This window comes from Pteronotus mesoamericanus, unplaced genomic scaffold, assembly GCF_021234165.1.
Source record: "Pteronotus mesoamericanus isolate MK-2021 breed Mesoamerican mustached bat unplaced genomic scaffold, CSHL_Meso_final contig_52, whole genome shotgun sequence".
NCBI classification, from domain to species: domain Eukaryota; kingdom Metazoa; phylum Chordata; class Mammalia; order Chiroptera; family Mormoopidae; genus Pteronotus; species Pteronotus mesoamericanus.
In genome coordinates, this window is record NW_026555189.1 from 11,714,074 (window position 1) to 11,858,252 (window position 144,179).

The 144,179-nt window shown below is 39.9% G+C and overlaps 5 protein-coding genes across 6 annotated transcripts in view; 2 read left to right on the forward strand and 3 right to left on the reverse strand.

Moving 5' to 3' along the window:
• Positions 1 to 7,438: 7,438 nt before the first annotated feature.
• On the reverse strand, positions 7,439 to 90,680 carry SNTB2 (syntrophin beta 2). The gene is made up of 7 exons (XM_054579266.1): positions 90,077 to 90,680; positions 45,922 to 46,135; positions 38,762 to 38,972; positions 33,175 to 33,317; positions 21,754 to 21,950; positions 12,199 to 12,383; positions 7,439 to 10,390 (listed from the first exon to the last, which is right to left on the reverse strand). The coding sequence occupies exons 1-7, from the start codon at positions 90,654 to 90,656 to the stop codon at positions 10,298 to 10,300; spliced, it is 1,623 nt and encodes a 540-aa protein (XP_054435241.1). The 5' UTR covers positions 90,657 to 90,680; the 3' UTR covers positions 7,439 to 10,297.
• Positions 90,681 to 99,495: 8,815 nt separating this feature from the next.
• Positions 99,496 to 127,634, reverse strand: UTP4 (UTP4 small subunit processome component). Of its 2 annotated transcripts, none has more exons than XM_054579271.1 (17): positions 127,555 to 127,632; positions 126,171 to 126,331; positions 123,872 to 124,063; positions 122,614 to 122,698; positions 121,005 to 121,094; positions 117,443 to 117,654; positions 111,988 to 112,159; positions 111,782 to 111,873; positions 110,093 to 110,189; positions 109,241 to 109,305; positions 107,844 to 107,966; positions 107,302 to 107,458; positions 105,405 to 105,511; positions 104,286 to 104,381; positions 102,252 to 102,437; positions 100,673 to 100,783; positions 99,496 to 99,810 (listed from the first exon to the last, which is right to left on the reverse strand). In XM_054579271.1, the coding sequence occupies exons 2-17, from the start codon at positions 126,327 to 126,329 to the stop codon at positions 99,694 to 99,696; spliced, it is 2,061 nt and encodes a 686-aa protein (XP_054435246.1). In that variant the 5' UTR covers positions 126,330 to 126,331; positions 127,555 to 127,632; the 3' UTR covers positions 99,496 to 99,693. The 2 variants fall into 2 exon arrangements, 1 of the variants encoding a protein (XP_054435246.1); XR_008529613.1 differs by having other exon boundaries at positions 99,796 to 99,810; positions 100,673 to 100,736; positions 127,555 to 127,634.
• A 47-nt stretch (positions 127,635 to 127,681) lies between these two features.
• Positions 127,682 to 133,365, forward strand: CHTF8 (chromosome transmission fidelity factor 8). The gene is made up of 4 exons (XM_054579274.1): positions 127,682 to 127,745; positions 132,308 to 132,366; positions 132,629 to 132,746; positions 133,141 to 133,365. The coding sequence occupies exons 2-4, from the start codon at positions 132,344 to 132,346 to the stop codon at positions 133,363 to 133,365; spliced, it is 366 nt and encodes a 121-aa protein (XP_054435249.1). The 5' UTR covers positions 127,682 to 127,745; positions 132,308 to 132,343.
• DERPC (DERPC proline and glycine rich nuclear protein) lies at positions 133,362 to 135,183 on the forward strand. Its single transcript, XM_054579273.1, has one exon. It carries the CDS (start codon positions 133,362 to 133,364, stop codon positions 135,000 to 135,002), a length of 1,641 nt encoding a protein of 546 aa, XP_054435248.1. The 3' UTR covers positions 135,003 to 135,183.
• Positions 135,184 to 138,588: 3,405 nt separating this feature from the next.
• HAS3 (hyaluronan synthase 3) overlaps positions 138,589 to 144,179 on the reverse strand; it is an 8,707-nt gene continuing 3,116 nt past the window's right edge. The window contains exons 2-4 of the mRNA XM_054579272.1: positions 143,563 to 144,179; positions 140,315 to 140,416; positions 138,589 to 139,512 (exon numbers count right to left, since the gene is read on the reverse strand). The exon at positions 143,563 to 144,179 is cut by the window's right edge and continues 19 nt beyond it. Coding sequence (XP_054435247.1) covers positions 138,589 to 139,512; positions 140,315 to 140,416; positions 143,563 to 144,179 — 1,643 coding nt within the window. The remainder of the gene's footprint in view (positions 139,513 to 140,314; positions 140,417 to 143,562) is intronic.

A 144,179-nucleotide genomic window follows, 5' to 3' on the forward strand; every position in this document is an offset into this window, starting at 1 on the left:
GTTGAGCATGTTTGAAAAACCAATAGCAAGGATCTAGTAAAGATCAATGGGAATGGGATCAATGCATAGGTAGGACTGGCTTTAGACATTGTAGTAGAAGTAAATAGATGGCTACCTATGTCGGCCAGAGGGTAACAGGAAGTTGGGTGAGTACCTTCGGTGGCTTGTATTTTCTCCATGAATTGGAAGGAAAGAAAATATGCTGAGAGAGAATGTGGGAGGCTGGGGTTTGAGGAGAGTAAAGATGGTTTGAAATTTAAAGTGAACCAAAAGTGAGCAGTGTTAAGGGCAAAACTGGTTAAGATTGGCAACCTCTGCAAATGTATAGAGGTACGAATTTGCCTTGGATTTTTCTTCCCGATACTCAGCTATTTAGGTGCAGGGAGATGGCAGAATTCATCCAGGTGCCTGCTAGGGAGACTGTGCAGCAAGGGAGATCCACAGGTTTGGCGAGTGTGGAATCGGAGCCAGGTAAGGTTGGAAGTGCACAGGGAGGAGGGAAGAGTCGGTGTACCAACTGAGGACCCAGAGGTCGAAGGATAGTCACAGCGAGAACACGCTGGACAGGGATACTTCACATACTAATTTCAGAAATGGCTGTTTCAGCAAAAATGCGGCCCAGGGGGTGACCGTGGGAGCAGGAAGATGACGAGATGAAGTGATGGGGCCATTGTCGCACATGCGGAGGTCAAGAACCAAAAGGCCAAGGCTGAGCGTCCCTGTGGACTAAGTCAGGATAATGGCAGGAGTGGCAGGACAAGGCCTCCGGTGAGTCCGGCGAGATGGGGAGGCGCATGCCCTGTAAGTCGTGGCTTCTCAGCTTCTACCCTGAACACTCTGCTCTTTTAGATACTGACAGAGCTGAGTGGGGAAGCTTTTGTTTGCTTTTATGGCACCTGGCAGAGTCACTGTCCTTTTGTATCACGGAGGGGGCAGGGCAGGGTCTTCTGCAGGGGCCTGGCACACTCAATATCTGCTGGGAGAATTAATAATTAACTTATTCGGAATTAATAAATGAGCAAATGAAAGAGAGGGACTCTACCTGCTGGATGAGAGTGAGGCAGAGAACCTGAGAACATATTAACCCCACATATTAGGTGGGCTGTGGAAGTTGAAAGATGGAATTAAAATTAAAAAATTAGAAGAGGGCTATATTAGTTTGCTAGGGTTGCCATAACAAAACACTACAAGCAAGGTTGATTTAAACAATAGAATTGTATTTTCTCACAGTTCTGGAGACTGGAAGTCCAAGATCAAGGTGTTAGTGATGGTCTCCTGAGGCCTCTTGCCCTGGCTTGCACAAGGCCATGCTTTTGCTGTGTCCTCACAGGATCTCTGCTCTGTGTGCACACGCCCCAGTTGATATCTGTGTCCAAATTTCCTCTTCTTATAAGGACACCCGTCAGATTGGATTAGAGCCCATCGTAATGGACTCATTTCAACTGAATCACTTCTTTAAAGTCTCTGTCTCCAAATACAGTCACATTCTGAGGTGCTGGGAGGTAGGGCTCAACGTACGAATTTTGGCAGCACACAGTTTAGCCCCTAACGAGTGCTGGGTTTGTAATCCCCTGGCGGTATGCATCTCCTGCCTCCTCAGCTTTTTTGGACCTCTTGCTTAGCTTCTGTCTTTCACAAGCCTGCCCTCCAGACACTGGTCCTGCTTATGAGGTAGAGCTTCCCAGAGGAAGCTCCCCCTTCTAGAATAACCTCTGTCCTCAGCTGTGGCTGCTGCTGACAGGAATTGGGATCTCCTCCCCTCTCACTTAGTCATTGTTGACTTTCTCCTTGGAAAGCTTGAAAACAGACTCTGAGAACCTCTCAGTTCCGCAGAGGTGGCGCTATTGGTGGGGATGGGGGAGTAAGTTGAGGAAGGAAAGGGGGCATAAAGACACAAAATTTAAGTTTTGTGGGCTGGCACATGGGGCATGTTTAGGCTTGATGATTCTGAATCAGATCAGTATCTTAAAAGGTCTAACTTTCTCAGGAGAGCTGAAACCAGATTCTCAGCTCCTACACTTTAGGTAGAGTGTCGTTGACTTGCAAATGCACCGTTCCATTTTCTCTTTCCTGCACAGCGCTTTTCTAGACTGGATTCTGATGCTGAGAAGGTGGCACTTGTTGTTAACCCAGGCTTGGGCCAGTGAAGCAACTCTGCTTAGCCAATACAACATAGTAAAATCACACTCTACAAACTCCGGCATTCTAGGGCTCGTGCCAAGGAATGGGCTCCTAATAATTTGGTAAGGAACACCTTGGGTGGGGCCAAGAGCAGTGTGAAAAGCAAAAACCAGGTTTAGGTGAGTAACACCTTGGAGAGGTAGGGCTAGGGCAAAATTATGCTAAGAGATCACACAGAGTGAGTGACAGACTCTCAAGTAAATGGAGCACTGATGGTTCCTAATACGATTCCTGAGAAACCATGTCCCCTCTCACTCCTCTGTGTGACTCCAATTATGGTAAAGCTCAGAGCTTATGATTAAGCTCTCATCACACAGGTGAACGGGAATCAAAACTAAGCTTTTAAGGGTTTGAATTTACCCTAAATCTGCTTAAAAATAGCACTAGAAGAGACTGAGACATGACAACCAAACACATGTGGTACTGGATAGGGTCTTGTGCAAGAAAGGAAAACACTGTTGGGACGACTGGTACCACATGAATGGGGCCTGTGGACGGGTGGTACAATGCCTTGTACAATGTTGGTTTCCTCCCTGGGAGGGCTGTGTGGTGGCCACACAGGAGAGTCTCCTTGTGTTTGGGAGGCACATGCTAGAGAATTTAAGGCTGACAGAGCATCATATCAGGGGAAAAAAAAAAAAATGGGGCCAATGTGGTAAAATGTTAATAGCTGGGATTTTGGGTAAAGGGGATGTAGGAGTTCTTTGCATTGTTCTTAAAACTTTCCTGTAGGTTTGGGATTATTTTAACATTAAAAAAATGAAAAAAAATACAAGTCTAAAAGCAATTTTTTTAATTTACAGTATAAAGATTACAAAGGTATATATTTATGTATATATATAATACCCTTAAGTTACAAACTTTCATTGTAATATACAATGCTATACGTTGACGCCAACTCAAGGGAAAGTGTTGTCTATGCATTTGTATTTATAGAGCACACATACATAAAGCTTTCTCCTTTTTAAAATCAAGAACACAAATACTGCCCTGTTTTATGCCATAGGTTTTGATTTGGTAGTCTGGTGATGCCAGATTTGAAACTTAAATTTTAAACAACACTTAAAAAGAAGTCTCGTTTAAATACAGGGTTCTACAAAGAAAAAAAAAAACACCCCCAGAATATCACATACTTGTAATTCTTTGTAGAAGTATTATTCTAGCTTTCTAAGTCTTAATACTTAACAAAAATCAAAGTTGTGTGGGACAAAATACAAACAAATGGGTATAATCAGAGTTTGCACAGATTAGCCAAAATAGGTCTTCACAGGTAGTGGTTTCTTCTAAAAGACCTTGAGTCTGATACCAAAAGAGAAACAATTCTTTGGGTATCAAGGTCTTATCACACTGAACCCATCCAACGGATTGTAAACATAACACTGGAGTCCTATACTGGAGAAAAGCAAAAAATGAAACTGGATCTTACGGTAAGGGCAGATTCACTCTAAGTTATGGAGAGTATCATCAAGCTTGAGAACCGTGCGAAACCCAAACTTAGTTTTAATAATTTCCTCTCCCCCAGTTGCTATTGATTGACAAAACAGAGATGAAAAAAATACAACCCACACCCACTTGAACAGAACTGAGATAGAAGAAAAGCACTTCTTCCAACCTAGGAATAGACACTTAATGACAATACTTATGTGCTGGTTCCAATAATATGTAATCGTTAGCACCTGATTGTCAAAGGGTAGGTTTAAAGGAAAGACAAAGACACTGGAGGCATGACCTTATTTGTGTGCACAACTCAAGGACACGTGAAAACAAAGGGGAAGGTACCCATGAGAGTGTCTCCCTGTGCCATGCCAATCACTCGGCCCAGGCCCTTTCTGAGCCAGATGAAGGGTGTTACCTGAAAGGCTGACCCTAGTGATAAAAGAAAAGCAGCTGGAGAGAAAAGGGCCGTTACTGTATGAAAATTATGGACACATTCACACAATCTCTCATTTTCTTTAAGTGCTCTTTTTACTGAGTTCGAATGCCAGAGAGTCTGGAAAAAGTGGGATTTTACTAAGTTTTAAATATCTCCATTTTGGTCTCTCGATAAGAAGAAATACTCCATCTACCATGTGTAAGGACTTACAGCAAATGAGATCTTTAAAGGGTGTAAGTATGAAAATGAATGGGTCAGCACAATTTACAAATGGGGGCGGGTAGATGAAAATATACATTTAGTTTTGCTCTTTATAATTAAAAGAAGCATTTCTTTAAAAACTTCCCACTGATCCACTTTGGACAATAGAAAATTGTTACTGTAATTCAACTTCTATGGATATTCTGCAGTGTTCTTCCCAAACTAAAATCTTCATTTTGCATTAAAAAAAAATTATGCCTGATGAAAAGACCAGCCTACTTAAATGTGCTTGGAATTCTTTCCTGTTGGCATGACCAAAGAATGGGCATCCTTTCAGTCTGGCAGACCATCCATTTTGCCAAATGTGCAGAACTTCAGATGTACTTTGGTAAAAATGTGAAGTGGTTATTTACTTAACCTCGGACTGACAGATGGCATGGCGTGATTGAAAAGTATTGGGCTACGTGCTACTTGAGGCCAGGAACTTTCTTTTGGACCCTTCAGAGTGCCTGTGAAAACTGTAAATGCTCATTAGATGAAAGACTACAGAAATTAATACATCGTTAATTAGTCCTGCAATTTCAAAATTTCTCCAAGCCTCCAGAGAACCTTTTTTGTCTGTTCTTAAGAGACTTCTATCACTTTGAAAGAGGTGACAGAACAATCAGGGTCGTGGTGTGTATGTGACTGGGATAAAGTGGGATGCCAAAATTAAAGAAGCACTTGTGTCAATGGCACAGAGGTGACGATCACTACCAAACCAAGTGAGCTACTTGGAGGACTCAGAAGTTAGAAACCCATCAGGATACTCAACTTCACAATACAAGGATAGGCAAATGTAGGTTTCCAGTTCTAAGTACACAAAAGAGCGTTTATTCTTTTACTATTGTTTATTAATGATTGTATTATTTTCCATATGAACAAAGAGAAACCTACTTTTGTCCACCCCTGTATAACAAAGCACCAATAATTTCTCTACTATAGCCTTTTAGTTCCAACCAGTCTATTTTGGGGTAGTTCATGGGTTACAGTTCTTACAGATTTTTGTTGAATATAACAAGTTATTCATGGGAGAATAAGTAGTCATTTGCAAATAGCATATTTATGCATTATATCAAATGTATATTCACTTTAAAAACCAGAATATGCTTTGGTTCAGTCACCTGAAGTGGAAAGAATAAGTGGCAAAAGATTAAGTTCAAGTTTATCAGTTTTGAAACAATAGAAGAAATATTATCAAAATATTTTTTCTAGTTAATATATGGCAATCATTCTTCCAGTTGGCAGTTTAGTTAGTGTCAAAGAGACAAGGAAACAGATGTGCTGTATGTGCCTATTTATTGTACCTTACCCTAACCTGAAATTCGATCCTTTTATAGGATGAACTTCTATCACTTATCTGCCAGATGTTTTAGTTTTCCTAGAGAAAGGGTTTCAAATCAGCCACTTAAGCTGTCTATTACTAGTGTAAAATAAATTTCACTTAATGTCATTACACTATAGGAATAGCATATTGCTCAAGAAAACATAATCCTGATATAAAGCACAATTATTTTAGAACTGTCTATCATCAAACATCTATCAAGTGTGTATGTACCCAGCACAGTGAAAGATGTAGCTTAAAAAGGGAGGAGGAAGGGGGAAGGTTGCCGTCATTGATTTTTAAAGACAGTATATAGAAAGTCAAAATAATTCTAGATTTCCATGCCATTAAAATCGGGACATAGAGAGACGATGGTAGCAGATGGCAGAATCCTTTGCTTTCATCATCAGGAGCCACTTATAACAACTCAAATTTAACTGAAAGAAATTTCTAAACTCAAGGTAGAATATAGTATCACCTGCCCCATAACATACCTGATAAAGATATATAACCAATAGGACTACGGTCAACTTCACCTTAAAAGTTTAAGCATCCCAAATTTAAATAAGTCTCTTTTCTTACACAGATAGTCAGATCAGACCAGAACAATGTTTTGAGACCAAAGAGATCTGGCATTTTACTTCTTCAGTAGGGATTGAAAAAACATGACCTTTGGCTTTCTAACCAGCCATTTCATTCATGGTGTCAATAGTGGATGGCAGCGACATGGAAATGTCTGCTGGATATTTGGATGGTTTAAATATTATGTACAATCAATAGCTTATAACCAGTAAAAACAATAACATAATTCAGCGTAAATGTCCAAGATAAGATACAAAAAAGCAGAGAAAGTGCTTAAGTCTACAGGTCTTCCCTGAAAGCTTCAAAAATGTTTAACTCTTTAAGTAGGTAGGGCTTTTAAAAGAAGTTGCATAGCAGCTTACAAGACAATTTGCATTAAAAATATGGAGATTCTTCCATGTTTTTGAAAACATACAAATATATCCACATGCATATAAATTAAACAAGAAGACCTGGAGATTCTCATACACACACACAAAAATCCATCATAACCTTTTCTCAAAAGTGGTCACACTTTTGTCCATCAAAACAACTTATAGTAAAACTTGTTTTTCTGGGAGAAGCATAATCTTATCCAGATTCCACACAGCCTACTTTAAGAAAAAAATTTTGGTTTATTAGCTAAGTGCATTTAATCAGCTGAAAAAAAGCTTTGTTACCATTCTGCTTAGGAGAATAAGAAAACAATCAGTAACAACTTTAATCATTTGTTGGTTAGAGAGGTTTTTCCATTTATAAAAATATAAGAAATAAATAATTCAATCTCTCCTGCCATGCAATAATTTTCCATAACAAGGTTTCTGAGAGTATAGATGATAAAAACAGGCATGATCAGACTTTACCTAGCCTAAAAAGTGCTAACATGGCTTTAAAATAGGTGAATGACATTTAAAGTAATATTTTTGATTGCGTGTACATGTCCCAGTATTTAACCTGAAACTCTGTCTACTAGGTAGGTGAGTTTACAGTTACAAATATCTAATAAATAGTGTATAAACATACATTAAAGCATTTCTTCATATAAAATATCAGATATTAATTTCCAGGTAAGGTTCATTTGATGACTTCAGGGAAGGGCTTACCTTTTTCAGAAAAGTAATAACTGAGCCTTTTCTTTTACAGGCATCTGTGTGGAATATGGAGAAGACATCTAAGCCCAGGCCTCAGGGGCACAGGAAGTGATCCATTGGAATGAAGGGGACACTACTCTGCAATTCCTTTACATTCTACACATGGAAGCCCACAACATTCTAAACAATTTTCCTAATTCAAAATAAAAAAGAAATGAAAAATCAGCTGTTCTATAAAAGATGTGAAATATCAAAAATGCCAATTTTTAGTTATCATTTGAAAATAACTTGCCGTATTTGGCATCTAAATTACAAACTACAAATTGAGCCTTGAAGAACATGGGGACTAGGGTGCCCATTTCCCACACTGTCGAAAATCCACATATTAGTTTTTGACTCCCCCAAAACTTAACTACAATCGTTCCTTGGTATCCCCAAGGGATTGGTTCCAGGACCACCCATGGATACCAAACTCCACGGACGCTCAAGTCCTCTGTATGAAGTGGTGTAGAGCAATGGATATAGTCAGCCCTCCTCACATGCAGATCCCAACTGTGGAGTGGATCAAAAATACACACATATTTATCAAGGCTGCCTCATTCATAAAAAGTTCTTCATTTGCGGTTTGAAAACCCCGCAAACACACTTAGTGGAAGAACCACCCGGCCATCCATGATTGGAAAGCTGAGGAAGTGTGTTAAGCAGGCTTACAGGCTCCTGCTCTTAGGGGCGCTAGTGGTCACAGGAAACCTCTCCTACAATTTCATTTCACACCAAGACTCAGAACCCTATTCAATATTAAAAACCCTATGGACCTAGGGGCTATACATGACAGGTTAAGTCAGAGCAAAGGGGTTTGAAATGCACGCATGCCTTACCTCTCCTGCCCGCATTTTTAACACACCTTTCCCCCCCCAGATCTTCTTCATGTAACTTTTGAGCAGGTGGCTCAGAGTCTCCCCTGAAAATCTTTTCAGTGGCTTAGCCTTTCACACTAACACAGAAAACCTCAACTAAATGGCTTTGCTGCCAGTCCATGATTACATCGTTCATCTTCTCAGATTAATACTCACTGCAAAGAATGTCTTAAGCTCCCTTATCTGAGGGCATTATGCGTTCAAATTCTTCTTCCAGAAATCATAGCTGGACCTTGATGGTATTTTCTTCTTCCCTAACTTGTAAACTTACTCCAGATGGAACCAAACTTGGGTTTATGAATTTTCAAAACATAGAAAGCTCTTGAAGGACATATTCTAGTCTAGATTTTAATTTCCAGTTTTAAGTGGATCAGACAATTCACTTTTGGGACTGATGCTGGGGCAGAGCAGACATCCCTCCCCAGCCTCTGCACCTGGTTAATCTCACTGCACACAGGGAAGCTGTGAAGACAATGGGGTTACCATGTCTAACTAGGGCCTTCTGCTCATTGAGTCGGCTCTTTCACACGTCCCGCCTGTGTGTCAGTCTGCACTCAAACCAAACAGCTCCGCCCTCTGGAGTGCTCACACCCTCTTCCGGCACTCCTGATCCACCCAGAAAATGAGAACTAATCCCAGCCTTTTCTTCAGAAAACACAGAGGGCAGCAAAGTCAATATTACCTTTCTTTCAGTTCTAGGGGCTGTGCTAATCTTGACATTTTATATAGCTGTTATACTATTTTAAATGTTTTCAGATATACACACCTGCTTCATAATTAAAAATAGTAAGCCGAATATGTTCTCCTGTACCACAAAATCAGCAACCTTACTGTTTTTAGCAAAACCCAGGTAGCTGTTCCACGGTCTCATCACACTGCCCCCCTGCAGGGTGCATTACGAGGCCACACTGAGCCTTGGGTTAGCTGCCTGTTCATACCACTCTGCTGCCACAAAGTGAGAGGACCAGAGCCAGGACCAGGGTTCTACATGCGTGCACAGAGCCCAAAACAACCCGATATTTTGTTTGTGCTGCAAAGCTGACTTCACCCACAAAATCTACTCTTGAAACAAGCTTGCTCTCCAGGACTTATCTTCCTCAAAGATATCTGCCCATTAGGAAAGATACCACTAAGGAAACCTGCCTCAAAGGCTATTCTTCAGAACGAGAATAGATGATCTCTCTGGAATGGCAGTGATATCCAGTTATTCAGATAGTGACTAATAAAGCTCCACTAACCCTAACCAAAGGCACATTTGGTAAGCAATAAAAAATGGCTTAGGCTAAAATGAGGATTTTCTTTTAAAATAAATCTTACCACATCTCCTGGTTCCTACCAAAGATAAAATCAGAAAACCCTCAAATTAGTAAAACTTTTCTTTTAAAGCAGTGGTTTCCAACTTGCTTTTCAACTTGGTCACCAGCAGAAAGGGGGTGGAAGGCAAGGCAAATCAAATTTCACAGGTTCTAAGTCCTAAAGTTTGCACTTAGGAGTGGCAAAGCCTGTGATGCAGGGGGACGTGCTGGCCAGGGCGGGATGTAGTGAGAGCCGGGACAGACGGGAGGACGCTTTGGTGATGCAACTCGAGGGCCTCCTAGGGTGGAAGGAGTAAGCAAGTGAGGACAGTAAACTCCAAAACTTCAGCACAATATGTAACCTATCTGGAATGACCAAGAAGCATGGGTTGCTGCAAACTAGCACCTGGGAAGAGAGAGTCACCCAAAGCTAAGTATGAAATAAATCCTACAGGAAGAAAAAAAAAGAAAAACAACTTCTTAGATATTTGACTATGCCCAAAAAGAAAAACAATGAGCCACCCTTAACAGGAGAATTGAACAGAATTACTTAGAAATCACATTAGGAAACTAGACAATAAATCAACAGCTTCATCTTGGAGCTTATTAGAGTCCTAGAAATTCTGGCCAAGGTAGCTTGTGAAAGGCAGGCTCTTCTTTAAACATGGTTACCGGTCAGCAGTAATTTGCAGGTCCTTGTCAAGGCACTGTGCTGGAGAATAGAGAAAAGAGCTTTCTTTTTGTGCTTTTTAATTTTTTGGGGAGGTGGAAATATTTCTTGTGACATTCAAGGCTCTTTTCTGAATTTTTGCTGCTCACACAAGCAGTCCCATGCGTGTGACTTTGGCCGATAAGAACGTGTGCAACACAAATACAATCGGCTTCGGACAAGAGTGCAGGTCCATGGTCTGTGGAGAAAGGACATTATCAGTACCATATACGGATGCTTTAGAAAACAAAAACACAAAATAAACAAATTTAGATGTGATGATCTACTTTTTAAAAAGAAATTAGATAAAGAATGTGCCAGAGCTAAAGCAACTCTTGGTAACTGAAAGCCAGAAAAGAACGTGTTCTCTGAAGTTAGGTTACTACACGTTACAATTAAACACCAGTGTGAGGTTTCACATCCACAGTTAGGATCCACTTGGTGGTACACTGGGTTCCGCCATGCCTGGAAGAACTAAAATGGAGAGGATATAAAAGAAAGGAATATCCTATAGCGGGACTATTAATTGTAATTTACTGAGCAGGAACTACAGGAAGCTCAGCTGAAGTGTGACTGTGGTAGGATTTTTGACACCCCATGTAAGTTTATGGTGGAATGACAACTCTTGAGGCTACTAAGGAAGGCTAGTTGTTCTTTCCTAAGCACAGGCCTCTAATTTGGACACCCAGCACTGGAAGAGCAGGAGGCCTGGGGTCTGGCTGCATGCGTCGAGTGGTTCGCCAGTCACTGGCACTGACACCAGAGACCAGGGATAGGACCTAGCTTAATTGTGCCTTGTAAAGAAAAATAGAACTTTATGAAGAATGTAAGTTATACAGCACTAAATTCATCATTAAACTTTGTCTATATTAAATATAAAGCAGGGATTAAAAATATATAAATAGCCAGGGATAATCTAATACTTTGCTTGCTGTCAACTTATATTAATAGAAGTTATTTAACAGGAGCATTTAGTTCTCTCTAATGGTTCAGGCTTTTTTCAAAAAAAATCTTTTAAATTTGTTTTTAGAGAGGGGAAAGGAGGGAGAAAGAAGGAGGGTAACAATGCGTGAGAAAAACGTTGATTGGTTGTTTTGAACGTGCAACCCAGGCATGTGCTCTGACCAGGAATCGAACTGGCAACCTTTCGCTTTGTGGGACAACGCCCAACCAATTGAGCCACACAGGTCAGGGCTGCTTCAGGTTTTTGAAAAGCCCTGGTCAATGGCCTATCCATAGTCTAGTCTCCCAAAGGTTCATCATTTAAAATAAGATTTCTAGTCAGTTTTCTCATCTGTTGGTTGAACTACGTTATCTCTAAGATCTATTTTAGTTCTGAAATATCAAGATTCTGTTTTCAAATTCACATGTATTGTGACTATGTTGATGGGCATAAGATTTCACATGTAAGACTTGAACTATTGGCTCAATATTGATAAAAAATAAAAAGAAGAAAATACATTATTTTGTTCCTTTATCATAATTCATGATTTCTGAAGTATATTTGATACCCTCCTCTAGTTCTCTAAAGGGGAATCATGAATTTCCGTTGACATTTCCTTTAAGGGACAAGGAGGTAAAAAAGAAAATGATGGCTGTATGGACATACCTCCACATCTTTTTTCTTATTAGCAGGATTTCTGCAGCAACCAAGTCACTCTATCATTTTTAATTTTTATCCCAACAACTGCTTAACAGCAATTACTATAATTTTTTTTCTTATTTAGTATTTAATAATTTAATCTTATTTTTTTATAAAAGCCTATTTCTTAAAAGGGCTATTTTTTCTAAGATTCAAACAAAATGTTTTTAAAAAGGAAGTGACTTCCTAATATGGGGAAAAGAATATAAAAGAACCCAAACCCGTTGCATCTTGAAAACTGAAGAACAGTTTCCCAGAAAAAATGGAGTATCAGTCCATAGTATTTCCATACAAGAGGGAAAGAAGCAATAAATGAGACAGAGAATACCTATCAGAAATAACATGTTTCTCAGACACCCTCTTACCAGCTCCCCCTCGGGACCACCGAAGTCCAGGTACAGATTCCGGATGCCGTCGTCAGCAGACATCTTCAGTCGTTCAAAGGGGTAGCGGTACAGCACGCTGCCAGGAGCTCCATTTTCCCTGGAGATGATGAACCCATTTTCATAGTGGACAGTGAGTCTTACCTCTTGGCCATTTAATGTGCAGCCTGTTGAAGATAAGCAGAAACATTAATCAAGTTCCTACTTCGGTTCTCAAGTGGAAAAGGTAAGGTTTCTTCTGACTTCAAAAAAGGAAACAGAATCTTTTCTTGAGATTGTGTGGTAACTAACTTATTTGGAACCTCCTAAGGTGAGTTTTGCTCTGGTCACTCAAGCCAACATCTTGAGATAAGGAAGAAATTACCATAACTCTCCTTGACATCTGACCTGATTCAGTTCAGTTCAGTAAGTATCAATTAAACACTTGTGCTAGCAGTGGCCTGTGTGTGGTACTGGGGAAGGAAGACACAGTCCCTGCCATCAAAGACCTCATAAATAAATAGGCATAAACATGAAATCCTTAACTGTGTAAAGCAGAATGTATAGGACATGACCAAACACGAAACTGAATAAGGCCAAAGTCAAGGAAAGGTTTCCTGGAGGAGATGGGACTTCAGACAAGCCCTAACGAATAGATCGAACTTGACAGGCAGTGAGGAACACGGAAAGGCTTCAAGTGGGAAAGAAGAAGGAACAACCAAAGGAGAAGACAGAAGTGCCTTTCAGGGGCAGTAACGTGGTCTGGTTGGTATTTGGGAAGAGGATAAAAAATAATGCTTATCAAAGATAAAGGCTATAGTTAGTAGAAGTTGTACTGTTGGTTCTATCAGAGATTAAATTCAAAGGATACATTTGAATTGAGAGGACAAAAAAACCCTGGATCACCAAGCCTGGCAAATGTCATCACTAACAATTTGAATGCAGCTTTATTAATACAGGGTCTACATGTGAGAGGCCCTCTGAGATATGGGAACTGACCAGCCCTCTGGGAGCTGAACTTAAAATCACTTTACACGGAAAAAATGACTCCCAAACAAGCAAATGCTCACACTCAAACCGATTCTTTGACTGGATGTGCAAAAACATTCAATTGGTCAAGGCAGCTGGTGTGTATATGAAATAAGGAAAACGAGTTAACATAAATATTGGCAGTGTCCCTTCTCAGGACTCCAAGAAGAGAGTTTTGGTCAATGGACTCTGAATATTAGTTCCCTCCTGTAACCTATGTTATCTTGGGGAGGAACATGGATAAAATTAACTCCCTGTAGAAGTAAGCTAATGCAATAATCTCTAAATGAATGGCTGAAGGATTTGGAGAAAGAACAGACATATCCCAATCAAGGCAACCAGGGTACAGTTTTCAAGAGAATTTTACGTGGTTAACATCCCCAAAGGGTGTTGAGGTCTGAAGAGAAGAGAGAGGTCAGAAAAGAAGAGCTCAGAGAACAAGGATCTGCCCAGGCCCTTGCAGCACTGGCTGGTGAAGGCGTAGGGCAGGCAGGCGAGTATGTCTGCCTGCGGGTGTGTCACCAGCACGGCAAGATCTGCCATCACAGCTGGCAAAGGCAAGCCATTAACCCCTCAACAAGCTTGCCAGGTCAAAAAATTGCTTAAAATGTTCTGTTTAGGACTGCTTCGCCTCAGGAGGTAAAGAGAGGAAAGCAAATGCCAGTGTCTGTGTGTTACTTTAAAAATGTATATGAGGTATGTCCGGAAAGAATCCAGCCGTGCACTATGAAGAAGAGAGACATTTATTGAAGATACAAGAAACACTGTACATCTCAGTCCCTTTCAAAGTTGGCACTTTGGGACCTCACACAGTTCTCCCAATTGCCATCAGCTGCCCTATCATATTTTCCTGAATCTCATCAATGGTCTGAAATCTCTTCCCTTTCAAAGGTGCCTTTATTTAGTTTTGGGAAAATCAGAAGTTGCCAGATGCCAAATCTGGGTTGTAGGGGGGCTGAGTCATCTGAGTGATTTGATGTTTCACCAAAAAACCTGGCATGAGACGTGATGCATGAGCAGGCATCTGGTTGTGATGAAGCTGCCAATTGCCAGTTGCCCCTAGCTGAGGCCTTCTGAATCATCCCAATAATTTCCGCTGAGGAATGTTCAAGCTTAACGCAAAATTTGGTGCAGATTCATTGCCTTACTTGTTCAGTCATTTTGAATGCGATAGCCACACAATATACATGCTCACTCAGGGGGGGTGTCTACCACCCCCACTGACTAGTACAGTGAGGTCATCATTGTTCACACATACATGTTCCAGTTCACTCTCCTTTGCTGCCAGGTTACATCAATGTTGCATAAACTGTATTTGTTGTATTAATGGCTGGAGTTTTTTTGGACAAATCTCTATATTATTTATGATTATCTCAACCTTGAAAATGAGTAAGGAAAGGTCATACTGAGTATGTTTAGGTTTAGAATTGAGTTTTAGTTTAAAACTTACAACAAATACTGGACAATTTTGAATGAGTATGAACTGGCCATCAAACAGCTGAGGTGATGTTGATTAAGTACCTGACACCCCTCACCCTTAGGGGGGCTCAGGGGTAATAAACCAACGATAAATAAGCCTCTGACTCTGATTTAATAAGAGGAGGTGGGGAGAAAGCATTGTACACATGTACAGGTATGTGTGTATGTGTAGGGTAGACACCTGTGACAAATGGCCCTATCTTGATAGGGCAGGATCTGGGAGTAATTAGCAAAACTCTGAGCTGGTCCAGGCAACTTATTATAACCATCCTGATGTCTTGATGCAACTAAAATCCTTTCAGATGGCTATATAAATCCATTATCCACCTCAATTTATAGGTAAGTCAGTGAAAAATTTAATATACTGATTTTGCTTTACAAAGTTGTTATCAGAAATATAAAAAGATACAACAGCAACATTTAGGGACAATCATAGGATATCAGATGTTGAAGTTTAAAAGAGAAAAAACTACAGTTTTGTAGGTTAATCGATGGAAGGAGTTAAACATTCAGCACTTGGCAGTGGGTGCTTTGTGTCCCTTTTGTAGGGTACAATGCGGGTTGATGTTGGGCTGAGCTGAAGATAAGAGAAGCACCTTCATGAGCCTGTGCCCAGAATAATTAGAAAATACACATGAAGAGTAACTGTCCAGTGGAATTGTGAATTATGTTTTTCTTCACTGGTCTGTTTGTTCATTATTTCATTTATTCATATATTTTTAGATTCTCTGCTCTCACAGGGTGGCAGGGCAGAAAGATGGGCAATCACAACCAATCTATACTGGATTGATTTGAGCATTTATTACATGCCAGACATTGTGCTAGGTTCTGGGAGATACGGAGGTGAATAAAAGATGGTTTCTGTTCAGACGAGAGAGAGAGAGAGAGAGAGAGAAAGAAAAGGAAATATGCATACGGTAGAATGAAGTATTGTAACGGAAAGATGGACAAAAAACTCTGAGAGGATAGAGGAGAGGGGAGTAGATTAACCCTGGGGAATCGGAAAAACCTTAATAGAGCTGTTATTTCAGTTGAGTCTTAAATAATAATGAAAAGCATAACAGCAATAGCCACTTTGTTGAGTGTGTACAGCAAAATTAGGTAATCATAACCTTTTAACTCATCTAAAAATTAAAATAATAAGTTTTCAGGGCTTGGGAGAAATTTTATTATCAAATAATATGCAAAACAGACATTCTTATCTCTTGCCTCACATTCATCTCATCCCTGACACCTATTTGAATACACACCCACAAAATGGGGTAGGGGTTGAGGACAGGTGGTGATCAGGGATGGGGTGACGGTTGGGAGGGGAGCAGGCCTATGTGCAGACCAGCCACCTAAAACCAGGATCTTGAGTTTACCATATATACTCATCTGAGTGCCATCATTCTAAACAAAGTTCTCTGATGAGACCTTTCCTGCATCATGAATAACTGCACTTGACAATTCTGACTTTATGTCTAAGGTTCCAATTATTACACTCATTTATGCTTTTGGTAATAGCTCTATTGATATATATAACTCACATACGTTACAGTTCAGTAATATTATATTCTAAAATTCTTTACAGTGATGGTTTTGTTGTATGAGACTAACTGGTGCCTTCTGAAGCAAAAAAGAAAAAAATTTTCCTGTTATACAAGTAAGATATAACTTTAAAAATTCAAACAATATAAAAGTAGCTTGTAATTGTACTTGAAGTTAGGAATGGAGTGACAGGCAGGGAGGCCCAGGGCACAGGTTACTCCGGAGGAAAAGGCAGTGCCATTTCGGCAGCTAAGCTGTGGACAGGCAGCTCCACCCATCCTCTGCCCTCCCCGGTCCATCCCCCCTCCAGGCGAAGGTCAAGCCTCCCCGCAATTTGGATCCTGTTCACTCCCACCTTCTCAGAAACTGTATTAGACTGATTGTTCCTTTCTCCTCTTGCCATTTTCAGTATCTCCTTTTAAACCAGATGCCTCTATTAACTCTTAAAATGTTCTAGTCTCTCATTATTAAAAGAAATTCCTCTACTCACCTCCTCACCTTCCTCTTTCTACCAGTCTCTACCAGTCTACCTCTCTCCTCCTCTTCAGAGCAACACCTCTTGAAAGCGCTGTCTACACCCAGTTTCTCCACGTTTCACCTCCCCTTCTGTCCTCGGCCCTTTCCAGTCTGCCATCACACCACCAGGCGTCCCTCCCCACGTATCTCCACATTGCTAAATCCGACCTGCTTCTTCAATCCTCATCTTATTTGATACTTGTAGTACTCATTGTTGGCTGTCTACCCAGCTTCTATTTCTCCATTCTTCCTTTACTGCCAAACCCAAATTTTATTCAGGTTTCTACTTTCTCCTAATGTGTTTCAGGGAAGGGTGACCTCAACTTCAGGGGCAGACAGGCTGGCTTTCCGCTGGTGATTGGCATTGGTCCAGGGTGTGCAGCTGAACCAAACTGGCTCAGGTTGAAAAGAACTATGATTGGAAAAAGAAAACACACCACCACCCTCCTTTTACTCTGGTTCTCTCTCTTTTATGTAACCGAATACAGTTCTTTAATGTTTCATCTAGTTTGAGAGAGCATTATCTCTTAATTGCACGCTAAATCATCCCCTCTGGTACATTTAATGCTACTGGCCATTCCTCTCCTTGAAATACTCTTCCTTTGGCTTCGGTGACACTTACTGTCCTTACCCGCCCCAATTTTCCTTCTGCTCTGGATACAGCTTCACAATCTGCTAAATGGAAGGGACATTGGCTTTTTCAAGCCACGAGGATATTGTTGGTTGTAATGACATACATTAAAGATAACTTTCTAACCAGCTCCATTAATGGTAAAATAAAGATTTTAAAGCTAAGAGGAAAAACAAGCTCATTAAATGATAGTATATCTATTCATGTTAGAACAAGATGAATACTAATAAATACAACTTACATTTTCTACTTTGTGTATTTCTAAATGAGAGACTGCTGGTGGTTACCAGCGTATCATGAAGGACAAAGACCCCGATGTTACAGAAATCCTATCCTGCGCTGGCAGGGTAGCTCAGCTGGTTAGAATGTTGTACGGATTTGATCCCTGGTCAGGGCACATAGAAGAAGCAAACAATTTGAATGTATAAATGAGCAGAACAAATCAATGCTTCTCGCTTGCTCTCTTTTTCTAAAATCAATTAAAAAATGCTATCCTGTAAATCCTGTTTCTGCTGTTCTGGAGCCAGTTACTTGGAAGAAGGGCTCTGGGGGGCTTCAATGTTTCCAGCAAAACCCTTCAGCAGCTGCAGGACTGTGAGTGCTCCTCTGGGCATCAGAACAACCCAGAAGGGAGTAGGCTTCACAGGTTCAACCTGGTCTGACTGCTCAGTACTCTCTCAGAGAAAGACTGGGCTAGCGTGCTCCTTGCTGCACATGGGGAGAGCAGTCTGCCGTCATCACCAACAGGATAATCACACACGGGTTACAAAGAAGAACGTGACACTACGTTCATTTCTTACAGCTATTCGGTCAAAGACATAAGGTAAGATTTTGTTTATTTCTCTCATTACCAAACACAGCTTTGTGAATAATAAAATACTCAGTAAACATTTGATTTAATGAATTAAGAGAAACTGATGATGCTTACGTCCTCCAGGAGTTTAATTTGGCCATAAGGGTGAGTAACTGAGAGGGGTGAACGCAGGGGCTTTGGTCACTAGTTTTGAAGTCAGAAAGTCCCCAATTCAAGTCCGAGCCACACTAACCCCAGGTTCCTTCATCTTGAAAATACAGGTAATAAAATTTGCCATAAAGGGTTTTATGTTGGGGTTAGATAACATGTATCTCATTTATAACTTATCACAACCCCCTGATTTGTACCTATTGTTCTTTGTTTCTGTCCTTCCTACATCAAAGGCAGAGGCTGTGCCTACCTTATTTATCTTAGTATAGCCAGTAAAAGCCTAGTGAATACACTCAGTCAATATTTGCTGAGGAGATGAAAAAAAAGGGATTCAAGAGAATTTCTACAAAACTGAGAACAACATGGTTAGAGCAAACTCTTTATTTCCTCATATATGCCAATAGAAATACTTTTAAATGCCCACATTCCTTCTCCTCTTGCAGATTTTCTACATATTTATTAAGGCAACTCCTACCTATATCTATGACTTCTTAGTCTTCATATCACCAAAGTTATGGAAATATAAAATATCCTCATAAAGTTCTTGCATGATTTAAAAACTTGAATAGCTTGGGTAATTGGTATAATGAAATTAAGCCTTTAAAAGCATGCTTATTAAAGTTCAGACAACTATACATGTACATGTTTTTTCTTATTTTTCAATTCCTATGACAAATGGAAAGTGGTTTTATGGACCTGAGGGAGTTAAGTGCATTCTCTGCTTAGTCATCTTAAAGTTCACAATTTGCTAAAAGGAAGAAAGTCCTTGCATACCAAAAGGATCACTCATTAATTCTACTGTAACTGTAACCTAATACATGTTTAAAACTAAACGAATGTTATGAACATCATGTATTATATCCACTAGTCAAATCTTGTAGGTAGTCACTGAGATTTTTCAAAATCGATAAACTATAATCAAAACACATGAGAAAAGAAAACGGAGCTTAAGTGATTTGTTTTTGTTAATTACCTTTTTTTAGACCACAAATATCTGAATATGTGCCACAATTAGTTTTGTTTAGTTTTTTTTTAATGGTCACCTAAGGATATGTTTATTGATTTTAGAGAGACAGGAAGGGTTGGGGGGGGCGGAGAGAGAGAGAGAAACATCGATGTGAGAAACATCGACTGGTCGCCTCCTGCATGTGCCCCGACCAGGGATCAAACCCATGACCCAGGTACGTGCCCTGACTAGGGACTGAACCCACAACCTTTTGGTGTATGGAATAATGCTCCAACCAACTGAACCACCCAGCTAGGGCTATAGTCTTAAATGATCTTTTCTGGATCTCCCAACAATTTAACAGAAGGTGGTAACATGTATCTGAAGGACACACTTGTCTTATGTATGTGTGTGTGTATACACACATACGTGTATGTACACACTCAGCATACACATAAGACATAACGGACTGTGAACACACATGAATATATATGCACATATACATAAACACACACATTTTACAGAAACTCTGACTTTCATCAAAGCAGTTTACCTTCAGCCAGTTTAATATATCTGGCACAGCTTTAAATACAGAGTAAGTGATTAATAGGTATAGTACATCAGTATACCTAAGTTGTGAAAATGAAAGTATTAAAATCTTTAAAAGATTTTTAAAGTGTTAAAAATCCAGCTGGACTCTTTGTTTGGGAAGCATATCTCTCTGGATCCTCAAAGAAGACATGATGACCCCAGACATTTAAAATCTTTAAAAGATTTTATCTATTTATTTATTTTTAGAGAGAGGGTAAGGGAAGGAGGGAGAGAAACATCAATGTGTGGTTGCCTCTTGCAGGCCCCCAAACGGGGACCTGGCCTGCAACCCAAGCATGTGCCCTGACGGGGAATTGAACTGGCAACCCTTTGGTTCACAGGCCAGCACTCAATCTACTGAGCCACACCAGCCAGGGCTCAATTAATAATAAATAAATAAATAAAATCTTTAAAAAGATAAAGAAAATAAAAACATTCAATGTCAAGAACATGCTGGTCCTTATTCTCCCTCTCCTCAAGCCATCTGTATTTAAATAATTGTGAGCCAGGAACTAGATAGATTTTGATTTCCTGCAATGTGAAGTTTAGCTGCCCGACACCAAGAAACAACAGGAAACTAAAAAATGTTCAAACTTCAGCTGAACTCTTTGTTTGGGAAGCATATCTCTCTGGATCCTCAAAGACATGATGACCCCGGGGGCCAGTGAAGGGCCTGATGGGTGTGCCAGCCGATCTCTCCGGCTCCCCACAGGAACCCAGAGCATCGCAGACCTTCAAATTGAGGACTGGCCCACCCCAGAAAGTACATTCTGTGGTCAAGGTGAGAACCAGAGCCCCCTTAATGTGGTGACCCACCACTCTGTGGAGACAACAGGCAGGAGACAGACAAGCGGGAGAGTGTGGGTGCGGGGGCTTTGGTCAAAATCCACAGTGGGTTCTCACTAGTCATTGGTGTCATTGTTGGAATCATCACTGTGGCTGTGAGGCAAATATCAAGCAGGTCCTAAACAGATGAAGACAGTGCTGTCTGACAACATTAAATAACTGTCCTTGTGCCAATGTTAGATGATGGTCCATAGAAATGCTGCCTGTGTAGTTCCAAAGCCATGGAGCTCCCTCACATTCAAAAGGCAAGAGAAAGAAAGGTAAATCACAAGACTTCTGCTCTTGAAACATTTTTTTTTATATAAATTCTGTAAAGCTAGGTCTATAAAATAAAATCATAGATAAAAGGAGCAAAATTAAGTAAATCAACTTATAGTCAAGATATTTAAAATAATTCAAACTATATTAGAAAATGTGATATATATTAATTTTAACTACTCTGTTCTTATTAAAGTGAAAAACAATCTGGAAATATTAACATAACACACACAAATACACATATATGAAACCATACCCCATTTCGTATAGACTAGCCACAAGAGGGCGCTTCAAGAATGGAAAGAGATCAACAATTAATTCCTTTAGATGGAGGTACTGGGCACACATTTTCAAACTTTTGAAGAGAAACTCCTATTCCAAATTTTTAATTTTTCTATCACCATAAACTTTGCCATATACATTTATTTTAAGGGTATCTACCCGTATCTTAGATTCCAAATCTTAACTATAGGATCAATATATGTCGTACTTGGTAAATGAGCCCTTACATTATCATACAGACTTAAATGATGAACAGTAAAACTGCCACCTTGTACAAAGGGTTTTATGAATGTGTTCAGAGCCATGTACAAGGCTTAGAAAAACTTTGCTACTGAAACAAAAAAACCAGGCTTCTTCCCATCACGATCACTTTACACTGCCATATTTCAGAACATTTTTAAGCCTGGTACACATGACAATGGATTTCACTTTGTGTATAACAGTTCCATTTAATTACTATGAGAAATGAAATGCCATGGTCTATACCTAGAGAGACTTCTTTGATGAGCTCAGCAGCAGCATGGCAACCCTGAACAAGTATCCTGGTCCAGGTCGACAGATCCCGATGTGTCTCCACCCGGAAGAGATGCATCTCAATGCCCTGCCGAGAGCCTGTCCTGGTAGCAAACGTAAGGTCAGATCCAAGTGAGGGGGATCGACATCCAGAGCCAGAATGAACCAACCTGGGACCAGAAACAGAGCAAAGATTAAAAGTATTTACTGTACTGTCAGAGGAAAATGTCAGCAATTTATGCTGACTGATATGCAAAAAAATATTAAAACCATCAGCAGTGTTTGGAAAAGTACATTTCAAAATAAGATTAGTCTTTTAGGTAGATACTATTCTATTTTACCATAAAATGCCCCTTGGTATAATAGGCAGAACACTGTGCTGGTGGTTTAAGGTCCCAATTTTCCACTGTCATTTTTATGCTCCCAAGAGACTATGCATATCAATGAAATATTCAATTTTGGTTAGGAAATGATAAGCCCCCACATATGCATAGCCACCCTCATTATCAACCTCATTCACCATATTGGTTGGTACATTTTTTGCCAAGGATGAACCTACATTGACACATCACAATCACCCAAAGTCCATAGTTTATTTTAGGGTTTAATCTTGTTGTACATTCTATAGGTTTGGACAGATGTATCCATCATTATAGTATCATAGAGTATTTTCACTGCACCCAAAATTCTCTCTCCACTCTGCCTATTCATCTTCCCTCTTTCCCAGCAACCATTGATCTTTTTATTGTCTCCACAGTTTTGCTGTTTCCAAGATGTAATATTGTTGTAATCATACAGTTTAAAGCTTTGTCAGATAGGCTTCATTCACTTAGTAATATGCATTTAAGTGTTTTTTTTTTTCATGGCTTGATAGTTCATTTCTTTTTGCTCTGAATATTATTTCATTGTTGGAACAGCAGTTTATTTATCCATTCACCTAATGAATACATCGTGGTTACTTCCAAGTTTTGGCAAATATGCATAGAGCTGCTATAAACATTTTTGTGCAACTTTCTGTATAAACATGTTTTCAACTTCTTTGGGTAAACACCAAGGAGTGGAATAGTTGGATTATATCCCAAGAGTATGTTTGCAGGAAACCGTCCAACTGTCTTTCAAAGTAGTTGCAGCATTTTTGCATTCCCACCGCAATGTATGAGCTCTTGTTGCTTCACATCCTCCCCAGCATTTGGTATTGTCAGTGTCCTAGATGCTGGTATTTTAAGTCTATAGTGGTATCTCATGCTGTTTTAATTTGCATTTTCCTGATGACACAGATGTGGAGCATATTTTCATATTCTCATTTGACATCGCTATATCTTCTTTGGTGAGGTGTCTGTTAAGGTCCTTGGCCCATTTTTTAATTGAGGTTTGTTTTTTTTTTAATTGTTGAACTCTAAGAGTTCTGTGTATATTTTGAATAGTCCTTCATCAGATGTGTCTTTTGCAAATATTTCTCCTAGTCTACGGCTCATTTTCTAATTCTTTTATAATTATATTTTGCAGAGCAGAAATTTTTAATTTTATTTTTTAGGGGGAGAGAGAGTACCATTGATTTTCTACCTATTAGGTTACTCCACCTGTTTATGCATTCATTGGTTGATTCTTGTACATGCCCTCATCAGGGATTGAACCTGCGACCCTGGTGTATTGGGACAACACTCTAACTAACTGAGCTACCCAGCCAGGGCAGAAAATTTTAATTTTAATGGAGTCCAGCTTATCAATTATTTCTTTCATGGATAGCTTTGGTTTCCGTATCTTAAAAGGTCATCAACACACCCAAGGTCATACAGGTTTTTTTCCCATGTCATTTTCTGGGAGGTTTAGTTTTGCATTTTGAGTTAATTTTGTAAAGGGTGTGAGGTCTGTGTCTAGATTCTATTTTTTTTTTTTTGCATGTGGATGTCTAGTTGTTCCAGAACCGTTTGTTGAAGACACCATCTTTGCTCCATTGTATTGCCTTTGCTCCTTTGTCAAAGATCAGTTGACTGTATTTATAGGGGTCTAACTCTGGGCTCAGAGAGCCCAATCTATTCTTTCACCAAAAACACGTTTGTCTTGATTAGTGTAGTGTTATAGCAAGCCTTAAAGTTGGGTAATATCAGTCCAATTTTGTTCTTTTTCAATATTGTGTTGGCTCTTCTGGTCTTCTGCCTCTCCATAAAAACTTTTAGAATCAGTTTGTCAATATCCATAAAATAACTTGCTAGAATTTTTATTGAAATTACATTGAATCTATAGATCAATTTGGGAAGAATTGACATCGTGACAATATTATGGCTTCCTATCCATGAATATGGAAGTAGGACATCTTTCCATTTATTTAGTTCTTGTTTGATTTTATTCATCAGAGTTTTATACTTTCCCTCATACATATCTTGAATGTATTTTGTTAGATTTATACCTAAGTATTTCATTTTGGGGGAGTGCTAATGTAACTGGCATTGCGCTCCACCCCTACCCCCCGTATGATTTTATTTATTTATTTACTTTTTAGAGAGAGGCAAAGGGAGGGAGAAAGAGAAATATTGATGTGTAAGAGAAACATCAACAGGTTGTCTCTTGCACACCCCTAACTGGGGGCCTGGCCTGCAATCTAGGCATGTGCTCTGACCTAGAATTGAACCTGCAAGCTTTCAGTTTGCAGGCTGGCACTCAACCCCTTGAGCCACACCAGCCAGGGCATGTTTTTAATTTCAAATTCCATTTGTGCATGGTTAGTATATAGGAAAACAATTGATTTTTATATATTAACCTTGTATCTTACGAAGCTGCTATAATTATTTTTTAGTTCCAGGAGTTTTGGTCAATTCTTTTGGAATTTTTTTGCATAGATAAACACATCATCTGTAAACAAAGCGAGTTTTGTGTCCTCCTCCTCAATCTGCACACCTTTTATTTCCTTTCCTTGCTTTATTGTAGTAGCAAGGACTTTTGGTATAAATATAACGTTGAAAAGGAGTGGCAAGAGGGGACACCCTTGCCTTGTACCTGATCTGAGTGGGAAAACTTCATGTTTGTTACCACTAAGTATGATTGTTAGACGTAGATTTTTTTGTTGTTAATAGCTTTTATCAAGGTGAGAAAGTTCCCCTCTATTGCTGGTTTACTGAGGATTTTTATCATGAATGGGTGTTGGATTTTGTCAAATGCTTTTCTAAATCTCGATATTATTGTCTGAATTTCTTTAGTTTGTTCATATGATGAATTACATTAATTGATTTTCAAATGTTGAACAAGTCTTGCATATCTGAAATAAATCTCACTTGGTTGAGATATATAATTCTTTTATACTTTTTTGGATTTGATTTGCTAATATTTTGTTGAGGATTTTTACATCTATGTTTATGAGAGATCATGGTCTTTAGTCTTCTTTTCTTGTAATGTCTGTCTGGTTTTGGTATTAGGGTAATGCTGGCCTCATAGAATGAGTTGGGAAGTATTGCTTTCACTTTTATTGTCTGAAAAAGATTATAGGAAATTTCTTTCTTACATGTTTCATAGAATTCACCAGTGAACTCAGATGGGACTAGTGCTCTCTGGTTTGGAAAACTACACTTTTCGCAAAAATTAAGTAAAAATGAATCTTAGATCTAAACGCAAAATGCAAATGTATAAAGTTTCTAGGAGATATCTTACGAGAAAATCTAGGTAATCTAAAAAGATACACTAAAACATTCTAGGGATCTGTTGCCAAACAATATAGATAACAACATTACTATTGTACATTTAAAAATAATTAAGATGGTAAATACTGCTATGGGTTTTTTTTACCACAGTTTTTAAAAACCTTTGGAAATAACAGGAAAAAATGGACAAACGATCTGAACAGGCACCTCATCACAGAGGATATACAGGTGGCAATAAGCATATGAAAATATTTTTCCATTAAGTAAGTGGAAAAAAGTGCTCCTGCTTCCCAGAACAGGTTTGTCAGGGAAACATAAGATTTGTTTTTAGAAATATTAAGTCTAGGATAGGTATTAGGTATTAGATTTGTATCCAGAAGAACTAGAAACATATGTTGGCTTGTTCACAAAGTTCATAGTAGTATTATTCATAATAGCCAAAAAGTAGAAATAACTCAAGTGTCCATCAATTGATGAATGGGTAAACAAAATGTGGCATATCCATGCCCTGGATGGGTAGCTCAGCTGGTTAGAGCATCGTCCTGATATACCAAGGTTACGGGTTCAATCTCTGGTCAGGGCACATAAAAGAAGCAACCAGTGAATGCATGGATGGGTGCAGCAACAAAATTGATGTCTCTCTCTCTCTCTCTCTCTCAAATCAATAAACAAAAAAAAATTTTTTAAATGATGTATATCCAAACAATGGAATATCATCCGGCTATTAAAAAATCAAGTCATGATACCTACTAAAACATGGGTGAACCTTGAAGATACAGAGGGCTATAAAACACATGATTCCATTTATATGGAATAGGTAAATCCATAGACACAGAAAGTAAATTTGTGGTTGCTGAGGGCTGGAGGAGAGGAAAATGAGGAATGGCTGCTAAGGGGTAAAGAGTTTCTTTTGGGGGTGATTAAAGTGTCCTTATCTTGGTTGTGGTAATGGTTGCACAACTCTGTGAACATACTAAAAATCATTTTAAAAAAACCTTTCTTTAGGGTCATTAAACTGTTCAACATTTTGTTTCATGACGTTTAACATAGTTTAATTTATTCACTTCTTCCAAAAACATTTTCCCTATGTTTAAGAAGTTCTAAGTAGATCACTCTAACAGAACAAACATATTTCCTCACTTCTTAGAAATCCAGCAGACAATGTTTTCCATAAAGAATTTTTAAAAACTTGGCTGAGAAGTGTATACAGCAAAGAGAAATAAATAAATGGCTTGTTGGCTTCATTGTAGGCTGCATACCTATAATGCTTTTCTACAAATTTGTTGTTTCCTTCCTTCACTCCTCTAATAATAACCTGATCAAGAACACATCTAAGAGCAAATGGATGTATCTTTACATTTCCTTCAGTTGTCAGGAAGTTACTGTGGGTTCAGATAAAAGGCAAAAGTGTGTCTCTCAAAGAAAAGGCAATTTCTTCTAATCCACCAACTGGTTTAGCCAAGTTAATTACTATAGTTCTCAACCCTGGCCGTACACTAGAATCAGCTGGTGCATACTTTTTAAAAATGACTGATACCCTCTCTGCTTGGGTGGCTCAGTTGGTTGGAGTGTTATCCTGAGCACCAAAAGGTTTTAGGTTTGATCTAGGTTGGGGCACATACAGGAGACAACCAATCAATGTTTCTCTCTCACATTGATGTTTTTTTCTTTCTCTCTCTCTTTCCCCCTTCCTCTCTCTCTGAGATCAATGAAGCATATCCTCAGGTGAAGACTGAAAAAAATCTGAGGCCTAGCTCACATCCTCAAAAGTCAGATTTAACTAGTGTAGGGTGGGGCCCAGACCACCTTATTTTATTAAAATTTTCCAGATGGTTCAAATGTGTAGCGACAGTTGAGAAGCACTAAACTAGTAGCTTGCTAATTTCCTACACTCTTAAAAACTACTCAGTACTCTAAAATGCTTTCATTTATATTTACTGATATTTACTATTAGAAATTAAAACTGAGAAGTTTAAAAATATTAATTTACTTACAAATAAAAATCCCATTACATGTTAATGTGAATAATTTACTTTTATTAAAAAATTTTCCAATACAAAAATTTAATGCGAAGAGTGGCACTGTTTTAAATTTTTTATAAATCTCTTTAAATCTAGTTTGATGAAAGACAGGTGAATTCTTATATCTGCTTCTCCATTCTGTAGCAGTATGTTGTTGAAACATATGAAGAAACCCAGCTTTGCACAGTAGTATATAGTTAGAAAAGGGAAGTATTTTAATAGCCTTTTCAAATACTTGTGGATATCCTGTATACCAAACCAAATCTCAAGTGGTTTCTTAAATGTTAGTTGTAATGCAGAATCTGAAACCTTATCAATAAAGTTTTCATATCCTAATATATTAAAAACCCACTGATTTCTCTTATACTTTCAATGGATCTTTTCAATATGCCTGCATGGTTTTGTAACATCATGTATTGGTCACTCGGAAAATACTTTTCTCTGAGCTATGCAGACTTTCCAAATATTTAAAGCATCTTATTATATAATATCAAAAAGTCACATTTGCTAATACCACCACTAATCTCATCAGAAAATTCTTTAGGTATTGGGAAGCTATCAACTCACAGTGACAGACACAAGTTTCCCAGAATTCTAGTTTTTGTTTGAAAGCTAGAATTTTAAAATTGGCAACAAATTCTATCAGTGTTTTTCCTAAGTGACAAAATCATTTCGGTCATTTTAGAGAAAAATGTCTGACACATACCCAAGTCTGACTAACCATAGTTTGTCATCCAGTTGTTATTTCAAGTACAAAATGGTGTCCCATTAAAAAAAAACAAAACAAACAAAAGGAACAAACAGCTAGTTCAGCTCACAACTCAAACACACAAGTGCTTTTCTTTTAAGAAAACCATCACACTTCACAGAATATTTAAAAAATGAATTCTCAAGGATTGAGAGGGAATAAAACTAATAATTTTTACTGCTTCAACAAAGACATTTTGAGGTTACATTGGCTGCAAGTCCATTCAGTTCAGTGCCAGCTGCCTGGACTCATGCTAAGGCACCGGCAATTTTACCAGCCCTCAGTGCAAATGTCAACCGTGAAAAAAAGCCAGTTATATCTTCGTAAGAGCTTTAAACCCATAGATCCCCTGAAGAGGGGATCCCGAGAGGTCCATGAAAGTAGACTCTGAGAACCACCTTACCGAGCTGAATCCCAGGGAATCAACATTCCACTTAAATATTAGCTATTTCAGCAGGAGTTAAGTACATTTCAAAATTACTCCACATATGATCCAAGTAAGACAGAGCATGGGGAAAGTGACAGGGTGTAGCCTACCATATTCAGTTTGATTGTTAATCCCAAGTCAGACATTAAAAAATATAAAGTCTAGGAAAATTTTTCCTACAGATCTGATTATTATAATATTTGGCAGAGGGAAATCTAATGCAAACCAGCTGCCGAAGTCTTGCTCTGAGCAGTTGGTGAGCACACATCGCCAAAAGGCCCCCTTTGGTGGGGGAGGCCAGATGAGCTCATGCAAAGGCGTTTTAGCAGCTTTTGCCCCATGAGTCTCATGAGCACCCCACCTCTCTGTTCCACACTGTACGGCAGTCACACTTTCTGCGGATCTTTTTTCTCTTCTCCTCCAAGAAAGCTTATTGGGAACGATGACAAAATGCACATCTTGCAAAATCAATAGCCCCTTTAAAACCAAAGTGTTCTTCTACTCCATTATGTATTTGGCTTTAATCTCAAGAGGTGTGTAGGATAAAAATAAAATAAATAAAAATCTTCTTCATTTACCAGTTTCATGTTTTACTTAACTCTTCACCAGTCTGAAATATCAGCTGTTAAGTAAACACACACACACACACACACACACACACACACACACACACACACCCCCCACCCACCCACCCCCCTTGGTTTCAAAGAATCTGTAAAGGTGCAAGCCAATATAAATGATAACTCATGTTAATTTACGTCACCCTAACAATGTTCTTTGATCTTTGACTCTCTACTCTTGTGGGTAATCAAGTTCCTTAATTTTTTTTTCCTTCCCTATGTGTTTATACTATTTTTTTGGTCTCATCCACTCATAAGAACATGTTCCAAATTATTAGGAATAGAATTAGTAAAAAGTGAACATTCAGCCCTTTCTCATTACTCACAATCAGAAACCCCACACTAAAAAGACATAAGCACATCACTTTCTGGCCTTGCCTTTCTTTGCAGTGTACCTCCTGGACTGGTTCCATCCTCTGGTCTTTCTCAGTCACTGGCCATACTCTACCCACTCTGGGAGCCAGAGGATGATTAGGTCCCACTGAACTCGATCACATGGTCACGTGGAAAAATAAACTTCTCACTGGCCCATTATCTTTGCTCCTAATCCACTGGTACTTCCTGAACAAGGAGTTATATTAATTAAACTTAGTAAGTAACATTCAGGGAACTACAGGCCCCACCCATTAAATTAATGGCCATGATAAATTTGCATGTCTTGTTTGATCCAAATAATACAGTTGAATTCCTTTTTAATATGAAACTTTCACTACTTGTAAAAACTGTTGTAGAACTAAGCTCCTCTTTTAACAATGGCCAAATTAAACCAATTATACTTTGTACATAGAATTCTTCATTGACATATTTTCACTTACTAATAAATTACTATAATTTAAGCAGTTAACAAAACAATGTGTCAGGTACCACTGCAGGCATTTCATAAGGACTAATTCATTTAATACTCACACCCACCCTATCTCATTAGGGTCCATTAGGGTTTCATCAACAAATGAAAAATTTGTAGCACAGAAAGGTCAAGTAACATGCTCCCAATTACCTACTAAAAGTGGCAGAATATGGAGTCAAACTCAAGTTTACTATGGATTGGTCTTAGTTCCTTCCAGTAGATCACATTGTTTTTCAAAATTATAATGTCTTTGAGATATAACTCACATGCTATATACTTCACCCATTTAAAGTGTACAGTTTAGTGGATTTTAGTATATTCAGAGCTACACAACCATCACCACATTTAATTTTAGCAGATTTTTATTACTCCCAAAAGAAATCCAATATTCATTAGCAGTCATTCCTTATTCCTCCCATTCCTCACTCCCCAACTCCTGTCAATGACTAATCTTTCTCTATAGATCTACCTATCCTGGACATTTTACACAAATGGAATCATATAATATGTGGTCTTGTGTGTCTAGCTCCTTTCACTTAGCATAATGTTTTCAAGGTTCATCCTTGTTGCAGAGTTTATAAAAATCTCATTCTATTGCTGAACAATATTCTATTGTATGGATATACCATATTTTGTTTCTCCATTCATTAGTTGGTAGACACATGGTGGTTTCTACTGTTTGGATTTTCTGAATAATGGTGTCATAAACATACATGTGTAAGTTTTTGGGTTGACATAAGTTTTCATTTCTCTTGTGTATACATAGGAGTGGAATTGCTGGGTCTTATGGTAACTTTATGTTTACCCTTTTGAGGAGCTGCCAGGCTGATTTCCACACAGACTACACTGTTTTACATTCCTACCAGCAGTGTATGAGGGTTCCATTTTCTCCACATCCTAGACTACACTTGCTATTTTCTGTCTTTTTAATTACAGACATACTACTGCAGAGGAAGTGTATATCGCACTGTGATTTGATTTCGATTTGCATTTCCCCAATGGCTAATCATGTTGAGCATCTTTTTATGTGCTTATTAGCTATTTATATATCTCCTTGGCACAAATGTCTATTTTAGATCTTTTCCCATTTTCTAATTGGGTAATTTATCTTTTTATTATTGAGCTGTAAGAGTTCTTTATATTTTCTAGACACAAGTCCCAGAGTAGATATATGATTTGCAAATATTTTCTCCCATTCTGTGGGTTGTCTCTTTATTCTTTCTCTCTCTCTCTCTTTTTTTTTGCTGTTCATTTTTTTGATGGTGACATTTGAAATACAAAAGTTTTTAATTTTGATGAAGTCCAATTAATTTATTTTTTTCTCTTGGTTTGTGCTTTTGGTGTCATATCTAAGAAAGCTCTGCCTAAGCCAAGGTCATAAAGATCTATGCCTATATAAAACTAAGAGTTTTATAGTTTTAACTCAAATCTTCTTTGTATCTTTTCTGTAGCTCCAAATGAGTGTCACATTATCTGATAGCACAACCACAACCACTCTATTTCCTTCTTTAGTAACTTAGTGCTTTGGTGGTCTAGGCCCCATCTGGTCTATGGGCAGAAATTATTGGTTCATAGGACTGTAATTTCTAGTATTAAACAAAAGCTTACCTATAGGATGTCACACTTTTCTGCTCCATCTCTCCAGTGACACACAGTTAAGGGAATGTCTAAGGATAAAACCTCCCTCCTTGCATTTCATGATCATAACTAGAGAATAAACTTTTTCCATGAAATTTAAACTTAAGGGATCTCTACAGCCATATTCCTAAACTCTCTTTTAAAAATATAAATTTAATCCCTTCACTTATAACTACTGAGACATGTCCACGTTTTCATGGGATTCCTGTCATGCTCCTCATGTAACCATGACAGAGAACCTATAACTTAATAGAATGTAACTCGACTAAGATTTATTGAGGGCCTATAATATGCAAAGCATTAAGGAAAGTGCTAAGATGAGTAAGTTGTAGTTCTTGACCTCAAGAAGGTTGTAATTTAGTGGGGATTAAAAAAACAAACACAGAGATACTGATAGTTAGGGTGAATCCTCCTGTAGAACCCTTACGTCCTGATTAATGAGGAATGAGGGCGCACCGCCAAATTCTGAGGCTCAGCAAATTCCTTACCTCTATTCTGTGATCTAGATGCTCCAGCTCTACATTAGGCGTTTCAGAGAAACTCTTGAAAAGCTATGTAAAACTTATATTTTTATTTAAAAAATGATATATGTAAGGGAACTTGGCAAGTAGGAGGAAATCCTATATAACAGGAAAGTCTTCCCGTAAAGAGTACTCTTCCTCACATGAATCTTTTTTGCTCAAAGCAGGAGCTGCCACCTCCCCACAACCTCTGTTCCCTGGGGACATACCATCTGGTTTCATCATTTAGCTTTCCTGAATACTTTCCTGTGGGGCTAATGTGTAGTTTTTTAGTTACATCAAAATGCCATTCTTTTTTAAGCCCAAATAAAATGGAATGTAAATATGTCTTCTAGTTTAACACTAGATACCTAGTTTCAAGTTGTCTCTGTTCTTTGGACTTCTAACTCTCCACATCTAGCATGCTAAAAACATCCTGTTGCTTCAGGTCAAATCAATGTTTATGTGATGGAATCAAAAGTATGTGCTCTTATGCCAAAAAGAGAAATTGAAGAACATTTTGGCTGAATTTTGTGGTTTATCCACAGTACCACATTCTGGTTTAAATGATTTCATCACTCAGTGAAAAGGCTACCACAATGTCAGTGGTTTTCTAGTCACAGTCAATAAAGTAAAAGAAAAAAAAAACACTATTTGCTTATCTTCATGACTAAGCAAGTCTTGAAGAGAACAGTTAGAAAGCTGCTTCAACCACTTAATAAATGCACACAAAAATACTAATGATAGAAACCATTTATTCTGAGCTAGGAGATGCAAAGCAATCAATAAGGCTGTGAAAGAAAAGTTTTTGTCTAAGTCAACTATATCAGCTATGTAAATCCTATTTTAGGCACTAAGATAATAGAATTCACTTCAAAATTCTTTTTTTTTTTTTCACTCTAACCCTCTTTAGAAGATTTAGAGTAGGATAAATATTTTACTTCCTTGTCTTTTGTCTTACCTTGTGGCAACAAGAGGGTAGCTGTGACATGGTGATGCCCAGGCGTCCCTTGTCCATGGCATACAGTCATACAGCAGCAAGTCCTTCTCAGTCACAGCCATGAGAACTGGTCTCCACTGTTGTCTTCCACCATCTAGTTTTGCCTGTTACAATGGTGAAATCCAGAAAGCAGAACTAACACTAATGATATATAATTGTAAAAGTCCCCTCAGTGATGGTCTAACACAGTGGGTCTCCATTGTTTCCCCATCCATATATTCTAAACATCAGTATTTTTCAAATTTTTTAATAAGAAATACATTTTGCATTGTAACCTAATACACACATATATAAATAAATTAAGTAAAAAATTTCCAAAAACAATACAATCCTTATATTTTATGCAGTGTATGCTGATAATTTCTATTCTAGTTTTTTTTAAACACTGATGATCCACTATGTTGCATTTTGGAAAATAATGATATAAGCTACTGTCAAAGACTTCCCCATTATACTTTGGAAGTTTATGCTTCAGTATCAAATGTACCATTGCATTTACTTGCATAAGGCTCAGTTATCTCTGTGAAGGTTTGAAAATGTAGGAAAACAATGACTGTTTATCCATATTGTCAAGGATCCGAGGCCCAAAAGCAAAAGACTATGTTCAAGAAAAGCCCTGGTATCATCAAAACACTTGCCCTCATGAGATAAGATCTTTGAGCAGACAATGCTTAACAACAGCGTATTTAAACACTGATCCTTCAGTTCACTGCCAGTAAGGGATGGTTTCAATGAGAATCCAAATTGATGAATCACTTGTCCCTTAAAGAGGTGTCTCAGAGCCACTTTTTATTTTTTCCTCCTTAATGACTTCTGAAGGTAATTTGAACATGTTAGACCATCTTAAGAATACATCCTATAATCTGACAAGTGGCATAACTGGCTCTGTTCTAACACCTACCACTGGGACTCTCTTCTCCCAGTTAGAGCCACCTGCTGATTCCAGGAGTGGAAAATGAATTCCACCCAATGAAGTGACCCTTGTTCTAATGTGCACTGAAAGCACAAAATATATGAACTAACTTTGAGAATTCAAGCAAAATATTGTAGAATTAATTATACTTTTCTTATTAGTGAACTCAAGCTTTCTAAGACTCTATATTAGTCCATGGATAACTCTATAATATATGGAGGGAAAATACCATCTCTGAAGAGATTCTCTGAATTCTTACATTTTGGGTTCATAGGTAGCCCAGAGGTATTTCTAGTTAATCACACTATTAAGTCTTTGCCTCTGAGACTGTTTTGGATAATATTTCAATAGGGAAAATAATGCAATAGCTATCTTCACAAAGGATTAAAATGATAATCTGATTTTTAAAAATTAATTATCCCCTAAGTTGTAAGAAAGACATTTTGTAGCTTAGAGTACATGGATTTGGAAATCCTAAATTAAATTTATTTCTTCCCAAAGAATATATTTTAGGCTCCAAAGGAAAACTCCTAATGTCAAGAGAAGTAATATCCAATTTCAAGAGAGAAAACTTTTTGTTCAATTAAAAACTTTTTAAAAGTGTTTATTCTTTAGTTCCCTTGAGTCCTTAGTTTTTGGAGAGTATCTTTTCCATCTTCTACTTACCGCTGGGGGGAAAAAAAAATGAAACTTCAATTTAAGTCATTCTGTTTGCCCATTTGCCTTAACTTATAAAAATGCTGTTTGCTTTTACTGGAGTCAAATGCTGCCCACTACATACAGCATGTGTTTTTGGTTGTGGTATCAGTGGAAGCAGCCTTGGGGCTCCACTATTGAGGTTTTGGCCGGTGAAAAAAGGGACACTAAAGTCAGGGCTCTGGTTTGCTTGTGTTTCAACACTCATACATCCATATACACACATACACTCTGGCCAAATAAAGGCCTTCTCCAAATTTTATTTTCTAATAAATAGAGAGAAGAGCACCAAAGATGAAAAAACTCTAACAGTTATCACTCATTGCCTAAACCTCTTAATCTTATAAATCCTTTTTATCAACGAATATACTTCTATTCTTTATTTCTTTTTATAATAGAAAACAGAGAGAAATACTAAATAAACCATTTTACCAATCCAAATTTGAGTCTTTATACATTTAGGGAATTATCAGGGACAAAGTAAAAACTGTAAAAACAAACCTCTCTCTGGCTGTCTTGGCTCTTCTGATCTATACTCAAATGCTTAAAAAGATGGTGTTATAGATAATACATGTTCCCCCATTCACTGTAGTTAAAGAAAATTCCCTTTCAAGAATATAACCAACTAAAAGGTAAATTATCAGCCGCATAAAAATCAGTATCAATAGAGGGCAGAAGTCTCTATGCATGGGAAGAGATTATTTATCATTTACCAAATATCTGTATTATATAGGTGTTCCCTGTTTTAAACAAACTCAATTTATGACAGTGTGAAATAACAAAAGGAGAAATTATTTGAAGTTAAATAAATGATCCTTTCTTAATCTTTCTGTCCTAAATGACTATATTTTCTAAGTATAACTGAAACAGTTTCATTTATATGCAAGCTTTTCAGGAGATACATCTCTTGCCAAAAGAAATGCTTACCTACACTAAACAGGTTACATGATCTGAAATTATCTTGACCACTTTCGCACTCACAAAAAATCTCACAGTCAGAAAAGGCTTTGGCATTTACCTAGTCCAACCTTTCTCAGATACACACAATCATAATACCTCTGAGAAATGGTATCCAATCTTGCTTGAACACCCTATTCTGAGAGTAATATTTAATTTGGGTAATTCAAACAACTATTTCAAAAAAGTAAAAATCAAGAATATTTTAGAAAGTATCTTTAATTTAGTTAAGTGGTATTATTTTTAAAGTGGTTGAAATTTTCTTCCTAGTATTATTTCTCAACCTTGAAGTTGTGTTCTTAGACAAGATTTTAGTGGCTTGTTTGCTTGCTTTTTGTATGTATATACAGAGACCAAAAAAAATTACTGAACATCTAGTATATACAAAGCACAAGGCTAAATTCTCTGGTGGCAATAAAGATTTTGAAAAAAATGTGCTCCTCTCTTCCAAGAGCTCACAACTGAGTGGGGGAACACATAACACGGTCCATAAAAGACAGACTGTGATGAATTGGTGCCTTTATTTTTCTCCTTTCTACTTGTTTGTATGCAGCATAAAGCATATTAAGTTCACTTTAAAAGTCTGGCAACTCTTGCCCTGGATGGTGTGGCTCAGTGGATTGAGTGCTGGCCTGTGAATCGAAAGGGTCACCGGTTCAATTCCCATTCAGAGCACATGCCTGGGTTGCGGGCCAGGTCCCTAGTAGGGGGCGCACAAGAGGCAACCACACATTGGTGTTTCCCTTTTTTCCCCCTTTCTCTAAAAATAAATAAATAAAAATAAAAGCCTAGCAACTCTCATACATAGCACTAAATTAGTTCAATCCTGATGAAAGGCAGTCGGGCAGTATTTACCAACATTACAAATGCATATACCCTTTATGGTAGTTTAAAAATATCTCCACAAATTATTGTCCTGGCTGATATGGCGCGGCTGGTTAAGCATCATCCCACAAACCGAAAGGCTGTCTGTTCGATTCCTGGTCAGGGCACATGCCTAGGATGTGGGTGTGGTCCCCAGTCAGGGTACAAAGTGTTACTACTCACTAATAGAAACTTAAGAACCAAACATGTTCAGATACGTGGGCTCCCTTGTTATCTGATCTACCCAAACCCAGGAACCAAAGAGTTTGTACAGCACATGTGCAGAAGGAACAAACTACAAGGTTATTCACTGTAGCATCATTTATAATCGCAAAAGGTTACAACAACAAAATCGGGGGAGTGCCTATTTAACTACAACCACACATTGAAAACTAAACAGCAAAGAAGAATGTCCTCTGTTCAGTGATATGGAAAGATCTTCAGGATATACTGTTTAATGAAATAAGGAACAAAATATAAAATAGTGTGCATAATAGCATAATATGCTATCGTTTTTTATGAGAGAAAAAAGGATATATGTTCATATTTGCTTTTATTTTGCATAGAAAAACTGTAAAAAAATCACTAGAAAGGAATGAAATTGACCTCTCTGGGGAAAAGGGTTTGGAATTAAGTGGATGGGGGACAGGAAAGAGAGTAAGACTTTTCACCTCTTTTTACTCTGATTTTTGAATCATCTGACTATGTTACCTTTTTAAAATCATGAAGATTTCTAACACTGCTGAAAGCACAAAACAATTACCACTCAAATGAGTTTTCCAACTGGCGCATAAACAACAGAAACAGTGATAAACATAACTAAAAGACTGAAACTTTCATAAGTCGTAATTACTTATACCGTGATTTTTATTAGTCTCTTCTCTGCTTAATTATTCTAATTATGCCTCTTAGAAACGATCATCATACTAATTCTGTGTTGTAATTTATTGTAATTATTATTTGAAATGTTCATTAAATTTCAGAGTTGACAAAGAATTGATTAGTGGAGTCCAAAATGGTCCACAACACAATCGCTGAAAGCTACCAAACAAGATCGCCAGGACTCACGATAGATCTACCAAGTCAGAACTCTGCTGAGGTGGAAGGGTCGAGGGCAGACCTGGGAAACTGCACTTAAAACAGAAGAGAAACAAAACAAAACCTCGTTGGGCTGATACAGAAACATCCCTGTCCTTCTGCACACACATGAGGGAACCAGGACACCAAAAGGCGAAGGAACTTACAAAAAGATCTAAAATAGTGAAAAACAGAACTAGCTCTTGAACCTTCATCTCTGAACCCCAAGTCCAGTCTTCTTTTTCCAACTCCTTCTGGTCTAGCTGACAGTGAAGAACCCAAAAGAAAAAGTATGTATAATAACATTGCATAGAACTTCCAGTCTCCCTTACGTCAAACTTAGATTAAGTTCTTCCTTTCCCTTCAGCCAATGTCCACCTAGGTTTTCCTGTGTCTCTTCTCTTCATTTTTTAGTTGTGGAATACATTTGTCTAATGGCTTATAAAATATTTTATATATTTTATACTTTTCTCAGAGCGGAGGTGGGGAGATAAGCCTGCTGCCCCTGAAACTCTGTCAACAGACTAGCACAGCGGCTGGGAAATTATGTCCTGTGGGCCAAATGCAGCCCACTACCTGTTTTTGTAAGTAAAGTTTTATTGAAACACAGCAAAATCTATTCATTTTCATATTGTCTATGACTGCTCTTTTGCTACAGTGGCAGACTCAAATAGTTGTGACACTATCTGGCCCTTTGCAGAAACAGTTTGCTGATCCTGTTCTAAAATCATGAAAATTGTTCTCTGTTATTAAGAACAGAGATTGTAAATAAGAAACCTCTTTTTAGTTATGTTGTGATGATGATTATCATGATGGTCAGTTCTTCCGGTGGAGGTGATAATTAGCAACAAAGAGCTAAATGACAGGGAGGAGAAACAAAAGATCTGCATAACTAGATAACTATATGGTCAATATTATAGATATATGAAATCTGTAAGCTGGATATCCAGGACCTGACTTTATGATAAACATGAAATACCGGGGAACCATTCTGGCTCTGAATGGCAACTAGGTGAGACACTGCCCTACCTCCCAGCCTACCTGTTCTGCCAGCCAGGCAATGTGCTTGACCTCCTTGCTGCCTCCTGCTGTACTGGTTGCACCAAGCATGGCATTGAGTTCAGCCAACACCTGTGGGAGGAGAGCCATTATGTTGGTGTGGATAGCTACGAACCAGGAGTGTGCGGTAGCTGTATCCTTGCAGCGTAGGATCAACGTGTTCCTGCTATCGGGAGAATGTAGTTCTATCAATCTGTGTGGAAAGAGAAAAAGAAAAATGTGAGCTAGATCAGAAGTCATCAAACCTGTCAGGGTTTAACATACATGAGTGGAAATCTATTTTAATTTTACATTCCAGAATAGAGATACTTTCTCTTAATTTAAGAGGCTCCAATTCCAGAGAAAACCACATACAGAAACATAATCATCAGAAACAATAACTGTTGGGTCTCTTGTTTCAATGTGTTAATGTAATGACCTAAGACGAGGGAACCTGTTGTATGATCTATACACTTTGTCTTAATTTCCATGTCAAGGTAATGGAAAGCATGTTTGTTGACTCTCATAGGCACATTGTAAAGAGGGAATTGAGATTAAAAAATATATATATACTTGGGAAATACCTTATAAAACATCATCATAAGGTGTTGCTAGGTAAATAAAATCTACTGCCAAATATTCCACCGTGTAAAATAAAGAAAAGAGAAAATGGCTGAAGGATATGATTCTTTATGGCAGTTTACAACTGTTCTTTAGCGTCTGGGTAACATTATATGATTAAATCATATATTGAGTCATAGTAGAAAAACAGTCAATTTAAGAGATCTCCAGTTCTTTTTTTTAAAGAAAGTTTTTATTTTTATTCATTTTTAGAGAGAGGGAAAGGGAGGGAGAAAACAGAGGGAGAGAAACATCAATGTGTGCAGCTACACTGATCAGTTATCTCTCACATGCCCCCAATTGGGGACCTGGCCTGCGACCCAGGTATGTGCCTTGACTGGGAATCGAACCAGTAAACTTCCAGTTTGCAGGACAATGCTCAAGCAAGCCACGCCAGTAAGGGCTAAACGCACATTTATTGACTAGGTACTATATACCAGATACTGTGGTAGATACTGGTATTGGAGATACAGCAGTGAAAAAGATAGGGAAAAAAAAACAGTCTCTACCCTCACTGGGTCTAGAGTCTAATGGGGGAAGGAAGAAAATTAACAATTAATTAATACACAATTACAGGTTTTAAAAAGTGCTTCTGTTAAGAACTGTGATGACTGCTATGAAGCTCTGGTCTAAAAAGGCACTCCCAAGATGGCAGTAGCAAAGCAGAACTGCAAAGGAGGCCTCTGTACCTCTGGGGCACATCCCCCCAGCTGGTGTCATGCTCTGACACCGGTCATAAACATATCCACCTGGTGCCTATCTATGCATGCATTCACTTGCCCTCCCACTGGAGTTACCCATATAGCTACTTCGAAGATAAATATCAAGGAGCACAATTACTGGGTCATATGGTAAGACCACATTTAGCTTTATAAGAACTTGCCAAACTGTCTTCCAAAGTAGCCGTACCATTTGGCATTCTCACCAGCAATGAATACGATTCCTGTTGCTCTGATCTTTACCACTTTAATCGGTGTGTAGTGGTATCTGTTTTAATTTGCAATTCTTTAATGACCTACGATGTTGAGCACCATTCATATGCTTATTTGCCACCTGTATTTCTCTTTTGATAAGGTATCTGTTCAGATCTGTTGCCCACTTTTTAATTGGGTTAGTTTCTTATTGTTGAATTTTAAAAACTTTTTTGTTTATTTGGGTACAAGTCCCTTAGTCCTTTATCTCATATATGTTTTACAAAGATTTTCTCCCAGTCTGTGGCTTGTGTTTTCACTTTCTAACAGTGTGTGATGGTTAATTTTGTGTGTCATCCTTGACTGAAGGGTGCCTATATAGCTGTTTCACATTATTTCTGGGTGTGTCTGTGAGGGTGTTTCCAGAAGAGATTAGCATTTGAACCAGTAGACTAAATAAGGATGGCCCTCACCAGTTTGGGTGGGCACCATTCAATCCATTGAGGGCATGAGTAGAAGAGGTGGAGGAAGGGCAAGTTTGTTTTCTGCTTGAGTTGGGACATCCATCTTCTCCTATCCTTGCACATTGGCACTCATGGTTCTTGGACCTTTGAACTCAGACTCAATTACACCACTGGCTTTCCTGTTTCTCCAGCTTGCAGACAGCTGGTTGTGAGACTTCTTGGACTCCCTAATTGCACGGGCGAATTTCTATAGTTAATATTTCTTTCCTTCCTTCCTTCTTTCCTTCTTTCCTTCCTTCTTCCCTCCCTCCCTCCCTCCCTCCCCTCCCCTCCCCTCCCCTCCCCTCCCTCCCTCCCTCCCTCCCTCCCTCCCTCCCTTCCTTCCTTCCTTCTTTCCCTCTGTTCTGTTTCTCTGGAGAACCCTAATACATAGTATCTTTTACAGAGCAGAAGTTTTCAATTTTAATAAAAGTCAGCTTATCAATTTTTTTTCCTTTTTGTGTTGTGATTTTTGTGATGTATTTAAGAAGTCAGCAACAGCCTTTTAAAAAGATTTTTTTTAAGGGATTTTTAAAAAGCATAATCCCACAAGCCCAGGGAGAACAGAAGAGAAACTATAAAATTTTGGAAACTGGCAAGCAGACAGAGGAGTTAAATGACTTATCAGACATAAGAAAGGTGGGGAAAGTCAAATCCCAGCCAATCCATGTTGCAGAATCCCAAAGAGGTTGGGGAATTGGAGGCACTAGTTACCTCTGGAAGTGGGAGTAAAGCACACATTTATTAATAAATAAAGGGGCTGGCTGAACATTTGTGTCAGCATTCCCCATACCCAGAGACCAGTGACTACCCCACCCTCAAACCAGCAAAAGATTCAAACCCACACTCGTTCCACCCGACTGGGAGGAAGAACCAGTGATGTCCTTAATTCAGACTCTATATTGGCCTGACTGCTTGCTACAGAGGCTAATCATTCCCACCTGGTTACTTTGGCACTGTGACAGGCTTAACATCCTTTAAACACATGCTAAAAGTTCAACCATAAAACCATGACAAGAAATTTCTTTCACTCCTCCCCCTGGCCTACTTAGCACTACAGATAGGAATCAGTTCATCCTTCTCTAGGCACAAAATGCTCACCTTTTGAAAAGGCCTTTTCACCTCATACAGTTAGTTACTCACACAGTAGCCTCTCAGACACATCTTCTTCAACACAATCTAAATTCTGAAAATCCTAATGTTGAACACCCTAGATATTAATAACTGGAAGAATGGAAAATAAGTCTATTATTAAATAAAACTAAACCTGATTAACAAGGACCACTAGGCTGGAAAAAGATGAAAACAGGCAGTAGATTAGTCCCCATGCCAAGATTGTCAATTTTTCAGGAAAAGAGACATTTTGCTGTGTTTTTTAAAAGGGATTGTGAAATAAGCATATTAAATTAGAAGAAACAGAAAAGAAACTCCAAATTTCTGATTCTAGGGTCTAGAAGAATCTACCTTTGAAGAGAGAGCCCCCCTACACCTGATAAAGGGGACGAAGTATTTCCTAAAGCCTACTGCTGTTTTAAAAGAAAAATTCATATGAAAACTATTCTAACAAAAAATTTGGAGGCAGTCTGCCAGTAATTGTTTCGGTCCACAGGAGAGAGGCGGAAACAGCTATAGTGCAAAGAGTTCTGGCTTCTAGTCAAACCACTGAGGATTTCCTGAGAAATGCAATTCCATTTTGATCATATAAATCAAATCAATGTTTAGGTACACAGAAGCATAGGATTCTGTAAGTCTAGGCTTCTTATTTCTTCTGTTTAGTAAAGTCTTTGACATAACTTATGTGTTCAATTTAGTAATAACCATATTGTTTTATATGTCATAAGCCAGAATTTACCTTTTACATGGAAAATAGCCAATGTGAGGATGGACAAGACATTGTGAACCAGCTCAAAGGAAACAGATTTACATTTGTGAAAAGCAGTGTTTAAGAACACCTTGTCCTAAACTCCACACTGCCCACAGTGCTATTTGCTAAGGAATGGGCTCATGTTCTCTCACTGAACTTCACCATTATTTATTGAACTTTCACTCATCAGAATGAACTTTTTACAACTATTAGAAACATCTAGTGAGGTCTTGAGAACTCAAGGTGGGGGAAGACAGTAAACTTCCTCCTCCTCCTTATTTATTTGTTCTGGTGGTTAGCACTTTTTTTTTTTGCTTTGGATAGTGTATATTAAACTCAGTAAAAGTACTAAAACTGAAGAAAAGGATGCTTCCCTTTCATGTCAAATAAGTTTTTCATTTAGAAGGGAAAAGATGAACCACAGATTCCTACATGCCCAGCAGAATAGCTAATATTAGAGAGACTGACATCACAAACGTTGGCAAGGATGTCAAGCAACAGAAACTCTCCTGCATTGTTGGTAGGAATGTAAAATGGCACAACCACACTCAGAAAAAGTCTGGCAGTTTTTTAAAAAAACTAAACATATAGCCAACTACCCTTTGATCCAGCAATTCCACTCCTAAGAATTTACTTGAGAGGAATGAAAGTGTATACCCACAAATAGCGTTGTATAAAAATATTAATAAAAACTTTATTACTATTAGCTCCAAACTGGAAATAGCTCATGCGTCCATCAATATGAAAAGGGATAAAGAAAGTGTAATACATGCATACAACACAATACTACTCAGCAATAGAGAAAGAACTATGATACATGCAACAAGATGGATGAATTTTTTTTTTTTTAAGAGAGATAGAGGAAAGGAGGGAGAAAAAGAGGGAGAGAAACATCAATGTGAGAGAGAAATATTGATCTGTTGCCTCTCGTGTGTGCCACGACTGGGGACTGAACCCGCAACCCAGGCAGGTGCCTTGACTAGGAATCCAAGAGGCGACCTTTTGTATCATGGGATGATGCTCAACCAACTGAATCACATCAGTCAAGGCAGATGGACAAATCTTAAAAAACCGTATGTGGAGCAAAGAATTCAATCACAAAAGAATACACATGATATAATTACACTTATATGAAGTTTTAGGATAGTTAGAACTAATCTAATGACAGACATTCTAAACAGTAGTTGCCTTGGGAGATAGGAGAAAGAAATGATGGAGAAGGGTCACAAGAAAGCTTTCCAGGGTGATGATAATGTTCTATATCTTGACAGGGTTGGGTTATATAATTGTATGTATTTGTCAAAACTTATAATTTGCACCCTGGCTGCAAAGTGATTGCCTCAGTTGATAACATCATTCTCTGTACCAAAAGGTTGCAAGTTCCATCCCCAGTCAGTGCAGATACCTAAGTCGCAGGTTCAATCCCCAGTCAGGGAATGTATGGGAAGTAACTGATCATTGTTTCTCTCTCACATTGATATTTCTCTCTCTCCTCCTTTTCTCTCTCTCTAAAATCAAGAAGCATATCCTCAAGGGGGTGAGGATTAAAAAAACCTTAAGATTTGTGCATATTATTGTATGTAAACATTACCCCAAAAGGAAAAAAACTGTAATGGAACACTGAGCTCTAGTTATTTGAATGCATGCTTAAATATTTAGAGAGAAGTATATAATGTCTGCAATTCACTATGAAACGCATTAAAAAAACCAACCCTGGATTGATAGATAGACGAATGGGCTAATCTGTGATAAAACATGTATAGCAAAATATTAATGGTAGAATCTAGGTGATGAGGAAATGAACGTTGGTTATAAAATTCTTTCAACTTTGCCACTACATGTTTGAAGATTTTCACAATAAAATGTTAGGGGAAAAAAATGAAGAATGATGGGAAACCATATGCCTACCTTGGCTTAAAAACACATTCATAAGTATGTTCCAGATTAGGGAACATCTAAACCTATTTCTTACTCAGAGTTTTACAAGAGACTATGTGAAAGATAAAGATTTTCAAATAGAAACACAGTCAGTTATATAAAGCTGCAATTTGATAAGTGTCTTGGTGACATATATCCTCATGAAACTTATTTGTGCTGTTCCTAGATGAACTTTTTTTTTTTTTTTTTTGCATGGCATTAAATGTTGCAGCTATGTCACCTGCCATGACATTTCCTTTGACAGAGTGGAGATAAATTTAAGGATCAAAGAGCTCCAAGTGATTTTAGATGTTATCTTATTTATCCTTGAAGTAGTTCTAAAGAGTATAGTTGAGCAGTTATTATGATGTCCATTTTACAGACAGAAAAAACAAAACAAAACTGGAGGACAGAGAAATTTAGGAACTTTTTTAAGGTCACAAGGACACCAACAGCACCTAGAATATATTGAAAGCTCACTATGCCAATTTTGCAATCATTCTCTTATTTAATCCTTACATAACCTTTCATTTTATACAGGAGGAAACCAAGGCTTCTGGAAAACAAATAGCTTGGCCAAAGTTACAAAGACCGTCATCCTAATTTCTGTCTAATCAGACAACAGTTCTCAACATTTCTTTTCTGCCAAGACAGTATAGATGCTCACATTCCTGTGGGTAGAAGCTATGCATAATTTTCTCAGGTACCTGTAATTCCATTGCTTTTCTTTTTCTCTGGAATGCAAGTAAGAGTGATAAAGGAATAACCTTGACTCTCTTTGAATTTATATTTTACAAAAAGCTAATTATCTGCAAATTTTTTGTATTTCAAGTAAAAGTAGAGACAAATCACTTTGCAGCATTAAGATTGGGACTCCAGCCCTGACTGGCGTGGCTTAGTTGGCTGGGTGTTGTCCCATAAACTGAAAGGTTGCAGGTTTGATTCCCCATCAGGGCACATGCCTAGAATGCAGGTTCAGTCCCTGGTCAGGGAGCATATGAGAGGCAATTGATCAATGTTTCTCTCTCACACCAATGTTTCTCTCCCTCCCTTTCCCTTTCTCTAAAATCAGTAAGATTCTTTCTTTCTAACCCCATTTCACTCCCTAGGAGTACACACTATTAAATTTCTTGCATTTGTCCAAAATTTTTCTATATATGTACTGTACATATATATGTGAAGTAATTTAAACATGGAATGCCAAGAATTATTCTCTCATCTCAGACTGATGTTTTCCTCTGTGTAACTTACGCATATTATAGCATAATAATATGCATAAGTAATATTGCAGCATGTCTTTAAGTTTGCAAAGCTGTAAGTATGACGTTCTGCTCAGGTACAGCTCACCTGTTCTCCAGATCCGGCATGCTTAGGTTTCTAGCAGCAAAGCACATTTTGAGAGGAATGACTTTCCTGTCCTTGGTGCTGTTCTGGTGTTTTGGAGAACCAGAGTCATCACTGCCACTAAAGGTTGGTGACTGGGGAGCTGCACCTTCCCATGGCAGATCTGATACTAATGATGGCTTCTTGATATATGGTGTTACTTCTCGGATGAACTTGACTATGAACAAAAATCAAAGAAAAAGATTAGTATTTTTTGCTTCCTATAAAAAAATGACAACTAAAATACACACATTCATGAAATATCTGGCATGAAGGAAAAACAAAAAAACACTAAGTAAAAGAGCCAGCACACAGACTCTTAGGGTTGGAGGGTCCTTTAAGGGCACATAAGGCCAAATGAAATAGCATTGCTCTATTCTAAAAACTTCTGAGCTTGCATGTATTGTTCGGTCTGCTTAGGACACTCCTTTTTCCCTTCATCCGCCTGGTCAATTCTACTCAAGAGCCACCTCCTCAGCAGCCTTTTCCGCTCTCTCCAGGTTATTACCGTTACACCCCTGGAACAATCTCTTAGAAGAACTGTGGGTTGTAATCCTTTGCTAAAACTTCTGTCCCCCCCGGTTCTTGAGTTCCCCAATGCAGCAGCTATATTTAATTTCGGCATTCAATATCTAGAACAGTGTCTGTTCAGTAAATGTTTCAATAAATGTGTGAAGGAACAAATGAATAATTAAATTCTTGAATTGTCTCAGTAGTTGACCAGCCATGAATGAATCTCCTGGTGTAGATTCAATACCCCCAGAGATGGCACCATTTGCTTTAGATGAGCTGACATTTAGAAACCTTGAGACTTCTACTCATTGGTTTTCTGTCTCTTGAAGCCATATAGAACAATCTCTACACAAGAGAACACCTTCAAACATCTATAGACTGAGATTCTATCTTTCTCTTCTCTGGGCTAAGCTAAGTATCTCTAGTTCAATTGGATTCAATTCAATCAGCAAGATGAGCTACTTACCAAGTGTCAAGCAGTAGGCTAGACACTGTGAAACAAGAGTAAATGAGGCATGGACCCTGCCCTCAAGGAATGACCAGTCTCGTAAGGAAGACAGCTATGTAAACAGGTCATTACAGTTTTGAAAACAAGTACAAACAAGTACAAAAAGAAGTGTATTCAAAATACAGTATTTCCATTAATGGCAGCCCCAAATTAAAATGCAGCTTTTAGTAGATGGGAAACATTTTAAAGTTGAATTTTAGGAATCATATAAAATAATTCTTTTACCTCAGGCACGACTGGCAACTACTGTCATTGGAGGCATAGTGTTCTTGTTTCAAAAATTGGATAAACCAAAGATTATTAAAATCTTAAATAGCACTAAAAATGTAAATAAATAGTTGAATGTAAATGAGTCAGTCACCATTACTTCTGCTAACATCAGTATGTTATATCGTATTCTACCTCCTTTTCAAATTCCAAGTGGTAGGTCATTAGAGTAGATCACAGGGATTGAAAACTAGAAAGATATTATTATTATCAATGCGTATCAGTATAATAGCTAGCATTAACATTTTATAGCATTAGAAGCTTTACAAGTCTATGAAACTTTGCTAACAAATAGATTAGTAAATCTAAAAAATAATCAGCCCTGACACAATTGGTTGGGCATCATCCAGCAAAGCAAAAGGTCACCCATTTGATTCCTGGTCAGGACACATTCTTGGATTGCAGGTTTGGTCCCCAGTCAGGACACATACGAGAGGTGACAGACCAATATTTTTCTCTCACATTGATGTTTCTCTCCCTCTCGTTCTCCCTCCCTTCCCCTCTTTCTAAAAATAAATAACATCTTTAAAAAAAGTAAAAATAGAAAAATAATCAAATGTTTCTAAAAACATAGCTAATAACCATCTTTAAAAAGTTTCTTCTTTGAATAGGTAATACATGAACATAAAACAAAATTCAATGGTATAAAAGATTTTATAATAAAAATTCTAGGTTTCTAGCAACCCAATTCCCAACCCTGAGGGCAACCATTATATATATGGTCTTCTAGAGATATACTGGATATGCTAAGCATATATAAAACAGACACATGCATGAATATATGTATTTATACATTTCACACGGTGGCAGTATGTTCACTGTTCTGCACCTTGTATTTTTCATTCAAAAATATTAACAATGAAGGCTTTTTATAAGGCTGGTATTCTACAGTTCATTCTACAGCATGATGTGGTGGCAAAGAGGCCTCTGGAATCACCCTGACCTGGTTCAGACACTAACTGCGCTTGCTGCCTCAGAGCTATGTGACCTCCCTTGCCTGTTCTGAAGTCCTCATCTATAAAATGGGAGTTAACATTAAAAAAGTAAACATTCCAGGTATATATTGAACATCTGATAAATAGCTGGAGGCTTTCTTTTCATTCCCTAAATTAGAAAGTCAGAGAAGTTAAAATTTTTAAACAGCCATCAATGGAAGTAAACAAGATTTGCTGAAATTAAGCATAATGCTAGAAAATATAATAGATCATAAAAGCACCCTTTTTAAATTACGCCCGCATTTAGATAGAGTTTACATGTGTTCGTATATATGTGTGTGCTTTCTGTGCATAGTTATAATGCATGTATTTCTAGGCGGAGAGAGTTAAAGCTACCTAGTGCCTCAGGTCACCAAGGAGACTTTCTTCATCCTAGAAAAATGAGCAGGGTTGCAGCCAGTGTACCCCCAACTCAGGCATTTCACTACATGTTTTAGCTTTGTACTTTCGAGAAAGGATTAGATCACAAGAACTTTGGGAGAAATTCTGACAGTTTCCAGTCACTGCCATGGCAGGGGCTTGCTTTTTGAACTATTTAAGGCAGTATACCAACTACTGGGCTGCCAACTGGAGGAAATTAAAGACATCGTAAGTGACTAATCTTGAATATGATAGTGGTAAGAAAAGGACCCTTTATGATCTACTCAGAAGTTCATTCAATCCCACAGTAGCATCACAGAACTGATTACTGCACACATTACAATAAAAGACATACATAGATGGCCTACTGCATGGCTTTCAGAGAACGATGAGTTTCACCTGAGTTGATGACAATGGCCATACCCCCATCTAAACGGCCATCCCTAATGGCTGAAGAACTGTGAAGAGACATTTATTTCTAATTCACCCGAGAGCTGGGGAAGATGGCAAGTCAATGGTGCTGTTTTAGTTCTATACTTAGACCTTCTAAGTTGCTGTAGTGCTTCAACCTGGATACTTGGACTAATAAGCAAAGCCTCTATAGCCCCTCATGGCACTCAGGTCAACTCAGAACCCTCAATATACAGGGTCTGGCACAAATAATGCCCCTGTCTTATTACAAAATCTTTTACTAAAAAATCATAAAAAATTCTGAAACAACAATATCACTCTCAAGCACTCCCTATGACATTTTTAGTGAAGTATTCAAAATAAAACTATAAATTATTACACCCTACCAACCACACTCAAGCAGGCGTTACTTCTGCTGGACCCTGTATTTCAGAATTATTTCATTTTTCCTGATACAGATCATCTTCAAAATGTTTAATTAAACACTGATGTTTGCAGTGTATTAGGATTTAGGTGCTGAAGTAAATTTTCTTTCTTCTATGCGCTAATCACTCTTATTGAAAATGAAGGGGGCCCTGGCCAGGTAGCTCAGTTGGTTAGAACATCATCTTGATACACCACGACTGTGGGTTTGATCCCCAGTCAGGGCACATGCAAGAATCAACCAACAAATGTGTAAGTAAGTGGAACAACAAACTGATGTCTCTCTCTCTTTCTCTCTCTCTTTTTCTCTCCCTTCATCTCTCTAAAATAAATAAATAAAAAGAAAAAAAATAAGAGAGGGGCTTTCCCCTACGCTAAGAGCGTCATTGTAGCCCCTTTTCTTTAGAGTAATAAAAACACACATGTAGTAGACACCCACCTGGAAGGACGTCTGGAAGGATTTTCATCAAAATATCAATAATGCTCATATATAGGTGTCTTTTTTTTTCCTTCATGTTGTTCTGTATACTTGAAATTTTTATAAGTCCACACCATTTATACCAAGAAAAAACTTACTTAATAAATGAAGAAAACTTACTCTAAAACCTTGCTCAAACTTTACACATGGAACCACCTTAAAGTGAAATCTGGCTGAGCCTTCAAAAACCATAATGCACTGGATGGGATCAAAGAGCCAACTGATTCTTACTGAGTTCCATACTGTGAAGAATAGGGTTACGGGGCGGGGAGTCTATATTTTTTTAACTAGGTACACTGCTACCCTGGTTTGGAGCATTAGGCAGCAAATGATTTTAAATCGAATCTCACTTAAAAGTTTATCCAAGATACATCACAGTCAGACGTAGGCTATGGCTGTTAACTCAACTCTTCCAGTAAATCAATTACTTTCCCTTATAATCATCAACCTCTCATGTAATCATTATTTTCCTCTTTATCTCTAAAACTTATCTTTTTCTTAATCCCATCTGGTGACTTATTACTGAGTTTAAGTGAAACTAAATGGGTCAGACAATGTGCGGAGAGTGGTGCCATTATTTCCCCTGCTTGTGCAAGCAGGTTTGTTTCTGGGTTATCCTTAGGGAGGAGGAGCTGGCTTTTCATTTTGCTCACAAATTAGTTATGTTGACATCACTGTTAAGGTATTCCCCCAAGAGGTTTTTTCCTTAACTTCATCCCAAGCTCCTCCTCCAAATCAGGAATCTGATAGATGGCCACCAAAAACATTAGGGAGGAATTACTTTCAGTAAAAAGACATTTACACTCTCAACAAGCAGGTGTCTTTCAACTCAAGTCTCTTGCCATTTGAGGTTTGAGTAGACTGCAGTCTAGGTTTTGGCGATGTAAACTTGAATATGTTCGGAGTAACCTTGGTTTCTCTATACCATTCCATTTTAAAGTAACTTTAAACTGCATATTCACCAATTTGTTGAGCTCATGGTATGTGCCAGGAATTGTTTTAGAAACTTAGAATAATACATCTGTGGACAAAAAAATGCAAAAAAAAAAAAAAATGAATGTGATAAGCAAACTATATTCCAAAGAAACAATTTATGTTCACATAAAAGCCTGTACATGAATATTTTTGCAGTTCTATTCGTAAGTGCCCTAGAAACAGGAAACAACCCAAATGTCCTTCAGTGGGTGAATGGATAAACTATAGTATAGCCACAGCACAGAATACTAGACAATAAAAAGGAATGCACTACTGACACACTCAGTAACTGGGATAAATGTCAAGGGTGTTATGCTGAGTTAAAGAAGCCAGTGTGAAAATGTTACATACTGCATGATCCCATTATTGAAAAGACTAACTATGATGAGCAGATCAGTTGCTGCCAGGGGTTCGGGATGGGGAAGATGTGATTATTTTTTTTTTTGGAGCATGGGAATGTCCTATAACCTGACAGTGGAGATAGACATAAGAATTTATACATGTGTTAAAATTCACAGGACTGTATACCATTAGGGGAGGGGGGAACCAATTTTACTGCATGATAATTAAAAAATAAAAAAGTAAATTATGTAATATGTTAGAAGATAATAAGTTGCAGAAAAGGAAAAACAGTAAGATCAGGAGTGCTGGGGGGCGGGGAGGGGGGAGAGTTGGTAAATTTGCCATTCTAAATAAGGTTGCCTTATTAAGACAACATTTGAATGAGGACTTAAAGGGGGTAGGGGCCCTAGTCATGCAGATATCTGGGAGAAGCTTTCCTGACAGTAAGGGAAGCCAGTGTGACTAGGGCAGGGTAATGCATGGAAAGCACAGAAAATGGGGTCACAGAGGTAAAGGGTGTGGGGGGCAGATGGTGGAGGACCTTTTAGGTCAGCCTAAGGACTTGGGCTTTTATTTTGAAATGGAAAGGCACTGGGAGGTTTTAAGCAGAGGAGTAACATGATCTAAATTATATTTTAATCATTTTCACTACTATGTTGAAAATAAGGTCAAAGAGATTAAGGCAGACGCAGAAAGACCAACTGGGATGTACTAGAAGAGATTACGGCAGTTAAACCAGGGTAGTAGGAGAGGAAGAGGTTAGAAGCGTTCAGATTCTCTCTTAAAGGAAGCCCTACTCAGATATCCTGACAGACTGGATAGGAGTATGAGAAAAAGAGAGGAATCAAGGGTGATTTTAAGATTTTTTTTGTCCTAATCAACTGGAAGGATAGAGTTGCCATCAACAAGTTTAGGAGGAAAGATCAGTAAGTTAAGACACATATTAGAAAATCAAATCTAGCAGGCAGCCAGATATGTGACTCTGCAGTTCAGGAGACGGATCTGGGCTGGACCTATACATTTGGGAATTCTTGGCATGTGGGTGATATCTGAAGTCATGAGGCTGGATAAGATCGCTCTCAGTCAGGGTCCCAGCAGGAAATGAATGGCACAGAGTTAATAAAGGGACAATTTATATAGGTATAGGCAAGAGTTCAGGGAAACCACAAGAGAAAATAGAGTGTGATATCTGTTTCCTCACCTAGGCCTGAAGGGACTGGGAGAGGAAGGAAGTGGTTACCAGACTCATAAAGACAGTCCTATAGAGGGCCGACCTGAGAGTAGCAGTGGCTTTCAGTCAGTTCAACCAGACCGAAGTTAATGGGCAGGTTGGGAGCTAAGGGGATGAATGCTCCAACCTCTTTCCCTCCGGCATCCCAGGAAGCTTGCTGACTAGTTCATGCAGGCCGGCCTCCTGAGAGAGAAAGCAAGTAGAGAAGCGGACCTAGAGGGGCTAATGGAAGACTTTCCAGCAAAATTACCAAGGGAGTGGGTATAGGGGAGGAAGAGGACATTCCCCTATTAAAGGACTGAGATGAGAAGAAACAGCAAAAGAGACAGGAGACCCATGAGAGACAAGTACTCCATAGAAATATTGGCCTAAATTATTACCAAGGTTATCCAAATTGAAAAAGCCTTGCTTTGATCTTATTAACCCTGACTTGGTTCCTTCCTCTATCACTTCTTGGGGGAAAAAAAAATTATTTATGCTTACTGTTTCTATTTTCTCCTGTTGCTCCTTAACTATTCTGAATAAAACTGAATTCTAAAGAGTCACTGATGTTTTCTTACCCAGTCCAAAGGCCCTTTCTCAATCCTTATTCTTGACCATTCTGACATCTGACAGTGTACTCTATTAACTTTTTTTATTTCTCCTTTGTGCCATTACTTTCCGAATGCCTTGTTTCTCCTCCAATTCTTACAATGTAGTTGTTCCCCAAGGCTCTGATTTTAGCACTTTCTTCTCATTTTATCTTCTAGTCCCTAGCAACTCTAGAACCAATGTCTCTTGTTGGTCCCGATTCCTTCCACCTGGGTGCTGCCTTCACCCTTCAGACTCAACATATCCAAAGGTAAGCTAATTTCATTATCTTTAATCTCCTCCTGTGTACATTGTTTTAGTTATTAGCATCGTCTAGCCACCTAGACCAATAATCTGTATTTTATTAAAAGTGGGTGATTCTCATGCCCAATCAACCTTTGGGAACCACTTCTAGAAACCTTTGCTGACTCCTCCCTCTCCCTTGCCAAGTGCCAGACCATCCTATCCCACCTCTAAATTTTTTCCCTACTCCGTTCAGTTCCCACTGCCAACATGTTTCTGGATCACCCAAACCACTGCAACCCAACCACTGCAACAACCTTTGTTGTTGCAATTGTGGTCAAATAGACATAACATAAAATTTACCGTTTTAACCAATTTTTTAAAAGATTTTTTTTATTTTCAGAGAGAGGGAAGAGAGGGGGAGAAACATCAATGTGTGAGAGAAATATCAATCAGTTGCCTCTTGCACGCTCCCAGCTGAGGACTTGCCCTGAAACCCAGGCATGTGCCCTGACTGGGAATCAAACTAGTGACCTTTCTGTTCGCAGGATGACGCTCAATCCACAGAGCCACACCAGGCAGGGATAAACCAACTTTTACGTGTACAGTTCAGTGGCATCACAACTTTTTCATCTTCCTAATCTGAAACTCTGTACCCATTAAACAGTAACTCCCTACTTTTTTCTCCTGTAGACCCTGACAGCTACCATTTTACTTTCGGTTGGCCTCATCCTTTTCTCTCAGATAATTAAACTGAAAAATGCTGAAAAGAAAATGAAGATAAATACAAAAACTTCTCATTCCACCGCAGTTCCAGACTTCTTAGTCCTTTCCTTAGGAACATACATCTTTCTATGTTATACAAACTCTTCATAAGCATTACTTAAAAATATCTAGGCAGCAGTCTATGATGTGTTTACCATAATTTGTTTAGGCATCCCATAATTATTGGGCACTTACTTTAAATAATATGGTAATGAACATATTTTTTTCAGGACAGAAGCTACTGCATCAATGGAATATTTAAGGTTTGTGACGAAGACAGCAAATCCTTAAAAGGGTTGTACCATTTTATGTTCCCACCAGCAGTGTATGAGCTTGCACATGTTGGTACACTTGGCAACATCAAGTAATCTTATTTAAAACAGTATTTGCTATTTTAATGGGTGAAAAATGATAAATATATATGCCCACCCAATCTTGATCCCCTGCCTCAACAAATGCAGGATATTACTATTTTATTTTCTTTAAAAGCAGGAAATCCTTGTCTCTTTATACTTTTTTTTTTTTTTTTGGTCTGAAGACGTGAGAGGAGTGATTTGTGAGGTTATAACAGCGAGGAATTACAAGACGATCACCAACACTTCAGATCTAACAAAACTTTGAGTTACAATTCCTTGGATCTGCTGTACCAGCGTTTCCAAAGTCATACTTAATTTCCCGTTATTGCCTTATCATTTAACTCTGTGAAGTTAGCTCCTTTCTTCTTGCTAGCTATCAGGAGGGGGAAAAAATCCCCCACAAAGAAGCCAAGGATGTCCTCAGAAGCAAGCAGTGCTTACATGTGCTTATAAGATGTGATTTCAACGTTTTTGGGTTAAAAAAAAAAAGACAGCTGTGGTTTATGTTGGTCCTGGGATTTTCAATTCCCTTCATTACCCATCGTTCCTTCTCCATTTCAATCCAAGGCCTGCCCAAGTCAATAAAAGTAGGAGTTATATATCCTTCTTTGAGGATCTCAAATTACTATTAGTATGACAAGGAGAACTCAAGTTTCCTTTTAAACCTCTGAGGTATAGTGGAACAGGTCCAAATACACCAAAAATTAGGTAGCTCTGAAATGTGTCCCCAGCAATTAAAATTTTATTATTTTAAAATTATGGCTTTTTATAATAAATTTATGTAAACTGGCAAAAAAGATGTTTTAGGCCTCAATCAAATTCTAACATAGCTACCTATTATTTTTATACAAAAGTATTAGCTTTCACACTTTTATATATACAAACCTAGAACAAGCTAGACTGAAACAATTTGGGTCTTGGGACTGTTTACTATATAATTTCTCCTTGGTAGGCTTCTTTAACTACTAATCTTATATGGTAAAACCAGTTGTGGGTCACTTATAAAGTAAACATTTAAAAAAATGAATTTAAAAAGTTTCTCTTTGGAATGTTTCTTCAAACAGCAAAAGAAAATGCAAGATTTTCAACTTTTTTATTTAAAAAAAGGTTTAGAGAAGTTTTAAAATCTTAGGTTTGCATCTGCAAGTGCTTTTGTAAGGAAGACAGCTACCAGCAAATTTCCCTGTGGAAACTGCCGGACCTTAAGTGGTATGTTTATAAACCCTTATATAATTAATCCCAAAACTGGGAGTCATTGCATCTGAAAAATTACTTCGAATTACATATTTTTCTTTTCCTTTTGGTGTTGAGATTTGTATTTATTTTGTATGCCATATCTCTGTTTTTGTAAGTCAATTCCATTCCTAGTACTTCTCCCTCCTCTATAAAAAGTATTGCTTTATGTGAAACAATGTTCCTTCTGCCTACTTCAAAACATACAAAGTAAAGAGGATTGTTGACAATACTAGAAAAGTCTTGACCACTTACAGGATTACAAAAAAAAAAAAAAAAAAAAAAAAACCAAAAAAACAAATAGAAAGACAAGACTTTAATTTCATTTTCACTAAAGCAGAGGCAATGAGAAAGGCAATTTGCACAAGAAGAAACAGGTTGATTAAAAATCACTTATATTACTTATTTCTGCTGAAATATTAAAGCAGAGATTCATTTTTGGAAAGAAAAAGAAAAGAACCCTACCAGATTTTTTAAAACATAAAATGATTCATAATGATAAAACTAAGGGTATCAGAGTTGCAAAGTGATTAAAGCAAGCTCTTGGTTATGTTTTAAAAATTATATGTAAATTAGTGTGTTCATAAAGTCATCAAGAAAACATGCCAATTATGGTTATATGTGCATTGTAATTACAGGAACTTTTATCATATTTTTGAAGTTTACTTTCTACGTTTGAATTTTTTAATAATAAGCATGTATCCTATAATAAGTAATATTAAAGTTAATTTTAAAATATATGCCATCAATTAATAAAGAAAAATGGACTAGGAAAGTAATTTCAGAAATAGATTAAATAGCAGAAACAATATAACAATGAGGGGAAGTTATTATTCAGTAAGTGCTGAAAGAACAATGGGATATCAGTAGGATATCATCTTAGATCTTTACCTTATACCCTAAAGTGCATTTGCATTAACCTACAGATGCCTTTTAGGTAGTTTTTGAAAAATCATTAAAATTATAGATGCAGGACAACAAACTTTAGTCAAATGGATCTCAGTTTAAGTCTTGTTATTACCATTTACCTTTTGCAAAGTTTGAAGCACATTTTAGCTCTCTGAGCATAAGCCTCTTCATTTTTAAAACAAAACACCACCCTCAAAGGGATGTAGTGGGGATTGAATGAGATGCTGTTGGAAAAGTGCTTGAGCATTACAGGTACTGAATATTACTTGTTTGAGCACTGTCAGCACTGAATATTAGTGTCTGAGCATTGTCGGTACTTAGTGTGTGTGTGTATGTATTGTGTACAATGCATACAATATACTTTGGAGGAATTATAGTATAGTAGAGTTCATGATTTGAAATTGAAGAGATCAGATTTAAATTTCACTTCTGTCAATTATAAAATTTGTGATATAAACAAATAATTTCACTTTTCAATCTCAATTTCTAATTCATAAAACTCTAATACTAACCCTAATACTAATTTTAATGAATAACTGAGAGGACTGAATAAGATTAACTAATAAAATAAAAGTAAATTACTTAAAAGAGCCTGAAAGATATTAAGCATTGAACATAAATGATCTACAACAGCAATTTTCAATCTTTCTCACCTTATGGCACACATAAACTAATTACTAAAATTCTGCAGCACACCAAAAAATATATTACACTTTTTGCCAATCTGACAAAAACAGGTATAATTTTGGTTCACTCACATGGATGGCTATTGTTGTATTGGCTGTTGTCATTTTTCAACTTGACAATTTAAGGGAAAAGAGGTCAGTGCCCCTGACTAAAGAGTCAGGTACTGCATGTTTTAACAATTCTTGTGGCACTCAGTGTGCCTGCCACAGCACACCAGCTGCAAAATTGCTGATCTACAGAATGGGATTATTATGCAACATAGAAGAATATCTAGAGACAGTAGGTAAGATATCTCCAGAAAGACAGCAAGGTAATTGTTCTTTGTCTTCCTTGTTACAAAAAGACCCAGTTTTGACAGCACTTAGCCTTCCTCGTTTATATTCTTATAACACTCCATATATCACTATTATGGCACTGTCATATGTAACAGTTTCTGCTTTGCCGATTTTTTCTGTAAGACCAAGGTACACTGAAGGAATTAAAGCTCAACACCATAAATGTCGATGATAATTACAACACATCACTTCTATAGTGTTTATCTACCAAGGTTCTTTGAGTTTTTTCTTTTAGTCACTCTTCAGAACTGTGCTGTAGTTTGAGTTGGGCTACTTAAGGCCCTGCATAGATTCTCTTGCACATTCATGAGGCAAAATTCATGTGTTTTTCAAGTACATACACGACCTTTCTGTGACTCTGGATTGACATTATACTTGCTTCTAAATTTTTAGAGCAAGCCGTAATCCACTCCACATGATACCTCCATAACAATATGCATACTTAGTTGTAGGACAAATGAATTTTATATATTCGTCAAAATTTGCCAGTACGCTAATAGTGTCCAAAGCAGGGATCACCAATACAAAGGTATAATGTAAATATTGTTTAGATAAATTATGAAAAATCCTGTCATAAATACAGATATATTTTTGTAGTCTTAATTTCCCTGTACTGGTGCAATCATAAGAAATATTTATGGCATGGATAATGAAATCCAGTTTAAAAGTGTTGTTTAATGGCTCTAGATTAAGGATTTTTGAAAATATTTTGGATAAAGGGACCTTGTTCAACACCATTATGTGCCTTTTGACTATGTGGGACATGGTCCATATACTGAGGATTATCACATAAATTATATATATATGATCATTGTTCTCTTCAGCTAAATATGTTATCAGAACAATCTTCCATTAAAACAAAATTCTCCTTAATAAACTCTTATCAACTTAAACACATGACTTAAGCAGGAGCAGTTTGCTCTTGCAGTGACATAAAAATGTAATCTTATTATGAGGATTCTAATGGATTAGAACATTCTTCTATAAATAAAGAAAATCCTTGCCTCACAAACCTAATGTATAGGCTTTTAGCTACTCCTAACAGAAGTGATAGGAAACTATATTTTTACTCTCAAAAATCTTAATATTTCTCCTTTCAAACAACAAAGAACTCTCTCCTGTGTGCAAAACATGAGGGATATTTAAAATGTTTGACATAAGTCCCTGTCCGGGTACTTCAGTTGGTTGGCGCATCATCCTGATATGCCAAGGTAGCAGGTTCGATCCCCAGTCAGGGCTCATACAGGAGGCAACCAATGAGTGCATGGATAGGTGGAACAACGTCAATGTTTCTCTCTCCCTTTGTCTCTCTCTAAAATAAATAAAATTAAATTAATGTATGGACTTTGTCCTTAAGATGTTTAGTTAAGAAGAAAAAAGAAGACATACATCCTGCTAAAAAAGACCAATTCATAAAGTAGAAAATATAAAAGGCAAAATGTGATAAATACTGTAAGAGAAGTATAAATAAAATGTTACACACACTTGCGCATGACAGCGGTAAACAAAATGAAATAACTGGAAAAAATACTAAAAAGTCACGCTTTTCACTAGAAAAAGAAAAACCAAACCCCAAACCCAAAACTCTAGAAGTTTAAGCACAAGGAAATGAAATCCTTAGCTGTATTTTTGTTGCTAAGTGGGTATGTCCTGGACAAGTTGGATACACCGGATGGTTTGTTTTGGATCCACACCCCAAGTGATAAACTACAGACGGAAACACAATATTAACCAAGCACAATAGCTGTGTTCCAGGGGTCAGCAAGCACTCCATCCTGAACACCCAGTCACAGAGTCACCACTGGGGAATGAGAATACCATCAAGTTTCCATATCTTTAAACACTTTGTCTTTTTTTTTTTTTCGTACAAAGGAACTGCTCTTAGTAACTGCCCAGCTTTTGTTGTCATTAGGGATTTTCTGACCAAATTGGCAGAATTAACTGGGTTCAGGAAGAGGAGAAAAGACAAAGATGGGTCCGTATTCTTTCCCTCCCCATTCTTATATAACACATGACTAAGGAGTTCACTAGTGTTGGACAAGAATTGTCAAGAGTTCATAGAAATCAACTTCTGAATGTTAAGCTATTGTGAAATACATTGCTCAACTCATAACAAGTAACTGTACTCACCAATAATTTGTTTTATTAATTTTTTAAATTATAAGGTAATGAAAACAAAAGCTAGAACAATTTGAGCATCAAAATAAATAATAGTGGTATAGGATTATAACCTGTAAAACAAAGTAAATATCCATAAACTCATACTAACATAAACAAACAGTTAAACAAATAAATGGGTGAGAAGGGACAACTCTTGCAGAAGAATCTCAGCTAATAAATATTAGAGGAATAAGAAATGGCCCTGACTGGGTAGTTCAGTTGGTTAGAGTATTGTCCTGATACTCCAAGGTTACGGGTTCAACTCCCAGTCAGGGCACATACAAGAAATACAAGAATCAACCAATGAACGCATAAATAAGTGGAACAACAAATCGATATATTTCTCTCTCTCTCTCCTCCTCCTCTCTCTCTCCTCCTCCTCTCTCTCTAAAATCAGTAATAAAAAAAGAACACTACAGTAATAATTGTAGGCAAGACCCACTGATGAATGCTAAAATTAGTGAAAAGTTTAAAGACTAACAGGACATTTGTAGTCTCAACAAAGTAAGAGACAAATCCAAATTGGTAAACATTCTACAAAATGGTGCAAATGATTCAAAACTGATTACCATAGTAAGGTTATTAGTTAACACATGTATCACCTCATATAATTCCAGTTTTTGTCTGTGGTGAGAACATTTAAGATCTGCTCTCTTAGCAACTTTCAAGTATGCTCTACAGTATTGTTAACTATAATCACCATGCTAAATATTGGACCTCCAGAACTTATTCATCTTATAACTGGAAGTTTGTATCCTTTGACCAGTATCTTCTGATTTTCCCTACCTACTTTTACTTCATTCTTCATGAGCCAGAGTAAATTTGAGGTGTTAGAATAATAACAAAACCAAAGAATACTGTCATTCTAAATGTGTCTACATTTAATGCCTAAATTCCATGACAAATATTCTGGTCAAATAATATTAAGGTAATATTATTTAGCAGCTTTGGATATGTGAACGTTTGTCCTTGAAATTGACAGCCAATTGTGTTAATATTAGCTTCCCATAATCAGTAAGAGTGCTTATCTTGAGCTTATATTTATCTGCATGTATGCTAAATCCTCCTCTCTCTCCTGGAGGGAGATTATTCTAGGGAAGGAGAAAGATTCACCAGTGTAGTAAGTATACATGAATTATAGAGCTACACTCAAGATAGCCTAAGTAAATGAAAATATTCAAAGAAGATTAACAAAATAGCTATTAATTTCAAGTGTATTATGTTCTGCCCCCTACACATACAAACCCATCCAGAGTGTCCTATGTGCAAATACTAATCTAAAAAGAGGTAATGTATCTAATTTTAGAGGTAGAGGAGACATTAGTGATAATTTAGCCCAACAGTTCATTTTTTTAAGTGCCAAACTGAGCCCTGGCCATTTGGCTCGGTTGGTTGGAGCATCATCCCATATACCTAAAGGTTGTGGGTTCAATCCCTGGCTAGAGTGTGTGCACAAGGCAACCAATCGATGCTTCTCCCTCACTTTAATGTTTCTCTCTCTTTATTTTTCTCATTCTCTCTCTCTCTCTCTCAAACCAATAAACATAACCTCAGGTGAGAATTAAATAAATAGATAAGATAAAAATGTTAAACTGAAACTCTAAGAAAAATGAGGCTCAAAGAAATTAGAAAACTTGTTATAAGTCAGAGTCAGTGGCAAATCCATGGCTAAAAATCCATGTCATCTCTTCCTGATTATATTCTCTACTTTCATTTTAGTTTTTTAGTTAGCATAAAATCATGAAAGACTATTTGTATAGATTACTCGGTAGCAGGTACAAATGAGTCCACACTCAAACTTGCTCACTAGGTTTTTGTAGCCAAAAAATAAGTTAGCCAATTCATATCTAAAATTAACATGATAATCTCACCATGTATGAGAGCAAGTGAGCATTTCAATTCATGTTTCAACAATGGAAAAAAGAAAAAAAGGACAAAACATGGGTGCTAACGATATCGCAGGGTACATTTTATTACTATTACTTTACCATCAACATATTTTAAAAACTCAGGCGAGGGTCCTTGGTAAACCTGTTCTACATCAGACACAAAACTATTTAAAGGATATCAGAGATCAGTATTTAACCGATTAGTATGCCTGCTCTTAAAGCAAATGATGCTTTCTGAGCCCTGAGAAGCACAGATGAGCCTACGCAGTCACAAACACTGATCCTTCCCTGCCATGGGCCTGGTGGCAATGGTGCAGGGAGACGGGTTGGAAAAGAAGCACAGTAGGCCAGCCAAGACAAAACCAAATCAAAAGCATTAAATAAGGATATCTTTGGTTTTTGCCAAGAAAATTATTACTTTTTAGAAAAGACTGTGCTTCCATGGGCCCATCGCTTCAGAATTTACACCCATTGACTGGTTTTCTTCCATTTCTTTGGATTTCAGCATGTTTATATCGTAAAATCATAAAACCTATCCTTAGGGGATTTCTGTGAAGATTAATAAATTAAAGCAAGGAAAAGAATTTTAGGAATGACAAAAGATATACAAATTTGAGATATTACTATCATTATCTAATGCAGAACTTAATTATTTTCAGTTTCAGAAACTAGCATGGTACATGGCAAAAAGCAAGTGCTCAATAAGTGTTTGTCAAATGAATTAGTGTACAAAGTGGTTAAGACCTCCTCCCAAGGGGATTATTGTATAACAAAATGGATGACATGTGGTGGGAATTCAGAAAAATGACCACTGTCCCTTTCTGAATCTGATCAACAAGAGTTTAGAGAGCTACTGAGAGGTTTAATGAGATAAAGGCCATGAAGCAGGCTCTGAGCGAACAGGCTCCTCTCAGTACCGTCATTCTGGAATGCAAGGCCTACTGTGTGGAGAGCCCAAAGGTCAAAACAAAGCTGAAAATGTAAGTGGTGATAACAGCTTCGTGGCAGTGGAAAAGAACAGTCTGAATAATTCTTAAACTTGGATAATTCTGCTGAAATATTTGGTGAATGAAAAAAATGTTTTGATACTATACACATAAATCTTTAAAAATGCCTCGGTGCTCTAATTTTACAATGTTTTTATTTTCTAATGTTGGCAATCCTAAAAGTAGAAAACTGAAACAAATACTACCATTAACAACGCAAAGAGTGTGGCTGGGATGGTTAGAAAAGCAAACACATATAAACCATAATGGGTACTTTAACTGGCAATCTCAGAAAACCTATGTGTTTGGCTCCCCAGGCTCATGCAAAATCAGAAGAGTCCAGTCACTTTTTTCTTGTCTTATTTTTCAATCATCGACACCCTCCTCAAGAGATAAAAATATGGTTCCTTGTTCTAACATTATCCTTCATTCTGTAAGAACTAATGTATGAAATTCATACATCTAAAAATGTGGTAAGATATTGAACATAATTTCTAAGACCCTTAAGACATGAAATCCTATTTTAATATTAAACATATCATATTTTGTTTTATAATTAACTGGTAATTCCTATTGAAGATAAAAATAAATGATTTTTAGAATTCTGTTTGTGTTAAAGCTACAACACACTGTACAAAACCCCTAAAACAATAGTGTATCTCATCATAGAGTCTTTTGGAATAAGGGAAAAAAAGAAAAAAGTACAGAAGAACTTGAAAGAAAATAGATGCAAAGATCTCATGAACAGTTATTTTCCCATTGAATAAGCATTTATTGATCAAACTAGTTAGTGGCAAAATACTGGTAAACAAAAGATGAACAAAACACATTCCATGTCTTCAAGACGCTCAAAATCCAATAGAGGACATAAGTATGCAATCACTACCCTCACTACTCATGTAATATTCAACATATGCCAAAAAAGAGAGTTGTGTTTTCTTTGTTCGTTTTTGTCATCAAAAAGGATTTATTCAAGGAAAAGAAATAATTGCAATCTGTTATGTACAAACAGGGTGGCCACGCGCAGGAACTCTAAATGTTTTGTTTTATGTGTATAATTTCATTTAATTTCACAACAACCTTATGAGATAGGTACATTATTATTCCCATTTTACAAATGGAAACTGAGGTCTTAGAGAAGGTAAAAACTTGCCACTTGCCAGTCTGCCATTAAATACCAAAAGACTGAGAGAAAAACCAAGCATGTAACTATTATTGTATTTTACTAATGAACCAATAATTACAACTATATTAAAGTTATATTAAATATTAAAGTTATATTATTAAATTAAACTATATTAAAGTTATAGAAAATATACATAAAAATGTATTATTACACAAGTACAAAAGATAACATAAAAAAGTGCTCAACTTTGAAGGGGTAAGAAAGATGGAGTCAGTCAGGAAAGATTTCACAAAGGAGACCTTGATTACTGAAAGACAAGGAGAAATATGAAACATTCCGAGAAATGTAAGCAGTTATGAAAGGCTAGAGTGTAGGGTTCAAGGTGAAAAGCAGTGATCTGCTGTTGAAAGGTTGCTGACATTCAGTTAAGGGTTATGAGATACCAGGAAAGATAGTATTGACTGTTAGGGATTATTTCTCCTTAAAGAGCTACCAAGGTTACGTCTACAAAAGCAGAGTACCCTAAAAACCATAAAAGAGTTTTCCCTCAAAGCAGAGCTTGAGATCACTATTAAAACACAGATCAAAATCTTCGTAAGATAATAAACATATGTATATTTTTAAAGATAACTTTTAAGTAAAGAAAGAATCCCACTCATGCATCAAAAACATCACTAGAGTTGTGAGCAGGTAAGAGGTGTATTACAGTGCTCCTGCCCTCAAGTAGTGACATATAATCAGGTAAAGGGGTTGTCTCTGTGCATGCCAAAGACACATGTACCGGTTATCTCAAATTTGGCCTTAGCCTTAATCTGCAAATACAGGTAAAGCAAACAACAATAAAAGCCATATAGGAAATCTTTTTCGATTTAACTCCTTTTACATTTCAAGTTTATATTGAAGAGTAGCTAATGAATGATTAAATAGTATTAGAATTGCCCTGATCAGTGTGGCTCAGTTGGTTGGGCATCGTCCCACAAAGCAAAAGGTCACCAGTTCGATTCTGTCAGGAAATATGTCTGAGTTGGCGGTTCAGTCCCTGGTCAGGCACGTAGGAGGTGACTGATCATGTTTCTCTCTCATCAGTGTTTCTCTCCCTCTCTTTTTCCCTTCCTTCTCTTTCTCTAAAAATAAATAAAATCTTAAAAACAGGATCTTTACATTTGAAATGATTAATTAAACATCCTTAAAATAAACATACACACACCAAACACATGGGAATGTACTTAAGGAAACAAAAGTTTTGAAGAAGTTAAAGGAGACAAAGTTTCCCTCCAAAGTATCCTAGAATATTACCCTAAGTCTCAGGTCAACGAGAATAAGATTTCTTTCTTTTATTTCATTGCTTTAAAACAATTTTACCCTCATTGGATAAATAATAAAAGGAACTGGGTACTCTGTAAACATTTTAATATTATAGAAATACAGAGCATGACAGATGAGAGGGGCCTGTAAAACCTCCCTAAATGATCACTGTGAAACTACAGGTTTCTCTCCTATATCCACCACCATTAGATAAATCATGTATGTACATCTGTAAGTGTATCATAATATACGAGGTCTGTCCAGCAAAAGTCCAGTCATTGTTCACATAATGAGAACAGTTTGTGCAACGCTGATATAACCTGGAAGCCAAGGAGGGTGGACTGGAATGTGTGTGCGTGAACAACGAAGACTTCACTGTACTAGTCAATGGGGGTGGTAGATGCCATTTAGTGAGCATGTATATTGTGTGGCTGTTGCACTCCAAATGACAGAGTAGGGCAACAAATCTGCTCAAATTTTGTGTTAAGCTTGAACATTCCTCCACAGAAACTATTCAGATGATTCAGAAAGCTTTTGGGGACAATGCAATGAGTGCAGCACAGATAAAAGTGGCACAAACACTTCAAAGATGATCAAGAGTGTATTGAAGGTGCTCCACGTTCTGGAAGGCCTGCAACAAGAACACCTGAGAATGCTGAATGTATATGGGCTGCAATCAACCAAGGTTGGCGAGTAACAGCGTGAGAACTAGAAGCTAATCTGGGGATTCCAAAATCTACTGTGTCCAAGATTTTGACACAGGATCTTGCCATGAAATGTGTCATGGCAAAATTCGTTCTGTGGCTTCTGCTACCAGAGCAAAAGGAACATTGTACTGTAGTTGCAAATGACTTGACTCAAACTGCTACCAATGAACGAGATTTCCTCAGGAAGGTCATAACCAGAGATGCACTGTGGGTCTACGGCTATGAGTATGATCCAGAAACAGGCCCAGTCGTCCCAGTGGAAGTCGCCTGGCTTTCCACTCCCAAAGAAGGCTTGGCAAAGCTGCAGCAACATCAAGACCATGTTAACTATGTTTTTTGAATGGGAAGGTGTTGTCCATCAGGTATGCCCCTCCAGGCCAAACAATAAGGAGCATTACCTCAATGGTCTTTGCTGGTTGAGAGATGCAATATGACAAAACCAGCCACAGCTATGGGCAACTGATGATGGGCAGCTTCATCACGATAATACACCCACTCACGCACCACATTTTGTGCCCAGTTTTGTTGGTGAAACATCAAATCGCCCAGGTGACTCAGTGTCCCCTACATCCCAGATTTGGCACCCAGCAACACCTTTGAAAGGGAAGAGATTTCAGGCTGTTGATGAGATTCAGGAAAATTTAATGGAATGGCTAACGGTCATTCTAACCATGGATTTGGCGGTGTTTTGAACAGTGGAAGAGACACTGAGAGAACTGTGTGAGGTCCGAAGGTGCCTAGTTTGAAGCATCATTGTCCTGTGTACAATGTTTCTTGTATCTTGTATCTTCTCCAATAAATGTCTATATTTTTCACAGTGCATGGCTGGATACTTTCTGGACAGACCTGGTATTCCCCTATCCTATAAAATATCCAAAGTAAAGGAAACTGAATAATCAGAAAAACATCCTGGGGAAGCGGGAATCTTTATTTAATTCTATATACTTCCCTATTGATTGAATTTTTAAAAGTAATTGATCATTTGTGATAAAAAGTTATTTTTATTTACTTTATTTTTTAAATATGTTACTCATTTGTAGGGAGAGGATAAGGGAGGGAGAAAAAGAGAGAGAGAGAAGCACCAGTGTGTGAGAGAAACACTGATCAGTTAGTTGCCTCTCACAAGTGCCCCGAGAATGGGCCTGCAACCCAGAGACCAGGGATTGAACTGGCGACCTCTCACTTTCTGGGGCTAAACCCAACAAACCGATCCACACCTGTCAGGATCAAAGAGTTGTTTTAAACATTAAATAATAAAATAAAATATTACCCTTACGAAATATGAGGAAATTACAAGAACAGGGATCACCAAAACTGTGCAATGTATACTCTATCTTGCTAAAGTTTCTGTCCCCTATGTTGCACGTTTTCCTAGTTATGCAGCTGTCTCAGAATCAATTGCATTTGGGATGAATTCTAATCATAACTAGCATAGTAGTTAGAGTGTAGGCTTCCTATCAGACCTCCACTTATTAGCCTTATGAGCTTGGTTAAATCTCAATACCTCAAGTTATTTATCCTTAAAATGGAAAAACAACAGTCACTGCCTTCATTGTATTGTTATGAAAATTAGTAAGATGTAATGCACTTGGAATAGTGTCTAGAACACTGTAAATGCTCAATAAATGTTAGCTATTATAATCAATCCATTTTCTTAAACATAGCAGCGTTAATTGTCTTTAAACATATGTCAGATATTCTATTTCTAGAAAAAGCAACTAAGGTTCAAAGAGAACATCTCTACTAGTAATACTTTACCCAAGCGAATGAGATCCATGCAGCAAAAGAAAAAAGCAGGATCAGCTTCCCAATCTGAACTTGGCTCTGCTAGGGTGCAATATTATCAATCTACTGTGTAACCCTCTTATAAATGACCTTCTTCTTATATTTTTCATTCCACTGAGGTAAGATTTGACCTCAAAATACTGTCAAACTGACCAGAGTTGAATCTTCTCTCATTAAAAGTAGAGCCTAAACTGATTAGTTTTAGGTGACAAAAATAACCTTAACAACGGAAACAGCTCTAGCTGGTGTGGCTCAGTCAATTGACCACCTGCCTGCGAACTGAAGGTCACCAATTCAAATCACAGTCAAGGCACATGCCTGGGTTGCAGGCCAGTTCCCCAATGAGAGGCAACCAATTGATGTATCTTTCACTCTCTGATGTTTCTCTCCTTCTCTTGCTACCTCCCTTCCCCTCTTTTTATATATAAATAAAAATCTTACACACACACACACACACACACACACTCACACACACACACAATGGAAACGAAATTTAAGTAAAAACAAAACAAAACACATAAAACAATAGTACTCCATGGGCCAAAAGTAGGGAAAAATATAAGGCAATTGATGGGCAGGTAGAACCCTAGTCAATCACTGAGGTTATAGTATAGAAACCTATAAATTTGTCAAATAATTAGTTTTACCTCTTTAGGAATAAATTACTTTATCCTATCAACATAGATAGAGGTATACCTACTATACTATTTAAGAATTCATCTCAAATTCTGAAAAAATGCAGGAAATTCCTCATTAACAAAAGCTTACAGAAGATATTTTCCTATAGGGAAACTGGAGATTAATTACTTACATCTTGCCCAAAGAGTGTATTTATTGGAGAGATGAGGAGTAGTGATTGCTAAACAAAAAGTTAAATGCAGAATCCAACAGTGGCTTCCCACATTCCCAACACTCCCTAAAAGCATAGTTGTGTATAGGGTCTGAATGGAAATGATTTTGTGGAAATACAATGGATTCTTTTACATAACACATTAGTTGCATTTAAGTAGTGTTAAGAAGCATTATTAGAAACTTCAGTTTTATTTGCAAAATCCACTTATCCCACCTTTTCCTCTCACAAATCCATCAAAAGTTAACAGAATCTTAAAAATTTGTGTTTGAGATCACTAAGGGGCCATGCTTGTAAAACGGAGGGGGTGGGGGGCGGGGTGGAGGCGCGCCTAAGGGCTGGAAATACTAGATGCAGGGAAGAGGAAAGAAAATATCAAATTAAAAGAAAAAGCCATCATATCATATCTACCAAATAATGCCAGAACACACAATCAAGGATTAGTGGACAAGAGGGAGAAGAAAAGAGGAAGGATAAAACTAGGTCTTTCTCTCTGCCTAAAAGGGGTCCCAAGAAGTACCTGTGAAATATGGATTCTGGTAACAACCCTAGGATGGAACTGAGGGCAATTATAAAGTACTTAATATTTTTCCCTTGAACTCTAAGAAAGTAAATTGGATAACGCATATGTGAATTCCCCTTTTGCGCTAGGGTGCCGGACTCTGTATAGTCAATTAAAAATACAACTTTAGGGAAACACACCTCATCAGTATATACCCAAAATATAACTCTGGCTGGTGTGGCTCAGTGGATTCAGTGCCAGCCTGTGACCCCAAAGGCCACTGGTTTGATTCCCAGTCACGGCACATGCCTGGGTTGCAGGCCAGGTCACTGGTTGAGGGCAAGCTAGAGGCAACCAATATATCTCTTGCACGTCATCAATGTTTCTCTCCCTCTCTTTCTTCCTCCCTCCTCTCTCTCTGAAAATAAATAAAATCTTTTAAAAAAAACAACAAGAACAACAAAATATATAAAGAGCTCATGCAAGTTAACATTAAAAAAACAACAATTCAATTAAAAAAAAAAATGGGCAGAGGACCTGAATAGACATTTCTCCAAAGAAGACATGCAGATGATGGCCAACAGACACATTAAAAAATGCTCAGTATCATTAATCATCAGGGAAATGGAAATCAAAACCACTATAAAATATCACTTCACACGTGTCAGAATGGCAATTACCAAAAGTAAACAAATAACAGGTGTTGACCTTCCTGCACTGTTGGTGGGGTGTATACAGATGAAGCTACCATGGAAAACAGTATGGGGGTTCCTCAAAAAATTAAAAATAGAACTACCATGTGACCCAGCAATTCCACTCCTGGTATTTATCTGTAGAAAACAAAAACACTAATTTGAAAAGATATATGCACCCCTATGTTCATTATAACATTATACAACAGCCAAGATATGAAAGCAATGTAGGTGTCTGTCCATCAGCAGAAGAATGGATACAGATGTGGTATATACAGATACACAATAGAATATTGCTCAGACATAAAAAAAAAAAATCTTGCCATTTGCAACAAAAATAAATGGACCTAGAAGATACTGTGCTAAGTGCAGTAAATCAGAGAAAAATAAATACTGTATGATTTCATTTATATGTGGAATCTGAAAAAGGCAAAACAAATGAATAAACAAAACAGAAACAGATTCACAGATACAGAGAACAAACTGATGGTTGCCAGAAGGGAGGGGAATGGGTGATAATGAAAAAAGTAAAGGGAAATAGGAGGTACAAACTCCAGTTATAAAATAAGTAAGTCACAGGATATAATGTCCAGCATAAGGAAGACAGTCAATAATCATAACTTTGTTTTGTGACAGATGGTTACTAGACTCATTGTGATGATCACCCTGTAAGGTATATAAATGTGGAATCACTATGTTTTACCCCTGAAACTAATATAATATTGTGTTAGCTATACTTCCATTAAAAATAGAAAAAAAGAAAAAGAAAATACAATAGGAAAAAAATACATTAAAAATAAATAATAAAAAGAACCTCCACGGCGCCCCCCCAATCATCAGCATATAAACACTATGAATGTATGTGCATGACACAGCAGTAACATCACTTAATAATTTCCATTCCTACTTCTGTAACTAAACTAATGATTTGAATTAAGTAGAAAAGTCATTTCATGCTAAAAAAGATGTGGTAAACTAGAGAGTGGAAAATATTTGCTTAAACCACAGACTAGTCAACTGAGAGGGATTACCGCAGGGGCCAATGTTGCAAATTTCCATATGTTGGTAGACCATCTGAAAATATCACACTTCATTTTAAGACTGGATGTTCTTAAATATGTTTTAAGTTTCCCAAAGCTTAAATCTGCAGTCAGTTCATTTAGGCTGTGAGCAACGTAGTAACCTGAGATCCTTTCTTTCCAGAGCAAAACCAATGAATCATCTGTCCCTGTGAAGAATTTGAGTTTCTGAAAGAATTTTAAATCTATGCTAGGAAAGTCCTGATGTACTAAGTCTAAAAGGAACTGTGGCAAAGTCTGACTTCTTAGAAACTACTGTCTCAACACGTTTTTCTTTTGAGGAGCAATGAAATTCCATATATGGAATGAGATCTGGTGGCATACAACTCAATGAATCTGGTGCCCGGTGGGAGACTGCCGGGGATCCCAGTGACCCCGTCGAAGCAAATGCAGCTGTGTCGCAATGCTACCTACCCACTTCTGCTTCCTCATTCTCGAAGCAAAGGAGAGTCCTCACCAATCTCTAGCTTACAAGACAATATTAAGGGGGAGGCTCTCAGTAAACAACAGATTTGTATTGCAATAAAAAGGGGAAAGAAAAGGTTCAAGAAAACTGTTTTAAATGGAAAAGGCAAAAATCCAAAGACTAACATTATTTTTAGAATTATCAATAGTGCAGGAGCACCTTTCTATTTACTAGATGGGATGCTGCCCAATTCATGAACTGTTGAATAAAGCCAATTAGATCTTTTGAAACATAAAAATATATATCAATAGTGCATAAAATTCAAGAGCTACATTTGGTATGAATAGTAATCATCATACTACCTTTCATTATAACCTCTTTAGAGGTTGGAATTTTTGTTTGTTCAAAATAATGCCTACTGAGGAGATGTGAGGAGTTACTCCTGAAAATTAGGAAGGACAGAACAATGAGAGGCCAAAGAACAGAGGAGATGGGGCCACTTAATCAAATACTAAATGACTGCAAAGAAGTTTGGCCAGACCATGGTTATATTTGATATGCTGGTAAGGGATCACAGAAAAGCTGGGAAAAAAAAGATGTGACTGAACATTAGAGATACTCAGGTAAGAGCTGACATTATAGGAGCGCGTGACCTAAACACTGGGTGCGCACGAGCGAGATGAATCAGGAGCCTATCTGCTTGTGCTGCTTCACTGATCGGCTCCTGAACCAGCTGGCACCAGTTTCTCCAGAGGGCAGAATGAGAGCCTGAAACAACTGTGTCTCCAGGTATGAAGTATAGAAGGGAAGGCAGATTAGCATTTTTTGAACACGTATTATATGCTTGGTATAGTATAAAAAATACGTTATGGAACCTTCACAATCAGTTGACTGAAGAAAAAAAAAAGGCTTAAGGAATGTAAGTTATTTTCCTGACATCATGCACAATACTACATCTGCTTGGCTTCAAAGCCCATACTATTTCTACAATACAACACAAATACATCACTGGCATAGATTCCCCTGAGAATATTCTGCTCAATAATACTTTTTCTTGCCCTGAAAGACAGGCAACCCTGGACTGTGCTGATTACCTTACTTTGTTGACCTATAGATTTCTAGACCTTTTACTTTTCCTAGACCGTAGTAGGCCCCTGACTCCCTAGCTCTTGCCTTGATTAAAGCTCAGGCTGTGCCTATACTGGCCCATGACAGTGATAGAACTTACTCCTGCCACTGAGGAGATACTGCTGGAATAATATCATGGAAAAAGCATGCATGAACAGCCAGCAAGTTAAAAACATGTAAAAAGCAGAATTCTACAGGAGTCAAGACTTCTAACTCTACCATTCTCACTAGTGGAAAGGATAAGGAAAGGGACCACACAGTGGTTATTTCAAAAATAATTTAAATCTTAGGATTTTTGTTATTTTGTAGCAGCAGCTTTATCTCTCTAATTACATTTTGCTGAAGCAAATATTAAAATTCATGTTCCTTCTCACAGTCAATGCAGCAGATTGTGGCAAATTCACTCTCTACCCAGAACCAGACAGGGCAAGAGGAACCTGAATGAGATGAAATATTTTAGGAAAATAAGCAGCAAAATTGACTGATCTCACATAAATAATTAAGTGTTGACTGCTCACAGAAAATGGTTTAACCAAACTCAAGATTATTGCCCTCCAAATAAGAAATCTGAAATAACTTTTCAAAATTTTTTTCCCCCTGAAAATCTGACAATAGTTTCTCAGGGCACATTTTTGTATTTTTTGTTTGTTTGTTTGTTGGGTTGGTTTTTTTGGCATGTTGTTGTTGACAATAAACACAATCTATCAGCATTAACATTGCCTTTCAGATGTACTCTTGTCTGTATCCTAATTTGGTTAATAACCAATACGAGTGTAACAATTCCCCACCTTCCCTCAACTTGAAAATACATTCCTCTCTTAAATAACTTTAGATTTTTTCAAATGGAGAAAATGAATACCTTACTTTAGCAGTATAAAGGGATTTTATGTTCTTGCCTCCTTTATCTTTTCAATTTTGCCACTTTCCCTCCTCCCCATTCAGCATATCAATAATGCAAAAATAAGTTAGCCTGCTGTTTCACATTCAGATCTGCATTTAAGAGTGTCTCACAAGTTGTGAGCCTGCAACTTTTACTTCAGTGCATGCTCTCCCATTTATTAGTGTTAGTGAGTAGTTCTTTTAGTTCTGTGACATTAATACCATTACAATGCTACACTGCACAAGATGTAAATAAAAGGTAAAGAAGGCATCAAAATCCTTCTTTTAAAGATTTTAAGAAACATCAATCAATTGCTTCTTGCACGCCCCCAACATGGGACCTGGCCTGCAACCCGGGACCTGGCCTGCAACCCAGGCATATGCCCAACCAGGAATCAGATGGCAACCCCCTAGCTTTGCGGGCAATGCCCAACCAACTGAGCCTCACCAGTCAAGGCGAAGGCATCTAAATCCTTTAAATAACCATGCATTCCCATGGAATACTTCATTGTTCCAGGTGGCAACTTTTAAGCCAAGATGCTATTTTACTATGGCTTTCCTAAATATTTTGCTTTAAACCAGGCTCTTGGAGGCCCTGAAAGTGTGATGGCGAATCACTGTTGGAAGAGAGAAAGAGAATTCTGTCTGCAATTCAGTGAGGCATCACCGAAGAGGAGACACACATAAACGAGTAGGCGGTAACAGTGTTTAGTAAAGTGTTTGGTAAAAGTTACAGAGCTGTCTTCTGCCATTACCCCACAAAGAACATAATAAGGGTTAGAAGAACCTTATCAGTCAGGTGGGGACAAAGTAATAACAAAGAAAAATACTGAATATATAAAAATTATTTCAAGATGGATCACAGGTCTAAACTTGAAACACACCATAAAGCTTCTAGAAGAAAATACAGATCTTCATGACCTTGAAGTAGGCAAAGATGTGCTATACAGGACACATAACACTAAAGATGAAAAAAAAAAAAAATCGGTTCAGCTAAATCCACCATTAAGAAAATGAGTAAACAAGAAGAAGGGCAAAAAAGAAAAAAAAATTTAAAAATGAGTAGACAAGCTACTGACTGGGAAAAAACATTCACAATGCACACATATGACAAGAGACTTGTATCCAGAATATATGAAGAGTTCTACAAACCAACAATAAAAAAAGATAAGCAACCCAGTTAAAAAAAATATAGGTAAAATACTTTAACAGACACTTTTAAGATAACTGAATGTCCAATAAACACATGGAGAGGTGGCTTATCTTTATGCATCAGGGAAATGGAAATTAAAAACCAGAATGAAATACCATTTCACACCTACTAAAAAGGCTAAAAAAAAAAAGACTAATAATATCTTATGTTGGCGAGTTTGTGGAGCAACTGGAGCTCTCATATATTGTTGTTGAGAGTATAAAATGGTACACCTACTCTAAGAAACTGGCGATTTCTTATAAAGCTAAACATGAACCATATGTACTACCAATTCCACTCTTAAATATTTACCCAAGAGAAATAAAAGCATATATTCACACATACACAAAAGAAAATTAAACTCGATTGTCCACAGTAGTCTTATTCATAGCATCCAGAAACTGAAAACAATCCAAATGTCTATCAATAGGAAAATTACGGTATACTTGTAAAATGGACTTGTATAATCAGCATTAAAAAAGGATCACCTACTGTTACATGTAACAACGATGAATTTCAAAAACAGGATACTAAGGGAAAGAAGCCTTATACAAAGGGGTACCTACTGTATGACTCCATTCCTACAAATTTCAAGAATAGAAAAAAACAATTTATGGTGAATGAAATCACAATAGTAAGGGTAGGGAAAAGAATTGACTAGGAAGGGCAATGAAGGAAACTTCTGAGGGTAACGGAAATGTTCTAGTGCTTGCATAGTGGTTACACAGACATATACAATTGTCAAAACTCACTGAACAGAATATCTAAGAACATATTATTGTATGTTAATTATACTTCAATTTTTTAAAAGGTTAAGGAATCAGAATTAATCAAACTGATAATTAAGTGATCCAGCATAAAAAACTTGGACTACTTTTTTATTTTATCTAAATTTTTAAAACTGTGAAATTTTATTTATGTATTTATTTTTATCCTCACCCAAGGATGTTTTTTCATTGCTTTTAGAGAGAGAGGAAGGGAGAGAAAGAAGCATCAATGTGAGAGAGCAACATCAATTGCTTGCCTCGTGTACACGCCCAGACCAGGGACTATACACACCTGGACTGCTGATCCGACCAGCCTGCAACCTAGGTACATGCCCTGATCGAGAATCTAACCACAACCTTTTGGTTACGGGACAATGCTCCAAACAACTTAGCCATATCAGCCAGAGCTGTGAAGTATTTTTAACATGCTAAAAATGTAGAGAACAATATAATGAACACTCACACACCCAACTTCATCATCCTATTTGTTCAGTTTTGTTTCCTAACAAAAAGCCTCTCTGAACCTCTCCCTAACTCCATTCATCTTCCTGACCTAGCAGTAATCATATTCTGAACATAATGTATCACAAATTTGTTGTTTTCCTTTTATTTCTTTTCTTTTATTTATTTTCTTTAAGGCCCAATTCTATGGGCCTGAGGAATAAATTGTATTGCAACAGCATTTTTAAGTCAGTTATATTTTAAATGCCCTTTTTATATGCTCCTTAATTCCTTTCTTTCATTTAATGAACATACGTAATACCAGCGACGTGACTGGCGCTTTGTTAGGTGCCAAGAACACAATATAGAGGAGCAGAATGCTAACATAAAAGTAATTTCCGCTCTAGCTGTTATGGCTCAGTGGACTGAGTGCTGGCCTGCAAACCAAAGGGTCACTGGTTTGATTCCCAGTCAGAGAACATGCCTGGGTTGCAGGCCAGGTCCCCAGTACAGGGTATGGGAGAGGCAACTACGCATTGATGTTTCTCTCCCTCTCTCTTTCCCTTCCCCTCTCTCTAAAAATAAATAAATAAAATCTTTAAAAAAAAATTTCATGCCAGTGTGCTAATGCTAAATGATATATATATTTATTTCTTTGCAAAAGAAATTGATTCCCCACCTTGTCAAAATATTTTAACATCTAAATTCCTAAATCACCAAGTAAGTTGCTTTACAGTAGCCAACACAAATAAATATATTTATGCAAATAATTTCCACATTTCTCCTCTTTTACACTAAAAAGTACAAAGAAGAAGGGATTATTTGGCATCTGAGTCGTAGACTTTGACCTTTCTTTGCAATATTCATTAAGAGACTCTCGCCCTCATTCACTAAAGAACAATGAAGAAACCTCAAGTTACACAATAATTGGAGACAAAATTAATTGCAATCTAGATGGCTCAATATTTCTCTCTTCTCTAAGAGGTTCTTTTCCATTTGGAGAAAAAGATCATTTAAAAAGCTTCCTGTGTTGGCCTTTAATTATAGTTATTAGTTATAATGAAAGGCAGAAGAGGAAAAGCTGATTTATCTGCGAATCTGTAATATAAAATCTCTTAACCTAGCACTCTGTGCATCTCTATCACAACAGTGAAGCTCCCAATAAGGTATTACAAATCCTGAAGTTCCATAGGAATGATCAAAGCAAGATTCAATTATATTTAAAATATTTTTAGTATTAAAAATTGTATTCTAATTCTTTGACAATCCATGTGTTTGTACATAGTCAATTTATATTAACTACTATTTTTCATACTTTATCTCACATTTATGAGAACTGGGAGGGACCAAGGCTTGTAATGCTGAAATTATTTTTCCTAAGATCACATTAAGAGTTAATGGCTGTCAGATATGCTTTGCTGTATTTTTTTCCCCGAGTATCTTGTCCTCTTAGGTTTCAGTCTGGAACCAAATCATTTTTGGTACCAGAAGACTCAGGTAGTTTCTTTAACTACATTCTGATGGTTAGAGATGCCTTACCTTAATAAGCCTACACTCCTTTTGCGACCCAAGCACAGAGGAAGTAGAAGGAAATACGAGAAATAAAAAGAGAATAGTAGGAGTAAACCTGTAGGTGATAGAGGAATAAGAGGGAACTAAATTTCTTTCCCTCAACCACAATCTTTTTAAAGAGAAGCAGAGGAAAAACACGCAAGGAAAACATTTTTGTTGTCAAAATATGTATGTGAAATATACATACAAATACGGCTGTCTTGATACTACCTACCAGACCTGGCTGCTAAAAACCAGTGTGGCAGCATTTAAAATTATTTCATTTCTTTATTTTCCGGTATAAATGATTAATACTTGTCTTGTGAGTACTGTCATTATTCTGTATCCTAAAAATGAAATTTAACAAGTACAAAAATCAACTCTATGTCACTGTAAGATAAAGATCAATATTAAGACATCTATAGTGAACAGTGATTTTCAGAAATTCACTTTAGCTTTTTTGTTGTTGTTCTGCAGAATTTGTATTTTCCCAGAGCTAGCTTAATTTTTTCAATTACTTTTAATTTATGTTTATTATTAAAATAAGTGCAGTTTTATTCTAGAATGTAATTAGTAAACTTTGAAACTACTAATAGAGAATATTTATTCTGAATATTCTAAAATATAGTATCAATTACTAGTGATTTTTTAAAATGTAGACTGCCTTTATTGCAATGAAAACAGCTAACTATTTAAATATTTTTACTGGCCAACAATTATAGCAGAAAAAAAGAGGCAAATCCAAAACATTTAGTGTTCAGTGAAACAGACTGTTTTTCATTTGGGCATATACTTTTTTGTAAAGGTAAATACAGTTTGGAGAATGTTACTTTGCTAAAATTGATGTTTTCCAAAAGTAAAATAACATAATAAATTAAAAATGGAAGAGCTAACAAAAAAAGTTTGGCTAGAATAATTACAAAAGAAAATTTGATTTCGCATTACGAAGCAGCATATGATAACCAAAAGTGTTAAAAGAATACTAAAGAAGTCACTCATATCATTTTTACTAATAAAACTTAAAATTAGTAAAGTCGTTGCACCAGAGTCTTGAAAATCAGCTACTTTGTCAAATGTATTAGCTGGAGTTCAAACATCACTTGCTTGTTCCCGTCTCTGCCCTCTGGACATGCCATTCCCCTCACACAGAGCACCTCCACCTTCACTACCTCCCACCTCCATTCCTTGTCCCGTCCTTCTTCCACCTGACCCGAAACACGCTCCTAACATTAGATGTTCCTTTATACCTTTATATTCCTTTGTCTATCATTTATAATGTATGAAATCATTTGGATTAATTTATGTAGCTCATTAACATTTATAAACTCATTCTGGGTACTTCTATAAATACACAGAGTGCCCAGCAGAGTGTGGGTACTGAGTATGAGCTGATTAATCACATACAGCTATCTACTTGTGCCCAGCATGAAAAAAATCAGAAACAAAAAGACTGGGGGACATTAACGATATCCTCCAGACAGGAGGGACAACAAAGACTCCAGAGCACTATTTCCTGTACATTAAGCCAATCATAACAATAAACCCTGCTGGTCTATAGACTTGCTAATTTCTTAACCTAAACTGATCCATCAGAGAAGCAATCTGTTATAATGGTAAATGCCAAGAGCTGTGGAGTCTGATAAATCTGAGTAACACCTTGCCTTTCCCATCCAAGTGCTGTCACCTTGGGTGAATTAATCTCTCCAGGCCTCAATTTCTTCATATTTAAAATGGGCATGATGCTACCTGCCACACAGGTGATAATTGTAATAACCCATGTAAACAGCTTAGTAGAGAGTACATTCTCAGTATTATTTATTTCTATTGTAATTTTTTAAATTTAGAGATTTTAAAAATTAAAAATATTTTAATCTCTATAGCTTCAGCATCTGCACTGTTGTAGTGGGCATAAGTCTGCCTAGCCACTACCCCACTCCACATTTCATAGTGTGGTGAAGGCTGCCAATTTCAACATACCAGGGATGGACAAGTAGCCCAGACCTACCTCATAGCGTCCAAAATATTGGAAATAATGATAGGTTAAAGGGGTACACAAAGCAGAGTTACTTAGAGTCCTTCCCAGAGACTGATCTGTGGGTGCCAGAAGACTTTTCTTTTTTAACAAGGTTACTAAGTTAGTGCAATAGATTCCCAGAACTGCCGGCACCATCTAAGCTGACTACATAGAATTAGACTCTCCACAGCTGGAGGTGTTGCAGCCAAGATAATTTGAGCCTTTGGATCCCTCTGGGCCTAAACTTAAATCCACCCCCACTCTTAGGAGCTACGTGAGGCAATATATTCCACTTCTGCTTAGTCTCTTTTGGGTTTCTGCAACCAAAATAATCCTTACTAAAAAAATTATGTATGCCTATTTGGATAGACAATGATTTTCTCCATTGCAATCTAACTTTAAGGTCTACCCCTTAGCTCTGTATATTTTTGTTGTCTTAGTTATAAAATGATAATCATAATGCATACTTGCAAAGTTGCTTGAAATTCACATGAAAGTGACATTCAAAATGTGCTAAAATAAATGCTGGGAATAATTTATTATTCACTTTGGAGTGTCAAGAGTTTTTGAAATGCTCCAGCTAGTTAACTTGTACCCATGCAAATTTATTCTTGCTTTCCTTTTACGGTTGTCTATAAAGTTTCTAAATCCCTTAATATGAAAGTTCCTCATTTAATCAGATTTTTGGACATCATAGTAGACATCTGTTGTTTATGTCTGCCTAGCATCCATTTCTCCTTATTCTGGTAACATTACCTTGATTATCTTTTGAGAAATCCCCCCTTTCAGTGCATGTGGAACCAGGAGAGGTTTCCCTTGTCCCTGGCTTCAAGGTGAGCACCTGATCAAAGCCTGGCCAATCTGAACATCCCATACACTTTGCCACATGTTTGGAACATAGTGGAGTGAGGTCCAGATTTCTGGCAGAATGACTCGGAAAGATGCTACAAAGACATTAGTTTTCTTCATATTAATTTATGGGTTTAAAACAATTTTAATAAAAATCCCTAAGGATTTTTTTTTAAGAATGATAAAATCATTCCAAACCTTATCTGGAGAAATAAGTAACTATACCAGCCAACAATGTTTACTGTTATTTTTCTAATTTTTCTTGACTGGTATAGTCCACCTGCATTATCACATATTAAATGTTAAAGGTACAACATAAAGTGTGGTATGTTACAAAAACACTCAAAACAAAATACAATAGGAAATCCAGAATCAGATCACAGAATATAAAAAATTAAGTGTACAGAAAAAGGTACATTTCAAATCAGTTGGGAGAAGACAAGTCATTCCTACGGTGGAAGATAGGTAGCATGTGTATTGCGCCCCAGCACAGCACACTCACGGCAGACATCGCTAATTAACTAGCATGCTTTCCTGCCGAACCCAGGTGTGGCTTTGGAAGCTTTCCCCACATGGCATTCCAGGCAGCCTCATCCATCTAACAGACAGTGCATGCAAGAGGATTACTTGACAAGTAATGTTGAGACAATCAGCTAACTATTTGAGAAAATAAAACTACATCTCTACTGCACACCATATGCCAAAATAAATTCTACATAGAGTTAAACGTAAAAAAACCCCCAAAAATGAAACCATAAAAGGACTAGAACAAAGCTGTTGTAAAAGAGATCCTCAGAGAGAGGCAGAAAAGTTCTGAGATATGAGAGGGAGTGAGCGGTGGTCCTTGGCACTGCTTTGGTTCCTGGCCATTCAGCTTTTCCTAGAGCTCTGAGACCTGTCTGTATCCTTCTAGTACCTTCATCCCTTTATTTTAACTAGCTTGAAACCAAAAGAACCTTGAATAAGGGATGTGTACTATCATTTCTTATTGCTAATCAGTTCATTTTACATAAAATCACTCAATCTATGTATAATTTTTCTGAGTCTCTTCCAATGAAAATTCAATGCTTCCCATTTTCGAAGTGTGAGGTGTAATATTTAACAGATGACAGGCAAGTAAACGGAAAGACACATGACTCAAATTTCTCATCTCTGCCATTAAGTTTATTTTACATAAAGCACTTTAAATAATTTGCAAATTCAAAAACAAGAAGGCCAGAAGACAGTAGAAGAAAAAATGTTGCAGAAAAGCCAAAGGAATTTTTTTTAAAAATCTGCACCTCACCTATTCTTACCTAGTTACATATCAAAGCATTCTAGCAATGTCTTGGGAGCTGGGTTACAGGAATAAAACCAAATTTGAGTTTTGTAACTAAAATTCTACTCTTTCCAAAAGGCAAACTATTGACACCATAATCACTGACATTTTGTTCATATACAAAATTATTTCATGAGTTCTGCTTTTAAACTGACCTTAAACACAAATTTGATAAAGGAAGCAGTGTATTTTCCTTAGAATAGCACAAAGTAACTAAATCAACTGTATTTCTGCATTTCTCTGGACACAAAATTTTAAACTCAGATGAACACATCATAATTTCTCCAGAGGAAGCCAAAAGCTCATTTCTGTAATCTAGGAAAAAGAAACCTTTAAAGGAAGAATGTGTTCTCATGCTTTGTGGCTCTATGTAATGTTTATAGACTAAAATTTTCCTTCTCAGCCCCCACAGTCACAGAGTTACACTGGCCAAGTGCTTTATAACACAGCTGAATGGTATAAGCTTAACACCCTCCCAATTATACCATTTTCTCCCCCACTGGTAACAACTAACCTTCTACTGTCCCTGGACAGAAATATCAGGGCTAAATCACCATACCCAGTCTGCCCCCACGTCCTGTCATTTCTTTCTTTAAAACAGTGGCTTTCAATTTTCCACCCCAATGTCTCTGAGGGATCCAACGCCTGTGCTGGTAACAGAGATTCTCTACAAGTTTCAACTCTTTGGGTACACGGGCAGTCACAGGAGGCTGTCTGGGTGGGAAAAGCCCCCATGGGTTCTGCTGCCCCCTGGCAAGAATAACCTGCTTTAAAATGTTTCTTGCATTGAATCTTCCTCTCTATTCCCAGTGTCGCTGCCAGTACGCCCTTCAGTGGTTATCGGCTCTGGTTTGGACTATGTTTTACCACAACAGCTGTAGTGTTCCCACCTTTGGTCTTTCCTCCTTGCATTGCATTCGATGCATCCACTGCTGCCAACCCAAAATTCTGTTCCCATCATGTCACTTCCTGGCTTGAAAGTGCATTGCATCAGTTCCCCACCCTTTCTGTCTCTTCATCCTCCCCTTCTCTGCTGGCTCCTCTCCTTGCTGTACAAGTGTGTCCCAAGTCTTTCCCATTTAAAACAAAACAAAATAAAAAACAAACCACCACAGAAATAAAACCTTCCTTGGACATTTCATTCAACTCTAGTTACCATCTTTGCTTCTTTTATTGTTCTGAGAGGCTTTTAAAAAGTGCGGTCTACTCACTACCTTCTTTGACTTTGCAGAAACTGCTTGTATGAGAACTCTAACTCTTACCAAATCCAAGGGACCCCTTTTTTGTCCTTGACTTTCTTGGCTTCTGTGTAGCCTCTGAAGATGCTTATCACCTCCGCCTTTTGAAACTCCTGCCTCACTGACTTCCCCTATAGCACTTTCTCCAGCCTTGCTCCCTACCTCCTGGCCCTCTGTTTCTGGTTTCTTCTTCCTCCACTCTCACTTTAAACGAGGGGTTCTGCAGGGTCCCATCCCGGTTCCACCTCTCTTTTTAATTTGCACTCCCTTGATGGTTATATCCACGCATGGCCTCAATTACCACCTCTCCCCTGACACCTCCAATCTTCAGCTTGCTCAGGTTTGATGTTTTTCTTGACTACAGATCTGTACTTCCAACCAGCTACTGGTCTTTTGCACCAGCATGTCACACAGGTAACTCCAATTTAACATGTCCCCAATCAAACTCATCTTTATTCAAAAAACTAGTTCTTCCCCTGTTCATTTTGGTTTCATAGCTATCCAGTTCCCCAAGCCAGATATGCAGGAGTTATCCTGCACTTTTCTCTCTCCCTCAACCCCCAAACAAACTGATCGCTTGGACCTGTTCTTTCTGTCTTGGTATTTCTCAGTTTCATACTGTCCTATCTAGTCTATCCTTATGGTGTCACAACAGCCTCCTAACTGCTTTCCCTTACCTCATGTCTTGAGCTTCCACATTCCCTCTGCCACTCTGAACTTTCTAAGACATCAGTCCCTCATTTAGAGCACTTTAAAGCCTAAATGGCTTTCCAGGCGTAAAACTTTTAACAGTTCATACCTATCAGTGAAAATCTGAGCCTACATACTCAATCTATGAATATTCATTAAGCATATAATGTATATTACAAATAATATAAAATATAGAAATCAAAAAAGAATAAGATAAATATGAAATAAATATGCAAATATACCTCCGCTGAAGTCATGCTATCATTAGCTACTATATGATTCAAAGTATAATATTCTCAGGGTGAAGTTCATTATCAATAATAATGTGCTAATTCACATTTCACATAGTCTACTTGGCAATTTCATTTTTTGGGCTGACTGTATTACCTTTAAAAATTTTTTAAATTTATTTAGAAAGAGAAAGAGAGACATTGATTCGTTGTTCCACTTCTTTATGCACTCATTGGTCGATTCTTTTATGTGCCCTGACCAGGCATCAAACCAACAACCTTGGAGCATTGGGACGATGCTCTAACCAACTGAACTACCTAGCCAAGGCTCGTCTGACTTTTGACAGATATGATTACCTTGAAATGTGACAAAGAGCTCTTACTAGGAGAAATGTCAGCCCTTCCTTTTTGTTACTGTTTGTTGTATTACAATGATCTTCAATCCATAGCTTCTTTGTGCAAATCTTTAAGCCACTCTGTTACTGTTTGTAGTGTGAAGATTTAGTTAAAAGCAGATAACATAAAGTAAATCCACTCAATCAGACTTAAGTAAACTGCCATGAGTTGTAATGTGAAAACAGCAGACAGATTAGTAAAGTCACCACTCTCCATTCCCCTGCTTTGTGAAGTTTCTACTCTTCTCTTAAGACATCACTTTTTGTGTTGAATGTGTTATGGCACCATCTTATAAGACTGAGAGAGCCAGTGTCATCTATACATTAAATATTAATAACGCTCAAGACCTTTTATCAGGTTGAAAAATAAAAACCAGGTGGGGTAAAAGTAGTTCACATGGAAAATAATACAACAATTAATAAATAATAATACAAGAGTAAACTGTGTTCAGCACACTCACAACTGTAAACCCACTTCTGCCCCGCCCTGCATAAATTCTACTTAGAGAGCTCACTGGCACTGCACACAGGCCCTGATGACCTGCCTCTGCCCACCCTTCCAGCCTGCTCTCCAGGTACACACTTCCCATACCTTACCATGCTTTACTTCTCAACACTTCTCAACACACCAGACGCTTATCACTTCCTTACCTTTCACATGCTGTCTCCTTTGAGCTTCTACCTCTGCTTCCAGGGGCATCTATCTCTTAAAGCATTTCTATAAGTGTTTCCTTACAAGCCTAAAGGGCAGAAATTACTCCCAATTTTGAATTGTTAGTATTTACCGTAATACCTTGTTTGCAGTAGGTACTTAATAAATGTTGACTGACAGAATGAAAAAGATCCAAACTCCCCTGGCTGGCTTTCAAGGCCTTGCATAATCTGGCTCCAATTTATCTACCCAGCTTTATTTTCTTTCCCCAAGTCCATTCCAATTCTCCTCACTTCCTATCATATGTCATGCTCATTTCGGTTTTTGCTCAGGTTACCCCCTCAACTTGGATGGCCTTCCATATAGAGAAGCAACCTGTCCTTCATAACTCAGATCAAATTATCCTTTCCCCATGAAGTCATACTCAACTCTTCTGTCTATCAACTGATCAATCCCTTTAGAGAACTCTTGAAAAACGAGTACCACACATTTTAGTAGTTACTCTCTATGTGGTGTATTTCTCTCCCCAATTTCAGTCTAAGTCTTCAGATGCCAGGCACCACTTTCAACTTCTTCTGCACACTGATCTCTTAACAACACATTGCAACACGATGATGCATAAGAGATGCTAAAAGATCTGACTGACTGGTTGTAGGTAGCATGGTGTAGGGAGAAAGCACTGCACTGGGTTTTAGTCCAAGTTCCACCACTAATTAGATGACCTTGAACATGCCACTTCACTCTCTGGTCATTAATTTCTCATCTGGAAGATGAGACTTTACAACTTTTGAAATCCCAGGTAAGATTTTTTTCCTCTTGCCCAAAGTAAACATTAAGTTTTTCCTTAAAAATTAAGAGAAATCCTGAGACCTTTGGTAACTCACTTAACTTTAATGAACTTCAGTGCAATCATCTATAAAACAAAGATAAAACAGCCCACCACATCAAAGGACTGTGTAAAGGTCAAATGAGAAAATCCTGATAAAAATGCACAAATAATTCTAAAATCCTGATAAAAATGCAAGGCATTATAGTTAGTGGAAATGTAAGCAGGCACATTATTTGTTGTTCAGTTAGGAGAGTGAGCTATCCTAGCCAAGCAAAGTGGATCCTTGAATGACCACTGTTCTATAGCCACAGGTTGTGCCTCGTCTCTTGTGTACAAACACCCACAATGTGACCACAAAGTAAAGTAACTATCCCAGAAGGACTACACAACACAGAGATCTAAATGTATGCCTGGTTATGGTTTCTAAAATGTTCTTGAATTTTCAAAACCACTCTGTATTAAAATCAATAAACTCCTCATATTTTGATAATAATTTAAAGGGCATATTTTAGCATGAAAGGGACTCCATAAGAAATAATCTGATTACAAAGACATAGCTTTGCATAAAAACATGCCTAAGCATTCAATGAAACATAAAAAGGTTAGTTAAACAACAAAAAACAACACAAAAACACAAATGTCTTGACAATTTATTGTTCTTTAAGAAACAGACTAATGAATATACACTCAAATGAAAATGTAAAATGTTTACCCCAGGAGACTCTCAACTTGTCCAACGACATATAACGAAGGAAGTGGCAGTACAGGAATCTAAACTAGCGTCTTTGATTTAGGAGCACAATAATGTAACTAGTATTTGTCACATGTGCCCTAAAATACACAACAAACCATATTATATGACACTCAAAACCTCAAACCATTGTAGATACAAAAATTATCTTCAATTCTGAAGTTAAATTTCATGCCAATCTACTTCTTCTATACATTTAACCATTTTTTTAAGTAGATTTGACAGTAATACTTTAAGAACCATATTTAGGCAATAAAGATGATTTTTTTCAACAATACTGTAATAAGAATTGTTTTAAAAATATTGATCTTTTCTCAAACATCAAACCTTAAACTGGACAATTGACAATGTCTTCCTAACCTCTTCTGGAACACATTTTGAAGTGTAGTATAATTCACGTTTGGTTAGCTAATTTTATAGCCCTAAAAATACAAATTCTAGAAGCTTTCTGAGTAAACCCGATTTCCAGCACACAGGATAGAGTAAATTCAACATACAATACCTGACAGGTAAGTAGTCACCCTTTATGCTTTCGATCTGCATACCTCTGCATATCTTTGCTACCAGTCACTAACCAAAACTACAAAACACACAGTTAATGGGGTTCTCAGCAGTAAATGTGAAGGAAGAGGAAAAATCAGATGCATGGGAAACTAAAAGCAAAATTTAAGGAAAAAAAGTTGGTCTAGACCAAAGATTATAGAAAAACAAGAAAACAAGATTAGAAAACAAGGTGTTTGCACCCAAGAAATGTAAACTCTTTCTTAACTTGTTCACCTAAATACAATTCTTAGTCTTATTATATATTTCCTTTCAACTGAAATGAAGCCTTGGATTTTAAAAACTTGTTATCTTGGCTATTCTGAGAATATCTTTGTTAACTCAAGGCACACCTTCACAACCCAGTCCTACCTTTCTCACTCAGACTTTGTTTTTTGTTTTTGTTTTTGTTTACTGCTGTATGTCAGTTCCTAAAAGTACCGAGCACATAAACTGTCAAATGAATAACAACCTTTGAGGGAGGCATTATTACCATCCTGGCCTTACAAATGAAGAACTGAGGTTGAGTAAGGTTAAATAACTTGCCTAGGGGTTATACCACCAGCCAGAAACAAACCCATGTCTGTCTGACTGCAGAATCATCATTTGTACTCTACCCTCCCTGGGCAGAATACTTTCTTAATGTCTCTCACTGTGTGGCTGTACTGGTAGCAGCTTTCTCTTCCTAGGGGAAGGCTCAATTCAAGCTTCAGATTCTCCAACAACATTTTCCTGGGCATCCTCAACCTCTGACCCTCCACTATGGTCTTCTATAGAATCTCCTTCCTTCCTTCGTGCTGTGTCCTCTTAGAGTTCTATTATTACAGCACTTTGCTTTAGTTTTGTTGTACTTATTCCTTATCTCAACTTCAAACTTCCTGAGAGGCAGAAATTAGGTATCTTCAAATACCTCTGGCACATGGCAGGGCTGAATAAATGTTAGATGTATGAATGAATAATCCCTGCAAATCTAGGAGATAAATAGGAACTCTTTAGCTCAGTTCCCTAACCACAGGCAACCAGAGACTACAGCTTTCCTTTGCTTGGGAGTAGCAAGGGCATGCCTGGAATTCCCTGCCTACTCCACAAAAGAGCATCACTGTGCTATGTTAAGACAGTTTTTCGAGTTTTGAGACATCTAATGAAAGGACAATACAGTTCCAAAATTTTAAGAGCTAAACATAGGCAATAAAATCTATCTCCTAAAAGTGGCCTACTTGGATGGGACACCAGCTTTCAATTTTAAATAGTCTGACCAGATCAATTAAATCACTATTTTCAGTGATTTTTGCTTATTCTAAGTAATTTTATTTTTATATCCGTTGGCTTTAAAGTGTAATTTTATACCCTCGCTTCCCATATAAGGACAAAAACTGCTTGTCTTTTACAAAATGAGAAAGTAAAGTAGAACCTGTGTGTTAGGTAAAAAGGCACTCAGTAAATGTTATTAAGCCACCGTTTGTAAACCTCCTAAAAGCACATGTGGCCTATTTTAAACTAATGAAAACATTTACTAGATGATTTTCATTTAGTTGGTATGAATGCCAGATTCAAATTATATTTAAACTAAAACTGGGTTTTTAAAAAGTTTGGTGTAAGGGGCTGAAATGTCTGCCCATCACCACTGAGTACTACATAAATAGTACCACATTCAATATCCTGGCCCTAAGAATTTATAGCCAATTGCTCAGCTAGGCCATTTTCAAGGTACATGGTTAAGATAAAAAATTTTTATATGCACATCACCCAAGCCACAATCTATAATTTGACTCCTTTTATTAACACTAGTTTCTTTTTTTTATTTATTGGGGTGACATTAGTTAATAAAATTATATAGGTTTCGCTTGTACAATTCTATGATACATCATCGGTATATTGGTTGCATTGTGTGCCCACCACCCAAAGCCAAATCTTCTTCTGTTACCGTATGTTTGACCCCCTTTACTCTTTACTACTCCCCCACCTCCCCTTTCTTGGGGTAATCTCCGTACTACTTACTCTCTGTGCCTATGAGTTTTTGTTTGTTTCTTTTTCTTGTTTGCTCACTTGTTGCTTTATTAACACTAACCTTCTAAGCACTGTCTAGCTCCACCTATGAGTGAGATATAAATAAGATTTATAAATAGGATATTATAAAGGTGGAACAATGGAATTTCCCAACTGGAGCACACTAAACCATGTACTTGCAAACTAATATTTTTCCAAATATTTGCCAGCAATTTTGAAAAAAGTGAAAATCACTTTGCCGAGCAGGAGTTCTAGCTTCTCACTTTGAGGCAGACCCTTCCTACCCTTACTCCCCATCCCTTCCCTCTGCTCTTCCTCTGCCAGGAATACTCTCCTGAGTCATCTCTGCCTATGTCCATTACACCCTTAGAGATCTGGCTCAAGATTCAGCTCCGTGAAAAAATTCTCCATGACTAATCCTGATTTTCACTAACTATTGAACTTCCGAACTTGGCATTCCCTTGGCATTTATATTTAGCTTGCACTACATAATCAGTAACTTGTAAGTTTTGCATTTTTCTATCATTTCCTCAAGTAGAGACCAAATAGAGACACATCACCTCTTACATTCTCTTTTATACCGCCAGCAATAAATGCTTCCTGAACGAATGAATCACCAGTGAAAGAAGGCCAATCGTTTAAAAACTTCTGAAGTGAGTAACTGGCTTTTCAGATCACGTTTACAATTCTCTATCGCCTCCAAAATGCATGAGTCCTTCAAAGAGATGAGATTTAGTTTCTGCCTTAGTCCCATAAATTCACCATGGAAGATCCAGGTTACGGACCACATATATGCTTAAAGTAATAATCCTGGCTATTCAAACATATCTTACGATTTAACATTTCAGACTTCTAAAAGCTTAAAGCCATGCGGTAGCACGCCTGTGAATGGAAGGGAGCTGGCACCCGTCTCTTGCAAAAGGGGCAAAACTAGCTGGCCGTAAATGTTCAAACACGTGAGCCTCCACTGTTAACAGGGCTCATTAACCACACAAACTTGCTGCTTCAGCTTTCTGGCTTCAAGGAAGTGCCACGCTCTCCTTTGGTTATTGTTGAGAGCCAATGATGGGTTAAATTCCCATAAATTAACCGGCGTTTTGGTGGTTTGCCCAAGCATTACCTCTGGCATCGGTGTGGATTTTTTTTTCTTTTTTTTTAAACAGATCTGCCCGCCCTGAGAGCCAGGAATCCGTGAAGAAAGCGCTAACCCGGCACTTCTCCGGAGGCAAAGAGAGACCTCCAGAACGCGAGCCCTCTAAATTCTTAGTGTCAGCTTAGCGTATATGGGCGGGGCTTCAAGCGCGGCTGCATTTTACTAAATCTGAACCGCGTCTTCCAGGGACTGCAAGCCGGCGGCTTCTCAACTTTTCCTGCAAGGAGCATCAGTTTTTCCATACTCAAAGCCCCAGCCCACCGGGCCTAGGAAGAGCTGGGCCACCAGCGGAGGGGACGACGAGGACTCGGAGGGGGAGGGAAGGGGCTCGCTCCGCAAAGGGGGCTGGGTGGCAGGAACAAAGTGAGCGTCGGCCCGCCGCCCGCCCGCCCGCCCGCCCCGCTCACCTTCCAGCAGCACCTCCTTGCCCGCGCGTTTCAGCGCCTGCACGGCCTGGTCGTGGGTGGCCTGGCGCAGGTCGGTGCCGTTCACCGACAGGATGGCGTCGCCCAGCCGCAGTGCCCGGCTCTGGTCGGCAGCCAGCCCCGGGAAGATCTTGGAGATGAGAATCGGCATCCGGTTCTCGCGGCCGCCCTTGATGCTGATGCCCAGGCCGCCCGCCTCCTGCTTCACCACCCGCACCCGGCGCACGGGCGGCGACGCACCCGCTTCGCCCACCGGGCCCCGCGGCGGAACGGGCGGGCTCGGGGGGCCCAGGCCGCGGCTTGGGCTCCCGGGCAGCGAGTCACCGGCGCCTCCGCCGTTGGGGAGGCCGTTGAAGGCGGTCGCCGCCGGCCCCAGAGCGGGCTCGGGCTCAGCCGCCGCGGCGTCACCCGTCAGGCTCAGGCTCTCCCCGCTCAGTTCGGCGACCACCCGGACCCAACGCTCCCTGAGGAGCAGCTCCACCAGCCCCGCTTTGGTGGCCCGCGTCCACACCGCCATGGCCTGTCCCGCTCCCGCCGCCGCAGTCGCCGCAGCTACCCTCATTCCAGTCAGGCAGCCTCAGCGCTTCCCCCTTCCCGCCGGAGGGGGTGGGCCCGGGCCCGCCCCCTGTGGTGATCATTATTCATAGAAGCCACGCCCACCTCCCAGGAGGGGCGGGGACACGAGATGCTTCCGGGAGGTTAAGTTGTTGCGGTCAGTCTAGTCCCTGGCAGCTCACCGGACGTGGGCAGCGTGGGCCACGTTAGGCCAGGCCTTCCTGCCTTTCGCCTCCGACAGACCCCTGCTCCGCCCCCAACTCCTGACTTCTACAGTGAAATTTCACCGCAGCTGCCTGAACACGGAAAGCAATGTCAGCTCCGAGAAGTACTTTGCAAGCCTGCAAAACTGGGCTGCACGTTCATTCTTGCATTCATTGGTTCATTCGCTATTTACCGAGGGCTCTGCTGGTGTGCTCCTTTTGAGGCCAGGAGATGAGCTGAATAAAACGTACCACAGCTGAGAGTTAGCGGTCTAGTTGGGGAGGAAAACAGAGACCCGACCAACGTGGTGTGATACTGTGTGGTTAAGTGGGAGAAAATGCTCTGAGAACAGTTGAAGAAACGTTCAGCTGGGCTTGGGGTCAGCTTCACCGAGGTGACAATGGAAGGTAAGTGGAGCAGAGGTTACCTCATAGGCAAAGGTCCAGAGACAGGATTCCAAGCATTTGTCAGCCTGCTTTGCAATCACCTGTTTACTTGCCTGTAACACTAAACGGGATGTGTCTTCTTCAGCCCTGCAGCCACAATAGGCAGGCCTCTAAGAGATTTGTAAAATGATGGTTACATAGGAAGATGCCATAATTCTGTGAACAGAGCATAGGATCAGTGGAGGCAGAAATGTGTGTGTGAAAAGCCTCATATAATCAAATATCAAAGAGTTATAACTGGGGTTTGCAGATCTTTCTCATCCTGGAGGCCTCAAACTTTTGTTGGTACAAGTGCAGATGGGCAGCTCCAGAAATTCCAGGTAGCCTGCAGAGCCTACAGTAGCTTTTATCTGAAGACACTGGTGATGCAATCCACCTGCTTCTTCCAGCTTCATAGAATCGAAGAACGGAGGAAAGTGAGGTTTAGAAAGCCAACGACTCTGGCCCCAAGTACACAGTAAGGAAGCAGAGAAAAGCAGCCTCCTGGACCAGTACTTAAAAAACAAAACAAACTACATACCTCAGAGCTCAAAATTGAGGGTCCAGAAATCACACTGCTGAGAAACATCTCAGCAAAAACATGAGGTCAAAGTGCCCTCTGCTAGCAGCAAAAGCAAAATCCCCATGTTTTCATTTGGGGGGACAGGGAGGTGGGGGCTGCAAGAGGGAGTGTGCACCAATTCCTGTAAAGGGGTTGTATACCTGCTTGCTCATGAAGTACGTGTTAAAGCTTGCAAGCCACGTCCATGCACTACACTATGAATGCACATTCATGTTGTTGGCAAAACTTCTAAAGAATCTCCTGTACCAGGAGTTAAAACAATAAAAATAGAGATTGGAAAGCATCCAGAACCCAAAGGAAGAGCTGAAAATGAGAAAAGTATCTTACCAAAAAAAATCATTCCAGCAAAATCTGCTTTGCAATTAATGGAGCAGGATTTTCCAAGCTGCAAATGTCAGCAGAAGCTCAACCCTCCAGCCCTCTCCTAAATCAACTGCAATGAGGCCAGCTCACTGTTCCAGCAGGTCCCGATGTGCCCAAGTGCACCTGCAGTCCCAGACATTTCTGGCTTTGCTCCAGGTGAGGCATGAGCCCCCAGAGGCCTGAGTTATGTGAAATTTTTGCTTATTAGAGAGCACTTTGCAGCTGATTCTTGAGAGTACGAGCACTATTTTGAGAACTTTTACAAATGTCATCACCCAGAGGTCGGGCACTTGAGGACACCTTTATTAGCAAAAGGGAAGTGCTGGAAATTCGTCCCCGAAGTATCAAGACCTTCTGGTCCACAGAGTTGAAGGAAGTTATAGATCTTCCAACTAAATAGTAAATGAGGGCACTTACATAAGAGATTAAATTATATAATGAAATATTTAACCCTGGGAGGAGAGTAGGTAATGAAGACTGATATTTGGATTACTTGGGAGATTTATTTTTAAATATATCCATTAAAAAATCCCAAACTATCAAGCTGTTTTTACATCTTCCATCAGAACCTATATTAATTTTCAACAATCATATCACTACTTTCAGATCAGCCAAATTCATCGTCCGTGTCTCCCAATGATGCCTTGCAAATTCCTGCCTGAGTTCATCCTTCCAAACACTCCTGCTCCTTTCAACTACCACCCCTCTACCAAGTTGGATGCTGGATCAGTTATCCTATAAGCTTATTTCTCCCTTTGGCCTCTTTAGTAGCAATTGAACAGCTCTTGCTTTGTTCCTCTGACATCAGGCTGCCTTTGTGGTCGTGACCTTCATGCTTGCTAAGGGCTGCAAGATTCCCACCTACCAAGATCCAAGTTTTCCCCATTTTCCCAAAATTCATTGGGATTTTTTTCTTTGAACAATTCTATATTATGCTTGGCTGGTTTGCCCAAGTAGATTTTAAAATACAGGAGGGTAGGGACCACCCATTGACTTTTTATTCTCTACTATTCCAGAAACATTTCCTTGCAGAAAAGGAACTCATTACACTGTGATTGATTGACATTCAATCCTCCTGGGCTATGGTCATTTCATATAATCCCTCTGAAGGTTACTGGTTGCTTGCAGAGTGAAAATTACCATCTAGGAAATCTCAAGTAGTCAGTTGAAATCTACTTACTGTTGATAATGAAATCTGAAATAAAAAGAGCACACATCTGTTTCCAAGGCTTCTTAGGGACTCTGAGACAAGTTTAGATAATTTCTGAACAGCCATGTTATTTTACCTGCCTCTAAACAAGGAAATGGCTGAGATAATGCCTAATAACCTTTTATTCTTGTCACCTATCAATATGTAATCTCCTCTACTCAAGCTGTTATCTTACTATTTCTCGGAACAAGGCAGGGATCTTTGCTGCTTTAAAAGGAGGGGGTTGGAAGAGCTCTCAGTTCTCTAATTTCCTACATATGACTCAGGCTCTGATTTTGTGCCCTCTCAAAACCCAATGGTCTGTTTTTTCTCTCTCCTTCTTAGATGTTTAATATAGTATGGTAATTAAGAGTACAGGGTTCAACTTGTAGGTGGCTACTTATTAGCTATATGACAATGGCCAAGGGGCTGAGGTGATGGGCTTCAGTTTCTTCTTTGGAAAAATCCAGATGCCTTCTACCTCTGAGGGTGGCTGTGAGGGTTGACTGGGGCAACGCATGCAAAGCACTTAGCAGCACTGTACCTGACACACTGTGAAAAGTTCCATAAAAAGTCCCCGTTGCTGTTATTACTGCTGATGTTTAGCTGCAGCAGCAACAATAAAACCTTTGGTAGAAACTCTGGAGCTCTGAGTCTATACTTTATCTAGGAATGAGTCTGCCATGATACCACTTGATTCCAGGCTTAAAGGGCAAATGGCCAAATTAATTTTGGTGACAAACAGATCTTGTATAAAGCTACACTTTGGCTGAAAGGGAGAACATATTGCCAAGAGTCCGTCAAAGGAAAGAATTAGTGGATCTGGGGCTCAGTCCAAGGCTTGAGTGTTGCGTAATTTCATGAGGAAGGAGGGCCCCAGGCAAAATTGCAGCCCTTAGCAAGCCTGAAGGTCACTACCACAAAGGCGGCCTGATGCCAGAGGAACAAAAGCAAGAGCTGCTCAATTGCTACTAAAGAGGCCAAAGGGAGAAATAAGCTTATAAGATAACTGATCCAACATCCAAACTTTGAACAATTTTCCAGTTAGAAGACAGTGAGATCAAGTGTCCTTTTCAACAGTCAGTATTCCTTTGCCTTCCAGGAGAAATATCCTAAAATATATTTATCTCTCCAGCACAAACAAAAAGTGAAAAAGGGAAAGGTGCATATATCCTTTAGCTGATGCAACCACATTTTAAAATTCATCGCGCCAAGATAAATCACTATCCATCTGAAACCCACGAAAATGGATTAACTATCTCATGCTTTATGACTATGAAAACCTACATCTGCTAACCACATTACTAATGAGAAGCAGCTGGTGACAGTTTTGTTGCTGTGGCTTTCTTTTTAGGAAAATATTAGCAAGGACATACTAAGCAGAAGGTTAGTCTCCTTGAATCCACTTAGTTATGGAAAATTACCAGTGTTTTTTATTGACAACCAAGGAAATAACAATCTGTCATGAAACTCAAACAGTCCCAAAATCAAAATCTTTCCCCCAATATCAGTTCTAACAGAATTTCCGGTACCTCCTAAGATTTGCAGTCTTATAGTCAGCTTCAACTCTCATTTTTCATATACTGTTGAACACCAAATCACGTTTATTGATGCATATGGTATTTCTAGGCCTCTGTCCCACAGCTTTAACTCCCTCCTGAGCTGGGTAATGGAAGAGCCCACTGTGGGTGATCACGGACCCCTTTGGGAATCAGCTGCATGCTGTGGACATGCCTCCGACAAATGAGGACTTGTACAAAGTTCATCATTCAAACTTTGGAGCTCACAAAAAGGACACTTGCATGGGCCAAACTGTTTCCCCTCAAAACTTAGAGTACCCACAGTACCTCAGAAGGTACCTACATTTGGAGAATCTTTAAAGGTAATCAAGTTACAGTAAAATCATTAGGGTAGGCCCTAATCCAACAGACCGGCCTCCTTATGAGATTAGGACACAAGTCACAAATAGGGAAGACCATGTGAAGACACCAGAAGAGGGCTCTCTACATGACCAGCAGAGGCCTTAGAAGAAACCAAAGTTGCTAATACCTTGACCTTAGACTTCTACCCTCAAGAAGTTTGAGAAAATACATTTATTATTTAAATTTATTATTTAAGGCAGCTCTAGCAAACTAATACAGACGCCAAGTCAAGAATCCACACAACCTGTTTTCTGTCTTCCTGCCAGTCTCTTCTGTCCCTTATTTACTTAAAATGGGCATTTGTACTGTGCTACTCCTTTGAATCTGAGTGCTTCACAACTATGTTTTCCACTGAATGACAATTTTTAACCTAACTACAAGGCTCACTCCTACTTGGCTTATTTCTCACTACATGTTAGCCTAAGGATTCTTTATCCAATTTTACTTAGCTTCCCTCTATGGAAACTGCTCTAACTCTCACTTTTTCTAGGAACCTCAGCTGGTTCTTAATTACTCTCAACTAGGGAAGCTGTCATCCTGTAGGGGTGTTTTCTTGAATGAGACATGCATGCTCTCGGTATCATGGTAGGCCCCACCTTCCCTTGCAGCCTCATTTGCCTCCACTTCTAATATGTGCTGTGTATTAACCATGTGGAACTACTAGCAGTCCCTCGGACAGGCCCTCTCTTGCTTCAAGCTTTTGCACTAAGAATGTTCCAGGCATGCATCTTTTCTTCTCCCTTCCACCTTGCTAGTTACCACCTAGTTCCAAGAGTTGTTAGCTTAAGGACCATCTCCTACCTTCAACCTTCTCTAACCCTACTGGTTAGGTGCCTCTTCTCTGTGCTCACCTCTAAAGTAGCATCATTGATCTACTTGTTTATCTCTCCAAATGGGCTGTAAGGTTCTTGAGGGCTGAGATCATCTTTTCATCTGTTGTTGGTACATAACATAACATATAGTAGGCACTCATTAAATGTAGGTTAAGTGAGTATTAAGTTCTTTAGCCTCCTGAAGACAAAGGATAGACACAAAGCTAGGTCTTAATAGCTAGATCTGTGCTTTCCAACACAAAGGTCACTAGCCACATGTGAATATTTAAATTAAAATTCGTGGTGTGGCTCAGTGGGCTGAGCACCGGCCTAAGAACCAAGGGGTCACCAGTTCGATTCCCAGTGTAGGGCACAGACCTGGGTTGCAGGCCAGGTCCCCAACAGGGGGCATGTGAGATACAACCACACATTGATGTTTCTCTCCCTCTCTAAAAATAAAAAAAATCTTTAAAAAAATAAAATAAAATTCAGTTCCTTTGTCACATCAGCCACATTTCAAGTGCTCAATAGCCACATGTGCCTAGTAACTATCTTATTGTACAGTACGGATACACACCATTTCTACCACCACAGATAATTTACTGGGAAGTGCTGATCTTTATCATAATATACCTTGAAATATCAACCAAAAAAGACATGTTAGGAAAAAAAAGTTTATGAATATGCAATTTACACAAACAGGCAAAACACATAAAAGAAAGTGAGCAATCTAATTAGAAAACAGGTAAATGCAAAATTAAGTATTTTTTTCACCCATCAGATGGATTAAAACTAAAGTTTAGCACTACACAGGCAAAGTGAAAGAAAATGAGTCCTTTCAAACACTGCTGAAGGAAATATAACCACTCCAAAAGGCAACTAAAAGTGAAAGTGGGCACAATATGAGCTGGCAATTCCACTTCCAAGAATTAACCCAAGAGAAACACCACTGTGTTTCTAGACACTAGACAATGTACTAGGTTGTTCATTACAATGCTCTATATGATTTACACACAAGACTGCCCACACAGAAACTACACAGCTAAATTCAGGCTCATCCAGAGCACGAGGTGGTAGAACACCTTCCCTGCAGTCTGGGAAATGGAAAATCTTTAGTATACGTGCCTGCTGACCATGTTTATGATTGGGTCCCTACAACCAACAGACAGTGGGAGAACCACCATAAGAACGCCACCCTGGCCTCTTAACAAACCACTGTATGACTGTGGGGAAAAAACTGCCTTTTCGCCTCTTGGTCTCCATTGCCATGAATATAAAAATGAGGCCAAGAAACACATGGTTTCTTTCACAAATCTCTGCTTCCTTCCCATCCCTCCCCCCGACAACCAGAACAGTTCCACCTTTATCTATACAATATATTGCAGTTCAGAATAAAGTTCCATTGGAAGAAAGTTTTGATGCTTAAAGAGCTTTAAACATATCCCACACTAGGTAGTCTCTTTTTTCCAATAGTCCAGTCTAATTTGCTGTAATTTCCCTGGTGAAGGGTAAATTAGACATTCAGAGATCAGAGATCAGATTACTAACTTATTATATGAAAAAACTGTATTTTTAAAGTAATTGAGCCAGGCCAGAAAACAAAAAGACTTTCCCTACATTAGTATCAGATAAAAAATTTTCTGTAGAACCCAAATATGAGCCACAGTCTACAAAATGCCCAAATCAGGAACAATTCAGTTACACAAATCTTCAAAGTAAAATCACCCTCAAACACGTGCACTTGAATACTGCTTTGCCTTTCCTCCCCCCAAATTCTCTAACTGGCCCCAAATCAGTTTCTGCTTCATTTGAATTCAAAGTTCTCTACTTAGGAAGAATTTCTAGGCCCAAAGCTCTTACTTCCCATACCATTTATGGAAATCCAAATCACTGGCTGGAAATGTTGCAAAGGAATGCTTTCTACTTTCAGAAGTTCTACTTCTTTACTCATAAGGTCTGTGAGCCCTCTCTGTCAAAGTTACATCCTCCAAGATCCAAAAGGTCTCAGAATGTTTAAGGTTAAGTAAATCGAGTCATAAACTCCAGTTAATAAAAATTCTCTGAATTTATAGCTCTATAGTCAGTGAAAAGCAAGTGAGTTAATATTTAAGGCATCCTAACCTCCCTCTGGTCGTAGTGAATGTAGACCAGTGACTTGAACTTTGGTTTCAACTGCACAAGAGCACCTAAAACAGTTCTTAGGAAAGGTGGAATCTTCTAGTCTATTGATAATAGTCCAGTCAAATGCAGATCGGGAGAATATGCCACACTTAGGACATTATTTATTCAAGAGCAAAGTTATTTTACACAGAGGGCCTAAAAAGTTGCATCTGTTTAAATTAGTCCTGATTATCACTATAAAAAATCTAAACAGGTAAGGTAGAGACACGGCATCCATTATAAACCCTGCTGTTCCTCTTAGCAAGTGAACCAAGGCCATCCTTTACGTCGTAAGGCATTTGGCTCCCTTTCTCTTTTATTACCTGCTAATCCTCCTCCCACACATCTACCAGAAGTTCTCACATTTATTTTCCTTCCCTTTCCAAGCTCCAGGGTGGGGTTCATCTCAGCAAAATGTTTTTTTTTCCACCAGCGTTTTACTTATTTCATCTGAACTCACATACTTCTCTGCCTATACCACAGCCCTCCAGCCCCAAAACAAACTCACAAACAAAACCACACAGACTGGGTTTCCACAGGCATGCAACAGAATACATCCACCGAGATGGGAAAGAAATCTATCTGTGCAGTTCAGGTTAAGTATAGTTCTTCACTTTCTAATTTAAAAGATCACATTAAAACTGGTCCGTTGATAACACCCACAGGAATAACAATGTCAAAGACAGTAGACAAGGACTGAAAAGGTGAAGTACGTGGCAGTGGCAGGCTTTCTGACCCCCACTTCCACTCCTACTGCATAACAAAATGCCCAATGGTTTCTTAACCTCTGAAACTGGCGTATAACAGGTGAGAACAGGGTTAATGGGATTGACATTCCAAAGCCTTGTTTTTTCCTTTTCAGTAAGATTAATACCTGACAACCAAAGACCAAAGGCATCTGCTTTTCAGAAGGAGCACTGCAGTTATAATTCTCCCCTGAAACATAGGCTGACTATTGCCATGGGTAGTTAGGCTGTCTTTGGTAAGCAAGCACAGCTCCCCTGCCTTCCAGGGCAGTGGGTAGGCGGGCCTCAGCATGGGCTGCACGTTGGAGGCCGCAGACAGTGAAGGTCACCGGCACTCGGAAGCCTCAGGCATGTGTTAGGAAATGAAGGGTAAGATTTTTTTTCCCCTTAGATTACGGTCTAAAGAACAAACAGGACCCTGAGAAAGTTACATGTATTTGTAGTTACATGGAACACTACCCCAACTACAAATACCTTGGTGTTTTCATTCACTTTCATTCAATGAAGAAAAATTACCGTCCATTACTTTGAAAGGTAACATTTATGACTCGTCCTCAAGAATAACTTTGTTTTATTAGCATGACTGGCAAAAACAAAGAGGGTAGAACAGTTCAAGGAAGGGCACAGAGGGTGCCCTGTTTTAGGTCCCAAATTTCTTCTTTTTGATGGGTGGTGGAAGTTGAGCGATGATGTCATCCAGGGGCCGTTCTACTGCCACCAGTGTTCTTTCATCCAAAAGATCCATGAAGAGCAGAGGCTGGAGAGAGATGAGAATGACTCTACCAGGAGTTAGGCTCCAGGACTACTCCTGAATGGAGGACCTAGAGCTAAAAGGTCTGCCTGGTTCAAGGCTGGAGGAATATAAATCTCTGACAATCCTTCTTACCCTAGGACTCAGAATGGCTGAAAAGGTTGGGACTTTTAACTGAGTTCACTCATAGACGATTTCAATAAGATTTTTCAGGTTTCTCTGTATAGAAAATCTAATTTCTTAGAATCAATGTTAACTGAGGGTTTGGAGCCAAAATTCTTGCCAAATGGCAAGTTACAAATGCATCAAGAAGCATATCATACTTGAGTAATTTACAGACACCCTCCCCACCTTAAAAAAAAACGCATGCAGTCCCCTGAGAAGATACATTCCAGGGTGCCCAAGGAACTCCAATCCGAGAAGCATAAATCTAGAACTTCTGACGTGGCAGTTACCTGGAATGTCATAAGCTCAACAGATACTTGTTTTATATAGAGTGAAAGGCCTAGCCTGGGGAAAAAAGTCATAATAAAGTCAATGACTTCCATTTGCTGTAAATTATCTCATAGCACATTCTCCAACTAGAAGTCAAACTTAAAAGCCAGCTTTAACACAAAGACCCCATGTGAGCGCGATCATTTCTCACTACCTATGTATTCCATTCTGGTGAAGTACCATGCGCCTGTCTCTCTACTAAAGCAAGAGCAATGAAATACAAACATAAGGGAAACACATCCTTGGAAAGGTCACCTGACTCCCAAAACTAAGTCCTCTGCATGAAAAACGAAGGTGACATTTTGACAGCTTATTACATTTTGATAATATCACAAGGAACCAACTGTCCAGAGTATTAAGCAAGACGTTTTACCTTATATATCTTAGAAATTTTAAAGGCATGGGCTGTGCGCCTCCTGATGACATCTGATTCATTCCTGGGAGGAAGTGGATTGTACAGTAAGGTTTTGTCATTTGGAAGAGGCTAAAAAGACAAAGATACACTGTTTAAGTCATTATTTTTATTGGGCTTACACAGAACAAAGGACTGTAGTGATTTTTCAGGCAAACACTATCTTCCAACCCTCACCACATACATTTACTACCTCCCCTACTCTCCTCACTTCAGGAAGAGAGCTGTGCTGGGGGGGTGGGGGGTGGGGTGCGGGGGATGAGGCAAAAAGGGCTCCGTACTCTGCCGGCAAGATCGAATTGCAGAGCTGGGGCCTCTGACCACTCTTGTCAGTAACACTTTGTGTGACAGGAACAAAGTGCATGTGCAGGAGCTTAGCCCATGCAGCCTCTGCTTTCTAGACTGTCCCCCAACCAGATGACAGACTGGCCAAGGCACTAAAGTTCTCCCCAGGAGAAACTGCAACACAACCACCCCCGCTGATGTCACTGACACCTCAGGAGATGGCCTCTGGCCAAGCAAGTGATATTTCATCTCTGACTTCCTTGGGAAATAGCTCTGCCCAGCAAGAGGAAGTGATGGACTTATCACCAACGCTTGGGAAAAAATATGGGCTGATCTGGACTGAGTTACAAAGAGGCGAGCGAGTGGGGGGGCCCTTCCTGTATCACTCAAATTGCAGAAGGCACTTGTCAGCCGGCTCTGCTTCCCACACCCAGAGGACGCCGGGCCCATGAGAAGAGTTCCAGTGACACATCACCATGCATGCCTCCTTTAGAGCCATCTGCTTCTTTCTCCATGTTCCTTCCACCCCCACCTCCACAGATATATCGAAACACTGTGTGTGTGTTGCTTGTAATCTAAGCCCAAAGGGCATTACAGGCATGGCCGCAGCTCACTGCGCTCCTAGGAAAGAAAGTGCCTGCCCAGAAAAGACATACTGATTTGCAGTGAGTCACAACAGCAGCTGGCAGAGGATGGAATCCAGAATTGAAAATACACTCACATCCCACCAAAATCACAGCCCTAAAGAATGAAATTTTCCGAGCTGGACTTTTTTTAAGACCTTAAGACCAACTCCTCACGCCTGCGGACAGTGTCAGGACACACAGCCGAGGGGCACATGTGGTCGAAACCACAGTCTGTATCTTCTTCAATGAAACCACATTATTCAGTCACTCAAGGTGCAAAAGTGGAAGTGTTTTAGCCAAATCGATGATTTTTCCCCCACGTGGGTTGCTTTCTGAACACTGACCCAGTCACTTTCCTACTTAAGTTTATGCGCTCATAGACGAAACAGAGAAATGGTCAAATCAGCAAAAGGCAGCGCACAAAGGCCCACTCCATCCCTGGGAGCCTAAAGAACGTGGAAACGAAAATGAGGAATCTGCAAAACAGAAAGTTCCTCTCCTCCAAAGACTATATATAGCAGGAAAACTTAATTCTGATTCTCCTTCCTCTAACTTACTGTACTTCTTGCTTTTAGAACCTGATTCTTAAGAATCAGTGAGAGCACGGGTAACAGTGGCAAAGAACTCACCAACGACTTGTCAATGATGCAGAACATGTAGGCATCGTGGAGAAGAATGTGCATTGGTCTCTTGGGATGAAAGCTGATGTGTGTGATGGGAGTATCCCTTTGGAGCCAAAGGTGATGAAACCCCTGCTTCTGGATAGTCCGACTCCATTCTGTATACTGTTTGTCTGGGATGCTATATTCAAATATCTGAAGAAGGATATGATACAGAGGAAATGCTGGCTGGTATCCGAAAAGACCGGAAGGGCAGCCTTCATTCCTAACCAGAAACTATCTCTACAAACCTTGAATGTATCATATTAAGCCTTTTGCTTCCTCACTACCTTTTTTAAATAAAAAAATTTAAGGTAAATTACAGAATAAATCATTTAAACAGCACAGAAAGGTTGATAATGATATGTCAGCCTGCAATCTCGACATCTCTTGTCCCCAAGACAGAAGTAGCCTGCTATTTCTTATTTACATCTTTTCAGAGCTATTTTATGCATATGACACACTGTCCTGTATGTTGCTTTTTTTGTTTAGCATTATATCATGGCAACTGACTCATATCAGTATAGAGCAATCATGCCCCCTTTGAAGAACACATATTAATCCACTCACTTTTCGGATGTGCCATTGATTTACTTATTTAGTCTGTTCAATGGATATTTAGGTTATTTCTAACCTTTGGCTATTATAAGCAAGGCTGCAATGATTATCTCTGTATAACGTCCACCTGCACAACTGAAAGCATATTATCTATAAGAAGAACTTACAGAATTAGAACTTCTGATCCAAAGATCATGTGCATCAAACATTTTTTAGATACTGCCAAAACGTCCTCTTAAGATGTCATGCTATGTAATTTATGCAATGTGTGAAGTGCTGTTTCCCCATATGCTCAAACCATTGTGTATTATCAACTCTACTGATCTTTGTTAATCTAACAGGTACAAAAACTTTCCCAAAAGTTTTAATGACTGATGCACTTAAGGGACCAATGGCCAGTTAAAGGCATCAGAGGGACCTTATCATTATGTGTGACAAAGACAAGGATGTGGCTTCACTAATCTTTCAGTCTTTGGTTAAGAACATAGACCTATGAAACTGAAATGAGAGATTTAATTTTTGGATAGAAAGTGTATGTGTGTGAATATGTGAGTGTAAAAGCTGCTAATCAACCCTGACCAGTGTAACTCAGTTGGCTGGGCATTGTCAAAGCAAAAGGTTACTGGTTCAATCCCCAGTCAGGGCACATGCCTCAGATGCAGGTTTGGTCCCCGGTCAGGGCATGTGTAAGAAGCAACAACTGATGTTTCACACATTAACATTTCTCTCCCTCTCTTTCTCCCTCCTTCCCCTCTCTCTAAAAATAAATGAAATCTTAAAACAAACACACACGAAACTGCTAATCAAAGTAGCAAGCATCATTGCCTAGCAGTTGACTTAAATTTGCTTCTTGGATCCCATTTAATCTTCCCAGTGAGGGAGGTATTATCATGCCCATTTTACAGATGAAGTTATTTAAGTATTAATAATTCCAGTGTGTTCTGTACCTCAGGTATTTTAAAGTTCTTCCCCTTATAATTACAATCTTCTTACAACTTTGTATGGAAAAAAGCAGCAGACTAAGCACTAATTTTGGCTGCTATTAGGTACCTGATTTCCTCACTGGCAAAACTAAAGGTGAATTATATGCTCTTTTTGTCATTTTCAACTCTCAAATCTTATTCTATCCTATATCCAGTCTAACATCTGAGTACCTCTCATCTCCAGTCTAAAAACAACCAGTAAAACAAGTACTTGAAAATTCTCCCCCCTTCTTGAACTTGTTTGTTTTACAATCTCAGTGCTTCACCATTCCCATCACGTCAATGGAGATCGCTGGCCTATGATGTGCCAACACTATTCGTGGAAGCTTCATTTCACACAGGAGAAAACCACCTTTATGTCATCCACTACTTTCAGAAAAAAGGGTCTTCCAAAATTGTCATCATCTCATCTTCTAAGTTGCCATCCAGCAAAAAGGAATTAGAAAGCACTGGAATCTCTTACCTGCTGGTCAGAATGAGCAATGACAAGGTTGTTGGTACTGGGGGCGATGGCCATAGCAGTCACGGGAAAGTTGTAAGCAGGAACTGTGCAGTGAAGCTGGGAAGAAATAACAGAAACAAGGCAACTCTATGTGCTGCCTTCCCCCAAGAAAGACTGGGTGGTCTAAATCAATTGTTTTAAACAGTATTCCTTGGAACTCAAAGGGTTCTATGGAAGTTCCCATAAATGTCAGGCATTTCTCCAAACAATAAACTTTAATTTCATTAAAAAAAAAAATAAATGTGTAACTGCTTACAAAACTGATAGCATTTACAGAGAACTTCAGAGTAAAGTTCTGTGAATTGTGAATTGAACATAATTGTGTCCTTAAACAGGGAATCTACACTTCTGCACTGGGTTGAAAAGAAATCAATGCCTAGGCATGGACATGTATGTGCAATTGCAAGGCTTGTGCAACATTACACAGGAACACTGGTAAAGCCCAGGCAAGCCCCAAGGAGAGGAAGAACATGCTCTTGCCACAAGGTAATGAAGTTGTGTAGTTAACCGGCAAAGCCATTAAATACAGCAGTCTGATATTATTCTATAAACTTCTAATGCTTATTGCAAACTCTGGGTCATTCTTATCTGACTTTTATGAGGAAAAAGAGGACTTCCAAGGGATCATTAGTGATTCAATAATAACAATATCATTACTGATTTGTGAAAAATGCTTTCTTGCTCTTCCTTTGTCAAATTTCTGGCTTTGTTTAATTTAAAAACAAAAAACCTTGAGAGTACAAGGTGAGCTATTAAGGAACTTGTCACTACCTGTAACTATTCACCTTGGTAAATCAGAATTTCCCTCTCCAAAATAGAGAGATAATCTGCATGTGGATTTATCAGCCATGAATCCTGAATTTCAAATTTCTGTGCATGAGTGGTTTTACTGTTCCTATTGACTGATTTTAACATGACAGATTATAGCTTTTGGGTTCCAAACAAATGAGGAAAACTTCTTGGTTAAAAAAAAAAAAAAAAAAAAAGCCTAGTACTTTTCTGGGTCATACCAACTGGCCTTGAGTCTTATAACCACAGGGCTACCTTCCTCCTTTTGCCACCACTGAACCCAAAGCTCACCTTTAGACGTTTTAGGTTGTAGACATGGACTCCGGCACTGGTGCCTGATGCAGCCAACCAACTGCCATCTGGACTAACTGCCAAAAGACACATGGACTCCACTGTCCCTGTAAGGACAGAAAACGTGTCTGAATTCAGTGTCCACAGCCCGTCGTCCTGCCTTGAAGATGATGGCAAAAGCCAGTAAAAACCCTCAGTTTTAAATTTCTAATAGGATAATTTTGTGATAATTTTGCAAGTAAGTTCCAGATAAGTTAATCTATTTCCATTTAACTAACCATTCTTCATATAAAGAGGAGCTAGAAAGATAAACATGAAGACGTCACTTGCTCAGGCCTGGGCAAAACACTGCCTACTACAAGAATGAAGGATCAGGGTAGTAGCTATCACTAAAATCTATAACTGTTTCGAACTCCTTTCCTATCATATAGTTTTTAATCGAAATTATGGACAAACAGCTAATTCAAGAGGCTTGAGGCATATCTTTAATTTATTGAGTGCCTGCTATATATTTAGCACTAAGGGAACACAGGCACATACAAGCCATCTTTGTCATCAAAAGATTTAGAGCCAATCTGGCAACATGACGACTCATGTGGGATAAAATGAGAAAGTGATGCTATATGCCAATGCGTGTGCTGCACAGAACACCCCCAAAACATAAGCAAGCTTTAAAACAAGACATAACCAGATGCTATCGAATGAGTGAAGTAGGTCAAAAAGGATGAAGAACGTTAGCTAGGTGATAAGGACTGAAATACACGTTTTAGGGTTGTAAAGAAACCCGCTTGACTGTAAGGGGGAAGTGAAATGTGAGAATAAAAAATATTATGCCCTGGCTGGTGTGGCTCAGTGGATTGAGTGCAGTCCTGCAAACCAAAGGGTCACAGGTTTGATGACCAGTCAGGGCAGATGCCTGGGTTGTGGGCCAGGTCCCCAGCTGGGGGCATGTGAGAGGCAACTGACTGATATATTTCTCACACACCCATATTTCTCTCCCTCTCTTTCTCCCTTCCTTTCTCTCTAAAAATAAATAAATAAAATCTTTTAAAAAAATAAAATTATTTTTATTATGCAGAGCTTAATTTTAAGGGATGCTAAATGCAAGATGAAGAGTCTAAGTTTTATAATAAAAACATATACAGGTACTCAATAAAAACTGGCAGTTTATTTATCTGATTACTAACTTGTGGGTTTCTTTTCCTGTATGCTTCTGAAGCAGCTTATGAATAGTCAGAGTTTAGGTGAAAGAGCTGACTTTCCATGCTGGTTGAGTCTAAATGGCAGTGAGGCTGCTACATTCCAGGGTGAGGGCGAAGGGAAAAGGGCCATGGGAAGTATCCAAAAAACAGCAGCTAAGTTGGGTACCAAGTGCTCAACAATTAACTCAGCAAGTTATCTAACCAGTCATTCAATCAGGCATATTCATGTTCTCAAAAACATGGAAAAATGGTTGTGAACATTATCTGACAGGTAATGAAACTGTATGTGTAAGTTCATCTTCATAAAATGCTTATGTACAAGTACATACTGGAAAAACACATATATATTAACTGTAGTTATTTCTGGGTGTCAGGATTACAGATGATTTAACTTTCTTCTTGCTGTGCTAACAAAAACTCTAAGAAGGGTGATGAAACTTCTCTGGCCCCAAATAAGGAATCAAAAGCCCAGTGAGAAAAGAGTAGGTGTGAGGAGCATTTCAGACCTCATCAACGTTTTCATTTGCCAGATATCTCCTCCTACTTTAAATTGCAAACATGTGAGTGAATGTATATTTGCAGGGTGAAGAAGAGTTATTAGTGAACACCCGACAATGAATAAGGTTTAAAAGTGGAAAAGAAAGTTACATCAGAGACTGACAACTCTCCCCTGTGGTCAGTTACCAAGTTCTTACCTGACTGAGCCTGAAAAGTGTGCAGGTGCTTGAAGCTTCCTTCCAACAGCCGAATGATATGTAGAGACCCTTGATTTGAAGCCACAAAGAGCTTTGTTGAATCTTCAGAAAATAAAACCTGAACAGCAGAGCGAAGGAATGCTGGCATTTTGGAAACCTTGGGGTGAACCAGCAGTAAAAACGAGAGAGAGAAGTGAGACCTAGAGGCCATCAGAAATAATCAGAGCCTGGCTTAAATTACATTAATGCTTCCTGTCTCTATGGAAGCCCACTGACCAAGGGCCTGGAACGCTGACATGCCTACTGTAACCTGTACACCTCCTCCTCCCTCTCTTCAAAAACCTAAATTTCACTGCCGCTTTCTGGCATTTCCCGGCTCCTCCAAAAACAAAAACAAAGTGGAAATAAAAGACTTCTTTGTAACAGCTGTCTCCAAATAGCTTTCACTGAGCAAGGATTCATATTCAGTACATTCTCACTTCATACAAAAATATACTTGTGAATTTTCTTCTTGTTCAATCGGACTTTGGGGTATCACTTACCCTTTGGAGGCTTATGTTGTCACGTTCATAATGCAACCGACAGAGAAAGAACCGAGATGCTGTAGAATAGGCTATCCAACTTCCACATGGGGAGATAGAGCTGCAAATAATGTTCTCGGGACCCTGCGAATGTTAGGAATCAGGATGAAGTTCAAGTAAAACTTCATACAAAAAGGTTCACTGTGACATGAATCCCTGAGCTGTCGTCACTCTGGACATATCCAAATACCTACGCATAATCCTAACAGTCATACGCTGTGTCACTATGATTATTTCAGAAGCGGAGCACCTAAATGGTGTGGCTCTGATTTCTAAGAACAGAGGTCTACAAACACTGTGAACTAATCTAAGCCCTTGTGTACCTCACAGGTAGCTTCACACTAAACCCTAACTTGAGAAACCTGAACAAAGAGGCATTTAATGAAGGGAAGCTTTGGAAGCAAGGTGACTTGAAGAACTGATTTTGTTCGGTATATGAGAACCTGCTTTAAAAACCTTGAAGAAATAGTAAGCGGCCCTGGCCAGGTGGCTCAGATGGTTGGAGTGTCGTCCCAGACATCAAAAGGTTGTGGGTTAGACCCCAGGTCGGGGAGCATATAAGAGGTGACCAACCGCTATTTCTCCCCCTCTGTCCCTTTCTCTCACTCTAAAACCAATAAACATATCCTCCGGGGAGGACTAGAAAAGGAAAATTAGTAAGTGAAAAAATTTGCAGAGCAAAGGAAAAGTTTAATGTAACATTTACATAATTAAAAAAGATGTATATCTAAATGCATGTAAATGTGTGTATATACCTACACAAATACTTTCTCTTACACAAAGATCTAGAAGAATATATACAGCTAAGCAATTAACAATTATTTTAGAAGAGACTAGAATTAAGAAGGTAGACAAGGATTTAAACTATCAATACTGTTTGAATTCTTTACTGTAAGACTGTATTCGCGTATCTTTATGTAATAAAGGGTTTTAAAGGATACAAAGAAGTTTGTATAGTATATTTCCATTACTATCAAAAGAAGGGTTATATGCACAAGAGGGTGGGACTCTTTTTCTGGAAGTATATATAAGAAACTATTGGCAATGATTACCTCTGGAGAGTGGGACCAGGGATTTGAGGTAAGAAGGGGACTCATTTTTCATTGCATACTCTTTTGAATCATTTTAATATTTTTTAAAAGGCATCTTATTTTCATAATTTAAAAAACAATTTCCTGTATACATACATCCATCCAACTTAAAATCACAGGAAATCCAGTTCTGTTGACATAGTACTTAATTCAAATCGTTTTAGATTTTATATAGTTAGTGATGTCAACTAAAGAATCCTCAAAATTCAGAATGAGAAAAATGCTCTGGATTTCAGAGGCTGAAGACACACAGTTAAATTTCCTTACCTTTGTCTTGAGGTGCAGTAAGTGATCTGCGTCTTTAGAGAGTGGAAGGGTATCCCCATGCTTTCCTGGAACAAGAAATTTCCCTGAGGTTTTCTTCTCAAAGAAAGGTTATGTGTAAATAATTTTCCTCTTAAAAAGTCATTCCCAGGTAGGACAGAATCTCTACCAGTAAGAAATCAGAAAAGCGTCTCAGCAAGCCCACTGTTTCCCGGGGGTGTATGAGGAGAAAAGCAGTGGCAGTTTCTTAGCTTCTATTCAGGTGCCCTGGTCACGGCCTATGCTACCTCACTGACTTGCTCCAGTTCTACCCACAGCCAGGCATGCAGGTAGGGAGGAAGCGGAGTTTATGTGGCCTCAACTTCATTTGCTCATTTTGGAACCTAAATCCAAAAGAAACCTAATCCAATATAAAACAACAAAACCCAAACATTTCCTAACAGGAGATACAAATGGCCACTAGGCTGTCACCCAGTAAGATCCACGTGACCTTTTTTATACAGAGTTGTTACTAACCAACACTAAATCCTGTCATTTTTCAATATCCTGTTTTGATCCCAATCAGGGCAAACGATGATTCCACAACCCTTACGTCCACTACATCTTGCTCCTCCACTACTACCCTTTTCTATAGTACAGAAATGCAAACTTTTAACAGATGATCCAGCATCCTGCTGAGGTTTTTAACACTCTGAAGAACTCCTTTGCTCCATCTAGTGGATGGAAAAACCATGAGTTTCAATGGACACAGAAAAATCTGCTCTCTTTTTTCCATAAACTGAGTTATCAACTGCAATCCTAATTTCTGGCTTCTCGCTCCAGTTTTCTTATTGGAAAAACTTGCTCCCATCTCACCTGTTGCAACTGTAGATCCCAGTCGCCAAAGATCCAAATGATGAGAAAACTGGAAGAGGAGAAGCTGCCTCTTTTTTGAACAGGAAATGAGACGTCGCTGCATCCAAGAATCGAAAGTGTAAGTAGGCCAGGGTCACATATTGCCTCAGTACTAGATATACCAGCAATGTCTACAGTACATTTTTTACTGTTGATATCGATTTCCTTGATAAGTATTTCCCACGTACTATCATATGCCAGGCACTGTCCTAGGGTCTAAGAACACACTGGTAATAAAAACATACCTACCACTCTCAAGCTGATAGTCTGAAGGGTTGACACAGAATGAAATGGGCAGTTACACTAAGTGTGCTAAGAGCTTTAACACACCTAAGCACAGTAAGTATCAATAAAGTATATGGGTATCTACTCTAGCCTCGTGGGGGTAAAGACAGGAGCCCAGATGAGGTTCATTGGTCAAGTCTATTAAGGCAAAAGCAGGGCAAGACATTCCAAGTAGAGAAAGTGGCATGTGAAACAGCTGAAAGGCAAAGACATTAGAGGGAATAAAAAAAGTGTTTCCGAATGGCTACATTGGGTGTGGTGCTGCAAGTGTGTGAGAGGTAGGGCCAGGGCCAGATCACGCCAGGCTTCCTGAGCTGTGCTATGGAATTAGGTCTTTATGCTGAAGGAAACGGGGACCAACCAAAGACTTTTCAGTACGGAATGATAAACAAAATTGCCTTTTAAGCAGATCAATGGAGGATAGGCTAGAATAATACAAGTGTAAATAAAAATCATTAACGAGCTACTGTAAAGAAATCCATATACATAAAAACAGTAATCCAAACAAGGAAAATGGCAATATAGACAAAGAGAAATGGCTAGATTCAAGAGAGAATGAGCCCTGGCCAGTGTGGCTCAGCTGGTTGGGCGTTTTCCTATAAACTGACAAAGTCATGGGTTCGATTCCCAGTCAGGGCATATGCCTAGGTTGCAGGATCAGTCCCTGGTTGGGGTGTGTGCAGAGGCAGCCTATTGGTCTTTCTCTCCCTCCTTCCATCCCTCCCCCTCTCTCTAAAGAGAGAGAGAGACAGACAGACAGACAGACTGAAGTCCTGGCCAGGTTGCTCAATTGGTTAGAACGTTGTCCTGCTACATCATGGTTGTGGGTTCAATGTCTGGTCAGGGCACATACAAGAAGCAACCAATGATTATATAAATAAGAGGAACAATAAATTGATGTCTCTCTCCTCTCCTCAAAAACCAATCAATAAATTTTTTTTTTTTTTTAAAGAGAGCATGAGGAGGTAGACTCAGGAAGATTTATTGGTTGAATGGAATGTAGAAACGGGTAGTAGGGAGAGGGGTTCTTAGCTTGGGAGGATATCCACTTAACCTACACTGGAACCCTGAATTTTCCTCCTCCCACCCAGAAAAATAAAGAGTCCAGAGTTAAAAACAAACTCCCTAAAAACCACAGCTCTCTGAAAAAGGGAATGCTTTCCCTAGAAATTGAACTAGGAGCAATACTGTAACTTTCTTGGCCTCGTAAATTTCTTTGCAAGATGCCTGCCTCAGAAACAAAAGAATGAAGGTAGGTACAACAGAAGTCTTACAGATTTGCCCAGGAACTGTGAGCTGTGCTCAGTCTTGTGGGACAGGGGAATGGAGTATTGAGGCAATGAGGAGTTAGGGGGTGATACTTACATGGGGAAAAGTGATTTTTCGGAGAGCAGCGTCGTAATTCTTTACCTCCACTTTCTCCATGAGAGGACGAATGACCAAGTGGGTGTCAGTGCCTGGGCGAGAGGGAAAGGGAAGACATTAGAACCAGGATATGTCCCGCGTGAACGTGTGAAAACACCCAGAGCTGTGCAGAGTAAAGGAGCAGCCTGGCCAAGAGCAGAACCCACCTCCAGATATCAGTGCTGTCGGGCTGTGGGCCACGGCTCGCACGTCGTGAGTGTGATGCTGGAATGGCTTTGTCCGCACCCACTGCTTCTCGCTGCTGCTGGAAGTCACAGAGACCAGCTGAAAATGGAATACTGTCCCCTCGGCTGTGCCCACCACGAAACTGTCTTCTTGCTGAGAAATTAAATCATCAGGGAGGTATGTTTGAGCAAAACAGGGCCAACTTTGAAGAATATTTCCCGAGGTTGTCTGTCTGAGCAGCTTAGGGGAAAACTTATGGCCAGAATTAGAAGGTAGGTTATCGGGGTCTTTTTCCTCCAGAAGCTACCAATTCCAACACCCCTCATAAAACAAGCTCCCTCATAAATAACAATGCGCCCCTACTGACAAAACTAACGTTATGTACTTCAAACGGGAAGGTGCTTTCCTATACACCAACTAGACCTAATTATAAATTCAATGAAAAAAAGATACAACACCTAGAAATAAATTTAACAAAAAAATGTGCTAGACTTATATAAGGAAAGAAAAGATCTATGTCTTTTTTTTTTCATAGAAACAGAACATTTTTTTGTTTTTTTTTTAATTTATTTACTTTTTAAATACATTTGTCTCTGCCTCCCCCCCACCACTTTCCCTTGCCTCCTCCCTTCTTCCCTCCCTCAGCTCTTCCCCTTTGGTTTTGTCCATGAGTCCTTGCTATATGTTCCTTGACTTTCCCCTTCCCTTTCCTTTCCCTGCCCCCCCCCTTCAGATCTATGTCTTTCTGAAGAACATAAAAGATTACCTATACAGAGAAATCCATACCATATTCTTGAATAGGAATATTTAACACGATTAAGATACTGATGATCATAAGGAAATTTGTAAGTTGTACATTACCCAATAGAAACACTAATCGTTCTATACCTGAAACTAAAAAAGTTGTTTCTTAAATTCACCTAGAAAAATAAATGAGGATAAAAACCCCCTAACAAACAAACCAAACCAAGCAACCCAATCAAGAATAGTAATGAAAATATATACTCAAAGATTTGGAAGCAGGTACTCACAAAGAGAGACATGTACACAGCAGCAATATTCACAAGAGCCAAAATATGGAAACCACCCAAATGTCCACCAGCAGATAAATAAGCTCAATAAGGTGTATACATACAATGAAATATTCAGCCATAAGGAGAAATGAAATCCTGATAATGCTATAACATAGGTGAACTTGGAAAATATTATGCTAAGTAAAATAACACAGGCACAAAAGAACAAATATTATACAATTCCATTTATCAGGTACCCAGAACAGGCACATTCACAGGGACAGGAAGTAGAATGGCAGTAACCAGGGGCAGGGAGAGGGGAGGAATAAGGAGTCATTCCCCACTGCATGCAGAGCTTTTGTTTGGGGTGATGAAAAAGTTCTGAAAATGGAGAGGTGACAGATGCACAACACTGCGAATGTACTTAATGCCACTGAACTGTTCACTTAAAAAGTTAAAATGACAAATTTTGTTATGTATATTTTACCACAATAAAAAAAATGTAATATAAATAAAGTATTAAGAATATAGGAGGGAAATTGCAAAACTTGTAGTCAAAAGACTGAAGTTTGAAAACCCCTGAAATTCGCTGTCGTTTTTTAAAGATGAAGACAGGGCGGGCTGAGGGGGGGAATAGCCTGATTAGTATCAATCGAAGACCCAGGGTCCCTGGTCCCCAGTTTAAGGTTTTCTCTTGCAGTATGTTGAGCACTGTGATTTGTTAGTTTTAAAAGGTCTTAGTTCATTTTCATTTTAACTCATGTTTTAAAACACACATAACTTTGAACAAGAAAAAAAAAAGACAGGATGTTTGATAGGGGAGTAAGAAAAACTAGGAACCTGAATCAGCAGTTAATCAATGAAATAGCTTAAAGACTAGGTTGACCAGTCAAGACACAGGAGATATCTGAACATGTTTGCACATGTAGCTGCCATCAACGACACCCTTACTGTGCTAGGAACTTTGTATGTATCACACCATCTTTAATCATTCAATACCTTGCAAACTTTAGCATCTCTTGCCCTATCAGGAGAAGCTGTGGAAGATTTTGAAATGAGCATTAAAAGTACTGGTGTCCTGGATTACTGAGCCCTTTGTCTGGAAGCTGTTTTCCACATCTCCGGAAATTGTAGGAAGTTGAGAGTGATGATTCCTTTGCACAGAAATGCAAAAAATTTTGCCTGGTGAAATGCGACTGATGACTGCCTTGTGGACAGTTTCAGCATTCCTGATGACCTCATATATATCTGTGTTCTTCGAATTCTCCTTTGAAGTGCTTGTAACATCTTACCAGTTCTCTCAGTTAATGAGTTACAGAAAAATCTCTGGCATATTACCTTTTTTTTCCCCTAATCATTTAATAGCCCTTTATACAGATAAGGAAATGGGTACTTTAAGAAGTTTAGAGACAAAGACACACGGCTATCTGCCTCCCAAGCCTTTGCTCTGGACACACCACACCCGCTCAACCTTGTGCCACCTTGAGCCAGCTCTCTTTGAGGTCACCTGCAGGCACAGGACGGTCAAGGTAGGAAGGAAAGTATACCTGAAGGACAGCACATAAGGTGGACCAGACTAGCTTCTCCCTCACCTCCTCTAAGGATACTAATTGAAATCCATTCACTGAGCCAAAAGTGGAGATGCTGAGCAGCGCAGGAACCCACACACTCCAATGTGTGGGTTGGAGTTCAAACAGTTCATTAAGTTTGGGGTGGGGGAGTGGCAGTTTGCCCCAAGTCCCACCTACGGAGGGGGACTGGGATAGCAGGCCTCCCCTCACTCCACATCCTCTTTCCCTGAGGTGGAACCATAAAAGAACTGAAAAGGAAACAAAGAAAAGAACTCTCTCAGGGCGCAGCAGGAATGAAGCAATGGGAAAGCAGTACTGGACACGGGGGTGTGCATGTCCTAATTTAATAAGAGTGCCCGCTTCACATAGGGGAAAAAACCTCAGGACTGACCTGCAAAGGAAAGCAAATGTTCCCTACAACGCCCTGCAGGAATCAGTACTCCCGTACTTGGTGAGGATGAAAGACATCTAAGAAGGTCAAAGGACTGGGTGTTTGCCCCTGTTCACATTTTAGTCAATGAAAATCCAATAAAAAGAAATCTAAAAATAGTCAGCTGTTCTGGCAAAAGCGTAGTGGAGAAAAGCGTTGTAATTAGAATCAGTTTCAGAAGAGATGTGAAAACAAGAATGCCAATACCACACGCCCTCTGAGATGCTGTACTCACACTTTACAAGCACTACCCATTAAATACTTCCCCCAACTCTGTATGTGCTACTAGCATTCTCGTCTTCACGGAAAAAAAAAATCTGAGACTTAGAAAGAAGTAACTTGCCCAAGGAAGATATGTAATAACTGAGTGGTACAGCTGGGAGTCAAATCACAGCTGGGAGTCAAATCACAGCTGGGAGTCAAATCAAGCCTGCCCACTCCAGAGTCTGTGATAAGGATTCCTGAGCGCTGGCATTTGTACAAATGCATTTTTTCTATTGAATTTTTTAGGGGAACATTGGTTAATAAAGTTATATGGGTTTCAGGTATACAGTAGTATAATGCATCATCTATATATTGTATGTACAACTGCATTTTTCAATTTTAAAACTCACTCACTGATTCTAAGGCACACATTTTAACAGCTCTCAAATCAGGATATCTTGTATCTGTCAACCTGTTCATGTGTGACATGAACACATCTTCAGATAAAGAGTGAGCACTAAAACTTCAGAAAGGTTGTCCAAAAGCATAAAAGCAAAGCGCGGGACCACAGGGGAGCATCATCAGCAACATACGGATGGCTGGGAGGCAGGTGTGGCAAACACGGACCTCAGTGGCTTAGTTGAAAAGCGATTCAGATCCCGACTCTGAATGCGAAGCAAGTTGAGGAATCCCTTAATCACTTTCAGTCAATTATACTTTCCTTTTTATATATGCGTAAGTAATATGACAGAAATTTTAGTCTCAAGGAGCTCTTCAACAAGGAAAATATAAATCCTATGTTTAAAAAGCATTGTGTCATTTTATATTATAATTATTTATATTATATGCTTAAAATATAAAATACAGATTTCACTTTTAAAAATAGCAGTACACCACAGTATAATTGGTAGTGTTTCTTCTTTCCAATGATAAAAAAATTTTTTTGGTTTATTTTACAATCATTTATATCAAGATTCAGTGCAATGTAGTAACATAGGCACATGGTAGAAAAAAGACTGGACAGTATAAAATGGTGTACAGTAGAAATCAAGCCTGCCAACTCCCCACAACTTCTCTCTCTAGAAACTATTTGCATTTTTAAAATCTTTTTAGAAGTATTACATATATGTGTATGTATATGTATCAGCATAACTGCATATACATAAAATATTTAATATATAAATATCTAATGTCTAATATATAAATCTGCCCCTTCTTCTCTTTATACACTATTATGTCCTATATTATATACTCTTATACTGTTTTCCCCCTTAACAATACATCTTGAACATTGTTACATAGTACTAAATATACATAAATATACTTGGTCTTTGAAAAAGAAGCATAACATTTGAGTAAAGCTAGTACAATTTAAATGATACTAAATATAATAATTAAGTCTTAAGGATAATAATTCCAACCATTTTGGATCAAGACTATTTTAGAAAGAGAATTTCTCCCATTCATTTCACTTATATTTTTCTATACTTTATCGGTTAACATCTAAATGTTTCACAGGGCTTTTAACACACATCAAATTGTTCTCATGGAAAACATATGAAATGGGACAAGAACATTTTACAGGCCAAGAAAAGCAAACATGAGTGATCTCTGCACTAAAAACGGTTTTCACACTTAAGATAGCAAGTAGTTCTCAAACTAAGAAGGTAAAGAATAGAGGATCTAGTCAAATCCGGAAGTGACTTCCACACCTCACTGCTAAAATACCCAAACACTTCTGAGTAAGACTGCTGGTTACAAAAGGAAAGAGGCACATCTGTTCCACAAAAATCTGCGTAAGTCTATTCAAACAGGAGACAATTAATATTTTCAAAATCACTGTAAAATTATCTTCTAATTTCCCAAGTCAAGAAGCAGAACAATTGTACAGAGAGGAAACAGCGCTTCTCTAGATTCTTCTAGGGTACCTGTGCACTAACTACAATCAGACTGGATTAACTAGGGGTGAGGTGTGTCTGCAGAAAAGCTTTCTGCTAACTAATCTTTCAGACAACTAGTTAGAGAATATTCTCTAGTTGTGAGGGAATGAGAGTTCAGGGAAATCACGTGGCTTTTCAGAGCTATTTTCCTAAGCTCATCTTCCTGCCGTACAATATTCAGGATCAGGGACGAGTGTTCGTGGCACGCTGCTGCCATGGCCTTCTCCACGTGCCCCTCAGACTGTACAGGGACCGCTTAAAACAGGGACTATACTCACATCGGATACAGCGATGGACTGCACATCAGCATTTGCGATGAGCTGGCTCTTCATAAGCGTCCCAGTAGCTGAGTCCCAGAACTGCACCTTCCCAGCGGAGTCCACACTTATGACCGTGCCATCAGACAAAAAGGCCACACCCCATATGATACACTTCCGCTTAGACACGCCCATATACTGCCTATCCACAAGCATCTTGTGAATAGAGCTCCCTGAAAAATAAGAAAAGCCCAAGTTTGAATGGTAATTATTACTCCTTTCGTCTTCAAAAGCTGCCTGTGGTAGACATACATTAGGTTAGCTGCCTGAGCATAAACAGCCAGAAGATACTAGTTATGGTGAACTCAGTTTCTGAACACCAAAATAGTTGCCCAAAGATGATAGGGAGAGACGGAAGTGACGGAAATTTGGGGGTCAAGGGGAAGGATGAAATGGAAAAGACACACAAGACTTCACTTAAAACTAGCCAACTGCACACACCCGTTACACTTCGCTCTTTTCCAAAACCTCACGGGAAAGAAAGAGAAGACAACAGTGACAATTTATGGGCACTTATAGAATGGTAACTGACTTAGCAGAGCCCTGAAACTAAGTCCCAAGTCAGCTGTGGGGAAAGCCAAGACTCCTGACTTATGCCATGGAATCCTCAGAAAAGTCGGGCACTGGTGACCCCAGACACTCTGGGAACAGAGGTGAAGGTGGGGCTCAAAGCAGAGTTTGGCTGAAAGTAAGGTTAAGAAACTTTTAATCCCTCAGATACCCACCCCTAACTAAGAAGCATTTCCCCAAAACCCCACCTCAACAGAAAGCTAGAGACCTACTCTCTGAAGAGGGACATCAGCACAATTGAGGATGGGGATACTGTATGGAAAGTAGATCACGTAAATGTTGGAAACACCAGTTTTCTTCTTAGAATGCTGATGTCCCGGCTCATTATCACGAGGCAGGAGAATTTAAAAGAACATTTCGCCCAGGTTGGTGCGGCTCAGTGGACTGAGTGCCAGCCTGCGAACCAAACGGTTACTGGTTTGATTCCCCATCAGGACACGTGCCGGCGTTGTGGGCCAGGTCCCCGGCTGTGGGGTGTGCAAGAGGTAATACATCAATGTTTCTCTCACACACTGACATTTCTCTCCCTCTTTCTCTCCCTTCTCCTCTCTCTAAAAATAAAATCTTAAAAAAAAAATGGAAGTGTGAAAAAAAATATTTCTGGGGAATATGACCATCACAAAAGATCTAAATAACCCAGTCCTTAGAGGTTCTCCAAACATTCCAGCCAGATCATTCTTCAGTGAAGCCCATGTGCAATGAACTCCACTCGTGTGGTGATGAGAGCAGTCACCAGCCATGTGGGGAAAGCTTTAATATGAAAGGCAGGGGCAAAGCAGACTAAAAAAAAATAAATAACAAGGAGGAAACAGTGTTAGGGTGAAGAACACTTGACAAACACTATAACGAGTAGCCTTAGAAAGAGAAGAGCTAGTATATAATGAAAGAGAAAAAGAATGCTGTAAAAATCAGGAAACAAAAACTCTAAAAATGAAAGAAATTAAGAACTCAAAAACAGGATTTAAAGATAAAGATGACAAAGTCCCCAAGGAAGCAGAGTACAATGTCAAAGAGATAAAGAAAAAAAGAGACAAAAAAATTGGAAGAGATAACATCCAAATAAAATTCCAGAAAAGAGAAAATGGAAGCTCATCTATAAAATAATTACTAGAATTTTCCCTAGAATGGAAAAACATGATTTTTGAATTAAAAGAGCCTACTAAGGCTCTATTAAATATGTTAACAGATCTACACACCAAGAAACATAATTATTAAATTTTAGAATAGTAAGGATAATGAGAAGGTCCTAAAAGCTTCCAGGGCGGGGCTGAGACCCATACAAAGGATCTACTCAGAATAGCACCAGACTTCATAACAATACTAGAGGCTAGAGCACAGTGGTGACATGGCTTCAAAATTCTAAGGGAAAATAATTTCCAACCCAGAATCCTTTCTCATGAACCCTTTCTCAGGATCCACCAAACAAAAAGAATAAACTAGGAAAGTGAATGACATGGAAATGGGATTCTACCAATGAGAAAAGCAAAGGGGATCCCTGGAATGAATGAAAAATCTCACAGTTTGAGATCTCACAGTTGTGCAGGAAGCCCAGAAACTGGCTACACTGGAGCAAGTCAGAGGCTTGGGCAGGGAATCATTCAGGAAGACAAGAATGGTAGAAAGGAAACCAGATGTATTTTAACCTAATTTGTACAACTAAAAGAATGTGGGGAAGAATTAGTGAGACAGATACATGTATATATGTGTATGTGTGGAAGGAAAGAATGAGAGGGAGAGAAACAATATTAACAAAAAGCATACAGGGTAGTAAAGGTAATATACTGTGTAAGTAGTATTTATATTTACATTTCATTATTATGAAAATAGTGACTACTAATCTGAACAGTTATAATACAACCATACTAGGAGGGTCAGGAAAAAGTGTGCATGTAGCAGATGGTAGAAAGAGGGCTAAATGGTGGAAATTAGTAAATAATGGTCGAAAACTGAAAAATCAAAATATATCTTAATAAGCATACTAGGTATAGCATAAAGATAAATACCAAAAGAATCAGCTAACAGTTGTAGGTGGTTGCCTTTGAGAAGCGGAAAAAGGGAAAAGAGAGAATCCCGCTTTTTTGTAACAAGCCTTAAGGAGTTCTTTGACTATATGTATGTATGTATTACTGATAACAATAAAAACTTATTAATGCACTGAAGAAAAAGGAGGCATACTAATCAGTTTTACCTCATCTTAAATGGGTAGAGACATGGCCACCTAACAAACTGTTAATTTTAAGCAAAGTCAAGTCATCACTGAAGGATTCCATTAGCCAATTTTCCAGGCCAACAGCAGAAAAAGAATGGAGTTCTCTACTTTCCTGACTTTACATCTCACCAATTCCGCTACCAAGATCGTATGTTCCTCAAAGACAGAGGCTCACTTTTACTAGGAACTGGCATAAATAAATAGCTGTTCTACTGATCATTAACGTCTTACTAGTTGAGGGCAAATTTTATTGTAAATTCTTTTATTTTTTTTAAAGATATGGATTCTTATTTTTTCAAATCCTCACAGGAGGATATGTTCATTGATTTTATAGAGTGAGAAAGGGAGGGAGGGAAGGAGGAAGAGAAACACTCACCAGCTGCCTCATATGCACCCTGATTTGGGACTGAACCAGCAACTGAGTACGTGCCTTGACCGGGGATCAAACACAACCTCTTGGTGCACAGGACAATGCTCCAATCAACTGAGCCACTTGGTCAGGGCTATTGTGATTTCTTATGATAAAAAATACTGCATCCCATGGAAGAACCAAGATTCCCCCCAAAGAAGGATCAGTAAACCAAAAAAGGTCTGAAATTCTTGAAGAACATCCCAGAAAACTAATGAGAGGTTAGGCCTTAAATGTCCTTGCAAGTATGACAAGGGTTCCAGCTTTTGGGAACCCAGAAATGTGAACTGGACAAACAAGACCCACATCCCAAATGAATTGAGAAAAACAGTCACCTGATTTGACATCAAACACACTAATGTAGTCTATGGAGCCAGCTGCAATGTGGGTACCAGAGGGATGCCAGCTGAGGCTCAGGATGCGACCTTGGGAGTTAAACAACAAAAAAGAAAGTGACACACACATAAATATACAGCAAAAGATCATTGAGTTCTCCTTTCACAATTATCAACAGGGCTAGTGTTCTATAGTCTTAACTCTCTCACTACTGCACTCTTGTGAAAAACTGTTGTTATAACAGATGAGGAACAACTGCCCTGGGATCCAAAATGAAGTATTTGATACTAATTTTAGTAACATATAAATGGTTGATGGGAGTGCACAGAACCACAACCTTTTAAGGATGATCTGGCAGTAAGCTAACAAAATGAAAATGTGCATATTTGGCCCAGTAATTGCACTGGGAATTAATCAAAGAGAAATACTTGCACGAGTGCCCCAAAATTTGTATATAAAAATATTCACTGCACTACTGGTTGTAGTAGTTAAAAAAAAAAAAAAAAAAAAGGCTACCCATCAGTAGGAATTTGGCTAAATACTTTACGGAACACGATAAAATGCCATACCAGGCAGACTGGCATGACTGCCAGCCTTCTGTGATGTGACAAGTGAAAGGAAGCTGAAAACAGGTACGTGTGCTCCCTATGTATTTGTTTATATGAATATACAAAAAAATCTAGAAGATCATCCCAAAACGTGGTCTATATAACGAAATATTTTCTCTTTTATATTTGGCTAAACATATGAAAATTTTAAGAATCACTGTATCACCTTAGTGATTTGAAAAGAACACAAGATATTTAAAAATAATCAAAATATAAATCTGAGTAGCAGAGGATAAATATTACTAATGGACACAGACAAACATGGGATAGTTACTATTTTCTCAATAAGGGAGTCGGCAAAGTACAGCCCTGAAAGCCAAATCAGGCCTGCCACCTTCTTTTGAAAAATTAAGTTTTACAGAGTATGGCCATGCCCGTTTAAGTATTATCTATGGCTACTTTTGTGCCACGAGAGAGTTGGCAGAAGCTGCGTAGCCTGCAAAGCCTAAAATATTTACTATCTTGTGTCTTTACAGAGACTTACTAAGATATTGCACAAAATAGTGCAACTCCAAAGAGAATCAGTCTTATCACAGAAAACAGTTCGCCAGCACCTGCTCTAGAGGTCAGTGTCAATTGGTCCAGGGGAAGCCCAAGTATAAGCAATTATTTACAGAACTCCTCGACCCATTTGAATGCATTAGCACAATTAAGAACCACAGCCCCCAAATATGAAATTCTGGTTTCCAAACTTCATGCATACTTGTTAAAATACCACAAAAATAACTGAGAATTAACTAATCAACTTACACAGAAACACTAGCTTTCCTATTTTGGATTTCTGGTTTTCTATATTATTACTTAACCAGGCAATCACAACTGTGTTGTACGACGGAGAAAGCCTGAGCTGGAGACGACTTCCCACACACACCCTGCGCTCATATAGTCTGCACACAGACAAAACATTTCCTGGACCTGTGGGGCAATGTTCAGCCCCAGTGGCACAGGAATGTAAATACCCGTTAAAGCTATTCAATCCTCCACCAGAAATGACCCTTACTTTTCTGCCGATCAAAATTTCTTTCAAACTGGATCTTATCTGGCATGATTTCAAACAGTTTCACAGATCCATCTTCACAACCAACCTATTGGAGGAAAAGAGGTAGAAAATACAGAAAATAGCATTTTACATTTTTAACTAAATATACGTATTTACAAATACATACATTTCTTCCTACACTGATCACTTGCTCTGAAAAATAGTTGGTGAGAGAAAAAAAGTACTGGCACCAAGAAACTGACAGTGTATTCTTGGCAGCCTTCACATCCCACAAAGAAAGCAGGCTAATTAGTGGCCCAGTTCCTGCACTGGACATAGAACAGAAAAGTGGGATCTCACAGTACATCTCTGCCTCAGCCCCATGGCCTAAATAAAAGACCTATTAACTATATAACCTAAACAGAGACTTACCAAGATATGCACAAATTAGTGCAAAGTAAAAGAGAATCATAGTCTTATCAGAGAAAATTAAATCTCTGAAAGCACCCATTCTAACGCTAATGCTGTGGGCAGAGTAGTGTCAGTCTGTGCTCAAACAAAACACTGTGCCGAAACATACTTGCACAGATTAACTGGTGGAAGGACCTCAGAACTTCAAATGTACATTAGTGCATTGTGACTCTACAAAAGGATTTAATATGCTCTACTCTGAAATGAAATTTATCGTAAAACACAAAGCACAACTAAACAAAAAAAGTCTCTACAACTCTCAATTCCAAAGAACGAAGTTTGGGCAACCAAACTAACCCTCTCATTTTATAAATAAATAAAAAACGTCCAAAGCAGAGCAGAAAGGATGCAAAAGAGCGAGGGATTTTTTTTTAACGCTTTATTTATCCTCACCTGAGGACATGCTTATTGTTTTCAAAGGGGTTAAGGGAGGGAGAGAGTGAAAGGATGAGAAACATCGATGTGAGAGAGAAACACTGATCCACTGCCTCTCAAATGCGCCCTGACCAGGAACCAAACCCACCACGTAGGCCTGTGCCCTGATTGGAAATGAACCCACAACCTTGACCTTCCAGCTTACAAGATGATGCTCCAACCAACTAAGCCACAACAGCCAGGGCAAGGACAAGGGATTTTTAATCCCCAATATCAACTCCAATCTTATACTGGGGTTGCTGGAATCCAGCTCAGATTGGAGTCACTATATGCCATGATGTAACTTTAACCTACCATCCTATGAACACATGGAAGAAGTTTAAGAGAGCACATGAGAAATCTTAGTTTAGATTACCAACAGTTGCTTACTGACCAAAAGCTGAGAGCCACTGGGGCTGGCAGTCATGCTCCAAATGGGTCCTCCAAAGGCATCTATAGAATACTTGATGTTTAATGCCTGCAAATCATACTCGATAATCTCTCCATTGAGTCCAGCACTGAAGAGTCGCTGTCCTTTTCCCCAACACAGAGCTTCTGTAGCTCGAGACTCATGACCTGGGAAAAACTACAGAAACACCATAACTTCTCAGTCCATCACGGACGCACCAGCTATCAACACTGAGTGGTCACCGAGTGGTGAAAAATTAAATACTTCCCTAAAAAAACAAAACAAAACAGTGTGGGGTTTTGTGCTACCAAAAGATCATTTCTACTGACATTTTCATTTTTTTTCCCCAGGTTCACATTTTAATTATTCCACAGCTGGTTTTGTTTCTTTTACTAGGACTTGTTCTGTAAAACCTTTTCAGTAGAATAAAGTTTTTATCCAATTGTATTTGATGTATTTATCTTTAAAAAAATCAATGCAGTATCTTGACGGATTGATGATTTCAAAGGTGTATAATTACGTCAAGTTATCAATGTATATATTTTAAATAAATGTTGCTTATTGGGTCAGTTTTACCTGTAAAAAGCTGTTTAAAAAATGAAAATTAGATAAACTAATGCAGCTCACTCCACTTTTTCATTCAAATCTTATTTCTAAGTGCTTTCTTAGCCCTAAAAATGTTCCATACCTATCAAAGCTTTTCTTTTTCTTTTATTTGCTTGACACAAGAGACTGGGTAGATATAATTTTTCCTATTTGAACTTGAAAAGGCCAAAGTACTTGTGGGTTAAGTGGCTTGCCCAAAGTGCCAAAGTCAATAACATGAAGAAAATGTTGGTCTCCCTATTCTTAGTCCCTATACTTTCCACTCTAATAGGTATGATTTTTCCTTGTTCTGGGAGTGATCAACAGAGCTAAGTAATCTTAAATAGTAGCAAATATGGAGGAAGCAGAAGACTAGATAGAATTCATTGTTGAAAAAACAGATGAGAGAGTAAGAGACACTAAGTAAGAATGGTTGACTTGATTCATTCAACAAATGTGAACTCAGCACTGGCTTTGTACTAAACACTTACTTAATGCTGGGAATATAATCATGAACATCACTGACATGGTCCCTGTTTTCATAAAATTTGATGTTCAGTGGGGAAGAAAGACATTAAACACATAAACAATATAATTAGTTTTCGTAAGTGACAAGGAAAACCCAGGATGCAACAAGCATGAACCACAGCATGTTTTTCACACTACAGAATGTGACCCGACTGTGGTGACCAATAATTTTTTAACTCCTATTTGTTCTTCAGTGGTCGGCTCAGTAAGTCATCCCTTTGGCAAGATTCCTAAACCCATCTCATCAGAGTACAGTAGCTCTCCACTAAGATTATACACCTGTGCTTAGTTTTATATAAAACTTACGACAGTTTAGAAACTGTATATTCACCTTGTCCCCACCGGACTTCAAACTCCTTCATGATAGGCCCTCTGACATTTGTGTTAATGCCTAATACTTGCTCCCCATTCATTTAGAAACTTTTACAGAGAGCCTACATCCCAAGTACTAGACTGTTGGGCACTAAATTCATTCATTTTCTCATCTATCCATTTATATCATGGTGCCCAGGGCATGTGAGACACTCAAGAAATGTGAATTGAATTAAATGTTGCATCTAAAATGAGTAATCAGTGCCTCTGGGGAAAAAAATGCTGCTGTTAACAGCCATCTGCATACATCCAAAAGGATTATTTACCTAATTTAAAATCTTACTCCCAATATATAGGCATATTTGTTAGTTTACATTCTCTCAGACAGATTTAGAAATGCATCTTCCTGCCATCACCTCACCAAAACTTCTGATACGGAAATGTTTCGTCAATTTTTCTGAATTGCCAATGCAATAGGGATGACACTGTAGCAGGAAATGCTCCATTACCGAAGTTGCAATGGTGTGCAGATGGATATAAATCAACGGTCTCAACAGTTTCCCTTCTTGTGCCCAAAAGAACCAGCAAACCTCAGTTTCCAAGTGACAGTACACTGCCCCAATTCCTAGGTAGGATCTTTCTAACCAACATTACACAGATCAAAACTCTGAGCTTCTTTCTTCAGTCAGACAAGAAATCGCATGCTACAGACGTTAAATAGTTCAAAACAACTCGAGAGAGGATATAGAGATTAACGTCCTTTTGATCTCTTTGACGACAAAAGACATACAATTTTTGTAGAACTGAACTTAAGAAAATTAACATCAGAAACAACAAATCAGGCTCCCAAATGACTTACTTTCTCCTGAAAGTAGTTTGCTGACAAGTTATAAATTTCCACGGTACCATCTGTTCTTGAAACAGCCAGTCTGTTTGACTGGTTATTGTATGCCACACAGCGGATCCCTGATGGAACATAATTAAAGAAGCGGACTCGATGGACCTTAAATTCACCCATTCCTAAGGGAGGGGAAAAAAAAGTAATTTTCGTTAAATGTTAACTGCAAAATGTCATATGTATTGTTCCTTATCATCACTTCTCTGGATGGGATACTCAAACTGTATCTCCCTGAGGTTCATTTCTAAGTATCCAACTAATGATACTGTTATGCCCCACCCAAGACTCTATCAGGCAACTTCTGGAAGCTCAATATTCTTCTGCGAAAAAAGTCTAAAACGTCAACATACAGAGCATCACCCAGACTTCTAACAATCCTAACAACCGCTGAAGTAGTATGAGAAAAAGAGGTGAGAATTTAAAATTCATCTTAGAGGGGGAGGGGGCAGGGGAAAATGGTGGGGGCAAGGCAGAGACAAACGTATTTGGAAAAATAAATTAACTTTAAAAAATCCATCTTAGAGCAAAAGACTGAACACAATCTCATTCTCTAATGGGAGCGTGAACTTGAACAAAGGGAACACATAGAGCTGATCAGTTGTATTTCAAGAACTAAGGTTCTTTTTATTTGGGGTGTGAGGTTTCTCCGAGGGCCAAGAGGAAGGTAAATACCACCAGCACCACTCTAAAGAGGCAAGAGATGCTGACATCCTAACTCAGTCTCTCAAAGTCAAGTCTGCAGAACCCCTGCATCAAAACTCCCTCCAAAACATGGTTAAAAAGGCAGGATTCCGGGCCTTTACCTCATAGTTCCAGAATTCCAATTTCTGGACGTGGGGGGCAGACTCTAGGAATCTGCATTTTAGCAAGCACTTCTCCCTGACTCTGCTGCACGCATGCTAAGTGTGCAAATCACAGACTCAAACAACAGTAGTGAAGCGGGGGTTGACGGGCAACCAGAATTGAGAGCTCCTCGAGGAGGAGGAGGAAACACGGCTTGGTCTGGCATCTGACAACTACCCCTCCCACCTCACCTCCGCCGCCAACTTACGCACTCAGTAACGGTAGGAGCCGGGTCTGGTTCGCTCCTCAGTTCTCCCCTCAAGGTTAGGAACCGGAGGGCAGAAAATGTGTGTTGGGCCCTGTCCCGCTAAAACAGCGTCTGAAGAACGCGCGCGGTCTCCACCGCCCCTTCCATCTCCGAGGATCTACGGAATCGTCCCCACCTGCCCTCGACACAGGGAGCTGGGAAGTTCCAAGGGGCTTCGACTTAGGGCAGGCTGCATCCCCGCCACCCAAACTGCCCTCTTGTACAGCTGCTTCCCACACCCCTTCTCCAACTTACCGGCGGATGGGCGCCAGCTTCTCTCCGCCCCAGCCCCACGTGCGCGCGCGCTCGCGTGCTCTGCCCCGGAAGTGCTCGTGGCGCAAGGCCGGAAGTGCGCAGGCAGTGCTCGCGGCGGCGGCGACGGCGGCGGGAGGTTCGGTTGTCGCCCGTTGGCCGCGCGGCGCCGCGCTCGGCGGCCGCCATTGCAGGTCAGGCCGCGGGCGGGGGGGCGCGGGAGGCCGCGGGGAGCGAGGGCAGAGCTGGGGATGGGGGCGAGGTTGCGAGGGAACGGGAAGCTAGGAAGCAGGGGCCGAGCGGGACGCGCGGCTCCGGGAGAAGAATGGCGAGCCGAGGGGCGGGGAGCGGCTGGCGGGGGAGGGGAGATCGGGAAGAAGAAGGAGGGGCGCGGGCAGGGCCATGCAGAGGTGGGGGCGAAACAGGGGGTGCCCCGGGCGTAGGTAGGCCGGGAATTGTGGGGGAAGGGAACGATGTGCAGACGGAAGGCGGAGGGAAGGGAGCGAGCGGGGCGGAGCGGAGAAGGGCGGAAAGGGTGGCCGAGCGCGGGCGGAGGACGGAGAAGGGGGCGGCGCGGGCCGGATCCTCGAGGTATGTGCGGAAAGGGGCTCTTCCTCGGTGGGGAGGGAGCCCAGCACACGAGGCTTGCGGGAACGGGGTAGAACGGGAACCCAAGCGGTAGCGGGAATATCAGAAAGGGGACCCTCGGGGGTGGGGATTGTAGGACTGTGAGGTTTGTTCGAGGGGACATTTTAAATCGGGGGGGGGGCATACTGGGAGAGTTGATTTTGGAGGGTGGTTGGAAAGAAGAGATACCCTGGATAGTGATCCAGGTTCTTTTGTGGGCGGAGTGAGAGAAGAGTGGGGTGGGGTCCTGGAGGAACGGACGAAGTATTTCAGAATTAGAGGGGAACAGGGAACGATTTGGAGAATGAGGGTGGTAGAAGAAAGTTAAAGAGTATCCTTTGGAGGAGAGTGAACGGTTTGGAACATCACTCTAGGGGGTGTGGAGTAAGGTTCTGTAAAGACTCGTTTCTCTGGGAGGTAGGAGAAAGGGTTAAACAGCTTGGCAGTAGGTCCCAGCGAAAGTCCGGGTAACTGGGAGGTTGGTGAAGCGTGGGGAAGCGGATTGAGAAGTCCTAGAAAGTGGGCGGGACTAGAAATAGGAAGTGTTTGTAGCCCAAGCTGAAGGGATGGGAAGGGGGAGGGTGGAGAAGATGGGGGCTGGTGGGAGGAAGAGTCCGCGTTTGAGGGAGACTTTGAGCAGGGCCAGGAGGCAGGGGCTTTGGGGAACATAGAGTGCTGTAGCGATAAGAGGAGGAAGGTTTGAGATGGGGTTGCAGAGTGGCAGAAGATGGAGAAAACTGGAGTAACTCAGATCGACTGAAGCCATCTTTTCCACTCATTGTCTGCAAATACCAGTAACTGATTCCCTCCATCATGGGAATCCTAAAATGTGATGGGAAAGTACCACGTGTATGCATAGTATCCACACACGTTTTTGAACACACTCTTCACTAACGAAAAGTTTGGAAGCATTCAGTTCCACCTACCCTCCATAGCCCCTTTTTGGAGGGAGGCAAGCTTCTCATTCAGCAACAGGATTTTAGCACTTGATAGAAAGCTGTCCACAGACAAGATCCCTTTTAGACCATCCCCTTCAGTCACAAAACCACAATAACACTAATAAAAATAATCTGTATTCATCTGTATATCAAACTTAACTGAATTGTTCATGTGGTGGAAAGGAACACAGAAAAATAGTCCTATTTAGAGGGAAAAAACCTTCCAAAACTGAAGCAGTTTGATGAACCCTGACTACCATGTTTGAATTGTTCTCCCATTGTGTAAACTTGATTTTATTCTGATGACCTGCTGCTTCTGTAGGATATTTTACTGCATTATAAACATTAAAATAATAGTGTACTAGTAAGACATTCTATACTAAGAAAAAGCCATGTTCCTCCAGGTAATCAATAGCTAGATCCTAAAGGATTACCATGTATTAGGTACTGTACTGAAGACTACATTCATAGTATCATTCTCACAACTTGAAGTGGGTTCTTTTTTATGCCTGATTCATTGGTGGGGAACTGAAACTTGAAGTTAAATTACCCCTGTCATACATAGGATAAGTGGCATAATCATAGAGTCCAGATCTGATGACTTTCCTCCCTGTATCCCTAAACACAAGGAATGGAACAGTCCCTGGGACCAAATAAGAACTCAATAAATGCTAACTGTTGACCTAGCAGACGTTAAAGCCTTCATTCCCTTTCTTTAAAAAGCTTAAAAGGAAAGATTCTAATGAAAACAGTTTATAAAACATAGCACTAGGAAAAATGTATTAATTGTGGTTAAGTTAAACCATTGAGTCAAGGCCCCTTTCAGTAAAAGCTGCATGTTCTTCGGCCATATTTTATTTTGGGGGCAGTTACCATTATGGAGATAATTGTTCCCTCTATGAGACAGTAATCGTCTAACAATTTAAAAATTCAGAAACCAAAACAATTAAATGTTGGAGATTAAAAGGAATCAATGTCAAAGAACGTCCTCTATAAACACTTAGGATAATAAACAGCCTTGTTCTTTTTTTAATTGCCCGCCCCACAGATGTAATGGCTGCTTTGTTGGCAAGTTACAACGTCTGCATAGGTTACTTGCCATTTTGTAAAAAGTGCTGTGAGAAAGGCTAGTTTGGTAAAGCAATCAGTTCTCCCACAGGCATCCTCTATTCCTACCTACTTTGCCTAAGGGCGACTGTTGCAGGGGGAAAAAAATAGGATTCAGGTGATAGGATATTTTAAGGCCCTAAAGTAGAATTTTAAAATTTGACAATATAGATTAGTAGGAGAAGGGGCTGTGAGAGGACTGCCAGAGAGACCATACCATGGAGTTCACATCCCCGCTGTACCACTTTGTGACTTGTTACTTGACCTTTAGCTTAAGTCTGTTTTCCTCATCTGTAAAATGGGAGTGGTAAGACAGTGCCTACATAATAGAATTGTTTTCATTTAAGAACTTAAAGATTCCAGATTAAATGATCAGAAAAGTGAGAAATGAAACTTTTTGTATTATAAAGATAATGCTCTGCCTGGACTTCTTTCTTAGAAATTGTGGTGGCATTTTGATTTTTTCAGGTTTTTAAGCTAATAGTTTTCGTAGTAATTAACTTCAAAACAGAGATAGAAGCAAAATGACAATATCTATCCCACCCAGATTGTTCTGATTCCAGTCAAACCTTTTGGGTTTTGATTTTAAATTGTTACCCTTTCTCCTTCAAGAAACCTTGGAATTGCTTTTGGTGGTTATTTCGGTTAGGACCTCCTTATTTGTCAGAAGACCTGTGGCCTCCTGAGCTACTGGGTTACTGTTCTTAATTGGTCCCACATCTGGTGTTGCTTCTGAGGGTGTGGTTTATTTGAGGATGAGGAGGCCTTCTTGATTCTCTGTTGCCCTTCTGACCAGATCTGGGGTGTATGCAGTGCCTGCCTGATGCCTTTTCATTCTCACTGTCACTTGGTTTTCTCCTTTGGGAGGACAGAATTGGGTAGCCAAAACCAGTGTAGATAAAGCCAAATGACCTAGGTTCTTAGGCTGGCTCCACCACATACTGGCTATGTGTGTGCTACATACAAGCAAGTGTATCTCAGTAGCTACATCTGCAAAATAGGGATAAGTACCTATCTTGAAGTGGTCGCAGTGATAGAGATACCACCCATATATGTGCACAGCATCTGATTCATACTAGTAACGCACTAAATGCTAGCTGCCGTTTATATTTGAAATGCAGTGATTTGACCGACCTCATGTTCCCAAAGTATATTTGGTGCTCAAGAGTAGAGGTTCTGCTGTCCTTTAAGTCTGTTTGATGGCAGTGCACTTTTTCCTGGAGATTCAAAATGAAGATTAACCGATCAGTCAAGAAACCTGTTTTAATTTATTTGGTAAGCTTGAGCACAATTATACTTACTAACTTGCTGTACTGCATTTGGTAAACACTGGACTAATAACCTTCCACTAAGCTTCATCTATTTATTGGAAAGATTTATACAGAAGTTGTAGTTTAGATACCCCCATGAATCTGTCCTTCCCAAGGCAAGTACAAGGGAAGCCGGTTTCTAAGAAAAATGTTCCGTGTAAACCCATCCTTGTGTAGTACCACAAACCTACCACCAGGTGGTGGTATTGTATAAAATGAGTCTAAGTGTAATGGTACAGTATTTTTAGTGTCTAAGTGAAAGATGGTCAAAGCATTTGATGAGAGTTAGGTCAGAAATCAGCTTACCTTTCACTAAAGTTGACTGGAGAACTTCTTAGTCCTGAGGGCTCCTAGTTAAAAGAAGTCCTTTGAACCTTGAAATGCCAGATAGATAACCAAAGTGGTAGGCATGAAGTTTATAGCATCACCAAGGAAAAAAGTAAAATCTAAAAGAACTAGCTTTTAACAATATCCTTGAGGAAGACAAATTATTAGTATAGTGGGCTGTGCAGTGTATGTCTTGGGTTCAAATTCTGGTTCTTTGACTAGTAGCTATGTGACCTTGAACCCAATTGTGATAGCTTGTTGACTGTTTACATTGTAGTTGACCATTGTTGATCTTAAGCAACCTTATATGTATATCAGTTTTTTTAAAGTTTACACCTTATAGAACTGTTAGAGGGATGAAATAGAATACACAAACCATTAAGTGCCTAGTATACAAGTAAATACAAGCTACTGTTATTATCCTAAACCTTTTTTTCCCCTCTACAGCTTATTTTCAGTTGCTTTTTTAAAGACGGAAGGCTCATGGTGCAAATTATTGTTTCCAGGTGAGTACATTTGAAGACTTTTTTATTCAGCTTGAATGCTTGGAGCTCTGTAGCTTTAATACTTTATTGGAAGGCTCAGGGTCCTCAGGTATATCTTATACAGATCCTTGCATTTCAATCTCTAGTTCAGTGCGTAACACTGCCCAGTTTCCCAAGAACTTGTGCTCAACAAAAAGTTCCTTTGGGCCTTGAATGGTGGTGTAGGACACTAGTCATCCTTCACCCCACAAAAATATTGTAACCGCCAGCCCTTTGCTTGCAGTGCTGGGGCTGGAGGCCTGGCAGAATGGGTGCTGATGGAGCTACAGGGGGAGATCGAGGCTCGCTACAGCACTGGATTAGCTGGAAACCTCCTGGGAGACCTACATTACACCACTGAGGTGAGGGGGCTTTTCTTTCCCTGCCTAATGCCTCAGGAAAGCAAGCTACACCAAGGTGGTGCTCCCAGGACCCAGAGTGAGGACTGCCCTCAGGTTTGTTATTCAAGGTCTAGCTAATCTGCTAAGCTATCTGCTTGTTCTCCCCTCACCTATGTAATAGCAGGGAAATTTAGCTTTGAGGAGTCTCGAAAAGTCACAGTTCTAAAAATGAAAAATCTCTTGCCTGGGCAATAAAGGGCACGAGGGTGGGTTGTCCACTGTGGCTGCTCAGCAATGGAAGAGTCAGACCAGGGAGTACAAGTGCCAGTATTGCCTGCCAAGAGCATCTCTAGGAAGCACCTGCGCATTGTGATGTTGCCCTGAACCTCAGGCATTCATTCTTGTTCTGCCAAAGGGAATCCCTGTGCTGATCGTGGGGCATCACATCCTGTATGGGAAAATCATCCACCTGGAGAAACCTTTTGCTGTCCTTGTCAAACACACTTCTGGGGAGCAGGACTGTGATGAACGTGGCTGCGAGACTGGCACCCGGTACTTGGTGACAGCACTCATCAAAAACAAGATTCTTTTCAAAACTCGCCCCAAGCCCATTATCACCAACGTTCCCAAGAAAGTATGAAAGAACCCCGGCTTTTCCCTAGAGAGCGGCCAACTCCTTGGACTCGTGCTCCACTGCCACCTCGAGGACGGCTCGACGGTTCCCTGGGACCACAGGGGGGTCCTGTCCTAAACACAGGCCACCCACTGGGCATGATCTCAGATTCCCTCCTCATGACATCTGGTTCTCTTGGTGGAAACCTGGCTCCATTTCCAAGGAACCCTTCTCCTTTTCCAGCTTCATCAGGTTCATTGGCTTCAAATCCAGCACCTTTCCCTGCTGGTGCTCGTGACCCAGGCATGGCTTCTTTTCCAAGGGGAATGAACCCCACTGGCACAAGTGGAGTTTCTTTCCCAAGGCCAGGTGGCCTCTTGGGCCCGGGTCCAGGCCCGGGCCCGGGCCCAGGCCCAGCTCTAAACCCTAGAGCAGGGGCTCTTCCAGGCCCAGGGCCTCTGTCTAACCCAAGGTTAGGGGGTCTGCCAGGGCCAGGTCCTATGCCCAACTCAAGGGCAGGTGGTCTCCTTGGAACAGGTCCTGACTCTAGAAGCGGCGGCCCCATGGGCCCTGGATCTGCACCCAACCTGAGAACAGGTATCCTCTTGACTTCTGGAAATGGTCCTCCCAATAATAGGCCCGTTGGCCTGGGCCCTGGACCAAGTCCCAATCTGAGATCGGGCTTCGTAGGTACAAACCCTGCCCCAAGGTCAGGTGTGTTTCCAGGCCCTGGCCTGGGGCCCACCCCAAGAACAGGTGGCCTGGGCCCAGGCCTTGGGCCCAACCCAAGGGCAGGTGGCTTAGGCCCAGGCCCTAATCTGGATACCAGAGCAGGTGGCCTCTTGAGCACAGGGTCTGGTCTTAACTTAAGAATGGCTGGACCTCAGGGCCTAGATCTTGCCCCTATTCTAAGAGCAGCAGGTCTTTTAGGAGCAAATTCAGCTTCTTTCTCACAGACCTCTGGAAACATGGGCACAAGCCCACCTTCCATGGCAAGAATACCTGGCCCCATGGGCCCAAACTCGGGTCCTGGCTCTCGAGGAATTGGCCTTCCAGGGCCAAGCCCATCTCCCATGTCAAGGGCTCCTGGCCCCATAGGCCCTAATTCGGCTCATTTTTCGAGGCCAGCTGGCCCCATGGGAGTAAATGCTAACCCCTTTCCAAGGGGGACAGGTTCAGGGGCACTGAACCCAGCTGCCTTCTCCCAGTCTTCTGGCACATTAGCTTCAAACCCAGCTACCTTCCAGAGGTCTGCAGGCCTCCAGGGCTCAAATCCAGCAATTTTCCCAAGAGCCTCTGGGCCTTTAGGACCCAATCCAGCTAACTTCTCAAGGGGCACTGGCTTACAAGGTCCAAGTCCAACTACGTTCCCAAGGTCTACTGGCCCACTAGGCCCTGGCCAGGTTACTTTTCCCAGGTCAGCTCCAGGGCCTCTGGGCTCTTCTCCAGCGGGCCCTGTGGGTATCAACCCAGCTCCTTTTGCAAGGCCAACTGGGACCCTGGGTCTAAACCCATCTTCCTTTCCAAGGATGAATGGCCCTGTAGCCAAGACTTTGGTCCCATTTCCTAGAGTGGGTAGTCTCCCTGGCACAAACCCAGCTGCTTTCCCCAGACCAGGGGGTCCAATGGCTGCAATGTACCCAAATGGAATGTTACCCCCTTAAATAGCATTTTCTCTCCAGGACCACCTTGGTTTCCAGGCATTGTGGTTCTGGGCAGAGGCTGTGTTTTAGGCAAAAGGGTAGACACGGAGCTACAGTCTGAAGTACATAGCTGGGGCTCAAGTTCAGATGAGCCATCTTTTTCAAATTCTGCTTCTTTCTTGATTGAAGGTGAAATGTTATTTGTGGGACATGGACTACGGCAGGTGGAACGATCCTAGCCTCGAGAGAAAGGATCTCCAGCCTTCCAGAAGCCTGCTGTGCTTTTGTCCCACAGCTTTCTGCCCCTTGTTTCTTACTAGTTTCTTGAATTGTTCTTGTGGAGTTTCCTCAGGGATACATTGGCCTGCAGGTCCCAATTCACATGCAGTCCCCTGCTCACCACTGGAGAATCGGCTCACTGCTCTCTAGAAATGTTGCATTGGTGAACGGACCATGCTTCAGCAGCTCTGACCTGGGCAGCTTGGACCTGGTCATCCTCTACTGCCATACCTTTCCCTGGGGGCTTTAACACAGAATAGGGAGGTGGGTTACCACTTTAAAGACCCACCAAATACAATTTTTACTTGATGACTGGTCCTGCAGCTTCCTTCCCTGGGACTTAGAGGCGGCCAGAATCAAGGCTCCACTGCTCATACAACTCCCTCTCCACTGGTACTCCCGATCAAAGAACCTCAGAATTCAAACTGATGTGGATGGGACATGGGGTGGGGGGTTGGGGGGCGAAGGGGAGAAATCACTGTGCTTTGTTCAACCTGATGTGAAAGGATGGTTGTTTTTCCTGCGTTGTATCTTTTCTAACTGTTTCTTTAATAAATGGGATGAGAGGGCTGCTGATGTCACTCCATTTTGTTACCTGTTCCACAAGGAAGGAAGTTCACCCACTGCTTTTCATGGTTTCATCTTGGCCACAATTCTCCATTATCTGCCGGCTAAAACGCCTTCACTTAAGGAAGAGGCGAGCTTGATTTTTAGCTTTAGCTCACTCATCTGCCAATAATTTCACCAAAGACCCTGCCCACCCTGTACAATAAAAGTTAAGCCACCGTAGGTGTACAGTTATCAAGGTAGGCCTACTGTAGTCCCCAGTCGGGGGTCAGGTGTGACACCTTATCCTGTTTCTGAGTTACACTTGAGTTACCTCAACTATATTTGTAGCTCAAGTGCTGCTTTTAAAACTGGAATAAAGAGCTAGCTTTCATTAAGTACAAAAAGGAAGAAAATAGCTCCAAGATAATAGGATTATGTGAGAATTTTTATTTTGACAAATGTGCAGTATAAAAAACTTGACATGAAAAGTTAAAAAAAAAGGCAGGTAAAAATAAATATGTTTACAAATTACTGTAGAAATAATACAAAAAAGACAGTTAAAATTCTCAATGAGGAAAAACCAAAACGTGTCCAATTGTACAAAGGCTCTTCCCTTGCTAGAAATGGGGATAAAGCTGAAGACCCAGTTTGGTTTCACTGCTGAAAAATATACAAAATAACTTAGAAAAACCAGTCGAGGTCAAACGTTGTGAGCCCACTACTTGTACTTGCCGACTTTTGATGTGAGGAAAGTTGATAACCACAGTGCAAGACAGAGCTGATGGTAGGACAGCCAAGAGTTTTCCATCTGGGAATCCATCTTATATTAACCTTCAAGCAAAGGCTGAACAAAAACAAGCTCTTAGTGAAGTCTGAGCTCTGCAGTTGGCTGACCGGATTTCCTCCATTGCAGTGCTCAAAATAGTTTACTTCTTGGCCAGCAAAAACACGGAAGAGCCTGGAACAACTGCCTTTAGCAAATGCCTGCTGCCTCTTCTAGTCTTCATGGATCGGGTCCAACATCAGCCAGCAGTCTTATCAGAAACTTGAGGTGTGTGTGATGCAGCAGTGTTGGCTGCATTTGGAAAACCCTTGAGTTCATGGGAGATGAAGGAAAGCACCAGGGTTTGCCAGTCTGTGGCTCAGCACACTGTGTTCCTTTGTAGGAAGCACCTGGGCACAGTAGAGGCTTGCCCCCTCAACGCCTCTCCCCCCCAGTGCTGGTTCTGCGGGGGTAGCTGGACCCTGTGAGAGTGGATTGTGTGGAGAGAGCACGCATGAGCAAGCAACCCCTGATTCAGAGGCTTAGTCAAGGCCCCGGGTTTCAAACCCAAGAGCTGAAAACAGTCTGTGGATTGCCAATCTCTAGAAAAAGGCGTTCCCTCACTTATCCACAAAAGCAGAGGGACATAAAGAGCCTCCAGTGGCCTGAGAAAGCAAGAACCTTAGGGTTTAGGAATCAATTCCGTCTCCTAGTTTGGTTTCTGGAAAGAAGCAAATGCAGTAGTGACTATCCACAGCTTGGCTGTAAGAATTCCTTGGAGAAGCCACTGAGGAGAATGGACAGTCTCAAAGATGACTAGCTTGGGCATGAGGGTTAACTTGGGGAACACTGAAAAGCTTTCCATTAGAGACGATTGTCAAGAATTGTAGCCTAAAAGTCATGCATGCTACCCAGCTGCCAAGGAATCTGTCCCAAGCAGTTCCAAGATGGTAGCCAGTTTGGTCAGAAGCTCCTAGTAGGTTTTCCCCCACGTGCTGAGGGCAGGCTTGCCTATTACAGAGGAGCCTGTGCGAGTCCAGGCTCTGCCTCACTTGCCATCTTGAAAAACCCAACGAGGAGGAGGGTGAAGAGGTGACGACATCACATTGAAAGTGAAGTGAGGATGCTGTCCTAGGACTCAGCTGAATTTGAGGAGGAATTCAGGAGGAGACAGGTTGAAATACTGAGTTCTCACTTCCTTTCTTAGTTTGCTGGGGTTCAGCCTTCCTGGTGGATGACCAAAACATTTTATCTCCCCCAGTAGAGGTCACAGACAAGCCAACCTAGATGTCTGGGCAGTTCCCAGGTGGCATACGTAAATAGGCCTCCAGATAGCCATGGCCTTTAGCTCCCCTGCCAATCTGTTCTTCTCAGCAAACTTTCCTTGTTACTGTTCATGTCTATATACACACCTAAAAGCAGTTCAGTGCTAACTCCCTGTCAGTTTGGCTCATCCTTGGGATGTGGAGATTTGGAATGGGGTATATCACATAATAAAGCACCATTCCTGTACCCTGTTTTCTGATGCCCAGAGATCAGCCTTCCGGGCCTCGTATCTCTGGCACAATCTTATTGCATTGATAACTAGATGGGGGGGGTGCTATTTACTAGCTGGCCCAGATCTCAGAAGTTTTCCCACAAGCTGGCATTGCTCATTCACCTATCAGAAGTTGCCACTGAATGGAACTTACTCTGATGTAGCACACTTCTGAGTTCCCTCTGGCTCCTGGGGCAGGGAGTGGAATCTTTCCCAGAGACCACCATGTGGCAGACAGGCAGCCTGGAAACATGTAAGTCCCCTCCGCCCCACCCTGAGCTGGAATCAATGTTGCCTTCTCTAAGCAAAACTGCCCCCAGCCATACTACAAATCACCTTTCTTTGCACTTCAGATTTGTCCTTTGGACCATTAAGAAATTAAAACAGCATCCCTCCTCCCTCCCACCCCGTCTTTTCTCTTCCATTCCCTTTCCCTCCCTTACCCATTGCACTTTTTCCCGCTCTGCTTGAGGGTTATGTCACACCTCAGCAAAAGCTAAGCTATACTGCTCTGGCTTCTTCCCACATCGCCGGGCAATGATGGCCAGATACAACATGAGGAGGGCCACCCAGTAGCAGCCATACAGGATGGCCCCAGAGACGAGGAAGGCCAGCTCCGTCTCACTGAACAGATCCTGGCAATAAGCTGTGTACGCCAGTCCTCCCAGAAGGACAGCCACCCAGATGGACACAGGGATGAGGCCAATGAAGTTCACCACAATGGTTTTTCGGCCAGAGGTGCCCCAGCCGGACTTGTTGATGGTAGCAATGGCAAAGATCTTGGCTGGCAGGAGGCTGGACATATAGAGAAGGGAGTAGAGGGACATGAAGATCATCTCTGCATTGCCCCGAAGGAAGCAGGCATAGGTAGCCTTGATAATGCCCACCAGCTGCACCGTCAGCAGGAAGAGGAGAATGTTCCAGATGCGGCCACGGTAGAAAAGCTGTATGACTGTGGCGATGAGGAAGAAAGGGAAAAAACCCGTGACCACTGATTCGTAGGTCATCCAGAGGTGGTGCTTATGGAACCAAAGAGAGTTGTAGAGCCACTCCCGGAAGTAAGACTTGCTCCAGCGGGTCTGCTGGTTGAGCCACCGGAGGTACTTCGTGGGGGTTTCTGTGAGGCACTTGGAGCGCGCTGTATATTTAGTCCTGTAGCCAAGGCTCAGGACGCGGTTGGTGAGGTGCCGGTCATCCCCAAAGCTGCACTTGCTGCCTAGGAACTTCTGATGGTACCAATCTTCCAGGAATTGCTGGAGGAGGCTGTTGCGGTACATGCCCAGCGGCCCACTAATACACTGCACACAGCCAAAGTAGGACTGGCAGGCCCGTTCCACATTGAAGGCCATCCAGTACCGCACACTGCTCAGGAAGGAGATCCATGAATCATACTTGTTGAGGATCTGTAAGGGAACCATAGATGCTGGGCCTCCTCACCTGAGACCATGAGCCCCAGGAGACACGCCGGAGACCATGAAGCCTCCCTACCCTGAGTTCTGTAGCCCATTGCTCAAATTCCAGCCATGAGTCCTAGCTCATCCAGGGCTGGGGAACCCGAGGCTTAAAGGAGCCAACCACACCCACTCTCCTGAGCACTAGCCCCAACTCTCAAATGTGCTATCTCCATGGATTGTCCCAGTGAAGTTACTCTAGCAGTCAAAGCCACCTTCAGTCCCAGGAGGCAGCCTGTGGCAGTGACAGAGAGAAGGCCTTGAGAAAGATGCAAAACAACACCCAGCCACCTGTCCTGACCCTTCAGTTGGAAGGCTTCTTGGGAAGACCTGGTAGGTTGCCAGCAGTACCCTCTGAAAGAAGATATTGCCCCTTATTCGGACCACACTGTCCAGAGCCCTTCAGAGCACCTTGCCTAAGAGCAAAGGTTTCTCAGGGCCCTAACTTCGGACGTGCTTGCTGCACTACCAGCAAAAAAGGAAGCACCCTCCAGGGTCAATGGCCTCAGTAGCCTGTGCCCCTCACAGCAGCATACATTCTCTACATACCTGGTAAGTGGTTTTTTCCCCCCTTAGGTTGAAAAACGGCAGGAAAGGGTTGAGTAGCAAGTGAGTCCTTTGAAACTGTCAAAGAGGGACACCCCCATCACTCCCCACCAAAATACTAAATCTAGATGCCCATTTCCCAGATATATCCAGTTGGATTAGAAAGAGTCAAGACCCCCACCCCCAGGAATCCTTGGTTACTTCTTACTTGGACATCTCCCCCGACTCCCCCTACTTGGGGGTCCTCCTCTAGGACGCGAAGCATCTCAATGGTGCAGGCTGGATCCAGTACAGTGTCAGAGTCACACACCTGCAGAGGAAATACACTGTCAGCCCATTTAAAAATACTTATCCTCGCCCAAGGACATGCCCATGGATTTTAGAGAGGGAGGGAGAGAGGGAAAGAAGCATCGATGTGAGAAACAGTGATCCGGTTGCCTCTCACACATGCCTCAACTGGGGACCAAACGTGCAACCTAGGCACATGCCCTGACTGGGAAGTGAACCCGCAACCTTTCAGTTTGCAGGACAATGCTCCAACTAACTGAACCACACCAGCCAGGGCTATCAGAACATTTTAACCTCAGGTCACGTGGCCTGAGGGACATAACCTCCTTTCATATGATTCATTTCCAGCCACTAGCTAAGAGATCTACACCAAATAGAAGGGGTGAGGTGAGTAACAAAGGGAAGTAGGCTGAGAGCAAAACCCAGGGGTCTGTCAGTGCTGGACCTGGAAAGGGAGAGATGGTTAGTATGGGCAAGTCTTTAGCCCCTATGAAGCCACACTCCAGAAAAATGGTCTTAAAATGTTTCTTGGGGTCCTGGGGAAGAAAGAAGGAACAAGTCATTGAAGTTGGATTACAGACACGGTGCCCAGACCAGGGCCAGCAGACACTCCTCAGAAGGCCAAGCTCTTGCCAGAGGCTACTGCCCGAAACTATCCCATAGGATTTGTAACAACAAAGTCTTCCCTGTTTCAGCTTCTGGCTTCTTGGATGATCCACAACCCAGCCACCTTGGCCAAGTCTCAGACAGAACACGGGATGGCGTAGGACTGCTCTTGCCTGGATTATACATACTCTGGATGGGCACGGAGGCTCTGGTAGCAACTGCCTGCGAGGCCTGGGTCAAATCTTGCCCACCTGCCCTCCTTTCCTAGGGAGGCTCTTGGTCCGATTCTAACATGGAGCTCCGTTATTAGTTGAATCCGGGCTATGAACACTTATCTGGTGCCGACTCCTTGTCTGTTTTCTAGAAAATTGCTGAGGTGGTACAAAGAGCTCAGATAACTGCTGGGCAGGGGAATTGGTTTCCTCACCTCTGACGGAGAAAAGCATCCACAGATGAACCCAAACCCTGTTCTGCAAAAGCCCCAAATCCTTTTACTGAAGGTGCTGAGTGAAAGCCATTAGCATGTAGGAAGGGGGCAGCCTCCCATGCTCCAACCTACCCAGCTTTCTGTCTCCATGTTGGAAGACACAGTGGCCAGCGACAAGCAACAGAAGGCTGCAGGGCAACCAGACAGAGCATCACAACCGCTCCCTCCCACCTCCCTACCAAAACAGTCTCTCTTTCTAGCCCTGGCTGGGTAGGTCCCAGGGAGCTGCAGGACCAGACTCTCAGAGCCTCCTCAGTTCCAAGCTTCCCAGTGCTGCTGCTCTCATGGCTACTTCCTGCCCAGACCCTTACCATTCTTCATGCTTCTCAGCTTCCTTCATTCCTGAAAGGTCTTTCTAGCTGAACAGGGTTAGGGAAGTTAGAACTCCTGGCTGCCTGTGGCTCCCTGTGGCCTGGGGCAATCCTCAGCAGGGCTGTTGGAAGGCAGGCTGAACTCTACCAGGGCTGCCCCAGAGCCCTAAGGAGAAAGGCTGGCTCAGGTGTGTGAGCCTGGTTGCTAATCCACCAGAACATGCGGGAAAAGATGTGTAGCAGAGCAGGTTTGGGGGGATCCTGTGCTTCAAGGGAGTGAATGACAAAAGTCACTGTGGCTTGGGCATGTGCCAGGGCTCAAGGGCTTTTGCTAAGCCTTGTGGGTCCTCAGGAAAGTTTCAAAGGCCATTTGACCCTAGCTGAACTGCAGAATCAAGAACTGCCTCATATCCCTCCCTGCAAGGCTGGGGAGGTCCTTAGGCCTAGAAAAAAAATAAATGTACCAAATCTCATGCAAAGATGCAACTTTCAAAAAAAAAAAAAATCTGTGGTAAGCCAATTTTAGGTGAGTACAGTATAGAATATTTAAGTATGGGAGTACTTAACATGCTGCCAGCAAGACTGAGTTAGTACACAGGTAGGCTACCACAACAGCCACTACTCATTCAAGCCATGGGCAAAGCCCTCTAGCAAGTATGGACAGGGGAGAAAGAGGAGTGGACAGCATGGATGCTGGACCAGAAACCTGGGGACCTGGGTATCAGTTTCTACTTGGTACTGAAATGCATGAAGTTCTAATCGACTCTGTCTAGGTTTTGTTACTTGAAAACCAGAGCTATTTACTTGTCAATCTAATAAAGTTTTCAGGTGGATATCAATGAACCCATTGACTGGAAGCTACACAGGGTCTGCTCAGGGTACTGGCCCTGCCAGGACTGCTACAGACTCCAGCTGCAGGATGATTTGCACCTGTGTCCCTCTGCCTGACAGACATAAATTTGACACTGGGAAGTGTAGGGCTTTTTGGTCCATAACTAAAACAATATTTGAGTGCTTTCCAGCGTGATGACTTTTGCTCTTTACCCCATTGCCAATGGTGAGGCAGTATTGAGCAGTGAATAAGAGCCAATGCCTGGGCTCAAATTCTGGCTCTGTACCTTACTGCTGAGTGATGTTAGACAAGTCACTTAGCCTCTCTGTGCTTCAGGTTTGCCTTCTATGCGTGGAGATAATGATAGTACTTATCCCTGGCCCTGACTGATGTGGCTCAGTGGATTGAGCATCAGCCTGTGAACTGAAAGGCTGCCCGTTGAATTCCCAGTCAGGGCATGTGCCTGGGTTGCCTGCCAAATCCCCAGTTGGGAGAGTGGAAGAGGCAACCCATAGAGGTTTCTCTCCCTCACTTTCTTCCTCCTTTCCCGCTCTCTGAAAATAAATTTTAAAAATAAAATCTTAAAAAAAAAATAGTACTTATCCCCTAGGAATATTATGAAGATTAAAAGTTATTATGTATGAAGAGTCTACAACAGTGCTTGGTATGAAGTAAATGCTATACATCCGTTTGCTCTTGTTATTAGCATACAAGCCACAGAGTTGAGTGGCAGCAGAATCAGGATGCCACCCCAAGTCTTTTGACTCCAGGACTGCTGTTCAGAACCATTATGCCTGTTGCGTTCTTAAGTGCAGAGGTGGGATGTGCACAACACAAGGGATCTAGACTGGACTCGAAACGCCCGGAGGAGGGTATGCAGGCCGGCTGGACACATCCACACCACCCGCACAGTCACAGGGAGGCACCCTTACCTGAATGTAGTCCACTGAATCGCCAAGGGCCTTGAAGGCTGTGTACATGACCTCTCGCTTGCCTCCCCACTTCTGCATGATGCATGAGAAGGTGCTGGCCCGCACCACATCTCGCACACGATCCATGCCCTCCTGCAGGCTGGCCTCTGTCTCACCCTCTCCTGCCTCGTGGAAGTTGCTGCGCCACACAAAGAAGCCAGCTTGCTCAGTGCCCCCCAGCACCTCATGGAAGATGTCCAGCATGTAGGCATCCTCCTGGCGATTACCGTCCACCACCATGACCACCTTGAGGTTGGGGAAGGCGATGCGTTGGACCGAGCGCAGACACTTGCGCAAGTAGTCAGGGTCCTCTTGGTACGCCGCGATGCAGAGTGCCACTGAGCGCTGCGGTGGGGAGGGCAGCTTCAGCGTCCGGCCCGCCCGCCTCATGTGCCGGTGCTCCAGAAAGGCAAACAGGCTCTGGATGAGCAGGTGCAGGCCGAGGATGGCGCCGTACAGTCCGAAGGACAGGTAGTGCTTTTCTGTGTGAATGAACTGGTAGCCTGTCACGTAAGCTGCCAGGATGCCACCCAGCACTGCCAGGGCAAACAGGCTGGTGCCCACCACACGCAGGGCTG

Bases quoted from the DNA above. Each gene is read 5' to 3' on its own strand.
- SNTB2 (XM_054579266.1), bottom strand. From the start codon at position 90,656: ATGAGGGTAGCTGCGGCGACTGCGGCGGCGGGAGCGGGACAGGCCATG. The intron at 33,318-38,761 runs GTAGGCTGGGAG...CCATTGTAACAG, and splicing joins TTGCCTGGCTGGCAGAACAG to GCAAAACTAGATGGTGGAAG. The intron at 21,951-33,174 runs GTAAGACAAAAG...TTCTGGTCCCAG, and splicing joins TACCCTCTTGTTGCCACAAG to GTTGGTTCATTCTGGCTCTG.
- UTP4 (XM_054579271.1), bottom strand. From the start codon at position 126,329: ATGGGTGAATTTAAGGTCCATCGAGTCCGCTTCTTTAATTATGTTCCA. The intron at 107,967-109,240 runs GTAAGGAAATTT...TAACATTCGCAG, and splicing joins TACTGCACCTCAAGACAAAG to GGTCCCGAGAACATTATTTG. The intron at 99,811-100,672 runs GTAAAACGTCTT...ATCTCTCTCCAG, and splicing joins AAATTTCTAAGATATATAAG to CCTCTGCTCTTCATGGATCT.
- CHTF8 (XM_054579274.1), top strand. From the start codon at position 132,344: ATGGTGCAAATTATTGTTTCCAG. The intron at 132,367-132,628 runs GTGAGTACATTT...CTTTGCTTGCAG, and splicing joins GTGCAAATTATTGTTTCCAG to TGCTGGGGCTGGAGGCCTGG. The intron at 132,747-133,140 runs GTGAGGGGGCTT...GTTCTGCCAAAG, and splicing joins ACCTACATTACACCACTGAG to GGAATCCCTGTGCTGATCGT.
- DERPC (XM_054579273.1), top strand. From the start codon at position 133,362: ATGAAAGAACCCCGGCTTTTCCCTAGAGAGCGGCCAACTCCTTGGACT.